This window comes from Ceratotherium simum, chromosome 18 (genome assembly GCF_057802395.1).
Source record: "Ceratotherium simum simum isolate JZ-2026a chromosome 18, ASM5780239v1, whole genome shotgun sequence".
In the NCBI taxonomy this organism is placed as follows: Eukaryota; Metazoa; Chordata; class Mammalia; order Perissodactyla; family Rhinocerotidae; genus Ceratotherium; species Ceratotherium simum.
In genome coordinates, this window is record NC_141917.1 from 44720765 (window position 1) to 44864943 (window position 144179).

Sequence of the window (144179 nt, forward strand, 5' to 3'; positions counted from 1 at the left end):
GGATTGAATTAGAGGAACTGTAAAGGGTCGCATGACTCAGTGTTAACAATGAAGAATGTTTAAACTCTATTGTAAAGAAACATACTGTGAGAATTGTCAAAAAGCATTCGGGTGCAAATATTTCAATACTATTACTTCAAATAATTGCCATTTTTGAAAATTTCAAAGGAAGTTTAATTTAACTGAACCTGAATTAGCGAGCCTGCCTTTGTTTCTGAGTAGCGTGTGTTCTGCAGATATGAATGATAAATCGAATTGAGGGAGCTAAACCAAAGTTATATTTGCAGAAAATTTAAACCGTCTCTGTGAACCTGCTTCTAAGTCAATGTCCAGATCATGTTTAAGTTCTGTTTTGTTTGTCTAACTTTAGATTTGTGGATTAATGATTATTTTTACGATGCCTTTGCTATTTATGCAACACATATGTTGTTTTGAAGTTGAAGAAAAATTCCCTTAAAAATGGAGACTTTTAAAAAAGGATAAAACATCGTGTTTTGCAGTGAATTTGGGGGATGGGGGTAGTTTAGTCAGGACTGTGAACCTTACACGGTACAATTCTATTTCACATTCTGAAGATAACAGGAATGGCAGTTATGAATGTGTGAATAATGATGTATATAGCATTTTCAACTTTTAGGGCAGCCTGGTGGACAGAAAGTTACTGGTGGTCTTGGGCCAAAGTTGGCAGAGAATCAGAAACTATTTTAATACTTACTTTCCCATTAGGATATGTACTGTATGTTGTTATCAATATTATATTTAGATACATGCATCAAAATAACATTGTCTTGTATTTATGACATAGTTGATGGTTTGTCACTTTCATATACATTCTGTCATTTGATCCATGTAAGAAAAGTATTATTATCATTTGTTGAGGAAGTTAAATCGAGTCCAGAATACTCTGGGCTAGAAGATTATGCTACAGCAGGGAATGGACAGAGAAGTCACCAATTCCTGCTCCTCAAGGTATGTCTGTCACCTGGGAACCACCCAGGGCTTGAAGGAGAGATTAGAGGGACCCAAACATCCCCTTTTTATAAGGAGGAGTCTCTTCTCTGCTTCCCTCCCCAAGACACAAACTTTGTGGTAATGGAATCCCAGAGAGTAAGCATTTGAAAGAAATTCTCATTCATATCACCTGAAATATAAAAAAATCAGATGAGCCTTCTTTTCTGAAACCATAAGTGCTAGTACTCTTAAATCATGCAATACAAATATCTCATATTGAATGATTTTATTAAAATTCGATTACTTTATACACATCAATCTTTTTTTTTCCTATACCTCTCAGGTGGGAACTGAGGAAGAATTGTAAGCCTGTCCCTCCATCTACCTCTCCAGGGACATCCCATGTCTGCTAAATGGGTTCAATCCCCCAGGGAAGTGATATACCACGGAAAGGGCAGAGTTTTCTCCAAAGCCCTTGGAACTGCTGCCAGTAAGAGCAGCAGCTTAGGGGAGACCCCAAGGCAAATAGGTATAGCAACTGACTGGCTGACTGTGACCCGAGAGATTTGCTCCCAGTTTAACAAGTTCTCAGGAATTCTAGAGGTCAAATCTCTGTGCCTCAATTTGACCCAACACCATGTCGTTAACAAAAGAAGAAGTATTTTATGTTGTTATGGATATTAACCAGACTTATTGTGGTGATCATTTTGCAGTATATCAAATAATTATGTGGTACACCTGAAACTAGTATAATCTTATATGTCAATTATATCTCAATTTAAAAAAGTATAAATTTAAACAAAAATCCATCCAAGCCATTTGACTTTCTATTTCCAACACAGTAAAAAGTATCACTTATCATGAAAGGCAGAATTATTATTCATGAAACATTGCTTTTGTCTAAATTCTTTAAGGTGACTAAAGCAAAGGTGAGTCATGTACATCAAACTCTTTCTGTGAAGTGAAGTGCTATGCAAAGTTTATTATTCTTATTGACTCAACTCCATTAAAAATAAAACAGAAAATGTAACCAATGCTTTCATAAGTACAAAAACACATGAGATCATGCTTCCACTCCTTATTCTGGTTAGATATGTGGAAGAGAAAGGAGGACAGAAGAGAGAGGAAGAAAGAGAGAGAAATAAGGCAACAATAAAGGAAAGTAAAGTTTTTAACAAGAGCATGAATGGGAGGTCTCATCCTACCCTCCATTTAGGCCTCAAAACTTTCATTAAGTCATCTAGTGATGAGTTAGTCGAATGCTAAATTTGAAGATATTCTTCTGTATTGTGTACTAAGAAAACTCGATTGTAGTGAAAATTATTCTCTCGGGTGGGAGAACTGAGAGAGTAGCCATGCACCTGTCAGGGGCCACGTGACATCAACAGTGTCAACTTCTTGGGCACATGACTCATGCAGTCACAAAGGGCCCACACTGGGTTTAATGCTCCATTGTCTTGGTCTTACCATTCTTTTAAGTTTTTTTTTTTTGTGAGGCAGATCAGACTTGAGCTAACATCCAATGCCGATCCTCCTCTTTTTTTTTGCTGAGGAAGGTTGGCCCTGAGCTAACAACCATGCCCATCTTCCTCCACTTTATATGGGACACCGCCACAGCACGGCTTTGACAAGTGGTGCGTCGGTGCGCGCCTGGGATCCGAACCTGCGAACCCCGGGCCACCAAAGCGGAGCGCGTGCACTTAATTGCTTGTGCCACCGGGCTGGCCCCTCCATTCTTAATAATTTGTGAACAAGGGGCCTGTATTTTCATTCTACCCTGGGCCCCACAAATTATATAGTGGGTCTTGGAAACCATGTCGTGATGTGTGTGTGTGTGTATGTGCAATCCTTAAAAAGAAATAGTGTTAGGATATTTTTCAAAGGAAGTATTCTTATATTTAGAAACTATTACCTTCTTGATTTACCTGCTTTGATCTTTGAGATATTTTACACCATTTTTAATCAAAATATTTTCTCTTCTTCATCCAGTTTTAGAGGTGAAGTGAGCATGGCACCAGAAAATAATTTAAAGAAATTTCTTGTATTTATCAAATCAATTAAGGTTTTAACTCAATATCTTTCCCCAAACCAACATTCTCACTCCCAATTTCCATATTTATTTCTAGGTATTCCATGATTTGAGATTGTGTGTGTAATGTCAGCCACTTGCCCTGAAAATTGTTCATCATGGAAGCTTCTTCATTCCCTTACACAGCTAGTGCTAGCTGGTAGTCTGGACCCAACACCCGTGTACTCAAGGTGTTGCCATCTTCTCAGAGATTAATTTTATTATTCCAAGCATTTTTTGGCTCCAAATCAAGCATTATGTGTTGAATTGTGTCCCCTCCCCTCCAAAAAATGGTATGTTGGAGTCCTAACTCCCAGTACGTCGGACTGCGGTACTTATTTGGAGATAAGGTCTTTACAGAGGTGATCAAGTTAAAATGAGGTCATTAGGATGGGCCCTAATCCAATATGACTAGTGTCTTTATAAAAAGGGGAGATTTGTACACAAAGACAGACATGTATAGAGGGACAATGATGTGAAGAGACACGGGGAGAAGATGACCATCTATAAGCCAAGGTGAGAGGCCTTGAATAGACACTTCCCTTGTAGCCCTCAGAGGGAACCAACCTGCCAACACCTTGATTTTGGACTTTTAGGCTCTAGAATTGTGAGACAATCAATTTCTGTTGTTTAAGCCACACAGTTTCTGGTACTTTGAACAGCAACCCTAATAAACCAAACACCAAGTATTTTAAAAATCTTCAAGGGCATACTTTCGTGGTATCCTCAGGTGGTACTTCTCAATTACGTCATCTCAACATACTGGTGTGTGACAGCGTTTGTGGGGTTTATCATAAATCATTTTTCTAAATAATAATAGTCGAAGTAATATAATATTTTGAAATATTTTCTTGTTTTACATATAAGAATTGGTTAAAATTCTCCCTATAATAAAATCCATGACGCTTACCCATTTAAATTCTGATATGCTTCCTTGAATGTCCTAGAAATAGATGGAAATATAGCTAATGTGCTTGGAATTGCAAACCGCCCTGAGAATGCTTAGTGAAGTGTTTAGCACACGTGACAGTTGTCTGCTCTGTGAGTACAGGAAAAAAAATTTGCAACTGCTCTCCATAAGACTAATTTTTAAACTCTAACTTACAGACGCAATATATCCATTTTGAAAGAAGTTGCCTCACCTGGGATTTTGTTTTCTGAATGACTGGTGTGTTGTTTTAAGACATCATTTCTCTCATCTGTATTATCTTTACAAAATTTGCACCAACATGAGCTTTATCTACATGATGTTACTAGGCTGCAGTACTCAAAAAGGGAGAAATTCACCTGCCAATACCACATAACTATATTGGATGCATTTTTACTAAATTAACAAACTTGTTCAGAAACGTTAAACTGGTAATCAGATACCAGCCATCATTGCTACATCTGTAAATTCAATAAATATATTTTCCATCAAAATAATTAAAAAACATAATTTTATATATTCTCTAGGTCAATATTGAATCACTGATCATAAAATTGTTATTTTAGGGGCTACCCGGTGCCATAGTGGTTCCCATGCTTGGCAGCCCGGGAGCCACGAGTTCAGATCCCAGGTGCGGACCTACACGTGGCTCATCAAGCCATGCTGTGGCAGCATCTCATATACAAATTAGAGGAAGACTGGCACAGATGTTAGCCCAGGGGCAATCTTCCTCAAGCAAAAAGAGGAAAATTGGCAACAGATGTTGCGACTTATGTGATTTTTAAAAGTGCTTACCAGTGGCATTAATTAAGTAAAAACATTGCAATAGGATGACGTCTCCAAGTGACAATCTCTAATGGAACTTCATTATTTTCCTCCAATGCTGAGGGTACTCGTTAGAGTTGTTTTAAATAGTCATTTCCCAAACTTTTTTGACTTAAGAATCACATTCACAGTATCATATAATGTTCTGAACCCTTTTAGCATTTTTCAAGTCTTTTCATCATTTTTGCAGGATATTGAATAAAAAATGGTTTTAATAAAAATCTTTTACTTTAGATATAAGATTATAGATTGTGTTATTGAAAGATTGAGTTGCGCTTCAATGTAATTTTTAGTAATATTTGTATTATGTAAAAGGAATTTGCAACTTTGCACATTGACCATGTAAAGGTACACAATTTAATTTACTTGATATTAATTATTTCATAAAAGAATACATTTCAGACAAGCTTTTAAATGTTTAAATTAAACTTTTTTTTAATGTTGGTTTAATGACAATGTATATACAAATGTAGGCTGAAATTTAACAGATTTTAGTAATTAAAACTAAACTAAATCTGTTTTCATAACTGCTAAGACAACAATTGAGGGTTTTTTTTTTTATTTTGGAGGTTTATATTTGGAGGTTTTATATCTAAAATACCAGAGAGAAGGTTTTGAACTGCTATTGCAAGCATCTCTTTACAGATAGCCCATTTTGGTGTGGCTGGTCTTTATTCCCAGTAAATGAAAATTTAAATTGGATATAATAGGAACATATTTTGCTTTAAAATGTTTCTTTGGAAGTTATAAAGCCATCTTCATAGTCTACAAAAGGTTTTTAATTCTATGGCTATAACCTACAGATAAGGCAAATACCATGGAGGCAAATTTACTAATTTTTACTATTTTTATGTTTGTCCTTAACTTTTATATTCCAAGATCACAGTTCCTTGTGCTTTCTGTCTTTCCACAATGGTCAGTTATAAGCCTAAACGAAACAATTGATGTCTATCAATAAAGGGTGCTTAAAGTGTACTGCTGTAATTAGATGTAGAGGTGGTTGGCTGAGTCACAGTTATACTCATCAGAGCTCTCCTGACATCTTACCCTGACTGTTCAGTGGGCTCCTGGAGGCTCTCATGCTGTTATGTCTTAAAGGGAAGTAATACTAAAATAGTAATTATTTTAAGATGGCTGTCTGGGTGTACATGCATCTATTCTCCCTCCCTCCTTGAATATCTTGAAATGAGAAAAGATATATATACTTTTTTAAAAGGAAAACTCATTAACTGAATGGTTAGAAAAGAATCCGCCTAGCAGACTAGAAGTCTTAAGAAATTGCTGAAATATAGAAACCAAATTGGATCGGAATGACAGAGACACAGGACTAGAGGGTATTATAGCTCAAAACACATACAGGGGATGATTGGCAAATTGTTTTGGGGGATGCTCAAAATTGAAAATCAGCCAGTAAAAAAGAGCAGGAGGAAAAAGAGGAGGATTGGCAGATGTTAGCACAGGGCTGATCTCCTCACATAAAAAAAAAAAAAAAAAAAAAAAAAAAGAGCAGGAGGTTCCCAGGGGCAATGGAAAAAAATCACCATTTGTGTTAGTCCTTGTAGGAGCAGTAGAATTTTTCCCTGGACTAAAATGGTGAGAATGAACAGAGAACACAGAGAGGAGAGCTGTGCTCTAGGTAGTCAGTGATCCCAGGAAGAAAGGAAGCCACTACACCCAGAGGACAGGTCCTCAGAATGTCCCAGAAGACATGCTGTGCCACCCACAGTCACCAGAGGCAAGTCCTATACTCAGCTGACATTCACAATGGATGAACACGGCTTTCAATACCCACGTGAAAGAGGTGACAGAATTATATCATCCTTAAAGCAGGAGATAATGTATAGCATCTGAAGTTGAAAACCCAAGAAACAAAGGCACAAAACTATTATTTAAAGTATAGTAATAAGTACCAGTAAAACTAAGAACCCAGACATTTAAAAGGGAAAGGACATGACAGTGGGTCTGGGCTGGAAGCAGGTAAAGCAAAAGGCTGTTGCTTTTCATGCTGTGAAGTTTGATCTTTGTTTTTGTTCTGGTTTTACAACATACATTACAATAAACTAATGAATTATTAACAATGTAATTCTAATAATATCCTTTTTCTTTGATTTGTGTGATTTTTTTTTTTTTTTTTGTGAGGAAGATCAGCCCTGAGCTAACATCCATGCTAATCCTCCTCTTTTTGCTGAGGAAGACTGGCTCTGAGCTAACATCTATTGCCAATCCTCCTCCCTTTTTTTTTCCCCCACATCCTTCTAGTTGCTGTATGTGGGATGCGGCCTCAGCATGGCTGGAGAAACGGTGGGTCGGTGCGCGCCTGGGATCCGAACCCGGGCCCCCAGCAGCGGAGTGCACACACTTAACCGCTAAGCCACGGGGCTAGCCCTGTGTGATTTTTTAAACCAACCATGGTGCATGAATAAAAAGAAAGAAATTCAATAAAGATATTTCCATTAAAATAGCAGCAAAACTTCAAAATACTTTGGAGAGGATTGTATAAGAAATGAGCAGACTTACCTGATGAAAACTATAATACTTAAGAGCATAAAAGTAGAGTTGAATATATTAGGAAAAATCCACATTACTTGATGAGAATAAGCAATCATAAAGATATGTCAGTTTTGCCAAGATTAATCTAAAAAGTTAATAAAAACTCCATAAGGGTTTTTAAAAAATAAAACTCAAAAAGGTGCTTCTTGATTTCACCTGATAGAGATGTGCAAGAATATCTAGTTATCCACACAAAGGAGCACTGAAGGGAACATGCCCTACAGAGAGAAAAACATATGATAAAATTATAACAATTATAAGAGTCATAACAGCACAGAAATAGATAAATAGGTCAATGAAACAAAATAAAGTCCAGTATCAGGACTGAATATAGTTATTACTTGAATGATCAAAGTTGCATTTCCCATCAGCAGAGAAATTGGAGTAACTGGCTACCTATTATTCAAGGAAAAAAAATGTCTACCTCATGCTATATATAAAAATACATTGTATATGGATTAAAGCCTACCTTTACAAATAAAACTATAAAAACATTAGAAGACAATATAAGAGAATTTTTGTTTATTATTTTTCTTTGGGTGGGAAAGGCCTTACATAATTTCAGAAATCAAAAAGGAAAACATGAAGCTATGAAACTTATGCATATATTTAAGAAAGGGAATAAGATTGGGGTAAGAAGTGAGAAACATATACTTCATGTACATTTTTACATTTTTTGAATCTTTTACAATCATCTTGAGTTCATGTATTACCTATATTCTTTACTTTTAAAAATATAGAATCAGCAACATCTCACAACTAGCAACTTCTCACAATTGCCTGTATGTGAATCTCTAGATTACCTTTAGGAACGCTGACTGGGAATCACTGAGTTAAGGCAGCTAAATTCCCTCCATCAATGGCATTAGCCCTGCTCCCTGGAGCAAGGTGAGTGTGGGTGAAGAAATGATCAGAAGCTGCTTAGGTTTAGTTTCATCTTGAATCTATTTATTGTGCATATGATATAGCAGTTATCAGGGATTTTCATATCCCAGAAGAAAGATAGCTTTGCAAGGAAATTACCTGGTTACTAACATTATTGTTACATGGAATTTGAAAGTTAAAAAATTTATCTTTGGCTCCTTTAAACTCCTTTTTTTGGGGGTGAATCTTTTCTCATCTCCTCTAAAGCTACCTTTTTACAATTTCTGGATCCTCAATGGCCCTATATAACATTTTCACTCTGCACAGACTCCACAGGTGAGCTCAACCCAACCTTGCCTTCCTTGAAGGTTTCAACTTTCCCATTTTATTAGTTCTGTCTGTTCTTACTATTGTATTAAAATCTTTTCTAACAGAAGTAATTACCAATAAAGTGTGAAAACTGACACATCTCCCAGTGATGTTTGCATTATAAAAACATTGAGTCTGTTACTCATAATACAACCTATAATTAATGGGCTATATGGCCAAATCTTGTCAAACAATATTTTTCCTCATTTCTTTCCTCTTTTATCTCACAGCAACAATATTAAACCACAATGAGATATCACCTCATGCCTGTCAGAATGGCTATTATTAAAAAGACAAAAAAGAACAAGTGTTGGAGAGGATGCAGAGAAAAGGGAACACTTGTACACTGCTGTTGGGAATGTAAGTTGGTGCAGCCACTATGGAAAACAATATGGAGATTCCTCAAAAAATTAAAAATAGAAGTACCATATAATCCAGCTATTCCACTTCTCAGTATTTATCCAAAGTACATGAAAACACTAATTCAAAAAGATATACGCACCCGTATGTTCATTGCAGCATTATTCACAATAGCCAAGACTTGGAAACAACCTAAGGCCCCATCAGTGGATGAATGGATAAAGAAGATGTGATATAGATGTGCAATGGAATACTACTCAGCCACAAAAAAGATGAAATCTTGCCTTTTGTGATGATATGGATGAACCTTGAGGATATTACACTAAGTGAAATAAATCAGATGGAGAAAGCCAAATACTGTACGATATCATACATTCATTTATCTTCATATGTGGAAGATAAAACAACTACAACCACAAACAAACACATGGATACAGAGAACAGATTGGTGGTTATCAGAGGAGAAGGGGGAGGGGGGAGGGCAAAAGGAGTAAAGGGACATATTTGTACCATAATGGATGGCAACTAGACTTTTGGTGGTGAACATGATGTAATCTATATAGAAGTTGAAATACGATGATGTACACCTGAAGTTTATGTAATGCTATAAACCAATGTTGCCTCAATAATAAAAAAAAAATTTGGTCAGTACCTTTCCTTCTGAAAGGCTCTTAACTCTTACTTAGACTCTCAACAGAGCCTGCGATCTGCATAGAAACCCTTGACTGTGTGTTTAAATGTTGCTACGATGAGCTGAGCTGCATGTCGTTAGTTTTTGGTGCTTTATGAACACCTAGGTATTTGAGAAATTGATTTTTAGTGACAGTTTCATCATTCGGTCTAGCAATTTTTCAGAAATCCAAGGTATGCTGACAAATCCAGTTTCTAGAGTTGGCTTTTCTCTGATCTAAAATAGCTTAATCTGATCTTTTACATGTAAAAAATGCTGTTGTTTTTTGGACCTCCAAGATAAAACTGTTTTTCTTTGAGTATTCCTATTCCATTTTCATCCCTGGCAGGAAGACTTGCATCTCTAATAGTTTTCCTTTCACAGGATAGTAAGTCCTTCTAAAATGGGCGTGTTTTCCTCATTCCATTAGATATTCATTGCGTCCATCTTAGCTAACCAATTGCTGAAGATTCATTTTCCCAGAACTCGGACCCTCAACCCAGATTTTACTGTATTCTGCCTTGAGTTCTGAGATGGCTAATAACAATACATGTAAAATGCTTAGCTCACTGTCTGAAACATAATAGATGCTAAAAGATTGCTGGCTATTATTGATTCTTGCTGTTCATTTGCACAGCATAATCGTCAGCAAAGCAGCTCTTATAATAATAACGTTAAACATATATCAAGTGTTTACAAAATAACACAACACTGTCCTAAACACTTTCAAGGGGATTAGCTCATGAAATAATATCATCTTATTATCCTCCTCTTACCGATAAGGAAACTGAGGCTTTGAGAAGTTATGTAACACATGCACGTTTACTCAGTGGAAGAATTGGCGTGGACACTGTGCTGTCTGCCTCTATAGCATGGGCTCCTCAACATGGAATGAGACCAAGAATCCCTTTATTAGCATGAAGTTATTATGATGCAGAAGGCTCATAGAAAACATTAAAAAGGAGCTATTAGGGAACTAATTTCTCCACAGAACATGACATTCTACATCTGCCTTCTCCTATTTATTACTACTACCACTCACCATACCAGTACATCTATCTTCAGTGCATCTCCTTTTCTGTTGACAGTGTTTGGGTTAGGAATTTTCTCTGTTTTCAATGGAGTCAGAACTCAGCTTTGAGAGACATTGGGAATTAAATGAGAGAGGATTTACCGGGGTCAGCTGCAATAGATCACTCTTCAGTGTGCTTCAAAATCACTAGTCACTCCTACCAAGAATCAAAAGCAGCCTATGACCTTCCATTACTGCCCAGATTTAGTCTTATCACTCCGCTGAATTCCTTTCAATTTTTCCACTTGAAGTCACTGGTCTCACTCAGTTCTTCAACTTGATTTCCTTCTGCTCATTCAGGCTGCTGAATAGCTGTCTGTAAAGCCATTATCAGAGGTTATCTCTTCCCTGCCAAGGAAAGGCTTCAATAGCAAAAAGCTGCACATTGCCTCAGATTGCACGCATGTGTGACTTTCATAAGTTGAACTGAAATAATTCAGAAAAAAATGGTTGGGAGATGGTGCAGTGGTGACACAGTATCCCTATGAGGCCTATAAAGTGATACCTCAAGCAAGCTATTTATTCTTTTTACTACAACCACAGGGTAATATTTATCTGGCTTTTACAAAGTGTACCAAGTGACAGGGGGAAGCCTAAGTAAGATGCTGATAACACCTCTGCTGCATGTACTAAGCTTCCACACTTTTTCTCTGGCATTTATTTACTAAATCATGATGCTCAAAAGGAAAAGGACCTTGAAGTGTCTATTTGCCTGTCCTCTTGTCTTAAGCATTGGTCTCTCTTAAAATAATTCTGCAACCTTTCTCATTTATCTATGTCAGTAGTTACAATTGGGTTCATTGCCATTTTTCATTAAGAAATATCAGGTACTGTTTCAAATATAAATACTTTAAATAGTAAACACTGCATTTCCCTTCTACCCACTACCGCAACTGATAAAGGATCAGAATCTCAGACTGTCTGGTTCTCCTGTCACTGAGAGCTCGTCAAAGAATGGTAGTATCTGGTAATTGTCCTTGAGCAGAAATTTAATTAGTACAGTCTCTACAATTGACAACAATTGGAAAATTACTTTGGGGAAGAGTATGAAGTAGGAAGAATGCTCAGTTTCTTTTTTATTGATCGAATAAATCCTGTTCTCTATTTTATAAAATAGGAACAGTTGTGGTTGTCCTACCCTGTCAGGATCCCTCCAATTTTAAGGTTATTGATGTCCATCACTGGCAGATGGTACTGTTGCTATTAAACTAATGGGCATTGTCTACTTGGCAACTCTTCTTTAAATTATTCCTTAATGTCTATTTCATGAAAAGTAGATCTGAAGAAGCCTTTTTTTTTTTTTTTGAGGCAGACCACTAGGTTTCATAACTTACTGAATTGAATGTATTGCTTCTGACAACAGCTGTAAAGCTAATTAAGCTGTGCTTGACATGGTCCTAGCCTCTTCATCTGTACCATGAAAAGGCTGACCTAGAAGCTGTCTAAATCTATGAAATCAAAAAGGGATCAAAACAGAGACACAGTTTCCTCTGAACTTGAAATGGAAATGAGTGTGTTTCCGGTATCTGTTAATCTGTCTAAAACCTAGTAAATCATCTCAGAAGAAGATTTCAGCACTCTATCAAAGTGACAGAGGTGGTGAGGTGGCAAAGTAGAAACACATTTACAACTTCTTTCTATTGACTAGATAAACAACCTTCATCACTCAATGTGATGAAACCAACCAAAAATAGAAGTAAATGTTCATGTATTGGGTCACTGGTAGGACTTGAATTCCATCGGAGGAGTAGAAACACATAAACACCGGGAAGATAACATCACAAGTCATTTAGTGAGGATTCTCTCCAGTGTTAGGTCACTCACTCCCAGATATGTTTGACTAATCTGTTATATGTCTATTTAGTTTGAATGCGAATTTTGCATGAATACACTAAATTGTCAGTATGTATGAGCCAAGTAAGGTGGTGGGAGCTTTATGTATACGATCTCCTTTAATTTGCCCAACAATATTGTGATATAGTTTTTATTATCACTATTTTAATGATAAGAAAATTGAGGGTTAATAGAGTTGAAAAAATAATTTCCCAACTATCCAGAACTAGTAAATAGGGAGTCCAGGATTCAAATCCTCATCTATCTGACCCAAAGCTCATATTCTTAATCATTACAACTTGTAAAAGAACCTTCTTAAAGCTCTATATGTGATAATATAATCTTGGATAAGACGAGAAAACAAAGTAGGTTATAGACTGTGTGCTGTGAATTTTCTGACATAATCTGGTTATAATTTTCTCCCTTTGACAAAAAAGAATCAATCATTAGACTAACTGTGCTTTCGGCTCAGATAATGAGCATATCTTGATTTAAAATGTGCAATATACCATGAACAACTCATAGTAGACATTCCAACCCGGCCAGAGAAATCTTTCCTTATTTCTCTTAGTAGTGAGTGCCTGAGAATATAGATTTAAGCCATTGAAGCTATGACTATGTTTTACTAGGATATAAAGCAAAAGGAAAGAATCCCTACTTCTGACGTAACAGCTTGGACGAAAGAGGCTAATGAGAGGCCCTAATGTAAGTGTTCTGTAACTTTTTGTGCCATGAATCCCGTCGTAATCTGAGAAAGCTTATGGACCTCTTCTCAGAATGATGTTTTTAAATGCATAAAATAATATACATAGAATTATAAAGGAAGCCAATTGTATAGAAATTTAGTTATCAAGAGATTTTTAAATGTAAAACAGTAATATAGGAACGTCCTTCTTACACATCAAGTAACAAGATCTAGTGGCAGGTCTGACAGCTACCTTACATTTGAAACAGGGGTGAATTTCAAAAAATATTGGAAGATCTGCAACAACTGTAATGTGATACGAAAAAGTATGCTATTTCTATCGGTGACAAGGTTGCAGGTACTGCTAATAATAATCATGCCTACATTCATATTTGAAAATAAGGTTAATTTTTTTCTTAGAGTTTAAGAAAAAAAAGATATGCCTTTTTCGTGCCCAAGTTTACCAAGAGGTTCCAGGGACGTTAGAGGAGAACCCCTGCTCTAAAGAAGGAGAGCTGGAGGCAAGTGGTGGGGTGGAGAGGAGGCACCATCCGTCACCTCCTGTGGGTTGCTGTGCTGCATATTTCCCTCGTGCAAGTGACGTTTCAAAACCTAACTCAATCCTGATAACCTGATAACCTCTTCCGCAAAAACAAGCCCAGAAATAAAAACTAAAGCTTTATCCTAGCCAAGGAATACTTGGCTTGACCGACGAGAAGTCGTGATTGTCACATCTTTGCCAGCCACATCTATTTTGAAGAAGAGTTCCCAGATTTTGAAAGTTACCTTATTTAGGGAAAAAAATGGGAACTATTTGGGAGAAGATGCTTGGTGCCACTTCAATCTTTTAACATTTTCCATATAACTCCAAAATAAGTAGGCTATCCCCCTTAACATGCTTGACACACACAATACCAAAATCAGATGGTGGCCAAAGTGATTTACAATAGGCTTTCTATCCACCAGCCAACAAATAATGAAAGTAATATTGTATAACTCATTGAATAAAATAAGAATACATGAGTCAAAAGTAAAAATTAAAAAAAGGGGAAAAAAGTGGAAGAGAAGAAAAAGTTCTACATTACATAGATTGCCAACTAATAATATGGGAAGAATGATACTATATAACTACAAAATCACCACTTTGCAACTAACATAGTAAATCATGGATTCAGGCAAGAATCATCAGTGGATGAGTAGTAAATAAAAGCTTAATAATCAATAGTATATTTACATGGTATCAAAGTATTGTCCCATAATTATTCATTAATTACAAAGAGCAAAATTAGTAATTCTATAGTGACAAAACTTGGAAGACACTACCTTAGCCAACATCACCAATAATAGAAAAAATTAATTTTATATACCTCCTAATGTGATACAAGTAGGACTCAATGTCACTTAAAAATATTTTAAAAAATGCATAGTCTGAATCAATCATGAGAAAACATCAGACAAACCCAAATTGAGGGACATTCTATACAAACAACTAGTCTATAGTTTTCTTTCTCCCTCCCTCCCTTCTCCCTCTCTCCCTCTCTCTCTCCCTTCCTCTGCTCCTCCCCCTCTCCCCCTCCTTCTGGCCCTCCTTTCCTCTCTCCATCCTTCTCCCTCCCTCCCTTTTTCTCCCTTCCTCCCTCTCTCTCTCTATCCCATCCTCTCCCTCTCCCCTCCCTCTCTCCTTCTCTCTCTCTCGCTCTCTCTCTCTCTTTCTTCTCTTCTCTTCTGTTCTTACTGGGCTGATCAAGTTTTCTTTATTCCTTTTCTCTCTTCTACTGTTCTGGGAGATATACATTCATTTCTATTCCTTTAAGTATTATCTGTCCATTTTAATATGCATGTTTGACTTAAAGTCTAATATTAATCAACATTTCTACCTTCCTCCCAAACAATGTAAGGGCTTTTAGAAAGCTTTAAATCTAATCACTCATCTTCTGAATTACATGATATTGTTTTCCACTATTTTCATATCACTTTCTTTCTATACCTCCCAAGCTGATTTTTATTACTTTTATGGTCTTATACAATCAATTATTATTTAGATTTGTCCACACATTTACCATTTTTTAAAATTTACCATTATTACTTACATTTCATTATTTGCTTCCTGGTTCAATTTTCTTCTTTCAGAAGTATATGTATTAGCAGTTCTCATAGAATTTTAGAGGGTCTATGAATGGTAAACACCACCAGTATTTGCCAAAAACGTGTTTGCTTCACCCTCAATATTGAAAGATACTTTAGCTGCATATAGAATTCCAGATTGAGAGTTATTTTCTTGATAGCAAACTAGAGATAGTATTCTCTTGTCATCTGGCCTTTATTGTACAAATAAAACAAGAATAGGATGGTATGAAACAAAAAAACCTGTTGGCATGAGAAAGCACACTTGGAAATTTAAATATTGTAGCTGGAATTTAAACATGTAATGAAGATTTGGACTAACTGCATCAATAAGCTTTCCCTGTTATATTAGTTTTCTATCATTGCTGTAACAAATTACCAAAACTTAGTGACTTAAAACAACCCAGATTTCTTATTTTATGGTACTAGAGGTCAGTTGTCCAACAGGGTCTCACTAGGCTAAATGAAGATGTTGTCAGCCTTCTTTCTGGAGACTTTAGGAGAGAATTGGTTTCTTTGCCTTTTCTGGGTTCTAGAAGCCATTCACATTACTTGGCTCATGGTTCCCTTCCTCCATCTTCAAAGTTAGCCATGGTGAGTTGAGTCCTTCTCACATTACATCACTCTGACCTCCTTTTCTGCTTCCCTCTTCCATATTTAAGGACACTTGTAATTACGTTGGGCCCACCCAGATAATCCAGGATAATCTCCCTATTTTAAAGTCAGTGGATTAGCAAACTTAATTCCATCTGTCACCTTTAATTTCAAAGTGTACTGCTCACAATATCTGAGGGTGTTGCCTCTGGAAATATCAAATAATTAGGAGAGGTCACTAGGAAATTAAGCATGGATGCCTCCTCAATGGCACAAATTCTTGGGAGCTCTTTGGATTTCATTAATCACCCAATAAAGTTATGTATTGAAATTAGAAGCCTTGAATACTACAACACATCATGCTGACCACTTCGAATGTCTTCATTAGCTGTCATTGTTTTGCCCAATTGGAATGTCAACTCTCTTAACCTCCCCTATCTGAATTCCACGTATCTTTCCAGGCTCAACTTTGGTCCTTCATTACCAGAAAGCCTTTTTGATTATTTCAACTCCAAGGGGTTCTTCCTTTTCCAAACTCCTATCAGACTTATTTTTACAATTTTGCTTCTAATTAGATACTCTATCCTATTGTTTAATCACTATTGTCACCATCTTTGTTCCCATTTACCAGACCCTCAGTACGGGATCAGGCTCTGTGCTAAATGCTTTATGAGCATTACCTCTCTTAATTCTCCTAACTACCTCTCAACGTAGTTATCGTCATCCTCAGTTTGCAGCAGAGGAAATGGAGACTCAGGAGATTATATTTGGGACCCAGGTTCAGACAGCCAGAAGTGGGGGAACAGGAATTTGAACCCAAATCTGCCTGACATGGGTTTGGTGCTTCTGACCCCTTTTCTACACTGCTCTAGACAATGCTTGTTTTATTCTTAGACTATGGGCTCCTCTACAGCGAGGACCCTCTTATAATTTTTCTGAAACTCCCACATCACCTAGCAGAGACTTAAGCATAAAGCAGGAGCCCAATACAAGCACTGAATGCAGATTTGGCACAAACATGCATCTGAAGCAGAGTGGTGCCATAAGCAATGCAAATGGCCCCAGCTTTGGCTATTGCAAAGGTGAAGTGATTATACAGCAAGTGGAAGAATCAATTTCAAGAGCTTTTATTTTGTGCCTTTAAGGGATGCCCAGTAGGTTAGGAAAATTTTGGGAATTCCCTTCACTGGTTTTGGAAAGGTGACTATGGTAACCTCAGTCAACCAGTCATCTAGCTAAAACAATGTAGCCAGGAGAATACAAAACAAAGCCTGTAACCACAGAATTTACATAGTTTCGACATCCAACCAGTTGTCACTAAAATAATTCCAAATAATTCCACTCAAAGGAGTGTCTGTGGTTATGTCCAAATCTCTGTGGGCCTGCTCCTTTCTGCCCTCAGCCAGCCCTTTAGGGAAATGAAGCACTAGTTCACAGAGCCCCACCCCAGTATGAAATTCCAGAGCACTTATACTTGTGTTTAATGATAATAATTAAGGATTAAAAAGGGCTCTTCAATGCACACAGATGATGCATTTTATTAGCCATGCAGCAACATATCATTTCTTAGATCAGAGCATCTTCTAGTATAAAGTATCGCAAATCTGTGCCTCACCCAGAGCAGCACAGATGCACCCAAACATATTTTTCAGACATTCATGTACTTTGTGTTCATGTGGTTGCAGGGGGACAGCCCAAAGCCCCCCCTGGAATCTGTGAACTGCAGGAGAGGAGCTCATTCGTGGGGCTGTCCCTTAGGTATCACCGCTTTAGGTGATTTGGCCAAGCTCCAACTTGGACAAGCAGAAGATGTTGGGAAAGAGGGAAGGTGCTGTTGCTGACAAGCAGGCCTCTGGGCCACGATAAGACTTGTAGAAAACTGCAGGCACTGAGGACAGGCACGTGGGACCATTTCCTGGCCCTACGTGTACATCCTGCTTTGCTTATGAATACGGTGCTTGGCACAGAGTAGGTGTTTGTGGGTTGGAGGAAGCTGTTTTCCGCTCACTGGCACAGGGTCTTCATATAAAATGGGCATAGAGCTAGGGCAGAAATAAGCACAATTATAAAGTTGGCAAAGCCTGGAGAGTTATTCTTATCAAACCCTAGTCTTTGCCTACTTTGTCTTTCTCTCTTCCCATCCAGCTTTCTGGGTCTGGATGTGGGCCTCTCATGTGGCAGAATCCACCTCTTTGGCCTCCCAACTGCTCTCTCCTGGAGTCCTGCCAGGGGGAGACATCACGTTGTCCCATGTCCCATGCCCTCCACCAGCCTGACACCAGAGCTTCCCAAGCCATACTCCTCTGCACACCTCACGGAGGAGGGAAGGATGGTCTGAAATGGTCATTCCTCAGCTTTGGGGACAGGCAGGGCCTGGGGCGTGGGAGCCACTCCCTCCCACACTCTCACCCTATACAGCTTCTAGGCCCAAGCAGCTTCCTCTGTTGGCCCCAGCGAGTCATATAACTTGTGTCATTTTCTGAGTGCCATGAGTAAGAAGATTCAGAAGGCACTGTTATTGCTGCCATATGATCAGTGGATGCAAATGCCTACTTGCAGCGGTTTTGAATCTTTGGTGCACATCAAATTTACTGACAGAGCTTTTATAAACATGACACCTGTCCCCTACCACTCAAAATTCTAATTCAGTCAGTGTGGGGCCTGAGAACCTGCATCTTAATAAACTCTGTGCTTTTTTAGGAACATTGCATTTGTCAAGATAGACCAGGTATTTCCAGCAAGTAATTCCCAAACCTGAAAGGTTTATTTCTTGCTCATGGTACACGTGTTTCCAACACAGATTGGTGTGTGTGTACAGGACGGAGGTGGGGGAATCACAGATGAGGACACGGGGGCCTCCTGAGGTGAACTGACTTTCTTAAAATCACAGAGAAAATTAGAAGGATGCAGTCCTCATTCTTCATTGGGCACTTTCCCACTATTCCACACCATATTCCTTTCAAGCTTTAACATGAGTCAAGAGAGAAGTGTTCCCTCTATGGAATCCTGACATATTAAGAAAATACATATGAGGGGAGGGGAGTCACGACTGGGATGAGGGTTGGGGAAGACACAGTCAATGTCATGGAAAAGTGCCAGGTGTGTATTATGTTACCTTTTTCTAGTATATTAAAGAGTTTTTAAATTTGGGAATTAAGAATCTTAATGTAGTATAAAATCATAACTTTTGAATTTGGGAGAGATATTAAAGGTTACCAAATCTAATTCCCAGATGAGGAGAATAAGTCCCCTGAATGGATCCTAATCATGCAGAGATATGACTAAAACCCAACTCAACTAAGGTCGGTGGTCTTTCTGCTACTTTGCCTTCCTGAGTCCTTGACATTCTTTGCTGGCATGGCTTATAGGATCTCAGTAAGGGAAACTCACGCTCTTTCACTTTTGAGAAAACAGTACTTTTCTGTGTAGCAAAATCATCCACTCAGCTCATATGGCTCTTCACATCCTCACAGGGGCTTCTTCTAGTGCTCTTCAAGATTCTGATAAGGGGGCAAGAGACTCTTGGCATCTGTTACATACCCATAGCTAACAATTCCTGGCACTAGTCGGTTCTCACTAAATGGTTGACAATGAGTGTAATGATGGAGAATCTGTATTTCCACGAGCTCTGTGGACTGGGCTACTGCACATTGCACAGTCAGGATAAGTTAGTCTCATGTGGCTAACAGCCCTAAAGTCTGAACTTTTTCCCATGTACTAGCGTAAACATATTGGGGGATTTTTTTTTATCTTGGACAACTCTCTAAAGTTTAATATGCTACAATCTCTTTCAGGACCCAAACTGTGTTATTTATCTCTTCAGATCTAGAACAGAGCCTCATACATAATATATCCCAGTTGAATGGATGGAAGACTATCTTCCCCTCTCCATCTTCCTCACCATCCCCTTCCCTTTCTTCTCCACACACTTCCAGGGGCCCTTAATGGCTTCTCAGAAATCTTGCAGGTGTCATGAAGCTGAGCAGTCCAGTGGTATTTGTTCATGTATACAGGGGCTGGTACTCCACATGAGAATTCAGACAAAAGATGTGGACTCCATGTCAGGGCAGCTTGTGCTAGCAAAGCATTCCGCACCAGCATCCTCAGCATTCTGTCCTTTCGAAAAGGTGATGTAGCCCCTATCGAGCTTTGCTGTGGTTCTCGCATCCTATGTCTGCCCCACTTTCTGCTCTCCCTCCTCCTCCTCAAATCTCCTCCTCCTCCTCCCCCTATGTCACTCCTGGTGTATACATGCGTCATTAGCAACCTCTCGCTGTGGCAGGAATGTCGCTTTCATCTATGAATAGATTTTAACAGCCTCCTTCAAGCTTCCTCTCAGGGCCGCACTGACTCAGACATGCTGGAACAGGGAGGGCTTTGACTGACAGCGAGCTTTACCATTCTAAGGTGTGATGATGGGAATGCAAGAAGATGGGTGCAGGAAGACCCAGTTTGGAGGAAGCCTTCCTAAAATAGTAAATCCTCCACAGCAACGTTTAAGAGGAAGAGTCGAAAACCAAGCCGATGGGCAGCTGGAGAGCTATTGTGGGTTGTTGTGGATGAAATGATAGATTGGGATATGAAATTACTGATTGAAAAAAAAGACATCTTTCAGGTTTGGACTTTGATCTAAAGATTAAAAAGAAATTGCCTCCCCTGAGAAAGGATATTTAGAGAGCCAGTTTGCAAGTAGCCAAGCTGGGGGAAAAGAGAATTTCCAGAAGGCAATCTAGTCATCTGTTCACAAGTGATGGGTATGGCTCTCACACTTCTCGCAGTGTGAAATTCACAGCTACTGCCTTTAGTTAGTGACAGGACACAGTCACCACAGCAGCCAGCTGCAAAACCTGCCTCTGCAGGCTTTCAGAGACAAGAGGGGCCATTTCTGGCTCAGGCAGATGCGGCTGCTTCACGCGTCCAGAATGTGTGGGAACAAATCCAGCGTGAGCCTTATGTAGGATGAAACCAGCCCAAGAGGTTTTTCAAGAAAGAGATAACCTCATGGCTGTTTACTAGTAGGACAAGGGATTCACCTGACAGAAATGTTTGGCGGTGTCTGCTTAATTGTTCTCAGGCAGTTATTACTGCAATTAGGAACCTGCAACATTGCAAAACCTCGTCTAGACTAGTATTAAAAAGAACCTGTTTGTGATTGTTTTTTGTTGGAGAGAGCAGATAAACAGTTCAACTCAGAGTCTCACTCAAATGTTTACTCAGTCTCTCTCTTTCTCTTTCCCCGAACTTAGACTACGGCCTCTCCTGGCTTTTCCTGAAGGTGAGGTGTATTTTGAGAAGCAAAGGAGCACACCAAGATGCAAGTACATGCAATGTTCCCTTCACACCACTCACCCTTAGTTCCAACATGCAACACCTGTGTTAGTGAATATGTTTGGTGTTCCTATAAGCAATGACTTTTAAGGTTTGGGTTTTTATTTTCTTCATCTGGAGACTCTGCCCAGAAACAAACTAGAATGAGAGGAGAAGCTTCAGAAAGAGTCAGGTGGGGTTCAGAAACACTGTTACTGGGAAGATATACACATCCCAAAATACCACTTCCTACCGGAAACTTCACTATGAGAGCTTCGTTCCTCTTGAAATCCCCTCTGCCTCAGATTCTGAGTCTCTACTGCTGGGGATTTCTCCTACCAAGTACAGTGTCCTTCTCTGTCTCCTCTAGCTTCATCACAACCAGGCATGTTCTTAATTCCCCCTTCTTTCTAAAGTCAGTATTAAGCGGAGAGTTAAATTCACCTTCTTAACCCCATGCTGAATTTTTTTTTTCTCTGAAAGGTCATAGCATTTTACATTTTTTCCATTTATCTGTGCACTTAACTATGTGAATCCTTGGGTTGTTACCTAACAATGTGGTGTGTGTACATTATCTTCCCAATTATATTTAAGTGCTTGGGAACAGTGACATAATCAGGAGTCTCTGGCATTAACAACAGATTCTAACGCATAAGAGGCCTTAAGAAATACTTGTACTTTGAAGATGCTTTTTTATAATTAATAAATTTTTTTGAGAAGTTTTAGGTTTACAAAAAAACTAAGTGCAAACTACAGAGAGTTTCCATATACCCCCCTCCCCCACCACAACTCCCACCTCTCCCAGTTTTCCCTGTTATTGACATCTTACATTAGTTGGTACATTTGTTGCAATTGAGCCGCTATTGATACATTATTATTAACTCAAGTCCATAGTTTACGTCATGGTTTACTCTTCTGGTTGTACATTTTATATGTTTTGACAATGAATAGTGTAATGAATCTACCATTACAGAATCATACAGAATAGCTGTCACTGCCCTAAAAATGTCCAGGCCTCCACCTATTCATCCCCGGTGGCACCCCTCCAACATGCCCCAAACCCAGGCAGCCCCTGATCATTTTACTGTCTCTATAGTTTTACTTCTCCCAGAATGTCATATAGTTGGAATCATACAATATGTAGCTTTTTCAGACTATCATCTTAACTTAGCAATATGCATTTAAGATTTCTTCATGTTTTTTCATTACTTGAGAGCTCATTTATTTTTATTGTTGAATAACATTCCATTGTCTGGATCTACCATGGTTTATCTATTCACCTATTGAAGGAAGTTTTGGTTGCTTCGAATTTTAGCAACTATCAATAAAGCTGTTATAAATATTCATATACAGGTTTTTGCATGGACTTACGTTTTCAGCTTATTTGGGTAAATACCAAAAAGTGCAATTGCTGCATCATATGGTTGAGTATGTTCTGTTTTATAAGAAACTGCCAAATTGTCTTCAAAGTGGCTGTCCCATTTTGCATTCCCACTAGTAATGAATGAAAATTCTGATTGCTTAGATGGTCTTTTGAGATTGGCTTTTGGTAGATGGAAAATATAAAGGAGATACATCTATGGGGTGGAATTAATTCAGAATCACCTATCCCTGCTCTTGGACTGTCCTGCAGTAAATAGTGAGGGGAAGTGGATAGTGAATGGATGTAGACACAAGCAGACTGGAGTGATAGCTTCACCCTGCAACTTGTCAGCTATATAGTCAAAACAAATTACCTAACCTGAGCTTCGTTTCCTCTTGTTTCAAGATTGGGACAATAGTGCCAACTTCCTTGGACTCCAGTAAATATGTTAAACAAGATAACACATGTGAAGAGACTAGCATAATTCTGTGCACATAATGAACACTCAACAAGATTGTTTCCATTCCAACTATAGGGACTAAGCTAATTTTCACTAGAATTTTTGTAAGGCTCAATAATAACCAGTATCTGTAGACGATAACCACATCTACTCCAAGTTCCTTTATGATAATTGTAAAGTCCTGTGACTAACCCAAGAAAATAGCCTCAGTATTCTTAATGGGAGTGGAATGTCCCAGTTTCTATTTTCACCTGGGGAAAAAATTGATGGACTAGAAATGTCATTTCAAGTCCTTTACTTATGGAGACCTCAGACTCTCGAACACAAGGCTGTACCCCTGTGAGGGCTTGCCTCACCTCGACCACATCTCAGCAAGTGAAGTCACCATGAGAGCGGGGCCATGCAGGTAGCCCCACTTGATTCTCTCTCACGTGAGCCTTGCTGACCATGGACCTTTTGTCTGAGGAATACAGTCAACAGTATCATGCAACTATGACTTAATTGCAGCCGTTGAAGAGGTCCAAAGCTGCAATCGCTGTGGAATATTTTCCCTCATCTTCCTGTACTTAACATGGGAGCTATCACTGACCAGTGAGACCTTCCTGAAATGCTCATGTGGTAGGTCACACTTGCATGTTTTCCATTGCTTTTGCTGTGTATGTGTGGGCAAGTATGTGTGTGTATGTGTTGCCTGCAGCCTAATTTATTTTAAACTATTTTAAATATCTTTTAGATCCTGCTTCTCTGAACTTAAGCTAATAGTCATCTTTGGTTTATCTGTTGGGTATAATTCAAAGTGTAAAAACACCAGTTGGCCCTCAGCCCCTTGTCCCATATGACTGTCTTGTCTGCTGATTTCCAATTAAGGAACAGCTGAGAGAAATTGAATCTAATAATGGCGTTTAACTATGCAGGTGGGCAAGGTTCCTACTTTGGTTGTCACTATGGATGTGATCAGTCTGTCAATTATTGCTTAGCCATTACCATATGCATAGCATTGTGCTGGGTGGGAAGTGATGAGTGAAGACCAGGAATTAAGATTAAAGACCAGAAAGTGAGATTTCTTTACTTTCATGGGCTTATTCCTATGAATAAATTATGGTTCAGTGACTGGAGGAGAAATTTATTCATTGGTCTCTATTACTGAGTAATTATTGACTTACTCTCCCCCAGCCCTCCCTTGGTCCATGCAGAGATCTAGCATTGTGATTGTCAGAGAATCTCACTACAGAAGCTCACTACAGGTGAGCTGTGGAGGTGTAATGTTGCTTCAATAATACCATCCTTAGGAGGAGAATGTGAGTTTTTACATTGTAAAAATTCTGTATTGAGTCTACAAAGGCCAGTAAGTAGAAATTATAATTTAGGTTATGCAGTAGGGAAAGAAGACTTGTCACATTTCACCAGGAATCTGAAAGGATCCTATTGCCAGAATATTTATATACCTAGCTGTCATCATTAATTTGTTAGTTGTAATTAGAAATTCTTTGATGACACTTTAAAGCAGTTTTTTTTTTAAGTTTAAATTATTTATGAAAATTTATTTTTAGTGATCACTGTCTCTTTTACTAAAGTTAATCAGAAAGAAAAGCTTTCCACTCAAGGTAAAAATTTCTTTCTAGGTAAAATGAGTAAAAAGACAAACAACTCAATTTTTAAAAATGGGTAAAAACCAAATGAGCTGAAAATTTATGTCCACATGAAAACCTGCACATGGATGTTTATAGCAGCTTTGTTCTTTTTTTTTTTTTTTTTTAAAGATTTTATTTATTCAGTTTTTTCCCCCCAAAGCCCCAGTAGATAGTTGTATGTCATAGGTTCACATCCTTCTAGTTTATAGCAGCTTTGTTCTTAATTGCCAACATGTGGAAGCAACCAAAAGGTTCTTCAAACTGTACCACAGTTTGGATGAACAAACTGTGATATATCCATATAACGGAATATTATTCAGGGCTAAAAAGAAGTGAGCTGTCAAGCCATGAACAGACGTGGAGGAAACTTAAACGCTTATTACTTAGTGAAAGATGCCAACCTGAAATGGCTACATACTTACTGTATGATTCCAGCTACATGACATTCTGGAAAGGGCAAAGCTATGGAGACAGTAAAATGATCAGTAGTTGCCAGGGGTTTGGGGGTAGGGAGGGATGAATAGGGATTTTTAGGGCAGTGGAAATATTCTGTATGACAGCATAATTATGGATACATGTTATTCTACATTTGTCAAAACCCATAGAACAAGGCAGAACCCACAGAACATCAAGAGTGAAAACTAATGTAAACTATGGACTTCGGTTGATACTAATATGACAATGTTGGTTCATTGATTGTAACAAAGGTACCACACTAGTGTGGGATGTTGATGGTGGGGAGGCTGTGTGTGTGGGGGGAGGGGGTATATAACAGCTTTCTGCTCTATTTTTCTGTGAACCTAAAACTACTCTAAAAAATGAAGTCTGTATTAAAAAATTGGATAAAAGACTTGAACAGACACTTTATAATGAATGGCCCGTGAGCACATGAAAAAAATCCTCAACAATATTAGTCACTAGGGAATGCAAATTCAAACTACAATAAGATACGACTACACACCCACTAGAATGGCTAATATCAAAAGACTGTCAGTATCCACTGCTGGCAAGTATATGGAGCACCTAGAACCTTTACACATTGCTGGTGGGAGTATAAAATAGTGCAACCACTATTTCTTATAAAGTTAAAACATACACTCACCTAGCAATTCTACTCTTTGATATTAACCCATGAGAACTGGAAACATATGTTAATAAAAAGATGTGTGCACAAATGTTCATGCCGGCTTTATCCACAATAACCTGAAACTAGAACCAACCCAAATGTATAACAACTGGTGAATGAATAAACAAATTAGGGTATATTCTTACGATAAATTCTATTAAGCAGTAAAGTAAAATGAATGGTAATTCAGGCCACAAAGTAGATGAATCTCACAGTCATTATGCTGTGCAAAAGAAGCCATATACAAAACAGTACAGATTATACGATTGCATTTATATGAAATTCTATACCAGTCAAATCTATAGTGTAACCTATAGTGATGGAAAACAGATCATTTAGGGTGGATGGGAAGAAGGGGAGAGAGACTGACTGTAAAGGGGCATGAAGCACCTTTCTGGGAAGATGAAAATGTTCTATGTCTTGAATGTGTTGGTGATTATACAAAGGTACATTTGTCAAATGTAAGAGAACTATACCTTTAAAATGTATAATATATTGTATATAAATTATACCTCAATAAAGTAGATTAAACAAAATATCCTCCCTAAAGTCAGACATCATTTCTAGAGATGGCAAAACATATCCCACGCTCATGGTAAATATTGCTAATCAATTATGGTACACTTTTCAGCTTTCTAGGCATTCAAAGCCAAGGCTGCAGGTAGCCACTATGAATCATTAGAGTTGGTACAGGCCTTGAAACCTCTTTGCTGTTCCAGATTAAGGCCATCCCAGGCCACACCCACCAGATACACTCATGCTTCAGAGCAGGAAGCGGGATTGGCTTCAAGGATGTGCCCGGCACGCAGTCACCAGAGTGCTCACGTTTACAATGGCCCCATGCTTGGTCTAATGTTCTGCTGTCACTGTTGTGAAATTATTAAAAGATTTTTAATAAGGGACCCCTCATTTTTTTGTTGCACTGGGCCCTCCAAATTACGTAGCCTGTTCTGGCAACAAGCCTGAGTCATGAAGCCCCTGAAGTCTGTTCAACTTTAATTTTTAGTCTCTATTTTTCTTCAGATACAAAGATAACACTAATGCCTTCCTTAATGCTTTCCTTTCTCAATAGCTGGCTCTCCTCTTCAAGGCCAAACAAATAGCCTGAAGAATCTTTTTTGATGGGAATAGACATATTTTCCTTTGAGTCAGAAAGTAGTAATTGCTGCTTTGAATGGATATGATTTCTAATAAGTCTTAGTTTAGATTTTTGTTTTCCCATGGGGGTTCTTGTAAAGAGGCCATGCCCTTTAACTACTTAGGAGTTTTAAAATACAGGAAAGGGTATTTTGATGGTGGACTCAGTCCGTATTCTTCCTTTGGAATCCTATTTCTTTTATATCTTTTTTTTTAATTTTTTTTTTTTTTTTTTTAGTGAGGAAGATCAGCCCTGAGCTAACATCCGTGCCAATCCTCCTCTTTTTGCTGAGGAAGACTGGCCCTGAGCTAACATCCATGCCCATCTTTCTCCACTTTACGTGGGATGCCACCACAGCATGTCCTGACAAGCGGTGCGTCGGTGCGCGCCCGGGATCAGAACCCAGGCCGCCAGCAGCGGAGCTCTCGCACTTAACCGCTACGCCACGGGGCCAGCCCCTCTTTTATATCTTTAATATTTGTACTACCATAAAGTAAAATAAAAATCCCTGTGTATTACTGTTATGGGTTGAATTGTATCCCCCAAAAGATGTTGCAGTCCTAACCCTCAGTACCTGTGAACGTGACCTTATTTGGAGAAGACCATGTGAAGACACAGGGGGAGCACTATCTACCAGCCAAGGGATGCCTGAGGCGACCAGAAGCTAGGAGAGGGGCATGGATCAGATTCTCCTCACAGCTCTCGGAAGGAGCCAACCCTGCTAACACCTCCTCTCAGATGTCTAGCCTCCGAGAACTCTGAGACAATAAATTCCTGTTGTTGAAGCCACCCAATCTGTGGTACTTGGTACGGCAGCTCCAGCAAACTAATATAGCTGCTGAAATAAAAGGGCAGGAATGCACTACAATCAAACTCTAAAAGAAATTACAAGGTTTTCATTTGCTTTCTCCATTATTTGCCCTTCTTAGTATACTATATATATATGTACATAGTAAACTAAAGTGGTTACTGAAGAAATCTATGGCTGGATGGCCAGCACTACATAAAGGAACAATTCACAGACAGTGACAACCTGCCTTCCCCTGGGTCTATCTCCATTCTGGAGCTAAGTATGGGAGACTCCTCCACGCCTCTCCCCACCCCTGCTCCAGAGAAAAGAGCCACTTAGTGCAAGTTCCAGCATAGATGAGAAACCCCATCGCTCTTTATCAAAAGCAGCAGAGGGTTCCTGGAACCAAAATCTTCCTATGAGAACATTCTTTTCTCATAAGCACTACTACACTATATCAAAAGGTGACTTCTTACTGTTCCAAAGCCAATAAGACCTATATTGGACAAGCTAGAAACTTCAAATCCCCAAACCATTCTTTTTATCTGTTTCCCTCTTGCTAGATTCTTCTTGTTTGGTTCATTGAGTTCACAAGATATAGAGCAAATAACTGTGCCTTAAAAGGAAGGAGATCAAACTCAAGATAGAAGGAGACAGGTATAGAAAGAAGCAGGCTATGGAATTACAAACGCTTTGTTTGGGTGGAATTTGGAAATTCCTAGCTACCCTGGAGTTCCCCGGAGAAGTTTCCACTGGGAAGTGGTTGAAACTCTTTCCTTTTATCTTATCTGTAAGACAAAAGGCGGTGCTGGAATTCCATCTCAGGGCTCGCTCCAGCATTCCTTTCTAACAAGTTCTTTGTCTTCCTGGGACCAGCTACTACCGTCTTTGGAGTCTGGTGCATTGGTGTATTTGTTGTCAGGTTAAAACCTCTGTGACTTGCCTGAGGAAGGGAAGTTTTAGAGTCTCTGTTTGAGCGATATTTATTACCATGTAATGTAAGATTTTAATTTGGCATCCCAAGGACAAAGGATCTTTTGTTGGAAACACAAGGCCTCTTTTTTTAACCATTTTCTAACACAAAGATAACATCTCTTCTGCCCCTTTCCCTCTTTTAGATAGAAAGTCAAGGGTAAAATACAGATGACTCCAAATCTAATTTAATTTTTACCTCATCACAGCACTGATTTTTTTTGGCTTGAGCAAACTGGACCATTGGGGTACTCTTGGCCACTATTCCTAGACCCCAAATCATAATATGTGGTTTTCTTTACACTTTTCTTCTTAGATTCAAATTCCCCAGTGCCTTTAATTAGCATAACAAATTTCTAATAATACCTTCAATGCACAGTGTTTTCAAATGGTTGATCAGTGATGCTTTCAAAGAAAGATCTCCATCGAAAGAGGGAAATGTCAGAATTGACTATAGTGGAGCTGTTTTAAATGGAGTCAGAGCTGCCTTTCCAGAGAAACTGCTTTGCTCTCTTGAACCTTGGACTGGGCCAAAATGGCAATTGTTTTACAAGCAATTGTTTGAGAAGTCAGCAAGAGAATGGACATCCTGATTACAAAGGCTGAGGATTGTGGACTTTCTGAAGATAGAATCATTAGTCAATGTTTAGCCAAGACTCGCTCTCTGCCTCCAACTCCAATTGAATTTCTTTGTAATACAACCTCCCTTCATTGCCTTTAAAACTCCAGACTTTCACTTCCTAGTGGGACAATATTTACGTTTCTGCCTGAATCTGTTCTCCCCTAATGGCAATTCTTTGATCTTGAATAAACGCTTTGCCTCTTAAACCAGTTTCTGTTTTTGTGGGTTGACAACAGCAACAGCACCAATGACCTTGGTGCCAGGTTCTTTGTACGAGATCTCTTCAGTGCAGTGTAAGTTTCTTCTCGGCAGCCACCTATCAAGGGCTGAAGTGTGAATGTGTACCGTGGCTTGTTCACTAAAGCCATAAATAAGAGTGGCCAGTGCCATTATTCCTGTTTGTTGTCTGAATATTGCTTTTGGGAAATACTTAAATAGTAGACTTTTTTTTAACAAGCAGTTTCCCATTAACCAGTTCTGGTCAATAGTGACTTAGAATGAATCTTAATTCACTCTCTTGGATCTTGATGGAACAAAAAAACAATCTCAATCACCTCTCTCTTGACAAATTGAGGGCACCTTTTATATATTTTTTTGTTAGGATCGTGGAATCAATTCCAACTCCTAGTGACCCCATGGACAGCAGAGCAGAACCCTGCCCAGTCTTTTTGTGCCATCCTCTCACATTCTGGTGCTATATTAGGCAATACTCCACTGCTATTCATAGGGTTTTTATGGCCAATTTTTCGGAAGAGGGTGGCCAGGTCCTTCTTCCTAGTCTGTCTGAGTCTGGAAACTCTGCTGAAACCTGTCCACCATGAGTGACTCTGCTGGTATTTGAAATACCGGTGGCATAGCTTGAATCTTAACCACTAGACCACCAGGGCTGGCTATCTTTTATATTACCTAAACCTATTTAATTAATGTGGCAGAAATCAAAACAGAGTAGTTTCTTGCCATTTTTGAAAATGTTTTATTTTCTAGATTCTAGAATCACATATCCCTATTTTATTTTACTTTATTTATGAAGCTTTACCAGCTATTGCAATTGTCTGCCTTTCTGTTGCTGTTGACACTCATATTTTAACTGAATTTACTAAAGTCGAATCTTGTCTCACACTTTGGAGACTTTCTAAATGTTCTCATTTATAATTCAAAAAAAGACTTCCTATGCCTTAAACTTCATCATTTCTGTAAGATACCCTGGGTCAACTGAGATGGCATTTAACACTTCTGATATTGTAGAATAGTATCAATATAAAGTGAAATATTTATATTTTCATTTGTAAAGTAATCAATATTTTAGCTTTAAAATTATGTCCGATATAATTAATCCAAAATATATAGTTTTGTACTCTTTTCTCTTATACTACCTGAATTTTACAAATAAATATTCAATTAACAATGAATTCAGAATTAAAATCACAGAGGATACTTCATATATAACTTGAAATTGATAACATCATAAAAGAAGTTGTGGCCTTCACATAGATATTTCTTTTAAAATAAATTATATTCTGGAAAAAAATTATTAGGTCTCTTTATAATCAATACATTACGAATGTATGAGGTTATGGCAAAGAAAAAAGTATATAATTGGTGAATACTTATGTTGCATTTTAATTATTTCCTAAGAGTGCTGATTATATTGGGTTTGCTTAAGTCTTGTATTTCATTTTTCAATTTTGCAATCTATTTTATTGAGGTTTAATTGACATATAAAATTATATTAGTTTCTGGTGTACAACATAATGATTTCATATTTGTATACATTGCAAAATGGTTACCATGATAAGTCTTTGTTAACATCCATCACCATTCATAGTTACAAGTTTTTTTCTCTTGTGATAAGGACTTTTAAGATTTACTCTCTTGGCAACGTTCAAATATGCAATACAGTATTATTAACTATAGTCACCACAGTATACATTACATCCCCATGACTGACTTATTTTATAACAGGAAGTTTGTACTTTTTGAACTCCTTCATCCATTTTACCTATGCCTCACCCTCTCTGCCTCTGGCAACCAACAATATGATCTCTATATCTATGAGCTTGGCTTTTTTGTTTGTTTTGTTTTATTTTTCAGATTCCCCATATAAGAGAGATCATACAGTATTTGTCTTTCTCTGTCTGACTTATTTCACTTAGCATAATAACTTTACCTTCCGTCCATATTGTAGCAAATGGCAAGATTTCGTTCCTTTTTATGGCTGAACAGTATCCCAATTTTAATATTTTTATATGTAAATCAATTTTACATAGGGTGGATTTTGTTCAAAGCACCATGATTTATAAAAACACATGCCTGTTATATAGCAGTCACAAAGTATTCCATTTTAAGTTGTATTCTATATTTTTCTAGAGACATTCTGTGTTTAATTTAAAGTGGTATTCTATATTTTTCTAGAAACATTCTGGGTGTGTTGGACAGTAACTGCATAGAAAGAATTATCCTTAGAATTACATAATTTTTTAATTTTATTTTTTACTTATGTTTGCCCAACATAAATTCTGCAAAACTTCTCTCTTTCTTTCTCTGAAGACAAAATTCTATAAATCTGTCTGGTCTATGGATCATCTGTCTTTGAGTTGCAGTCTGTTCTCCAGAATCTTCTCATGAAAACAAAGCTCTTCTGCACCAAGGAGTGAAGTCAGGATGGTATCCATTTGCCACAGAGAAAAAGGATCTTGGTTTCCTGGCTGGATTAGGTGGAAGGGCACCCAAACAGTCTTCTTGCTAGGAAAAGAACATACTGAGAAACAATGCTATTTTCCTCTACAATCTTCTCTTTCACAGATAAAGACAGCTCCTGTTACAGATCAACTTTGTTGATGAATCATATACAATGAACTCTCTTGACCTTGCCAAGAAGTGGCAAAAATTTAACCACCTACAGTATTTTATCAATCTGTCTGGTCTCATAGGAATATGTGAAAAAAAAAGTGATAAAGAAATTCTGCTTTCTTATTCATGACAAGTCTTGATTGAATCTTAATAACGGACAAGTGGCTATTTTCACAGTTACTCTTTAGGACAAAAGAGCTAATCCTATAAGTCTTGGAATCTGTTTTTAGTCCTATCCCATCTAGAACCTCAGACTCAAAAAGTCTGATCCTAAACTCATATCTTCTTCCCTATTTGGCCCTTCGTCTTTTAACTGCTACCTAGCTACCTGAGCAAGACATCTGGGTTCATCTTTAACTCCTTCCTGTTTAAATTTAACACATCTATGCATCAACATTCCCTGCCAATTTTACCTTTTAATTAGTTCTCCTATCCATTTGCTTCTTTCCATATGAACAGCCATCAACCTAATTGGGACTCTTATCTCTCCACTGGACTATTGTAGTCATGTTTGAATTGGTTTTCCTCTTTCAGCCTTAGTACCCTGACATTCATCTTCAACGCAGCCAACAGATTGAAAAGTCTAAATTGGATATTAGACATTGTGTCTGGAGAACCCAGCAATGTTCTCTTGCCATCCATTATATGATAAACTCCAAGCTGTTTGATATTCCTTAAAAGATATTCTTGGAATAGCATTTACCTTCTTTTCCAGGCTGTAAAACTTTGTGTATTTTATTAATCATTCTGGTTGTTCATTTTCCTGTCTCTACTCCCACTAGTCCTAGCCATGATCCTTTTATATAACTAATTCCTAAGCATGCCCTTTAAGCCTCAACTCAGATGTAACCTTTTTTAGGCAGCTTTCTCTTATTCTCACTTCTACTTCTGGGCTAATGTAAGTATCCTTCTCTGAGTTTCCAAAATATTCCTTGAATATCTCTAATATTGTACTCACTACATTGAATTATAATTTCTGTTTACATATTTGTATCCCTCATTAGAAGGCTGGGCTAAGACATTTATCCTTGTTCTTACAGAATAACTGGCACAAGGTAAATGCTCACTGAGTGTTGGTTAATTGCTCACTGGTTGGTTAAATGCTCACTGAATTTGGGCTTGAACAAGATATGAAGCTTAACCAGAACATAAGATCTTGGGATGTGTTATACAGGGAGACCATGGAATTACCTATTTCATCAATAAACCAGGTGATAGTAATTTCTGAATTTCAGAGCTGCTGTGAGGATTATGTAAAGTAAAATAGAAGATGAAGTACACCTTTCATTTTAAAAATCTGTCCTTCTTCAGTGCTTACCATCTCAGGAAAGGGACCCTCCATCCATCCTTCTTCTATGAGAATTTTGATGTCATCCTTTATGATCTCCCTCTTCCTCACTCTCACATTGAGAATCACGTTGATTCTACCTCAAAAATATATCTAGAATCCTTCACCTCTTTGTGTTACCACTACCACCATCTTTGTCCAGGACATCATCCTTGTTTGAACAACTTGACAGCATCTAACCTGCTATTCCTACTTTCATTCTTGTCCCTTTTCAACCTTTTTTTATTGTAACAGCCAGAATATCTCTTAAAAATAAACATCTTATAACTTCCCATTGCTCTAAACCTTATACAGACTTTCCATTTTCTGGAATGACACCCTTCATCTGGCTGACTCATACTGAACTTTCTCAAGTTCAGTGTCACACCCTCAAGAACATCTTGCCTGACCCCCAAGTCCTAATTGGGTTCCTATTATATTGCATCATAGCACATTAAATATTTTCTTCTTAATATTTATCACAACTGTGATAATATGTTTCTTTTTGTATCTACATATTCATAGTTTGATTCCTTCGTTAGACTATATGTTCCATGGAAACAGATATTATCTGTCTTTCCTGCTCTAACCACAGTGCCTAGTACAATGCCTGGGATATACTGGGCACTCAATACATATTTGTTAAATAAATGTCTTAACATTCATAGCACAAAGAAAGCACATAACTGATATACAAAAATTGGCTTTTTTGCCCTTTCTTCCATAAAAGACATTAAAGATAAACAGCATTTTCGGTGGATGGATTTGAGTGTATTGGTGGATACATATAGGGTAAAAAAGAAATTCATTCCATGTCTTTTCTGTCTCTGGAATCCCATGATTTATCAAAAGTTAAACAACGTTATAACACTATAACTTTTTTCACTAAAAGGGATATAATAAAACATATAGTTATTGTTCACCAACCACCCAATTAAGAGGCTTAAAGTTCATGTATATTAGTTTTCTAAGGCTGTCCTAGAAAGTATCACAAACCAGGTGGCTTAAACAAAAAAAAATTATTGCCTCACAGTTCTAGAGGCTAAAAGTCTGAGATCAAGATGTGGGTAGGGTTTGTTCTTTCTGTGAGCTGTGAGGAAGACTGTGTTCCATGCCTCTCCCCTAGCTTCTGGTGGTTTGCTGGTGATATTTGGCATTCCTTGGCTTGTAGAAGCATCACTCTGATCTCTGCCTCAATGTTCACCCGGTGTTCTCCCTTTATGCATGTCTGCCTCCAAAGTTCCCCTTTTTTATGAAGACACCAGTCACATTGGATTTATTCCCACCCTAAAGACCTCATTTTAATGTGATTACTCTGTAAAGACTCTATCTCCAAATAAGATCACATTCTGAGGCACCAGGGTTAGGACTTCAGCATATGAATTTAGAGGGACACAATTCAACCCAAACACCATGTAACATAATAATAGCAAAAACATGTGTTTATTTGTTATTACTTCGTCAATTTAAAAGTATTCATTGAGCAAAACACCATGCTAGGGATACAGTGGTAAATTACTTTCTAATAGGAGATCAAGACATTAAACAAACAATTATAAAATTAATAGCCTAGTATATTTATATAAAGAAAAAGTAGACAGTGCCTTATATATCAAAGAGTGGTGATCTAGTCTGAAGAGGCAAAGAAGTTTCTTTATTATAAGTATTATTGGTATTGGGCGCTCATCTAATCTCCACTGATAGACTATAAAGCATTGAAGGGTAAAGCCTGTGTTTTAAATGTCTGTTGTGCCTACAAAGCCAGCTATCACCTTGCATAGAGATAATTGCATAGAGAAATCAGGAATTCGCTTGCTATCACCCCAAAAAATGCCCATATTATGACCAGTTTCTCAATGAGTAGGTCTTTGGCATTTATGCTGAGAAAACTATCTTACGTGTATACATGTGGATGGAGAAAATTACCATAAAGGAACTCACCTGTCTCCTATGTGCAAAACACGGCCAAGTTGAAGAACCAATTTTCTTGTATTATTTGTGGATTAATTCTCTTTATAATAATAATAATATGTAGTTATTGAGTTACTGACTGTAGTCATGACTACAAGCTGTAACTGAATAGTTTTTAGAGGATTTCTTGTAAATTAATTAAAAAAAGATAAAGTGTTATCACCAAGGAGTGACACCATAGTTCTAGGATCCATTGACAAGAGGAAACTGCTACCCAGGAGAGGAGGCTGAGAGATATTTGGTTCAGCAGGCCAGAAGAAGTCTGTTACTCAAATACGTAGTACAGGTAAAGTCTCATGGACAGTTGTTTCAGGAGTTTAAGAGAAATAGAGTCCAAGAGTAATTTAGCTACAGGAGCTTCTGAAGAAAGAACAGGCAAAGATTCGAGGTAGAGAATACAAAGGTCTAAAGAACCCAGAGGCAAGGATATCTGGATCAGGAAAAGGCTGACCTAGAGAAGCTGAACAGATGGATCTGGAATTTCCAGAACTTAATTATGTTTGATTTTGGCATGAGGGTGGAGGATAGGATGGGAAATGGAGTGCTATAATACATCTCCATCATTCTATCCCAAATTCTGAACCAATATAGAAGGAGACAGGGTCAGACAGAGACAAAAAATATCACTTTTAATAGTGATAGAGTTTACTGGAGAATAAGAACAAGATATGAATCTGGTCAAATGGGCTTGCTAATTCTTTCTCCCAAACTTTAAAAGCTGCCTACTGTATGTGCACGAGACAAATAAGTGCATTCTAGGAATAGGCCACTTTTAAAAAGACTCCAGAACTGGCTAAGCCACATGTGCTAGGTTCCTTCTCCCCATCTCACCAATCAGACAGATCATTTCTCCTAAGGGAGAAGTTTGGGGAGAGGACTAGAACTTCTAATAATTATCTCCCCAAAAGAGAAAGCTAATTTTCTTCTTGGCTCAAGTAGGAAAATAGGGAGGAGGAGAGAATACTGGTAGAACATATTTCTTATGTTGACCTCCCATGTAATCCCTGTACCTGTTATTTGCCTATCAGTATTCACTCTGCCCTCATGGTCATTACCTAAAATAGAGTAGGCATTATTTTCATAAGGAACGAAGCTTTCTCAAGTTACCTGCTCTTTCATCATGATTATCCTAGTTCTAATAAATTGTTTCAATATCAACATTAATTAATGAAAGAGTTATTTTCACTCAAAGCCTTAATAAGCTTAGAGTTATTATGTTCTAGGGTATTCCTCTGGTTATCGAGTTTGGATAGTTGTATTAATCTCTTATAAGGATACTCTACACTGTATCAACTTTAATTTGTTGTGATAAAAACTAAACTATAGGTGATGCTTATTTAATAAGGGAAATTCTGTTAGTCTAGGTATCATACACCTAAGGTATATATTCATTACAATATATAATGCCCTTAAATATGGTATAATTTATAGTTACAGGACAGTTTTTCAATGTGTATATTAACTTGAAATCCAGAGAGTGGCCTCGCCTGTCATCTCTTGCTTTTTCCTGAGATCTGATTGTCCTGTTCTAGTGTTTTGAACTTTAACTGTGTTGATATGACGTCAACCAATGAAGTCAGCAAAAACTCATCAGTCCTGTTGCTAGTATCTTGTAGAACCAGCAGTAGGTTGCTGGAGACTGTAGTGCTGGTTGTCAGCTGATTCTGATCACGGCATATGGTTTTATCCAACTGTCTTCCATAGTTTATAATGTTCACCTATCAAAAAGATCTTAAGTGGTGTGGAATAAGAAGTTCATTTTTAAAGAACATTAAGCAAAGGAAGTAGGCAATCTGCTTGCACTAAAACATGCCCTGCTGTTACACAAAGTTCAGTGATGACATTAGTCAATAAAACTTTTGTAGATTTGGGTCCCCCAAGTGAATTAATTTTCTTGACTTGCAAAAGATGAAATCAGTGGTTTCTAAGCCATATGTGATTTTATGGCTGAATTGGGGACAGGATATTCAGTTTCCACTAGAAGTTCTCTGCTTGCCTACCATTCTTATGATCAGAATAAAAACATAAATTTAAATATCAAAGAGAGAGCCCATATTTAGATGGAATGCTAATTCATCATTTTGTATTTTATTTTTTTCTTTTGCTACAGTAACGTCTATGGTAGCATCTATAAAATCAATTATTCCAAATGGATAAGTCCTATTGAGTCAAGGTGGTTGCACAGCCAATGTTTAGCTTCATTTACATATAGGAACCATCTTGAGGATTTGATTGGTAACTGATAACCTAGTCTAGTAAATTTGTTATTTAAGCTCTCCGAAGTTGTAGCTCTAAATCAATTCAGTGCTATCAGTTTCTCCTTAAACAAACAAACATAAAGTCTAACAAAAACAAAAAAATGTCTCATGACAAAATTGCCCAAATGCCTCAAAGACTACAAACTGATATTTTGAAGGGAATTAGGTAAATGTACTCTCAGTATTTCACACTTCAATCCTACCAAATGTCTTCCTCAGAGAGAAATTATAGTAGCTTATTTTACAGAACTAAAAATGTAACAGTATGTGGTATATAAATAGGGGTTTTGGAACAACAGTGTTCATAAGAATCTCTTGGGTAGTAATGAAGAACACAGCTCCTTGTCCCCATCTGCAGAGATTGGGATTCAGCAACAGGTATTTTTAAAAATCTTTCCCAAGTGGTTCTGATGAAGGTGGTCCAGGAACACCTTTTTGACAATACTGTTATAAGCAGCTAATAAAAACATTGCAGCTGTTCTTATATATGTGCCTAGTAATGAGCCCTAGGTTTGCTTTGGTCTCTCAGCATTGGAATTCTAATATTCCAAATACCAACTGGTAGATATGTGGCCCTCCTCTTTCACTTTGCTGGGTCCAAAGAAAGAACAAGCTGGCTATGGAGCTAATATCACAGTTTTGTTTTGTTTTATACTTGATACTCTAGAGGGCCTTCCTACTTTTTGTTGTTGTTACTGAGGAAGATTTGCCCTGAGCTAACATCCATTGCCAATCTTCTTCTTTTCCCTGGAGGAAGATTCACCCTGAGCTAACATCTGTGCCAATTTTCCTCTATTTTGTATGTGGGTCGCTGCCACAGCATGGCTGCTGACGAGTGGTGTAGGTCCTTGCCCAGGAACCTAACCCGGGGCTGCCGGAGCGGAGCAGGCTGAACTTAACCACTAGAACACAGGACCAGCCCCTTACACTTATTTAATTTTCAAGATTTAAGTTGTTATTGTTTCCATCAACTTTTGCCATCTTCACTCAGAACAAGTGACACAAAATTTCACACTAATGACTTATCATTTAAAATGAGTATAATAAAACTATAAATAACTAAACCTCTAAATAATGTGCTTTATGTTAGTAGCATTTATACTTCTGAAGTTAGAAAAGCTTCAAAAAGACTTATGGGACATGCTGTACATACACACACACACACACACACATACACAAACATACACATACATACAAACGTTTTCACAGACCAATTCAGTATCTTCAAACCTGAGAATTAAGCATTTTCTCATTTTAAAATTATTTATATGTTTTCTTGACCCTATTTTTCTTGACTCTGCCTAAATAGATAGTCTTCACTCTCCAGAAAGACTAAGACTAGACTGAGTAGAAGCTTGGAATATTTAGTCCCACCCCCCCATTCTCTTGAGAAGGGCTGAAAATAGAGTTAATATTGATCATGCCTACATAAGGAAGCCTGCACAAAATCTCAAAAGTACAGGGTTCAGGGAACTTCCACGTGGGTAAACACAACCATGTTCCAGGAGGGTGGCATACCCCAACACCATGGGAAACAGAAGCGCCTGTGTTTGGGACTCTCCCAGACCTGGCCCTATGTATGTCTTCATCTGGAGGTTCATCTGTATCCTTTACCACATCCTTTAGTAAACTGGTAAATGTAAGTGTTTCCCTGAATTCTGTGAGCCACTATAGCAAATTAATAGAACCTGAGGAGTGTGTCGTGGGAATCTCTGATTTGCAGCGAAGTCAGATGGAAGTTGTGGGTGACCTGGGGACCTACTATTTGTGATTTGCATCTGAAGTGGGGTGGGAGCAGTCTTGTGAGACTAGCCCTGAACGTGTGGGATCTGACACTATAGTGCCAGAATCGAGTTAAACTGTAAGACACCCAGCTAGTGTCGTGCAGAATTGCTTGGTGTGGGGAAAAAACCCACATTTGGTGACCATGTCAGAAGTAAAGTGTTCTGTGTAAAAGTAAAGGAGAAACACACAGGAGGTGGAGAACTGAGGTTTTCCCTACTCAGGAGGGAAAGACTGCATTTTTCTAACACTGACTCCCACCAGGCAGCTGCCATGCCGGGAGGTGAGCTCTGTGTGAGAGAACAGGAACTAGAGAGCAGAGAGAGCTGGCCACATTAGCTCCACAGTTAGGTAAAAGATTTCTTTGAGGACCTGTGCCTCTTCTAAACCTGCGCTCCCTTTTCTGGAGAACCAAGAGGACCGCGTGGTTCTGGTGGGGTTCCCTGAGACACTGGTTTTCTGTGTGTGTGTTTTCATCAATACGTTCTCCATCACAGACTTGACTCTGCTGACACAGATCTTAACTGCTGTCCATGCAACTGCTCATCCTGTGTGTCCACTACAAAGACAGTGCATCTTCCCTGGGTCAGCCCCTCCCCCGTTGGTGCTGCAGATGAAATGGACACTTTCCCACACTGCTGGGCCCATCAGAGCTCCCTGGGGGCTGTTACAGGCTGTGACACCCTCTTTGGGAGAGCTCTGCATCTCATCCTGGGTGGGCAGACCTGGGTGCCTTTTGGCTTCCTCGCTCTTGTCACTCCAGATTTTACTGTAATTCATTGCTAATCCTCATGGTGCCAGGAAGACGCTTCTTGCTGCATTTAACAAGCCCCTGGTCCCCGGGCATCTCAAGGGTCTTGGAAATTTTCCTGGGCTCTGGTATGGACTTGAGTCAAAGCTTTGCTGTCTCACATATTTCCATTGCGGGGAAGGAGAAAAAGAAAAACAGCCTCAGAGAAGGAGAGGGAATTTCTATTGGGCAGGGCAGCTTTTTTTTCTTGTGTTCTTTGATCAGCCTCAAGTATATAAAACAAACAAATATACCCACACAGACATTTCACATTATGAAGTTGAAGTTCCGGCAAATAACCCTCACATTGCGTGCACAAGAAATTCACACACCCTCAAGAGCATGGCCTTCTCAGAGTAAATGTGTGTCTGTCTCATTAGAGACCTTGAGTTACATTTCATAGTACATTTTGGTTGTCAGCTGTTATGAACCCACTGCCCATCCTTCCTTCCCAATTTCTGTGGAAGAAAGGTAAGTGGGATCATGTGGGCTGATGGGAGAGTGCTGGGAGCATGGAGTCAGTGGGCAAGAAAGGAGCCATCACTGTGCGTGGCTCCTCCTTTGGATTTCATCATCTAGAAATCCACCAGAAGAACAGAGGCATCATTTCCTGACTATAAATCATTGATTCTATGAACTCTTTGGTACACACGAGTGCTTAGATCTCCAATTTCATAGTTATTACACAATTATACATACACACACCTATGGAAAGATAATCTTTTACTTGGTAAAAAGATCATCTTAGTTATACCAAAAGAGATATTGTGTAAATTGTTATTTTTACCTTAAGCTGATAAATATACTTCCAGTTTATGAATATGTTTGATCAGAGAATAGTTTGCTGCAGAGTGAACTCTCTTAGCAGTTACCACAATGGTCTTTAATGTCTTTCTCAACAGAAAAAACAACTTTATTCTTCACAAGTCAAATAAATACTTATTTCTGGAGCTGGGGCTGAAATTCAAGTCAGCTACTTTATTGCCTCCAATCATCAAATGATGTAGGGACAAATATAGAGACACCTAGATGCATATCAAGAAAGGGAGCGGGCACACTGGGAAGTTATTTTATTTACTTTACATTTAAAAATGCTTATATAGCACTTAGGAAGTGTCAAGCATGGTTCCACTTAAAATACTGACCATTGAATAGTTTATAGTTCAAGTTTGGTGGAAATAATATATATCTGTAAGATCTGATACAAAAAGGAGCGTCGCAAACATGTCTGAACATGAATTACTGTGAGCAATGGGTCAACCCATGTCTCTGCATCTGTCCAGGCATTCTTACCAGCACCTTTCCAGTGTATCACTTCTCACCAATACAGTTTGTGCACTCACCACTTGTGAAGATGCTATGCATTTCAACCCTACTTTGCTGTTCTGATCAAGGTTTTCTTTCCCTCTGCACCTTCCTAACAATTCTGTAACATCTTAACCATGACTCAAAGTCCATTCCGTAAAAGCCTCCCTTAAGAGAATTTCAGAGAACCCTGCAAAGTCAATTTCTCCACCTGCATCACTCCACTTCTATTAAACCACTTTTAGCATTTGCTTGGTAGCAGAATTGTCTATGGATATGTTTGTCTGACTTTTTTCCTGGATAGCAAATTTTTGGAGAGCAGGAACTATTTTGGACAGGTTCAAGCAACATGGAGGAACTTTGAGATTCCGTGGACTCAGGCATACCTCTTCCAGGCAAGGCCTAGGTAGGGTTTGAGCCAGGTGACTTCCTTGCCCATGGTCATATGTCTAGTTTGTGGCAGAGGTATGCCTACCACACAGTCCCTTGACTCTCAGTCCTGTGTTCTTGACACCATACAGCTCAACACAGTTTTGACCTGATTGTCCTTATATCATAAGGATGGCCTTCCAATAAGCCAATAAGTAGGTATTGGGCACTCAAATATGCCTAGCATAGCAACATAGGACTAAGGAGGAAATAACAGAAAACTGAAAGAACCATTACTTATTTATTAATAGGCCACCAAATAGAAATTTTTAGCCTTCATCCTTATAATAAAGAACCATGTTCAGAAATATCCTACTGCTTTTCCTCATTTATGATCTGCAAATGGTACAGGTTGTCATTGGATCTGAACACAACATATGTGTTCACTTCAGTATCACAAATGTTCTCATCTTCACTGTGCTATACTTTGCTTGGGATTTGTTGATGAGTTGTGCTTCTATGTTCATGGAGGAGGTTGTGGCTTTTCTTGAAAAGTAAGGTTCCTGGTCTCATTAACAGCTATGCCATGACCTCCACCAGTCTTCCAGTTTGCCCATTTCTTTGGTCCCAGCATTCTCTGCTGGGAAGTGCAATGCTGATGTCTGCATTGTAATGTGTGGTCAATTCCAGCAAGGTGGAAGGAGTGAAAGGGGATGAGAGAAATCCACCAGTGCTACAGACAAAGAAATGACAATTCTTGGGGAAATGCAAACGGACACACAAGCCTTTAAGAGAGTTTGGTTCATGTTCCCTGAATCTGCTGGCCTCCTACATCAGAGAAAGTATGATGAGGGCATCTGTTTTAAAATGTAAATCCAGAAGAATACTCTTCCAGAAAACCTATCCAACTAGAACAATGAGTAAAGTAGAGAGGAACCCCTGGCATTAAATAAAGACCCCCTCCCCCTCAAATTTAGCAATAAGACATTGGATTATTTCCCTAACATGTATGATGATTTCTATCTCTGTAATAACAGAAGACATAAGTACAGGGAGCGCCTGCTGCTCAGATATTAAGAAAAGGTTCAGAAAGACTCCCTTTTCTCTTCTATTGAATATTCCTTATTTCAGTAGGATCTGGAGAAGGAATAGGAAGACCATGAATACACGGCACATTTTATGGCTTCCCTTTCCAATTCTCGTGATTCTGGTATCATTTAATCCAGCAATCGTGTGCTAATATTCAATAGAGAAACTTAAGTTCTCTGTTCTCTGACAAATAATTTGGGTCCTCAGCAACCATCAGTTTCTTATTACTTCAAGTGGACGCCACGTCATCCGGTTCATTCAGGTGACCTGCTCCATAGGGGTGCATCTCTTTCTAATGAAGGTTCTCTGGAGAGGAAGAGGAAAAGAGCCGTTGACAGTTTAACTGTCATTGGTCCCCTGTCGGAATTCATTTCGATAGTGTTTTCTCACATGTGATGGTGTAGTTCCAGACCACTTGGTCAGCATCTATCTAGGGCATTAGGTAAAGGATTTTTCCTCAGGAAATTGCTCAAATCTATGCTATGGGATTAGCTTTACTCTCTCTCACCTGTTTCAACCTTTAAACCTCTTCGAGTCCTAAATGCATGTTGTATTTCTTTCTAAGAGCCTGGGAGGTGTGCCCATTTTCAAACCTTCATTTTTCATTGCCACTGACAATGACTGTAGAGAAATAAGAATTTATGCTCACACAAAAACCTGCTCATGAAGTTCATAGCAGCTTTATCTGTAAAGCTAAAATCTGTAAAAACCAAACAACGTCCTTCAATAGGTAAATGGTTAAACTGTGGTGCCACATTGCCTCCTTCCCCCACGTCCCACCCTAGGTGCAGTGTCCCACTATCAGATGGTGACCCCCACACAGTCGTGCCCCTGCTCCAATCCCCAGAAGGGGAGGCAGGTGCAGGTGAGCAGGGCCCTTCCCTCCTCTGGAGCAGAGGTGGACAGGCCCTCAGCAGCCTCCGTGCTCCCCACATGCACACCCTCAGAGCTGGGAGCATCTTCCTCCTCCACGCGCCTGCTCCAGACTGTGACAAGGGCAGACCCTGACCCCTTCCCTTCCCCTCAGCAGGGCACAGACAGAGGCCACAACCTCTCATGAGAAAAAAACATGTATTTTGGGAAAATTGTGGTAGGAAGATGCCCTTAGTCACAGAGGATGGGCTAACGAGAAAAAACAAGTTTCCTCTGTGTCTACGTCACTGTTTTTTGCAGAAAACTTTTCCGACGAGGAAAGGTGTGAGAGGCACCCTCTGGTGGACCACAGGAGACATCTTTTGAATCCAGCATGGCGGGTAATGGTGGGCTGAGGCACCGGCCACCCCTGGCCCATGCTGGCAGGCTTTGGCTGGGGACGGCGGCTCCCTGGGTAGCAAAGTCCACCTGCCATCCCCGTCTCTGGTCCACTCTCTCTTGTTAGGACAGCTGTGGCCCCTGGGGGTGGCTTGGGGACTGTCATCTGTCATCACTCTTGTCTGCTCTGGGGAGGAGGGAACCCCGTGGTGGCAGGAAGGCCCAGCTACACCGGCCTGAAGTCGTTCTTTGTGCTGCTTCTACTGGGAGGCACGAAGTCCTCAGCAAAGCCCTGATTTCTCTCCCAGGGCCCATCCAAAAGATGTCACCATCGACTGACCTTTGACAGCCCCACTGTCCCTAACTGGTCTGCTCTTCTCCGGTCCCTGGCTCGGGGCGGTGGCTGACGCAGGCTGCCTTTGGGAAGGGATCTTCTGGTGCTTTGTCTTCTCTATGGGGCTTCAGACATGGCAGCAAGTGTCTCATCCTTTTTCGGAGTCGCCTGTCTGAAAAAACCTGTTTCTTCTCCGGCAGGAGCTGGAGGGATTTGTCCCCAAGCGTTTCTCCTATTACCCTGACCTGGGGAGGGTGGCTCATCCCACTGGCTTGGGAAGCCCTCAGTCCGGCAAATCTTTCTTCAGACTCTCCTGGTCCCGGACTCATATACTCCTTGCTCTCATCTATTGTGGGAAGCGTTTGCCTCTGACTCTTCTGTGGGGACTTACGTTTTGGTACCCTGGGCTTCTGCTGCTGCTGGCTGCTCCCTCCACTTGATTGGAGGTCATATGGCATCTGGCAAGCTGGTGTGTCTCCACTGGTGTGTTCCCTCTGGGAACTGGACAGTGACCAGCGAGAAGCCAAGATGTGTGGAGCATGGAGCACACAGGGGTGAGAGTCTTGAAGGAGCATGATGGCAACACAGCTTGAGGCTGCGTCTCTGACGCTGCCTTCCCTCGCAGCTCAAGCTTCCTAGTAAGCTTTGTTCCAAGGCACAGTGCCTTTGGATCGTGGGCAACTGAATTTATAGGTGGTCAGGGGCTTTTCCTGGACCCTGGAGACTCTGGACTCCTCACATGCACGTGAACGGTCTGGGAGTTGGCCAGCACTCTGGGTCTCAACATGACTTCCCAAAGAGGGGCCTCCTCGGCCTCCACAACCTCCCAGGCCTCTTCAGCCCTCGAAGACTGGGACCCCAAGTTCACCTCCAGTGTTGCTACCCCATGGCAGGGGTCTTCACCCCCACTCTCCTCCCGTGGCTCACTCCTGGCTATTGCCTACCCTGGACTCAAGTCTACACTGCCTTGCTTGGCTGCCTCGACAGTCCCACCCTGCCAGCTTCTGCCAGTCAGGCTGAGTGTGAAGGTCTGAGAAGGCAGCCTGCCCTCCTGTCCCTCCTGTGCAGTGAGGGGCCTCTGAGCACCACGGCCACCACCAGGGAGGGTCCCTCCCAGGGCCTTCTGGATTTCCTCACACGCTGGTGAGGGAGCAGGGAGGGGACGGGCCAGGGTGGGAACTGACTCTTGTTATCAAACTCTTAAGTTTCTCTCCCAGAGAGGGCAAAAGAGGTTTTCCCAAGGATGTGGGAAAGTTGGCTTTCGAGCGGGCCCCAGATTCACAGGTGCTTGAGGGGGGAAAAGTGGACCCTAGTAGAGGTGGAGGGTGCTCGGCCAGAGGAGCCGGGGAAACAGTGGAGACATGGCGAGAGCTGCATCTTCCACAGGCTCTGCACATGGCTGGTGGGCTCTGTTGGATGCTGTTTGGCAACCTCACCAGGGGAGTCTCCACATGACAGCCGATAAAACCCACCCTTGTGAGAGAGCCTCCCCGGGTGGCTGTGGGAGACAGGAGGCACAGGCTGCGGCCAGGAGCACATGGGCCCAGGAGGGCGGGGCAGGCTGGGCAAGGGTGGCCACTTGAGGCCCAGGGCCCTCCACGGCCCCCACCACCCTCACTTCACAAAATTCTGCTGCTGTCCCTCACCCCAGGCCTTTAGCCACACCCTGTCCCCAGGGCCCCCTCCCAGCTCAGCCCCAAGCTGCCTGCAGCGGGGGACCACATCACAGGCTCTGGAGGGAAGAAGGACCCAGGAGAGAAGGGGAAGAGTCTTTACCTTTGCTGAAGAGAAACCAGGCCCCGCACTTCTCCCAGTCTTTTCCGCCAATCTCTGTAGAAATCAGGAGACTGGGTCACGGTGCTGAAGGCCGGGGCCTAGGGGTCTTACAGGAGGCTGCGTGCAATGTCCCTTTAGGGGAGACTGTTGGGAGGTCAGACTCTGGAGCCCAGGCATCAGTGTCCCTGACGGGGACAGCAAGGCTCAGGATGCGTTGAGATGTGTCATTGACAAAGTGCTTCCCCCTCCACTACAGCCCACACGCCCTGCCAGGCAGCACCCATTTCCAGGCCCCGGCCAGCTTGGGGCTTGGTTCCCAGTACAGACTCGGGCAAGGATCCGGGTCCTCATCTCCCTCCCGGGAGCCTCCCCGAGGGCTCTGTCTCCTGATGGACGGGCTCTGCCGCGGGCATCCTCGGAGCCCGTGGAGCTGGCGCCCAGGGGCAGGAGAGGGGGAGGCGAGCTCTCGGGCACAGGGCTGAATGGCAGCAGCTTCCCTTCCAAAGCTCCACGTTTCTTCCTCCTCCTGCTGCTCCGCCCCCTCGGCTCCGCTTGACGCAGACACGTGAGGAAAAGCAAACAACTCCGGGGCCGGGACCCAGCGCCCCCTCTCCCCTCCCAGACCAGCTGCGGGCGCTCAGCGTCCATGAGCAAGATGACTTTCCATGAGTCCCCGGACCCTGCGGTGTTGCTTTCCTTGCACGCATTTTTAAAGTGGAAAACTGAACACAAAATGGGTTTTTCCGTCGTCCTTCTTTGAAGAACATGAAGGATTTTCTACGTGAGACCCACCGTGGATTTCTCCCACCTCTGTTGCTCTGCTCAGGAAACGTCCACATTCTCAGCCCTGCCGGTGCTCCTGAGCTTCCTCAGGTGGGACTCTGCTTCCCGAGGCCAGAGCCCCACTCCAGCCCCCCACTCCAGCCCCCACTCCAGCCCCCACTCCAGCCCTGCTCAGAGGCTCTGGGGGCTCAGCACTGCCCTCAGATCAGCCCCGACAGAGGAAAGGCTCGGCCGAGACATCTGCCACGGGGAGGCGGCTGGCAAACCAGTGCTCAGGGCCTGTCCTCCCACACAGATCCAACTCAGAATCCAGGCCTCGCCCGCTGCTCACTGCCATGGGGACTTTGCCCTGGAGCACTCTACCACGCCTGGACTCCTGCTCCAAGATCTTCGGATGGAAATCCTTGTGTCCCCTCTAACCCCTGCCCGCCCGGCCTGGCTTGTCCCTAGAAGGACGATATTCTGTTCTTTCCCATCCCAGGAGACCCTCTAGTTGATTCACAAAAGTGGAAATCATAGTAGAAAAGAAGAGAGAATCATCTTCTGGTGGGTCTCGGCCAAGGGTTTCTTACCTTCCTGGTGTTTCTCCGTTTCCCAGGTGGTCATAAGCATGGGTTACTCTGGAGGTAGGGAAGGAACACGAGGAAGAGCCCCAGTCCACGCAGGAAGGCGAGAATGGTACCAATCGCCCAGGAAGTGGAGCTGAAGATCTCCTAGGTAGCAATAACGCTTTTTCAGGAACATGATTGTCCATGTGTGAAATACAGTGCTGCCCTCAGGCAACTGAGCTCTGGGAATGGCTTGGAGATTATTACCCTAGGCCCCCATCATGAATCTGTGGGCTCCTGAGGGCTCTGGAGGGGACAGAAGGGGAGCAGGCCTGAGCACGGCCCCTCCGCCGCCATCCTGCCTACAACTCCATTCCCCCACTCCTCTGGGCCTTCTGGGCTTTAGTCCATTTTCTGTTCCTTCCACCTGGAAGCCTGGTGTGACCTGGTTCCTTGTATCTCATGGAGATCTTGGTTTGAACCCACTAATTTCATAGCCTCTGAAAGTCTAAAGTTCTCCCCGGAATTTGGGCTATTTCCCAGGGATTTATACTCTCATAGTCTCCTCTGTCCTCAACTCCAGTTGTTTTTTCACTTCACATATATACGTTTTGTGTGTATGAGAACAAGACAAAGACATGAGTAGAAGCTTGGAACTTTTAGGCCCACCCCTATTCTCTTGACAAGGGAAAAGGGCTGAAAATGAGGTTCATATTGAACGTGCCTACATAAGGAAGCCTCCACAAAATCTCAAAAGTACAGAGGTCAGGGAGCTTCCAGGTGGGTGACAACATCCACGTTACAGGAGCGTGACACACCCCAACATCATGGGAGACAGAAGCTTCTGTGCTTGGGACCATCCCAGACCTGGCCCTTTGAAACTCTTCATCTGGATGTTCTTCTGTATCCTTTATCACATCCTTTAATAAACTGGTAAAAGTAAGTAAGTGTTTCCCTGAATTCTGTTGAGCTGCTCTAGCAAATTAATGGAACCCGAGGAGTGGTCGTGGGAACCTCTGGTTTGTAACGAAGTCAGAAGTTGTGGGTAACCTACTATTTGTGATTTGCATCTGAAGTGGGGTGGGAGCAGTCTTGTGAGACTGAGCCCTTAACCTGTGGGATCTGACACTATAGTGCCAGAATTGAGTTAAACTGTAGGACACCCAGCTAGTGTTGTGCAGAATTGCTTGGTGTGGGGAAAACACCCCACACATTTGGTGACCATGTCAGAAGTGAAGTATTCTGTGTAAAAGTAAAGGAGAAACACACAGGAGGTGGAGAACTGAGGTTTTCCCTACTCAGGAGGGAAAGACTGCATTTTTCTAACACTGACTCCCACCAGGCAGCTGCCATGCCGGGAGGTGAGCTCTGTGTGAGAGAACAGGAACTAGAGAGCAGAGAGAGCTGGCCACATTAGCTCCACAGTTAGGTAAAAGATTTCTTTGAGGACCTGTGCCTCTTCTAAACCTGCGCACCCTTTTCTGGAGAACCAAGAGGAATGCGTGGTTCTGGTGGGGTTCCCTGAGACACTGGTTTTCTGTGTGTGTGTTTTCATCAATACGTTCTCCATCACAGACTTGACTCTGCTGACACAGATCTTAACTGCTGTCCATGCAACTGCTCATCCTGTGTGTCCACTACAAAGACAGTGCATCTTCCCTGGGTCAGCCCCTCCCCCGTTGGTGCTGCAGATGAAATGGACACTTTCCCACACTGCTGGGCCCATCAGAGCTCCCTGGGGGCTGTTACAGGCTGTGACACCCTCTTTGGGAGAGCTCTGCATCTCATCCTGGGTGGGCAGACCTGGGTGCCTTTTGGCTTTCTCACTCTTGTCACTCCAGATTTTACTGTAATTCATTGCTAATCCTCATGGTGCCAGGAAGACGCTTCTTGCTGCATTTAACAAGCCCCTGGTCCTTGGGCATCTCTAGGGTCTTGGAAATTTTCCTGGGCTCTGGTATAGGCTTGAGTCAAAGCTTTGCTGTCTCACATATTTCCATTGCGGGGAAGGAGAAAAAGAAAAACAGCCTCAGAGAAGGAGAGGGAATTTCTATTGGGCAGGGCAGCTTTTTTTTCTTGTGTTCTTTGATCAGCCTGACATTTTGGTTGTCAGCCTTTATGAACCCACTGCCCATCGTCCTTTCCTAATTTCTGTGGAAGGAAGGTAAGTGGGATCATGTGGGCTGATGGGAGAGTGCTGGAGCATGGAGTCAGTGGGCAAGAAAGGAGCCATCACTGTGCGTGGCTCCTCCTTCGGACTTCATCATCTAGAAATCCACCAGAAGAACAGAGGCATCATTTCCTGACTACAAATTACTGATTCTGTGAATCCTTTGGTACACACGAGTGCTTAGATCTCCAATTTCATAGTTATTACACAATTATACATACACACACCTATGGAAAGATAATCTTTTACTTGATAAAAAGATCATCTTAGTTATACCAAAAGAGGTATTGTGTAAGTTGTTCTTATTAACTTAAGCTGATAAATGTACTTCCAATTTATGAATATGTTTGATCAGAGAATAATTTGCTGCAGAGTGAACTCTCTTAGCAGTCACCACAATGGTCTTTAATGTCATTATCAACAGAAAAAACAACTTTATTCATCACAAGTCAAACAAATCCTTTTTTCTGGAGCTGGGACTGAAATTCAAGTCAGCTACTTTATTGTCTCCAATCATCAAATCAAGTAGAGATGAATTAAGAGACACCTAGAAGCATATCAAGAAAGGCACTGGGCGTACTGGGAAGTTGTTTTATTTACTTTGTGTTTAAAAAGACTTATATAGCACTTATGAAGGGTCAGGCATGGTTCCACTTAAAATACTGACCATTGAATAGTTGAATATTTCAAGTGTGGCAGAAATAATATATATCTGACCTGATTGTCCTTACATCATAAGGATGGCCTTCCAATAAGCCAATAAGTAGAATTTGGGCACTCAAATATGCCTAGTTAGCAATACAAGACTAAGGAGGAAAGGAGGGAAAACTAAAAATAACCATCACATATTAATAGGCCACCAAATAGAAATTTTTAGCCTTCATCCTTATAATAAAGTACCATTTTAAGAAATATCCTACTATTTTTCCTCATTTATGAACTGCAAATGATACAAGTTGTTATTGGATCTGAACACAATGTATGTGTTCAGTTTAGTATCACAAATCTTCTCATCTTCACTGTGCTATATTTTGCTTAGGATTTGTTGATGAGTTGTGCTTCTATGTTCATGCAGGAGATTGTGGCTTTTCTTGAAAGTAAGGTTCCCGGTCTTGTTAACAGCTATGCCATGACCTCCATCAGTTTGCCCATTTCTTTGGTCCCAACATTCTCTGCTGGGAAGCGCAATGCTGATGTCTGCATTGCAGTGTGTTGTAAATTCCAGTAAGTTGGAAGCAGTGAAGGAGGATGAGAGAAATCCACCAGTGCTACAGACAAAGAAATGCAAATTCTTGGGTAAATGCAAATAGACACAAAAATGTTTAAGAGAGTTAGTTCATGAAGGCAAGGTCGTTTTCACATTCAAAAAAATTAATCATTATTGTGTATCACATTTGCAGAATGAAGAAGAAAAATCCAATGATCACCTTAGTCAATGAACAAAAGTAGGTGCAATTCAATATCTTAAATGACTTATTTTCCTGCTGCATCATATGCTTGACAATCCTAATTTGGCTTTATTTCACTGACTTTAAACCTAATCTTGTTCAGTACTTGTTCTAGACCTCCATGTCCATTTGTTGTGAAGACCTTAGACCTCTTTTTAAAGACACCCCGTAATAGATTCCTTGAAGATTCTAGTGGTGGCTACATAGAGGTCACTCTTTTCCAGGGAAGGGTTTAAGGAAATGGGGCTTCAAGTCAGGGCATTACCGGGGATGCCAGCTGCTGGAATGTTTCTCAGATGCAGCGTGGGACCTCATGTCACTGCTAAGGAAGCAGAAACAAAAGGAATACCACTCTGGGGGCCGGCAGCTGCTCAGAGGAAGGGTTAGCTCTCCTGACTGCCTGGTGGGCTCATCCCACAGGCCTGGAGCTGCATCCAAAGAAGTGGCTGCCTCCTGGGATTCGCAGACCAGAGTGGGAGCCATTCCTCCAAATGGGGACCCAGGGTAGGACCGATGACTGTGCTCAGAGTCCGGTTTCAGGCTCTCCCACACAAGAGTTCTGGGCCTGTCAGGTCCTCCTCATGGCCAGCTTCTCAGAGCAGCGACTGACGTGACTCAGGCCCCATGCATGTTCCCTGAATCGGCTGTCCTCCTACCTCAGAGAAAGTATGATGAGGGCATCTGTTTTAAGATGTAAATCAATAAGAAAACTCTTCCAGAAAACCTAATCCAACTAGAACAGCATGTGTTTGGCAGAGAGGAACCCCTGGTTTTAAATAAAGACCCCCTCCCCCCAAAATTTAGCAATATGACATTGGATTATTTCCCTGATGTACATGATGATTTCTGTAATAACAGAAGACATAGTACAGGAAGCGCCTGCTGCTCAGATGTTTAGACAAGTCTCAGAAAGATTCCTTATTTCAGTAGGATCTGGAGAAGCAAAAGGAGGCAATGAATACACTGTACATTATATTGCTTCCCTTTCCAATTCTAGTGATTCTGGTATCATTTAATCCAGCAATCGTGTGCTAATATTCAATAGAGAAACTTAAGTTCTCTGTTCTCCGACAAATAATTTGGGTCCTCAGCAACCATCAGTTTCTTATTAATTCAAGTGGATGCCAGGTCATCTGGTTCAATCAGGTGACCTGCTCCATAGGTGTGCATCTCTTTCTAATGAAGGTTCTCTGGAGAGGAACAGGAAAAGAGCCGTTGACAGTTTAACTGTTGTTGGTCCCCTGTTGGAATTCATTTCGATAGTGTTTTCTCACACGTGACGGTGCAGTTACAGACCACCTGGTCAGCATCTATCTAGGGCATTAGGTAAAGGATTTTTCCTCAGGAAATTGCTCAAATCTATGCTATGGGATTAGCTTTACTCTCTCTCACCTGTTTCAACCTTTAAACCTCTTCGAGTCCTAAATGCATGTTGTATTTCTTTCTAAGAGCCTGGGAGGTGTGCCCATTTTCAAACCTTCATTTTTCATTGCCACTGACAATGACTGTAGAGAAATAAGAATTTATGCTCACACAAAAACCTGCTCATGAAGTTATAGCAGCTTTATCTGTAAAGCCAAAATCTGTAAAAACCAAACAACATCCTTCAATAGGTAAATGGTTAAACTGTGGTGCCACGTTGCCTCCTTCCCCCACGTCCCACCCTAGGTGCAGAGTGTCCCACCATCAGATGGTGACTCCCACACAGTCGTGCCCCTGCTCCAATCCCCAGAAGGGGAGGCAGGTGCAGGTGAGCAGGGCCCTTCCCTCCTCTGGAGCAGAGGTGGACAGGCCCTCAGCAGCCTCCGTGCTCCCTACATGCACACCCTCAGAGCTGGGAGCATCTTCCTCCTCCTCGCGCCTGCTCCAGACTGTGACGAGGGCAGACCCTGACCCTTTCCCTTCCCCCCAGCAGGGCACAGACAGAGGCCACAACCTCGCATGAGAAAAAAACATGTATTTTGGGAAAATTGTGTAAAAAGAAGACGTAACCACACAGTGGATGGGATAACAAGAAAAAACAGGTTTTCTCTGCATCCACATCACTGTTCTTTGCAGAAAACTTTTCCTACAAGGGTGTGAGAGGCACCCTCTGGTTGACCACAGGAGATACCTTTTTGAATCCAGCATGGCGGGTAATGGTGGGCTGAGGCACCGGCCACCCCCGGCCCACACTGGCAGGCTTCAGCTGGGGACCGCGGCTCCCTGGGTGGCAAAGTCCACTTGCCATCCCCGTCTCTGGTCCACTCTCTCTTGTTAGGACAGCTGTGGCCCCTGGGGGTGGCTTGGGGACTGTCATCTGTCATCACTCTTGTCTGCTCTGGGGAGGAGGGAACCCCGTGGTGGCAGGAAGGCCCAGCTACCCCGGCCTGAAGTCGTTCTTTGTGCTGCTTCTACTGGGAGGCACGAAGTCCTCGGCGAAGCCCTGATTTCTCTCCCAGGGCCCATCCAAAAGATGTTACCATCGACTGACCTTTGACAGCCCCACTGTCCCTAACTGGTCTGCTCTTCTGTGGTCCCTGGCTCGGGGCGGTGGCTGACGCAGGCTGCCTTTGGGAAGGGATCTTCTGGTGCTTTGTCTTCTCTATGGGGCTTCAGACATGGCAGCAAGTGTCTCATCCTTTTTCGGAATGGGCTGTCTGAACAAACCTCTTCCTCCTCCGGCAGGAGCTGGAGGGATTTGCTCCCAAGCGTGTCTCCTATTACCCTGACCTGGGGAGGGTGGCTCATCCCACTGGCTTGGGAAGCCCTCAGTCCTGCAAATCTTTCTTCAGACTCTCCTGGTCCAGGACTCATATACTCCTCCCTCTCCTCAATTATGGGAAGCATTTGCCTCTGACTCTTCTGTGGGGCCTTATGTCTTGGTATCCTGGGCTTCTGCTGCCGCTGGCTGCTCCCTCCACTTGACTGGAGGTCATATGGCATCTGGCAAGCTGGTGTGTCCCCACTGGTGTGTTCCCTCTGGGAACTGGACAGTGACCAGTGAGAAGCCAAGATGTGTGGAGCATGGAGCACGCGGGGGTGAGAGTCTTGAAGGAGCATGCCTGCAGCACAGCCTTGAGGCTGCGTCTCTGACGCTGCCTTCCCTCGCAGCTCGAGCTTCCCAGCAAGCTTGGTTTTAAGGTCCTTTGGATCTTGGCAACTGACATGGTAGGTGGTCAGGGGCTTTTTCTGGACCCTGGAGACCCTGGACTCCTCACATGCACACTGATGGTCTGGGAGTTGGCCAGCACTCTGGATCCCAACATGACTTCCCAAAGAGGGGCCTCCTCGGCCTCCACAACCTCCCAGGCCTCTTCAGCCCTCGAAGACTGGGACCCCGAGTTCACCTCCAGTGTTGCTACCCCATGGCAAGGGTCTTGTGAGGCCCCATCCCCACTCTCCTTCCTTGGCTCACTCCTGGCTATTGCCTACCCTGGACTCAAGTCTACACTGCCTTGCTCGGCCCCCTCGACAGTCCCGCCCTGCCAGCTTCTGCCCATGAGGCTGAGTGTGAAGGTCTGAGAAGGCAGCCTGCCTTCCTCTCCAATCAGAGGGGCCTCTGAGGGCCCACAGCCATCAGCAGGGAGGGTCCCTCCCAGGGCCTTCTGGATTTCCTCACACGCAGGTGAGGAAGCAGGGAGGGGACCGGCCAGATTGGGAACTGTCTTTTGTTATCAAACTCTTAAGTTTCCCTCCTGGAATTGACTCAGGAGGTTTTCCCAAATTCTTGGCAAAGTTGGCTTTCCAGTGGGCCCCAGATTCACTGATGGCTGAGAGAGAAAAGTGAACTGTGGAAGGGCCAAATGTTGAGCCTCACAAACATGAAGATCTCCAGGCTCCAAGGTCAAGATGGGTAGGCCCCACCTGAACCCCAGCCCAGATGTGATACTGTGTGCCTCGAGCATCTGTTAAGTGCATTGATTTTCTTTTTCTTCCTTTTCCCAGACCTTCCTTTCTACTCCTTTGGTGATTAGTGTCTCCACCAGCTTCTGGACATCAGGGTTGGCAACTGAGCGGCTATTCATCTCTCCCTGCCTGTTTGTAGGGCTGCCCCAGAATGAGGCCACTGGGGCATTGCAGGACAGGTGTCCTTGGTGGGACTCAAAGTGTGATGAAGTGGGGAAGAACAAGACCTTGGTCATCTTCCACCAGGGGAGAAAGGAAATGCAACAGCTTGCAGGGCCGAGGCCTGAGTTGGGAGATGCCAAACAGGAGTTACCTGGGGCTGAACTCATGGCAACCGTGCCCAGTGGGATTCTGGTCAAGTCAGATCGGTCTTCTGGAAGTTCTGCTGACAGGGTGGAGGCCAGAGTGAGAGGGTGCTTGGTCAGAGTAGCCAGGGAAACAGTGGAGACATGGTGAGAGCTGCATCTTCCACAGGCTCTGCGCATGGCTGGTGAGCTTCTTCAGACCCCGTTTGGCAATCTCACCAGGGGAGTCTCGACATGCCAGCTGATGAAAGCCACCCTTGTGAGAGAGCCTCCCCGGGTGGCTGCGGGAGACAGGAGGCACAGGCTGCGGCCAGGAGCACATGGGCCCAGGAGAGCAGGGCAGGCTGGGCAAGGGTGGCCACTTGAGGCCCAGGGCCCTCCACGGCCCCCACCACCCTCACTTCACAAAATTCTGCTGCTGTCCCTCACCCCAGGCCTTTAGCCACACCCTGTCCCCAGGGCCCCCTCCCAGCTCAGCCCCAAGCTGCCTGCAGCGGGGGACCACATCACAGGCTCTGGAGGGAAGAAGGACCCAGGAGAGAAGGGGAAGAGTCTTTACCTTTGCTGAAGAGAAACCAGGCCCCGCACTTCTCCCAGTCTTTTCTGCCAATCTCTGTAGAAATCAGGAGACTGGGTCACGGTGCTGAAGGCCGGGGCCTAGGGGTCTTACAGGAGGCTGCGTGCAATGTCCCTTTAGGGGAGACTGTTGGGAGGTCAGACTCTGGAGCCCAGGCATCAGTGTCCCTGACGGGGACAGCAAGGCTCAGGATGCGTTGAGATGTGTCATTGACAAAGTGCTTCCCCCTCCACTACAGCCCACACGCCCTGCCAGGCAGCACCCATTTCCAGGCCCCGGCCAGCTTGGGGCTTGGTTCCCAGTACAGACTCGGGCAAGGATCCGGGTCCTCATCTCCCTCCCGGGAGCCTCCCTGAGGGCTCTGTCTCCTGATGGACGGGCTCTGCCGCGGGCATCCTCGGAGCCCGTGGAGCTGGCGCCCAGGGGCAGGAGAGGGGGAGGCGAGCTCTCGGGCACAGGGCTGAATGGCAGCAGCTTCCCTTCCAAAGCTCCACGTTTCTTCCTCCTCCTGCTGCTCCGCCCCCTCGGCTCCGCTTGACGCAGACACGTGAGGAAAAGCAAACAACTCCGGGGCCGGGACCCAGCGCCCCCTCCCCTCCCAGACCAGCTGCGGGCGCTCAGCGTCCATGAGCAAGATGACTTTCCATGAGCCCCCGGACCCTGCGGTGTTGCTTTCCTTGCACGCATTTTTAAAGTGGAAAACTGAACACAAAATGGGTATTTTCCGTCTTCCTTCTTTGAAGAGCGTGAAGGATTTTCTACGTGAGACCCACCGTGGATTTCTCCCACCTCAGTTCCTCTGCTCAGGAAACCTCCACATTCTCAGCCCTGCCAGTGCTCCTGAGCTTCCTCAGGTGGGACTCTGCTTCTCGAGGCTAGAGCCCCACTCCAGCCCCCACTCCAGCCCCCACTCCAGCCCTGCTCAGAGGCTCTGGGGGCTCAGCACTGCCCTCAGATCAGCCCCGACACAGCAAAGGCTCGCCCGAGACACCTACCATGGGAAGGCGGCTGGGGAATCGGTGCTCCGGGACTGTCCTCCCACACAGATCCAACTCAGTATCCAGGCCTCGCCCGCTGCTCACTGCCATGGGGACTTTGCCCTGGAGCCCTCTACCTCGCCTGGACTCCTGCTCCAAGATCTTCGGATGGAAATCCTGTGCCCCCTCTAACCCCTGCCCGCCCGGCCTGGCTTGTCCCTAGAAGGACGATGTTCTGTTCTTTCCCATCCCAGGAGACCCTCTAGTTGATTCACAAAAGTGGAAATCATAGCAGAAAAGAAGGGAGAATCATCTTCTGGTGGGTCTCGGCCAAGGGTTTCTTACCTTCCTGGTGTTTCTCTGTTTCCTAGGTAGTCATAAGGATGGATTACTCTGGAGGTAGGGAAGGAACACGAGGAAGAGCCCCAGTCCACGCAGGATGGCAAGGGTGGTACCAATCGCCCAGGAAGTGGAGCTGAAGCTCTCCTAGGTAGCAATAACACTTTTCAGGAACAGGATTCTCCATGTGTGAAATGCAGTGCTGCTCTCAGGCAGCTGAGCTCTGGAAGTGACTTGGAGATTATTACCCCAGGCCCAGATCATGGATCTGTGGCCTCCTGAGGGCTGGGGAGGGGACAGAAGGGGAGCAGGCCAGAGCACAGCCCCTCCCCCACCATCCAGCCTACAACTCCATCCCGCCGCCCTCCTGGGTCTTCTAGACCTTAGTCAGTTTTCTATTCCTTCCACCTGGAAGCCAGTTATCACCTGGTTCCTTGTATCTCTTGGAGATCTTGGTTTGAACCCACCCATTTCATAGCCTTTGAAAGTCTGAAGTTCTCCCCGGAATTTGGCCATTTCCCAGGGATTCATACTCTCACAATCCACTCTGTCCTCCTCTCCAATTGTTTTTTTACCTCACATATTACTTTTTGTGTATGTATGAGAACATTTAAGTGCTACTCTCTTAGCCAATTTCAATTAGACAATTCAGTCTTGTCAACTCTAGTCAGCATGTCATACATTAGATCGTCAGATCTTCTTCCTCCAACAGCTGAATGTTTGTACCCTTTTACCAGCCTCTCCCTATTTCCCTCACCCCCAGCCCCTGGCAACCACTTTTCTACTCTCTGTTTCTATGATTTTGACCTTTTTTTTGTTGTTTTTAGATTTCACATTTAAGTGATACCATGCAGTATTTGTCTTTCTCTGTCTGGCTTATTTCATCGAGCATAATGCCCTCCAGCTTCATCCATGTTGTGCAAATCTCAGCTCCATTTTTCCACATAATAAGTTTTTTACTTTCGTAAATCCTGAAGTAGAGCTTCATTTTATATAGCAGCCGCTGACGAGTGATGTAGGTCTGTGCCCAGGAATCGAATCCAGGCTGCTGCAGTGGAGCGCACTGAACTTAACCACTAGGCCACAGGGCCGGCCCCATTTCCTATCTTTTTTTAACTTTAGAAAAAGGGCCATTTTCACCCTGCTTTTCCTCAGGAAGCCGGTGTCTAGCAAGCCAGGTTGACAGCACCTGGCATGGCAGCACCACTCTCTCCCCTTTAAGGAGGGGCCGATCTAGGGGAAGAGGGCTTTTCTAGAACTTGACCAGAAAAATCCCTACCACTTAAACCTCTCCTTAAAAGACAAATATCTTCTGGCCTCACAAATACTGATCGTCTAAAAGACATCACTTGTCACTAAAAATGAGGCCGAGAAAGGTAAACTAAAGAGATTTCCTCCTGGCTCTACCATAAGAGATGTTGTTTTCGACTAAATGATAATGAGAAGTCAGCAAGTGGCTCATCTACAAAATGCTGAAATCTTTTTCCAGGGAAGCCTAAGTTTCCATTTTAGAGAAATATAACTATTTGCATTTCTTTATCTATAATCTCTAAGCAAACTTCCTTGGGAGCCAAATTTCTTATTTAGTTTGTACCAGGGAGAAAGGTTTTTTTCATGGTAATTAGAGAGAAAAGAGGAGGGGGGGCAGGCAAGTCAACTGGAAACAGGATTTGCCCCAGGAGGAAAAGCCATTTATTTTGAGAAGCAGGGATCCGCAGGATATTCTCGGATATAAAATGTAAAACAGAGAACTTCGGCTGATCTCTCCCGGTGTTGTCTAGAAAATAATTAGCTTAATCTCTGATGCACGCTATGCTTTTCCTGATCCTTTGAGACACAGAGCAGGAAATGCAATGCAAAATTAGCCTTGCATTGCCCCAGATGGGGGGAAATGTGAGAAGTAAGAGAGAACAAATCACACCATTTGCTTCATTCTGCGTCTGGAAAATGCTCACATGACTCTTTAACACAAAATTGCCTGTAGTCCAAATATCTGATCTTTAACGCCACAGATTCATAGAAGAGGCCTTCAGATCCAGCCTTCCTAGGAGCACAATCAGATGCCACATACTGGCTAACCAGCACTTGTGTCTATTCAGCCACTAACTTCCGCCATCACGTAACCCTGCGTTCCTCGGGAGTTGCGGTATGTGACTGCCAATAGCACAAAGGACTGGCCCTTGCCCCTTCCCCTTGGTGTCCAGCCTCCAGCTGAGTTGTAGTTTCTGTGTATTTGTTTGGGATCTGCCTGTGGCTGTGAAGACTTTTTATAAGGCAGCTTGAATAAATGCTATCTGTTTGTCCCTAGTGATGCCTCAGGAGTGGGGAGGCAGGGGCAGCCAACTGCTATTCAATTAACTACTTAGGCCAGGTATTGATTTCCAGGTCAAGCTGGGACCATTGAAACACTGACACTATTAAGCAAACAGTTAAAACTAAAACTCCCCATCTGAGTCACTGAAAAAACCTAATGCAACTAAGTGAATAACTTTAAGTGCCTGAAAAATAGAAAACTATTTTTATTATTATAACCTTTGAAAAAGAATACAAACTTTTTTTAATGTAAAAGGCTGTTTAGTAATGCAGACTATTTATGGATTGTGCCCACACTCGATGTGTATGTATTTCCTTGTGTAAAACAATACAGCCAGGAAACTAAGTTGATCTGAATGCTAAGACGCAGGGTAAAGATCTGGCAAATAAACTGGTGATAAGTACTGTGTCTGTCCACTCTGCCCCCTCACCATTGAAACCACCTGGAACTGGAGATGAACAAGTATCAGCTATTTTAGGCTCTGAATATGAAGGATTCCAGAGAGAGAATATTTTACATTTTTGCTTGGGCACTTTTCAGATATGCAGTTGTGCAATTTCAGCTCAGCATTTAGAATATTTGTTAATTCATGATCGATTAAACACCTGCTATGTGCCAGGTCTGGAATAGACTTTGGAATTGGAAAGTCACAGTGGAAAACCCTATGTCTCCTTGGGGATCTTATAATTTAGTGGGAGGTTTAGAGATGAATACTGATCATTTCATTATAAGATTTGCAAGTTAACTGAGAGGTAAGAGCTGGTACTGCAGGAACCCTTAGAGAGCTTGAGGAGGACAGTTGGGAAGGCCTCTGGTATGAGATAACTATAAAGTGAGAATTCACCAGGTAATATGTGGAAAAAAGGGAAGATAATTTTGGCTGAAGGAGGAGCATGGCAGAGGTGCTGAGGAGAACCTGGACCAGGTAAGGAGTTGCAAATACTATAGTTTAGTTAGACTAAGCAAGAGAATAATATGAGCTGCGGGCAGGAAAATAGGCAGGGACTAGATCCTGCTAAGGAGTTTAGATTTTATCTTGAGGGCAATGGCAGCCATTGAAGGATTCTAATTGGCAGTGACATGATCAGATTGGCAGTTTAGAAAATACATTCTGACAGCCTTATGGAGGATAAATTGGAGGGAAATAATCTTGGAGGCAGAACAAGATAATTAGGAGGCAGTTACAGCTGGAAGAAGAAACATAAAAAGGAACCGAATAAATTTGGGTCAGCAAAGCAACATCAGCACATACACGATTGTGTGTGCAATCAGAGCATGAACAACATGTGTGCACAGTGCAACAAGAGCTTGCACAAGTTATGTCCATACACTTTTTGGGGAGATGTGTCTATACTAATAGATATAATTTATTCATTTCCATGTATCTTTTAAACACACTCCTAAACACAGGTGTTATTGTATAGTTCTATGCAGGGCTTGATAATAAATTGCTAGTTCATAAATTTCCATAAAATTGGGTTTGGGGAAAAGAGAATAATGAGGGTCTTCCTTTACTTGTCTACTCAAAACCTAGTTTATGAGCTGAGTGGGTAAACAGACATGAGGAAACCCTGAAATAATGCTTGCTGTCCCATTCAGACTTTATTTTTACCACCTTTGCTTGAAACCATGCCAACTAAGTAATTAAACACCACAAAAATAGCAGGAGCTACATAGAGAGGTCGTGAGTCATATTGGGATTAAGTGCATTTGTCAATGATTTACAAAATATTGATGCAACTCTAAAAGTATTTCAGGTATGTCAGAACTTTTGGGGATTCCCTCATTTATTAACGATTTGGTAAGGCTAATAAAATCAGTAGTGGGAAACAAGAAGATATAAATGCAAATACTGACTAAAATATTTGGATCAGTGGATTCCAGAATAAGAAATACACTTCTGCATAAAACCTGATCTACTCTGTCCCACAATTTGCGATGACTGAATAAACAAAATACTTTGAGCACCTTCTATGTGTCAAGCACTGTGCAATGTATATATGTGTGTATATATTTGTATTTACCTCAAGGTGAAGCAGCCTCTAAAAGTTAGGGTCAGGGTTCGTCCCCAGATGTTCTGGCATCAAGTGTTATGCCCTTTCCTCTATCCTGTTCTTTCTAGCATGCCTGCTGTCTCTGGGAAAGGCATCCATTTCCTCCTTTCAGGAAAGAGGAATATTTCCATGCTGTGTGTAGCCTTTCAGTCATTTAGCCAATATTGTGGCTCAGTACTCAAGGAAATTTTCATCCTAACTGGTCTGAATATGTCAAGCAGTTTTGGTTGTCAGTCACAGATGTATGGGAGAAAGCAAAGTTATAATTCCCTCAATTATGTGGAAGTAACAACTAATAACATAAATTTTGAGCTGAGCTCTTAATATGTGCTAAATTTTCTGCTAAGCATGTTACATATTTAGTTTAATCTTTACCCCAATATCTATTAGACAAGTCTACCCCAATTTTCTCGTTAAGGAAATTGAATTGAAGATGTTGAGCAGTTCATTCAAGGTCATTTGATTACGGAGTTGCTAGGCCAGGATTCAAACTCAGGTTTGCCTGTCTACAGAACCCAAGATTTTCAGCATCGCACTAGAGTGTCTTGCCCTTAAAAATGTACTAGAGCAGTGCCATTCAATATAGCCAGTCTGTAAATGGTTACTGGTCCCTAAGGAGGTAAAAGAACTTGTCCCAGAATGTAAATTCACACACAGCTTTCTTTATTGGAAAAGTTATGCTATTTAAAAAAAAATGTCAGCTTACTGGTATAGTTGGCTTACATTCTGGTCAAGTTCTGATTATGTTTGCAACCCAGGAACAAAGAGTGACAGACAAGAGCACTGGTTCATGGATCACATTTGACTAGCAAGTCCCCAGATCCTTGTGGGGCTGCCAAATTCATCTGATGAGAATATTTCAAGGATATCCATCAGTAAGTAAACATTCCAGGAGCCCATAAATGCATCACAGATAACAAATATTTCACTAAGGAATAAAGAAGTTTTCATAGACATGTTTGAAATTTTTGAGTGAGACATAAATCTTCTTTTTAAAATTTTTCAACGTGTTGTGTTCCAAAATGAAGTTAACTTTTTATTTTGAGTTCTAAAGTAGATTGCATTCTACAATTATACTCTGATTTTGAATACTATACTTATAGAAGTTATGATGACTACATTATTCAATGATTTGGGCACATGATATATTTAGTTCATATTAACAATGTTTTTCATATAACCTTTAAAAGTCTGAATAAGGTGCTTCCTAGAAATTCTATAGAATTATTTACATATGTATTGAATTAAAATAATAGAAAAGAGAATTAAATGAACAATTACTCAATTCTTTATAACTAACATTTTTAATAAGACTTTCATAGGATGTTATGAAGCTATTTTGAAAAGCATAATTCCCAAGTGTAATACAGTTCTGAGGTCAACGGTGTTTTTGTCAAAGTCTTTGCTTGATACAAGGACATTTACCAATATGGGGGAAACATCATTTTCAACATCCCTGGATGTTTTCTTTTTCTCTTTCCTTCTTTAATCTCTCTCTCTCTCACTAAGAAAACTGGTCTATCCAAAGCAAAGTCCAGCACCTTTCTAAATTCTAAGAAGGCAAGGAACCCATTATTTAATTTAATATTTGTTGTTTAGCTAGGAGCAATTTCAAACTCAGCATAGACACAGCTTTTAATTCTGTGTCTGCACTTCACAGTACATTGAGATTCTTTGCATAATTTTTAAAACTACAGCATGTTGATGTTCATCGGTCTTAGAACATAATTTTGCAGTTTTGAATGATGTAAAATAAAGGCTTATAGTTATGTATTTTTGCCTATTACCCACTGGATGCTTGGTCAGAAATACAACATGAACCTGTCTAATGAAGCAGGAACTATTTACACAGGGTTAAGCTTTTAATCTAAAAATGTTTACCGAGCACCAATTACGTACAAGTAATTAGGAAAAATCTTGGCCCTGTTTCAGAAAGGTGCTAATGGAAAAACAATGTCATTTTTCCATTTAGGCTATAATTCTGTTCAAAAATTAAAGAGCAAATGTTGTGAATCTGACTTTTTTTTTTTTTTTTGCCTTCCTAAAAATCAATAGGCAGTTACACTGACCCAGGAAGCAAAATAAATTCATGCTAATATGTGAGATTACCATTCAGCAGACAACACAACATTTTACATGCCCCTTTAAACATGTGCTGCTACAGTCATTTCTGAACTCATGGGAAGGATTTCTTCATATATCAAAAAAATATATATATTACCCTTACCTAGCAGACTGAAGGATTTTAAGTGTTCAAATAATCCTTTCAAAAGACGATAAATTATTTTAAATTTTTCTTTCAGGGGATAATATTGAGGTTCACTGGAAAAAAATATTTTTGGCATTTGGCACCTGAAATAAATAGCATCACATCTTTAGTGATATTTCTTCAGGCATACTCTGTTTCATTACACAGATAGCAATGCATGTTGGTTAAGCAGCTTAATGACATTCTTTACATTTGGATAGGCTTTTCCAATTCCAATGCAGGTTATTCTCATTTCACTACTGAGAAAACTGAATCTAAGAGGGCTAAAAGGCTATGAAGCACAGGCTTGGAGCTATCCGAGTTCAAATCCCAGATTCACAGCTTGCCAAATATGTGATTTGGGGCAAGTTACTTCTTTTGCTTCAGTTTCTCCGTCAGAGGAATAATCACACCTACCTTACTGGGTTGTTGTGACAACTTGAGTTAGTTAACGTATGTTAGATCCTTAGAACAGTGCCTGGCACATAGTAATGCTACGTCCACATCACAATTGGACTCAGATTTCCGGCTGCGTGTCTAGTGTTCCTTTCACTACAGTAATGTTTCATTTGCACCTTGTCTCACCACTCCCTGTGGTGGCTGATGGGATACTGGACTGGAAGGGACAGTACTAGCACAGAAGCGTGATCTTTTGTTATAACTTCTACAACATCTTGAAGTAAAAACAATCTACACAATAATGTCAATGTAGACAGTTTATTTAGTAAGCCCTCCTATGGACCAGGCTCAGTACCAGGTATGGACATGTATTTTTCTACTGAATCTTCACAACAGACCTATTTATCCCCATTTTAGAAATAAGGAAATAGAGGCACCGAGAGGTGGTTGTACAACTAATCAGAGGACAGTGATATGTATCAAAAGGGAGCTTCACATCTGACCTAATAATGGTATCTGTGGAATGAAACAGGAATGTGCTTGATGATATCAAGTGATCTGATACTCAAAGCTTGTCTTCACCAAAGGCCGCTGGCCTAGCGGTTATAGTACCCTGAAAAACTGAAATCACAGCTAAAAGTCTTATGAATTTTTAATCTAAAAACAGCTATTTTTCAGTGGTGGATGGATACCCAGTGTAGGTTCCAATAAGTTGAAAATTGAAAGTGAGGAGAAAGTAAGTTAACAGACTCATTAAACTGTCCACATATGTCCTGCATAAATCTTTCTTTTTCCCTACTGTTGTGGACTGAATGTATGCATCTAATTCCCAGTATGATGGTGTTTGGAGGTGGGGCCTTTAGGAGGTGATTAGGTCATGAGGGTGGAGCCTTCATGAACAAGATTGGTGCCCTTCTAAGAAGAGGCTAGAGAGCTGCCTAGCTCCTTTTCTTTCATGTGAAGACAAAATGAGAAGTCAACCATCTGCAACCTGGAAGAGGGCTCTCACCAGAACCCAACCGTGCCGGCACGGTGGTTTCAGACTTCCAGCCTCCAGCACTGTGAGAAATAAATTTCTGTGTTGACAAACCACCCAATTTACGGTATTTTATTATAGTAGGCTGAGCTGACTAAGACACCCACTTACAATTATTCTTTAAGGATTTCATTTAATTTACTATTTAAATTACTTTTAATATTTATTGTTTAAGAACTGAATTACATACAAATTTTCTTTTCCCTAATCCAAGGTTAAAATAAATCACCTTGTAATAATAATTGTATGGAATATGGAAACATGATGCTCATATTCTCAGTGCCTTAGGACACTTGGAATCTGGAGATTCTTGCACTGCTACGTCACTCTTTGTATACATGGACGTGGCTCGGCCACCTCAGAGGACAAGAGCTACAAGTAGCCCCAAACCAAAATCATCAGAAGAACAAAAGGGAAGTAGGAATTGGCATTTTAAACAATTTAATCCAAAATATTTGTTTCGTATTGTTCTTGCTTCAGAGTGTCACTTTTGGTCTCATCTAATTTTGGAGTATACAGCACTGGTATACAGGAGTGTATGTATACAGGTATACAGGAGGTATACAGAGTATACAGGAATTCTTGGAATCCTGTTGAGCACTCTCTCAGCATGAACCAAACCCAACTGATAATCCAAAACCCGCTTTTTATAGATGCTAACCCCTGATATAATCAAACACAAAATATAAACTCATGAAATGGAATGCCCAGTCATATAACATGATGTGAGTGTACGTACATTTCACATCTCCTTATATATTAAAAGGAGCCATATTTTTGCCAATGTATAAATCCTGGCTGTCCTGGGAGGCCAGCGCTTTCACAGTAATCATTCTGGGGAAACAAGAGGAGAAGAAAAGGAAACTTCAGGATTAATTAGTTTTTGTGACACTATGGAGCTTCCAACTCCTTTTGGACTGGGTAAGTATAGAGCATTCTTCATCCCTGTAGACTTGCAAGAAAACGCCTCTCCTTCCTTTTCTTATTTTTTTCATTTTTTTGTGAGGAAGATCAGCCCTGAGCTAACATCCATGCTAATCCTCCTCTTTTTGCTGAGGAAGACCGGCTCTGAGCTAACATCTATTGCCAATCTTGCTCCTTTTTTTTTCCCCCAAAGCACCAATAGATAGCTGTATGTCATAGTTGCACATCCTTCTAGTTGCTGTATGTGGGATGCAGCCTCAGCATGGCCGGAGAAGCAGTGCGTCGGTGCGCGCCCGGGATCCGAACCCGGGCCGCCAGTAGCGGAGCGCGCGCACTTAACCGCTAAGCCATGGGCCCGGCCACTCTCCTTCCTTTTCTGCTTTCAAATAAATCACACCAAGCGCTGGCAGAGGCAGAGCTAACAGGAGGGAGAGAATTGGATCCCTGTCCCTTCCTCCCAGATATTCTGATATAGCTCGACTCTGACAGGAGGAGGTCAAGGTGTGGAGTTTCTGTTAAGTAATAATTTCCAATTTCATTTTTCTAGAATTTTATAGATATTATTTTAAGTTATTATTCTAAAGAAATAAATAGCTAGCATATTTTGAAGCATCTTTAATTAATAGACGTGTTATTTTAAATTGCTGATAAACCACTAAGCTTTAAATATTAAATATCAAATAATTAACAAATTTAATTGAAATAATCAAGATTTAATGTAAATAAAGAAAGCATGACTAGAAGGGCATTCTGGACTATTCCTCCCTCCCTCCCCAAATCACATTGGGTAAATATGATCATAGATGAATAAGGCCACATACTAACGTGCTTATTTGCTACATCAACATGCAGCTTAATGTGATTTTAAGCTGACAATCACCCAATTTGGATAACAAAATTCCTAGATTCTACCTGAACTCCTCTGATATGTATGCTAAGACGAACAATGCTTTCATAAGCCCGGTATAGACTCAACAAAACAGAGACTACAAAAGGTACAGAAGGATAATATTGTCAGTTCTTCATAGGAGAGAGTTTCTTGTCCAGATAATTGTTTTCCTCCATCTTAATATTGGTTGCTAATCATGAGAACAGTTTTCCTATTCACATTGTCTTACAATTAATGTTCAATGCATTTTTACATGTATTTTAAGACATTTTTGTCAAAACCAAAGAGCAAATAATCCGAATGAGATACTAAAACTGAAAAGTGGTGTTTTCTTTGCCCCAGACATACGTTATATCTCCTCTCTCTCTGCTGCTTGCAAAGGGATTCTGTTCATGGAAACATATGATGATAAAATGTGGAGGCAGATTTTTAAAGAACAGCTGAGAACTCTTCCCAGCCCGGGTGTTGTCCACCTCACAGTAGGCTAGTATTCTCTACTCCTCTTTGTTTCTTCTCTTTGGTGATAATGGTTTTTCCTTGTACTGAGTTGATAAAACCTATGAAATTAAAATTTGTCCTTTAGGATAAACATACACAGACTTTTTCATCTGTTTTAGTTCTGGGTCAATAGGACTGAATTAGCCTGGGAAAATGGTTCCTTGACTCAGTCTTGTTAAGTAATAAAGTGTTCCTTTGCCTGCATTTGCTCCTGTGCCTGCATCTGCATCGGGTTTCTCTCAGAAAGAGGAGGCCAATCAATCCCAGGGTCAGGGGCTGAGGGTGCCATGACACGCCATCTAATGCTCCTTCCGTGAATATCTATTGGCACCGTGTTTTGGCAGGACCTTTGCTACTGGGATCTCGTTTTGTGTCTCTTTCCTTTATTCTCCTGAGTCCATGGCCCCCAATCACTCTGGGCCCTCCCATGAGTTTCAAAGGTATCATGATGCTTTACTTCTTTGACATTATTGTTCCCTCTGTTGAATATATTTCTTCTTTTGTAGCGTTTTATCATGATTTGCAATCACATACTTAGTATGTGATTGTTTAATGTTTGTTTCACTCATCAGGCTAAGCTCCATGTAGCAAGGTCTTCATCTGTATTGCTCATCTTTGTCATACCAGTGCCTTGCATAGGTCAGGCACATGATAGACTCTCAGTATTCTGTCAAGGAATGAAAGGTTGTTCAGAATTCTTTACTAATCGCCAAACATTTCCAGTATAACCCACTTTGCATTTATGTATAACAGTTAATCAGATTACCATTCATCCTATGTTGGTTATATTTCAGAATGAAATCTCCTAAATGAAAATATGGGGAGATTTCTCCAGGCTTATTGGTGAGTTCTGGTTGCCAAACTTAACAACTACATTATAATCATTATAGGAAGCACACGGCCTAGGAAGATTGTGAGAAATAAATAATATGATTAGTTTTATGTTGATTCAGTGGATTCTGTTTCAGAGAGTAATGTTCTCCTTGTCTTAAAATCTGAAGCTTCATTCATTTATTCATTGATTTATTCAATAAATATTTATTGGGTGCTTTTATATGCCTAGCATTGTCTGAGGTCCTGAGGATTAGGCAGTGAACCAGACATGGCCAAGAGTCTTCTATCGTACAACCACAAATCATTCCCCAAGTTACACACTTCTCTCACCTACCAGCACAGGTAATCCATTCATCTCATAATGAGCTCTGGACTTTTTAACAGAATAGAAGTAGAAGGACCACTGCTTTTGAAAAAGTAAAGATCTTTGAAAGTTTCTTGAGATATACGGAATGTGATAAATACAGATTTGACAAGAAATTGAAGTTAGAAATAACAGACCAGCATAATTAAAGAAAAAATTAAATTTCAAATATGATAAAAGTATCGTAGAGCAGTGATTCTCATCTAGGGGTTACTGTTTGGGATATATCATAATCACCTGAAATGCTCGTTTTTTTTTTTATTTCTTTCTCCAAATGCAACCCCACAAGGTCACACATGCTCCAATTCTAGAGCAGATTGCCCTGCACAGTGATGTATTTTGGGTGATAACCCTTCTGTACTTATTAAACAAAGGATCAGAACTTCTGTTCTCATGAATTATGAAGTTATTGATTCTTAATCACATGTCTCTATCGCTTTATAATTTTTTTCAATTCTAGAATACATGGGCATTATCCTGTGGGGAGAGATGAGAATATGTTTCATTCATGAGGCAATCAGTTAAAGAATGGTTTTTATAAAGCTCTTTGTCAAATCCATAGCGGAGGATGCTCAAGAAGCAAATATTTTTCGCAGTGATATGAACAGTGCAATTAATTCATTTCACTTTCTACTCTCGGTATAATCAATAAATCATTACCTCTTTTTCACCAGGAATTTATTTTGGTTATTGTTTTCAACTGTATTTTTGGCTTCCTAATAGAGTCATCTGTTAACATAAATTTGAAAGTTGCAAAGTGTTAGTTAAAATAAAAGAAGAGAGTATTTAGATTTAATCAACTGATTTTACTTTCATTAAACTCCAGTAAGGGAAGAACTGCTCATCATTTTTGTTGTTGTTTTTACTGAATACTTTGGCTCTCTAAGTTGGCATTGTTAATTAGCTATACTAAAACAGGTGTTTGGTATTAACCAAACAACAAATAACAATTAAATAGTTGTATGGTGGATTTAAAGTGTGCATGTTAAGAAAATAAAATAGACTCAAATAAAATTGAAATAAATCAATGGAACTGTAGTTCACTTTTTAGAGGAGCCTTTATAATTGTCCTATGTTACCAACTGGTCACTTGCAAAATGAAGATCACAATATTAACTTCTGTATTAACTGAAACAGTAAGTCTTATTCTCTGCGAAATACATTTTAATATGCATAAAAATCTCATTTCTTTAGTGATATTTGATGTGTCAAACTATACCTACTGAGTTTACAAGCCAATTCAAACTACTGTAATATTAGATATGCTTAGCATGATACCCAATGCTGCCTTGCTTTCCCTCCCAGATATTCTGATATTCCTCTAGGAGAGTGACTTATTCCCTTCATCTTGCCACCAATCATCTGTCTGAGCCCTATTAAGAACGCAAAAATTTTATTTTTAAAACCACTACTTTCTTTTCTGTTTCCTCCAATTTGCCGTGGAGGGAGATGCTCACTGTCTACCAGACCTGGTCAGTTCCCTCCCAGATTGCCTGTGCTCTCTGTCTGGAATGTCCCACAATGACTTTTCAGGTAAGATTTTTCTGGGTAAGACAGCACCTGAGCCATTCTCATTGTGATTCTAAAAATTCATAAAACTTCATCAAGCCTTAAATAGTAATAATTTCTGCCTGAGAAAGAGTATCATTTAATTCAATAACTTCAACTGAAGGTTGCATTTTTTTCTTCTGTACAAATTTTGTGTATCAAAGTATATTTATTAAGAAAATTAAGCATCTTGTTTTTATTTACTCTGTTTCCAAGTCTTTAAAAAATATCATTTAGTGATTAGAGACTACTATAGAAATTATTTAGGCAATATTTGGGATAAATGTCTATATAGACACAGGCATGATTCATTTTCATGGAGTTCGCTAATTCATTCAGCAAACAAGGACTTTTAAAAGACTTTTTGTAATATGTTCAAGAAGAAAAGATGAATATAAGAGAATAAAGAACAGAGAATTTCTCCAGAGAATTGAAAGAAAGAAAGGAGGGAGGGAGGAAGGAAGAGAGGAAAAAAAAGGAAGGAAAAAAAGAAGGAAAAGGAAGAAAGAGTCAAACGGATGGTATAGAATGGGAAAAATATAATATCTGGAATTGAAAAATCAATGGATGTGTTTAACAGATCATTAGACATGAAAAAAACAGAATTAGTGAAGTGAAAGTTTAATTGAAAAATACACAGAATAAAAGAGAAAGAGAAAAATAATGGGAAAAAAAAAAAAAAACAGGTGAGAGTATAAGATACTTGTAGAACTCACTTACAAAGGCAAACATCCCTATAACTGAAGTTCTAGTTTGAGAGAAAAGAGAGAATTTTCCAAAAACTGACTTTAAAAAATACACATTATCTTCAAAGAAACAAAAATAAGACTGATAGCTGATGCCTGAAAGAAATGATGGAAACCAGAAGGCATCTGCAAGTGCTAAAGAAAGGAACTGCCGGGAGAGAATTCCATAACAAGCAAAATATCCTTTTAAAATGAAGATGAAAAAAAACACCTTCAGATGAACAAAAACTGAGAGAATTAATTCACTGCCAGTAGATAAATAGGATAAGAAACACTTAGGGGAATTCTTCAGGCAAGAGAAAAATGATCCCAAGATGGAACCATGGAAATGCCAGAATGAATGAAGAAAGGGTAAATATAAACGAAAATTGAATTTTAAAAGTAGCTGTGATGTCTTGTTGAATTTAAAATACGTGTTGAACCAAAATGCATGACAACAGTGACACAAAAACAGAAGGCAGATAAATTGGATTAAATAGTTAAGTTCTAGCAGTATGAAATGACAGCACGGGAGGAAGCAGGAGAAATTTAAAAAGTAGGTCTAATAACTTAAAATCACTCCAGTCCGGGACATTTCAGAGAAGGGAAGGTGGTCCTACACACCTCAATAGCCCCTCAAGGCATCCCTGTCTGCAGCCACACATGTTCCTAACGATGGCAGAATTTCTTTAAGAGAATGTGAGAGTCTACCTTGTATTGAACTTTTTGGAAAGTTTTCACCCCAAAACAGTAAATAACAACAGTTTGAGTACTTAACAGAGTAACTCCAGTTATCTGGAATATTTCTATACTTTTAACAACACACTTTACTTTAAATCTAACCCTTGGAACAAAAGGAATGCCTGAATTAGGAAGTTTGGTGAGCCTAAGAGTTCAGTGTGACTAATAATATAGATAAAAGAACAAGATTTTAGGAATTTCTTGAACATTTCTTTTCTTTGTCTCAACAACATCAATATATTGAGCAGCTCATGTTCAGTAGTGTTCTTTGAAAACCATTGACCTCTTCTCAGCCCATCACCTTTAAAGACATTGGAAATTTGTTTATTAGATGTAATACCCTCTATTATGCACTTTTTTCTCCTTTGCCCAATTGAGTTATTCCAATGTGATTACAGCTGCTGGTCCTTTTCAGCCTGGCATAATGAGGTTCTTTACCATCAAGGTCAAGTTGTGTTTTGCTATGGACGGATGTGGGAAGTCAGTGACTGAAGGCTGGACACGAGGCAGGGTGGAATCAAGGTTGGATCAGTTTTCCTGCTCCTTAAATATTAGTGCTTGCAGTCTTCATTAAGTGTCATCAAAAGATACCCTACAATAAACAAGATATAAACAGAAGGTGTGGATTCTATTCCTGAAATTGATTAACTTTGGACAAGCCACAATCCCTGCACTGTGAGTGCATTCCTTTTCAAGTAGAATTATATAATACAGTTCTCTTCCTGTCACTAGGGATGTGGTGAAGATAAATGAGGGGATCTATGCAGAATGTGCTAAAGTCCTTGAAAGACGCTGTATCAACTGGGTGTGATTTTCTGCTTGTCGTTGCTGTCATCTCCCGTGCCCTTCTCCATTAGCAATCATTACTGTGCTCTGATGGATTGGTGCAGCAGTGAAGCTGAGACAGTGAGATTTAAACAAGAAATTAAGAAGCAACAGGATTTGATAAACCAATTCAGCATTAGAAATCAGAAACAAGGGGGCTTCTTTCTGAGGAGGAGATCAGCCAATTATGAGCAGGTCTTAGAAGGCAATATTAAGAGAATGTTAATATTCCCTTTACCTACTCCCACCAGCATCCTCCCTTCCCTTTCACCTTTCAGGTCAGGGGACAGCAGTGAGGAGCCTCGGGTAAATTCAGAGGCAGGGAGGGGTGAGGAGTTTGAGGCTATATCGACTTTGTGAGTGGGCACAACATTAGCCAGCACTAGCCCCCCTGGGTTGGAGTCAGCAGCTTCCCATGCTAGGATGAGATGTGAAGAGGCATACAAGTTCTCTCAACCACACCCACAGAGCCTGAAAGTATATTTTATAGTCACTCTTAGAGAGACATAAAGCCATATTTCCAGGAAGTCTATGAGTATCTAAACTCATTACATTAAATGACATATGTGGATGATGAACATGAGGCCCTTCCCTCGCCCTTCTCTGTCAGCAGTAACTATTGTGTCTGCTGGACTGATGCATTGGGACAAGGGGACAAGAACTCAAGGGTGGAATAAAAAGTCTGGAGACTCAGGCAATGCAGAAGGCAGTGAAGAAGACTCCCCGAGGAGTCACTATGTGGGGGCCCTTGGCCTTCAGGAGAGCTGCATGGGAACCTCAGGGGACCCAGAGCTTCGGGACCTGAGAATTCAAATGTGGGCAATCCTCAGATGGTGCCATCATGTGCTTCTAGAGAAGGATCAGTGCCTTCCAGGAATCCAGTCCTTCAGTGCCTTTGAGGCCAGGGGAAGATAAAAAGAGAATTGATTAGTTAAAATGTCAAGGTTTTGATGCAATGAATTGATTAAGGTGTACTTGTATATTTGGGGCCTTGGATAAGAAAATGTCTCAAATTTTTGTGTCTCTGGGGAGAGGAAAAGTGGGAGACTTCATCATAAATTCATAGGAACAGATTCTTATTGCACAACTAAATTGGCAAACAATTTCTGACAAATCTCTGCCAAAGGTAGCACTTTAGAATTTCTATATAGATGCTGGAAATATATCACTGACAACTTGGCACTGCTTACTCTGAAACTTGTGTATCTTCCACTGCAAGTGTGCAGAGCAGAATACGCACGTCTGTGACCTCTGGGATGGAGATTCAGCCATGACAGAGTGAGCACCTACTTTGAGTTTAATGTCTGTTCTTCTATCACATATGGTATCTTGTTATTTCCCACACCAACCCTATGAAGTAGGGATTATTACCATCCATTCACAGATGAGGAAAATGAAGCTCAAAGAATTTTGAATGACGTATTTAACATCCCACATGAAAATGTGGCAGAGACAGTCTAGGAACCAGGATCACCTATCCCCAAGTTTGTTTTCTATATAGGAGCCATTTCCATTGACTGTTTTTTAAAAGATTCAACATATTGTCATGCTCAGCAGACAAAGACAGAAAAACAAAAAGTGGTATTAAAAATCATGCATATCAGGATTTTGAATTTTGGAGTTATAGCAGCCAGGGCATTTCCTCCAACCATGGAAAACAGAAAAAAGAAAAAGAAGCAAAAATAGAGAAATGGGGCAACCTAGTATTGGGACACCTCCCCCATAGTATCTACTTAACACATTCAGCAGATGCAACTGAAAATGTGAGTGATTTTCAGTTTTAGTTGTTTTTGGAAACAACCTAACTTGCTTCACACTGGCCCTCATCCTCTTATCCATTGTGTTGGCTGTGGTTTCCACTTATCCGTCCAAAGGCGCTCTTAGTTCACATGAGCTACAGAGCACAAGGGAAGGGGGAGAAAACACAGCTGCACATGTGAAATGCTCCATTTTTTTGTCAGGAAGAGAGGTCACTGAAATTACATATAAGAGAAGACCCCAAAAGCTAGAATGATGATCCAGGACTACCCCTCATTATTTTATAGTCATATTTTTTATAGAACTGCAAGGAAAATATAAAGCCTCTCTCTTTTTTAGGTGAGAAAACATATGCTCAAAAATGACCAGAACCTTACAGGGGAGGAAATTATGGGAAAGGTGGTTATAGGTTACCTAAGTTGACGCAATAAAACCACTATAATATTATTAAATTAAATAAAATATTCAAACTCCACCAATAAAAATGTATATCTTTCCCTCTATCTTCAAGAAAAGAATTAAAATGGGTAGTAAATAACTTCTGCTCCAGTAAAATCATTTTTGCCACTTTTGTCTTTTTATCCATCTCCATAATTTTGAATTCTATTTAAAGTTGTGAATTCCAATCTATCTATTTTTTCATTGGGGAAGCTGGGTCAAGACAGTTTATGTGAGTTACCCAAGGGCAGAGTCATTAATGTGTTATAGCTAAGCTGAAAATCCTGGTCTCTTTTTTTCTAGATTTCTCCTTTCCTCCTTGCCAATCTACTTTATCACTTCTGTCAAATTTGGGTTCAATTCTGTTCAAGGAAGTCTTTCCTAATTAATCCTGATCCTTGATCACTGTCTTGTCCAATACTGCTTTAAACATTTAGTTATTATGGTTATATTATAAATTCTAAAAACAGATGTTAAACAAATCCATTTCACTAAGTAGCTCTGCTTTTTAAAAGCATAAATGTTGTTCCTTGTAAACATAAAATATTTTTGACTATAAGCACTTTGTAATAATAGTTTGATTTTATTTGACAAAAGGGCATGCTAACAGAATTCTATACAGTAAGTGGGAAAATGGAAATTTGCTATTGGGAAAATGGAAATTTGCTATTGGAAAATTTTTCCAAGTATAGGATATAAAAACTTACCCATATTTTTCCTATGATTTAGGGTGACTGATAACTCTGTTGATATTAGGATTTTGTTATATTTCCCTGCCCTGATAGTTGATCACATGTTAGGCTTATGTCTACAGGTATTTCTGTTTGAATAAATAAGGATTTGCAACCTAACTGGAACATTATTTCATGGTAAATTAAGGGAATCCAAAGCATTAATCTTATGGACAAATTATGCAGAAATAACAGTCTCTATGTGTAGTATAAGAGTCAGGCAAAATATTTGACAATTTAATAAGAATAAACAGTTTTTCTATTTATCTGTTACAGTAGAGAATGGCAAGATGGGTTAACAAAGCCAGATTGTCTTTTGCTTTAGGTATAATAGAAGAGAATTGAGCCAAGGATGCTCAAGTGTGTTTAATGGTGATCCACAGGAAGTGTCATGGTGTTATTTTATGCATTCTATCTGCCAAGGAACAAAATCTAAACGTAACCAGTGAGAAAGAACATAGCAGGCAAAGAAAGTACAGTATTTATGCTACTGTGATGTTCAAGTTCAAGAAAAGATAAAAATGCCATTCTCAAGGTAAGCAAGTAGGGAAAGATGCAGTAGTTTGCAGACTATGTTGAAGGTAAGCATAGTCTCTATAAAAAACTATTTACAAAAAGTACTTGGAGCATGTGCTGCACTAAAGACTAAAAGCTATCTGCAAATAGTATTAGGGGCCTTGAAATGAGCCAGATGCATTTCATCATAGAATCACATCAGACAAGAAACCTCCATGGCTCACCCAGAGGAAGGTCAACAGAACTGGATAGGACACCAGACTCAATTAGGGAGAATTACCAGATCCTTACTGAAAGTTTATCTTGTGATCTCCAATATTTAAATATATAAATGTGTAAGTTAATGCCCTGTGAAAACAATTCCCTGCCAGAGATCGATAGCTTAGCACCAACAAGAGGGGAATTTAAATGTATTATAGGGTCTGCTCTGCTACCTTCTCTGTGCAGGGGGTTATAAAATAATGATGTGCATGTTTCATCTATAATAAGGTAGTGGAATATTAATGTTTTTCTTAAATCAATAACCAGCCTCTCCAATTATAAATCGTAAAGTTTCACCCTAAAAGGAGAGGCCATATGCTATAGGCTGCATGTTTGCGTCCCTCCCCAAATTCATATGTTAAATCCTAATGCCCAATGTGACGGTATTTGGAGGTGGGGCCTTTGGGAGGAGATTAGGTCATGAGGATGGAGCCCTCGTGAATGTGATTAGTGCCCTTTTAAAAGAGACCCCAAGAGGGGGCCGGCCCTGTGGCTTAGTGGTTAAGTGTGTGTGCTCTGCTACTGGCGGCCTGGGTTCTGATCCTGGGCGCACACCACTTGTCCGGCCATGCTGAGACGGCATCCCACGCATAGCAACTAGAAGGATGTGCAACTATGACATACAACTATCTACTGGGGCTTTGGGGGGAAAAAGGGAAAAAAGGAGGAGGATTGGCAATAGATGTTAGCTCAGGGCCAGTCTTCCTCAGCAAAAGAGGAGGATTGGCGTGGATGTTAGCTCAGGGCTAATCTTCCGCACACGCGAAAAAATAAAAGAAACCCCAAGAGCTTCCTTGCCTTTTCTGACATGTGAGACTGCAACAAAAAGACAGCTGTCTATGAACCATGAGGCAGGCTCTCACCAGGCACCAAATTTGCTGGCACCTTGATCTTGGGCTTCCCAGCCTCCAGAACTGTAAAAAATAAATTTCTGTTGTTCATAAGCCACCTAGTCTATGGCATTCTGTTATAGTAGCCTGAGCTGACTAAGACATCATGTCTAGGATTTTTGGACCCCTGGAGTCCCACCAAAATCTACATTAGTTTCCTAGGGTTCCCTCAACAGAGTACCACAAACTGGGCGGCTTATAATAACAGAAATTTATTCTCTCACATTTCTGGAGGCTTGATGTCCAAAATCAAATGTTGGCACGGCCATGCTTTCTCTGAAGGCCTTAGGGAAGGATCCTTCCTTGTCTCTTCTAGCTTCCGGTGGTTGCCGTCAATCCTTGACATGTTACCTTCTAATAATCTTGACTCAAACTGGCTAACTGTACTAGATTAGTTCCTTCCAGTTCTCCAGTGAGGCCACCATGTATTTTTTTAATCCAAAACTTTTCCATAAAATAGATTCCCCAAAGCAAAAGTATACTAATATATTTATTTAATAGAAATTTCCAGTTAACCCTCCAAAAATTTTGTAGCAATTCACTTCCCCATCAACAGTGTATCAGTGTACCCATTTCTTTATCCCATTGTCACCACGGGATATTATTAATTTTTAACTTTTTGTAGAGCAGAGGGTAAAAAATGGTCTCCATTCATTTTTGCAAAACTATCTTGAGTTTTAGCACAAGAGTGACCCCATAGCAAATCCTTGTTTTACAGTCTAGAAAAAAAATTGTATGTGTATGTGTGTGTGTTTGTATGCTTTCCAAAAGACAAAAGAAATTACAGTGTTGGAAGGTAAAGGAGATGAACAGATGTTTAAACCTAAGAAAAGCAACCTGGGTGATGACAGAGCTGTCATCTCTAGACACCTTCTCTCAACGAACAGCCAGAGGTCGGCACTGGATCCTTGGCTATGAAGTCAGGGAAAGAATACCTGACTCTTAGCTACTAAAAGGAGAGTAGGAAGATCAATGAGCTCATATCTTTAGCACATTTGGGCATCCCTGGGAAAAGATGCTTTCAAAATGCAAGGTGTTTTAGCTTTGTTCCATAGATTACATAACACAATTTCAAAATATGCAGATATTTTCTAAGGAACTGCAAAAATTTCACTTTGTACATAAAAAGAATCTCATTAAAAAATTCATTGCACTTATTATGTAAGATGCATATCATAACTGGATACTTTTCAGCTTTATTCTCTTTGCAAGGGGCTTCTGACATCCTCCATCTTAATCATTTCCAATTCTACTGATGTTCTTTAGGAGATATTGCATTCTAGAGTCCTTGAGAGGAAAAAAAAAAAAGATGAGAGATGATTAAAAAGAGGTCAAAGATATTCAAATGTGGGTTTCCTATGGGGATGTGGAACTGTCCAGTTTGGTGTAAAAATTCCCCTCAGGTAAGGCTGGTCAACCAGAGTATTTGTAATTGCACTGAAGAATTTTGAACAATTCTGAGCAAGCTAGCTGAAATGTTGTTACTTTCATGTAAAAGTCCCTGGAATTGGTTTCTACACAAGGAGTAAACATTTTTTCACTGGGAGCAATTATGAAATATGTCACTTCAAATATTCGGCCTGGGCTGAGATGCTTATAAGAGGACTGGCCTGAGAGCAGATTACTTAGGCTGGTCTCCACAATGCCTTCCAATTGGTTCAGTGACAATGACTCTCAGGTAAGTTGTTTGGTTTTCTAGAGACCTGCTTAAATCATGCTTACCACTTACCATTTAATGAGTATTTTAAGAAAAAACAAACAAGTAATACCACAAATGTAATGTAATTGCAGGTGATGCCTCTCGAGCTCTGTTTTCCAATTTCTCTCATTGTATTTATGAGTATCCTGATATAGCAAAGAAAATGTATATTTACACCTGTAGGTCTGAGCATAGTTTGTAGCCAGAAAATTATCTCATCAAATTGCATTTGGTTGATGGTTCTAAGAGAATGGAATAGTCTCTAGAAAGATGAAAGTGGGCTGGTTTTCCTCCACTTTATGGAATCCTACAGCCAGGATCAACAAGAAGAGAATGGATTTTGGAGGCAGACAGATTTGAATCAGACCCTGAGGTCATTGCCTCCTCCCTGGGCCTGGAACTCTCCTTCTGCAAGTATCCACATAGCTAATTCCCTCACCTCATTTAAGTCTTTGCTCAAATGCCACCTTCTCAATGAGGCCTACTCTGCCCATCTTATTCAAATTGCAACCCATACCCTACCTGGAACTCTGGATTTTCCTGTTCTTTTTATTTTTACATATTAGGTGTAATCTTCTAAGATACTTTATCATGTATTTATCTTACTTTAATATTAATCATCTATTTTTTTCTCCCAGATACAATCTCCTCAATGGCAGGAAATTGTAGTATATTTCATTGCTGATATATCTCCATACCTATAACTGTGACCTGAAAATAGTGAGTGCTCAAAAAAATACCTGGTGAATAAATAAATAAAACACCTGCTAGAGTTTTTGGTACATAATAGGCTCTCAAACATATACTTCCCTTCCCTTCTCTCCCCTTCAAGCAGTTAAAGCTAAATATAGATTCTTGCTCAAGCTTTTCTTGCTATTATAATGTCATGTGTATAAATTCAGTGACTAATGCCATTGAGTCCTGAATCCTTCTGCTATTTTCTTTAAGAGGTACCATCATCTGTAAGACTGTAAAAAAATAAAAATAACACTATCTATAATAAGGATTTTGAAAATGACAACTATCTTAACGGAATACATAATCTATTCTTTTAAAAAATGCCTAGAGAAAGAAATTCCACCATCCTCCTCAAGATTTATTTAATGTCTAACCGACCCTCCAGTATCTATTTACCATTTATTTTATGCATGCAATTTTCTTCTTATCTTGTTTTCATTGATTATATTTTTGCCTGATTGATTTCTCATGATATTGTTGGAGGAGTCTTTGTGTTGTCTAGTCCTACTGTAGAAAGGATCTTTTCAGTCCAACTTTCCTGTTGATCCATGCAAGGTAGATTCTTCTTTGGTTTAAGTCCAGAGGTTGACATTTTCCAAATCTCTCTTTAGAATTAGGTATTTGTCATAGGTTGGGTTCTTCAGGAAGCGGACACCGAGATGGAGTTAAGTCAGCAATAGGTTTACTAGGCAGTAACACGATTGGGAAAGGAAAAGAGCACAAAACATGATTGGGCAGAGGGAGCTGCCAGGCTGGAATGAACCTAAGAAACTTTCTACCATGGGGGACTGTGGAGCAAGGATTACCCATTAGAGGAGCCCCACTTTGGGCAGAATGGACAGGCCCTGTACCACTGCCTACCTCAGTCATTAGCAGGGGTCACCCCAAGGAGAGCAGTACCTCGGCTCTAAACCTGAGGACGATCCAGCAGGCACTGAGAGCAGGAGGCTGCCAGCTCTCTTGTCTTGAAGGAGGATCTGAGCAGTGCATCTCCCTGTCTGCACAGCATTGTAGCACACGCTGTCATCGCCCTGCCCAGGTCTCCTTGGCACTCCCCCTCCCCGTGCATGCTGATGACTTCCTTGTGCAGGCACCTGTGACATGTCACAGCAGGAGTTCTCTGACGCTTGCCCTGTGTGCACAGCAGGTCAGAGGTGCTGGGGAGTTGTTGTCTCAAGAACAGCCCTCAGCCAAGGAAAGAAGGGAATTGGAGGAAAATATAACCCACCTTTCTCCTCCTTAGATGGGATAACTCTGACACTTGTTCTACACAGTCTCCCAGAGGTCACCAGAGGGATTGAGCCCCAGCCATCTGCAGCATTAACCCGCTCATTAATGCACTCTGTATTGACTTCTCCCCCTTCCCTGTCTCATTTCTCTATCCCCCTATCAGCACTTCTGGGGATCACCTCCCAAGTGAACTTAGACTCAAGTCTTTGTCTCAGTGTCTGCTTTCTTGGGGAATCCAGCCGAAGAGAGATATCTAGCTCTGTATGTGGTGTATAGCACTCTGTCCACTGACTGAGGTGAGACTGGGAGTCAGGAATCCCAGAGGATATTGAGTAATCGGTCCTAATAACCCCCGGGAGGTCAAATAACTTGACAAAGTTTACTCAATGAATTAATGGGAGAGCCAGAAGTAAAGCCCAAGAGTTCATTGATTGATTTTGGGTTAGTTGAATTCTAATCATACATAAGGGGGCTAATGAACATTTAAAGTAGACAGGAGATGTTGTTCTTTACATATATATCCTGTGGTTTCCTCTAAATAGGATACATCACTTTCTACTGAGATGTTACAATAACACTACTTAATGCTCTTATGCCTTTGAGTTTTAGTAATACTTTCATTTATTTAATCCCATTTTTTTCACAGTCACCTGGTCATACAGCTAGAGATTTAGGGCTTCACTTCATTATGAATAAACTCAGGTTTAGAGAAATTAAATGTCTTCATTTGCCTATGGTTAAATTGTTAGTAACTGGAAGAGATAGGACTCATGCCTGTATTTTCTTACTCCGATATAATCACCTTGGCATTTTATCTTCATTTTTTCAAATCCACACACAGGCACAGCAATTATTTTCCCTTTTTTCCCCTTTTAGCATCATCAAGATATTTGTTCCATATATGTACATTTTTATACTGCCATATTTGCATTCTGCTGATCTCTAGGTGGAATTAACACAATAATAAACAGAAAGAAGAAAACTCCCAAGTGATACAAATATCTGAATTTAGTTATTAGTTTTGCTATTTTCTATCAAAATTTTCTACAATGCTGCTGACAGAAAAATGAGTGGCTTATTTCCTCTGCTACTTGTATTAGCTTTACCTTCTGACTAAGATAGAGTTCAAGAAAAAAGAAATGAAATAATAAATCTAATAAGAGGAGTGAAGAAAAGTCACTTGAATAATCTACTTGAAAAGAAATCTTTGAAAAGTTTTCCTACTTTAGACCTACATGTAGAAAAGTCATAATTAATCAGTGTGTACAATACACCCTGATATGAATTTTGAAGAGTTCTCTACAAGCCATCTTTTCACCTCATCTCCAACTCTAATCATTTAATCATATAGAATGCAGTGCCTACCATGTATGCAAACTTGGAGGGCAAAAACAAATATTAAATTATATTTTGAAAGGGAAATATTTAATTTCAAGTTTTAGCAGTGGAAATTAAGGCTGGTTGTTTTCTTCAGAACAAACTGAAATATGAGCAGAAATGAGTGGTGCAAATATGAATATAAAATGAGGGACTCTGATGAAATAAGTCAATCACTTGCATCCTAATTAGCAGGACAATTATACCTGACCGTGGAAATTGTTTGTCAGGATCCTTATGGTCCCGACTCTAGCCAGAGCTATGCAGTTGGTGCCTGGGCATGGAAGTTGAGGTCACAGCTAAGAAGTCTCCTTTGACTACCCATACTCCCTACCCTGGGAGTTGACATCCCCAAAACTAAAACCTAAAGTCCTTCCAGAGAATATATTCTTTCTCTTGGATAGAGACCAAGGAAACCTGCGGGAAGGAGAATATTCCATAGCCCTTAGGAAAATCAGGTCTGCATTAGCTGATCTCAATCATTTAAGATCAGCAGTAGTGCTCAGGAAAATGACCAAAAGATCACGTCTAAGGTGATCAAGATAAAACAGACCAGTTCTCTTTCAAAGAATTCCTTGTGTCCTGGTTGGCCCTGCTGAAAACTTATCCTGAGTTTCTGCCTGAATTCCAAATTGCTGATTTTGGATCTCTGACCTATAGCCATGTCTCTGTGATAAATCCGAAATAGAGCAGACCCCAGGCCATCTCTAGCCCCTCTCACCTGGTATCTGCCTACCATTGCCCCATTACCTAATGGCTTAGGAAGTCCTTCCATGCTCCTATGGGGATTTCAGAATCTGACACAAAAAGAAACCATGCTCAAAGTCCCAAAGAATCACTCACCTTACTAGATAAAGAAGGCTCATATTTCTCCTCATCTCAAGTGCACCATTCAGTTGTGCAGGCTGTAGATGATGGTCTTTGAGCTGGTCTGGCCAGAGAGGAGATAAAGATTTTCCAGTGTAAGAAATATTAGTCCAGATCCTGCTCTGTGAACAAGCTCCTCTTTGGTAAGCAATATTTGTGGGAGACAGACTTCTGCATGGAAAAGTCAGTGCATCTGTCAAAGGCTAAGTCTATGCCCAAAGCTGTCTCTACTCACTTGGCAGCAAAAAACGATTCTAAAACTTGACCACAGCTTTCAGGAGAATCAGGATTTATTGGAACAAGTATCCAAATAACAACAATCTAGAAATATCAGCCATGTCAATGGCATCACCATAGATCTTATCACTGGCGTGTAGCTATGGCCCAAGTCAGTCTTCTCTTTCAGTATAGCTTTAGTTTTAAATGATAATACCTTATATTTGTATAGAACCTGAGAGACCTCTAAGCGCTCTCACAATGCATTACTTCTATTTTATTAGGTAGGCATGCCAAAAACAACTTTCACTATTTTAAAGATAAACAAAGTAAAGATCATATTAGTTAAATAACTTACTCCTAAATGACAGTTATTAGATGGCAACGCTAGGATTTAAACCAACATTTGACTAACTTCAAAATACACTTTATAGAAAACTGAGGTCCAAGTTTCCAAAACTAACTCACAGGAGAGCCCAGTCAAGAAACAAGGATTTCCAATCCTTAAGGATTATTTGTATTACTCAGCAGACTCTCAGTATATTTCTGTATATTTGAGTTTGCAGACATATAAAGTTTTGAGTCTCCATAGATGAGAAACTAATTATCAATGTAGTGTTTACAGAATTCACTCAAACCATGAAGAGAAATACAACACTAAAAAGTCTTCAGGTGACATAATCATGCAATTTCAATGTGATAACCATTGAGATATTTCCCCAACATGGAGAAGGGTAACTTATTAGTGTATCACAGTTTGATGAAACTATCCTCAAAGATAATCAAATCTTTGGCCATGAAAGTTATTGCTCATAAAGCAACCTGCTCTTATCAAATAGGTTTTCCAGGGCTTCTATGTAGAAAAGAAAATACTAAAGGATAACTACATAATCTTCTCTTTTCTCTGCACGTTTTTATTTTTTCTGTTTACAATTTTCTGTAAGGAATTCTTTACGTGCACAAAATCTTATAAACCAAAGACATAGCCTCCACAAGGGAATTCATCCACATAGAATAAAATTCCCATGATGGGAAGGTGGTTATAAAAGAAACTGAACGTGTGAAATAGTATGATTTTGTTTCCGTCAAGTCTTCCCCAGATAAAAATTGTCTGATAAATTCTCTTCAGATCCGTGGAGACATTATAAATCTTCTAAAGCAGGCCAGCCCCACCTTCCTTCTCCTAGCTGGGAATGGTTTTTATTTTCAACATCTAAACAATGTTTCCTAGTGTTTTTAGAATCACACTAGTTGATATTGCTGCTGTTCTGTTTTGAATGAGAATCCATTAACTGTTGACTTCATCTGGCAGTGAAAATGTTCTGAGAGACTAAAACAATTTGTGATAAATTTTCTTTTATAGCAGAGTAAATGACGGTGGAAACTAAACTGCCAAACTACCAGAGAAAAGAGTTTTTAACTGCCTAACTCTAGTTCTAACACGTTATAGGAAACTTTGAAGAATCAGCAGAAGCTTTATTTAGCTCAACAGGAAAAAACACTAATATTTGGACTTCTTGTTGTATTCAATTTTAGTTTCCTAACACGTGGACAGTTTTGCTTTATTTCTCAACTCTCAGCAAAGAGAGAAGCAATTACCTTAGTCCAAAGTTGTTTTTGTAAAAGGTTATTTTGATGATCATGGTGAAACCATTAAAAATAGTCTTGCTTTCAGGACTGGAAAAGGAAAAGGACTTTATCAAACTTAGAAAACAGTGGCATTACTGAATGGGAATTTCAACACAATGTTAGACCTTTGGAAGTTCTAGATAAAAATTCTGCTTGAAATAGAGAAGACAAACAAAAAACACCCCAAAATGAACAATAAACATATACTCTTCATGAAGTTAAGGAAGAAAGATGTCAGCTAACCACATTTTTTATTAAGCTTTCCTATTTAAAATGTCCGTGAATTTAACAGGTGTTTTTATATTATTGGAGTCTCTGTAAGGCTGTCACTAATATGATTGAAATCCTCTTACTTAGTTCACTTCTTTGACTACTGAGGTTTCTTCTTTTCCAACTGAAGTATAAGTCACAAATATGGGATCCTACAGAAATGAAATAAAACTTATGTTCACACAAAAACTTGTACACAAATGTTTATAACAGCTCTATCCACAAATGTGCTTGAACAGGTGACTAGATAAATAAACTGTGGTACATGGAATATTCAGCAATAACAAGGAACAAAATATAGCTACACGCAGCATCATGGACGAATCTCAAAGTCATTAAGATGAGTGAGAGCAGTTGATCTGAAAAGATGACAATATACGATTCCACTTATATCACATTCTCAAAAAGTCAAAACTATTATGATAGAAAACAGCTTAGTGGTTGTCAGGGGTGAGAGATGGTTTGGTTGCAAAGGAGAAGCATAGGAGGAATTGTTTGTGTTGATATAACCGTTCTCTCTTCTAAATGTAGTGGTGGTTGTACAAACCTCTACATGTATTAATACTATACATTCATAAAACTGTATAACAAAAGAAAAAAGCCAATTTTACTCTACGATGATTTTGAAAATACAATTTATTATAAAAAATAATAAAATATTTTTAAAAAATTATTTCACTACCTTTCCTCCTTCTGGAATCCCGTAGGAAGAATTCTCCTACTATTGGCAGCTGACAAAAAATTCTTTTTCTGCAATTTCTTGGACCTTCTCATATTAAAACTGGCTTATCCTTCTTAAGGTAAAATCTGGTGATGCTCGTGTTAGTGATGCCACTATCAACTATTCGATCTGTGCTAGGCATTATTCTAAGCACTTCACATGCAGTTCTGCATTGCATATTCATAATAACCCTGAGGAAGTAAGACTCATTAGGATCTCCATTGTATAGTGAAGAAAACTGAAGCATGGGCCGGCTCCGTGGCTTAGCGGTTAAGTGCGCGCGCTCTGATGCTGGCGGCCCGGGTTCGGATCCCGGGCGCGCCCCAAGGCACCACTTCTCCGTCCAGCGCGAGGCCGAGTCCCACGTACAGCAACTAGAAGGATGTGAACCTATGACATACAACTATCTGCTGGGGCTTTGGGGGGAAAAAAATGAATAAATAAAATCTTAAAAAAAAAAAAAAAAAAACTGAAGCATGAAAATGTTAAATAATTTGCCCAAGATCACTCAGCTAGGAAGTGGTTGACTTCATGTTCAAATTGAGGCAGTCTGGCTATAGAGTTTTTGCCCTTAACCATGACACTATACCACTTCTTTCTAATGTGTGCTGGGTAGACCTGACGAATAAAGAGACTGTTCAAACCACTTGGCTAGACTTTCTATCTCCAAACTTTTGCAAAGGCAGTATAGACATGAGATCCACCAAGTCTTTTCTTCTCCTCTTCAGCCCCACCTCCTATTCCTCCTTTTCCTGAAGGGGTATTACCAGAACTCAAATATTTTAATAGTTTGTTAACTACTTGAGTACAGTGTCTGAATCTAAAAGGGAGACCACCTGCCACCTTCCTGTTGCTGACATACGTTAGATCTTAAAGCACCTGGTTCTAGGGACACGCAAACATTTTGCTTTTAGTGTCACATTGTCTTGTGAGGGAATGACACATATCATTGTCAGAGGTTCATATAAATGGAACTTGTTCCAAGCAGGCAAAATTAACTAATACTGTCTCTTTACCATTTGGATAAACACAAGACAACTCAGTTTTGGATCTGTTTGATTTCTATCAACCCATTATTACCACTGAGTATTAACCTGAAGTGGGATGTTTAATATCTGAAGAGAAAACACTGCATCATAGAAAAATTATCATTCATTTTAGATATTGAACTTCTCTCCCCCAATTTTTTGTTGATACTTAAATTATTTGAATCTTATCATTATTCAATGGGCCAAACACAACTATTCTCACCTTGCTTACCACTCCAAAAATAATAAAGAGGAGTACAAAGAATAAAGTCATTACCGAGAATAAATCTGTCATTCTATCTCAGACACAAAAAATTTATGGTTGCACGTTTCCATCACAATGACGTATAGCTGGGGTCTCACTTTGGGCCAGAAAAAACGGAGCCAAGCAGCTCATCTGAAATAATATAGAAAAGCTCAAGCAATGATAGGAATTTGAGCTTCAGGATATAGTAGTAAACCACGAGGACAGGAAGAAATCAAAGGAAAGAGCGTCACAGAAATGAACAATAGGAAAAGGCAGGAGAATAGATTGTGGCATCTGAATGACAAATTGGCAAAGCCAGACAAGAATGCCTCAGAACAGGCTCTGGAATTGGAGGGTCCACTTGGTGATATTAGTGGTGGGATTCCCTCCATCACCCACCTTGTAACTAGAGAAAGAACAGAATGCCTATAACCCATTTGATCAACCTACATAAACTACATATATAGTTTACTAGTATCAACTAAGCTGGAAAGTTAAGGAAAGTTCTAAGAGGTCTGGTTGCCTCATGTATACTGGGCTGATGGAAGTGGGAGTCACTCACTATTTCCACCAGCCCAGAAGAAAGGGACAGTAGAGACACATTTGAGAAAACACACATCATGTCACTCCCCTGCTGCAACCCTCCAATAAGACCCAAGTAAAACAGGTCAGTCCAGCCGGGCAAGATCAGAAATGAAATAACCGATTGTATAAAGGCATTTCTAGAAAGACAAGAAACAGAATGTAGAAACAATTGCCTTTGACGAGCCTACTTCTAACTGATTTCCAACCCAGCAATGTGGTATTATGGGATAGTTTAAATGATGAATTTTACTGAAATATTTAAATGATTAGCCTACTACATGAATTTGATTTTATAATGTTTACTCCTCGGGATTCTCAAAGAAGGATGAAAAATTTTCAACTAAATGCTTTTACTAACAGCTCCCAGATTTTGTCATTTTATCAGAAATATATTTCTGCCAACAATTTAATACATTTCCATTTCTTTTTTTTAATTTAGCCTTTTGAATTCATATATATTTTTTCCTAGAGCATTGACAAAGAGTGTTGGCAGAATAAAGAATCTCGTTCCTGTGGATTTATGCCCTTATTTTGCAGACTATCACAGAGTACTTCTCTAAAGTCCTTAAAGTATGCGGCAGAGGAAGGGGTTCTCATTCCCCTTGGCCCTCTTATACAGCTTTTGACTGTTGAAACCCACTGTGCGGGAAGGGGATTATTTTCTCATGCTGAGTTTTATAAACACTATGGAACTCCTCCACTTCCTCCTGGATCCACATCAAACTGTAGCGAAGCCTTTTTCAAGCTGTAAACATTTGCCATACAGTATTAGCATGCCACACATGGCCCAAAACACGGCCTGCTCCCCACAAACACGTAGGCAGGAAGGAAGGTTCACATTTGTGATACAAAGACGGCCACAGAATAGTCCCAACTTCTCTGAGCCTTTTTTTTCCTTCTCAAATCTACACTAACTCCATAGAGTTTATCTTCTGTCATGAGCCAACAGAAATAAATGCATGACGCTGTGAAGGCTGAATCAAAAAAGAAGCCTTCCGCACTCATCAACTATTGGTGGAAGGATAAAGTGATATATACTTTCTTGGGGGCAATTTTGTAGCATGCATCAAAAGCCCTTAAAAATAGCATATTTTTACCAGAAAGTCCCACTTCCAGGAATACATCTGAAGGTGATAATCAGAAAATTGAAAAGATGGATCTTTTGGGACTTTTATTCCAAGGTTATTTATAATAACATAAAATAGAAATAGTCAACTAAATGCCCAACAATAAGATATTTCTTAAATAAATGGTGGTGTATTCCTGCAAAAGATACTCTGTAGCCAACAAACTGTTGATGCAGATCTATTTTTCTTGACATGTACAGATGCTCATAATATACCATTGAACTTTTTAAAAAATTATTACATAGAAATAATAGTCTGTTGCCTTTAGAGATTTTTAATTATATAGACATAATGTAATTGCATAGGAAAAGTTTAAAAGCGTTATCTGTACCAAAATGTTATGTGTAGCAAAATATGGTTATTGTTGGTTAGTAAGATTATAGGCTTTTTTTTGTCTTTTTCTTGATTTTTATAATGAATATTTTTATGTTCTATGATGAGAAAAATGGCAGCTCTCCTCTATTTTGAAGAAAAATAACTGGGGGAAAAATAGGAGAGATTTTTCTCTTCACTTTCAGACCTCTGATTCATAATGAGACCAGTCCCCTTCTTAGCAGCTGAGACATAAATAGACCACCAGCTTCTCTTATTTCCTGTCAATAGATGGCTCCGGGAAGCATTGGGAATGGTCAGGCCACGGCTGAAAGACCCAAGTGATATGGAGTTGGGGCAAGTGTGGATCAGTAAATGGCATCTCAGGGGCTTGGATGACTTATGCCTATTCCAAAAGCTGTTGCTTAGAGCCAGAGGTAGTTAGCGTGTGTAGGGTGGTACGGGAGTGGAGAGCTTGCTGAGTGAATGAATGCCACCACAGAGGGCTTCTGTGGAAGGCTGGGCACTGGTGAGCCATCAGGCCCTCCAGAGCACGTGCTTTTTTATCCCACCAGTTCCTCAGAGATCCTTAAGGAACAGCTTCCTCACATGAGACTTCACAGCCCCCCCGGTGTGTGCTACTGCACACTATACATACACCCAAGCACACTCACATGGCATTTCAGTGGCCAATTGTGTATAACACCAAAAGGAGGTGATAATGACACTTTCTCTGTGTCTATATTAAATATGGGATTATAAAATAGACTGATAATTTTTGTTGCATAAAAGTCCTTTGCATGCATCCAAACAGATTAGTGATTATTTTAAAAACACTTAATCAGATTAAGGCTAAAATAAGTAATTTTTTAGCTATTTAACTTTTCCTGATGTATTTTACTCTAATATTCTTTCAGACACACCTCTGCAAAATTTTAAGCAGGAAAATTAGTAATATTCCTATAAAAGCCATTTGTTAACTTTCAAGACATTTGAGGAGGCATCTCATGAAGTCCACTCTAGTCATTTTATAGGGGTCAAGTTGAACCTAGAAATATCTATCTTGTTTTTTCTTTTCTGATAGTAAAGTTCATGAAAAATAAATCTGTTCCAAAAATATTAACTTGGCAGTTATTTTTGCCCTCGGAGATATAAAACATAATGTTCTTAAGTTTGGAAGTATTTTTATAGCATTATATAGCTTAAGATTAAATTATGCTTACCCACCATTCCCCACTCTCACCACAAACCTTAAGACCAATATATTAGGTTGTAACATAAAAATGCCAATATTCAACTAAAATAACTGGTAAAATCATAACTTTCTGGCAGAATAAGTCAGTTTGTCTTAAAAAGATCTTTGAAGGGACACATAACATAGTCAGAATTACTTCTGGTGAGAATACTATACTTTATTCATATCCTGTCTTTTTTTTTTTTTTTTTTTGGTGAGGAAGATTAGCCCTGAGCTAACGTCTGTTGTGAATCCTCCTCTTTTTGCTGAGGAAGATTGGCCCTGGGCTAACATCCATTCCCATCTTCCTCCACTTTATATGTGGGATGCCTGCCACAGCATGGCTTGCTAAGCAGTGTGTAGGACCACGCCCAGGATCAAAACCTGCAAACCCCAGGCCACCGAAGTGGAGCACACGAACTTAACACTACGCCACTAGGCTGGCCCCCATACCCTGTCTTTTTAACCACTTCTACCCCCCAAAGAATCCAATCTATTTCTGTGATACCTCAAACTCAAGTGTGAGTATTTTGGGGGGTGGGGGAGAGTGGTGACATGGCTGGTCCTATAGGTGAGATTATCTCCGTATTAACTAGAAGGCAGAATAACGCCTACTATTATAGGAAAGACGTGTGAACGTGACTTTACAGCCACAATCGGCATTTCCAAATGACATCCATTTTGCCTACAAGAGTAAAGAGAACCATGTCTAGGAAAGTGTGACCTGGGGCAGATTCTTCCGTTAGGCTTTCACAGCCTGTCCTTGAATGAGCAGTAACAGCATTCTCCCCAAATCCTTACCCGCACACATGCATACCCACACATCACAGAGTAATAGACTGGGCCTTCACACAATCCATCAGTTACAGTTCCGAATAGGAAGAAAAACTTAGGTTGTACTGTCAATCTACTCATCAACAGACGTTCTTTATGATAAAGTTTGTTCCTACTCTGTATATTCTGACTAAAACTGTACATTCTGTACTATAATTCTGTATCTCACTGTTCTGTCCTTATCTGTAATGCAATTTCAGAATAGCTCACAGATAATTGAATATATTATATAGTGTGAAATAATGTCATTGGAACCAAGAAACTAGACAACAAACCAGCTTTCAGCTTCAACTCTCTAAATCTTCTGGCTTTCAAATTTTTTTATAAAGCATTTAACATTATTCTAACATCAGGTTTTCTTGGAGTTCAATGAGAATCCAGTTCAAAGAGACTTCGGGTCAGCTCTGGATAAGGACATCAGCTGTAATGGCTACTTGTAGCTGTTTATCTGTTTATCTTTAAGAGATAACGAGCCCCTTGTTCTATGGCTCATCTTCTCGTTGGTGCAGAAGGAAGATGATCCAGACCCCGCAGGTCTTTCATAGTAGCTGCCATCACAGTATGCTAGGCCACAAGTGACAGACTTGTCACCATTTCCAGAAACAAATTTATTATGGAGACTCTGGGAATTCAGCACAGCTCCCCCAGGGAGCAAATATCACCATGATTGCACTTCACACCCTTACATAGCGGATCCTCCAGGTCTGACAGGAGGATTCTCATCAAACACATGAAAGAACAAAGATCTGAAGTCTCCAAATCACTTTGCTATTTTACAAATCTCAACGTTGCATAAGCCTAGCCCAGTCATTCATGGAAATTTGGGAGAAAAGGCAATATTCACAAAATATTGCTCAAATATATTTTTTAAATATCTGCTCAAATCTTTGCCCTTGCTCAAAATTCTCCGTTAGTTTCCCATCACATTCAAAATAAACTCCTTACATGACCAAACTTGTTTCTAGTCTGGGCTTGTCCCTGCTATGGGTCCCTCTGCTGGGAGCATTTATTGGGCACCCTTCCACATGCAGTGCTTCCTCACTTTAATCAAATTTGCTTAAATGTCTCCTCCTCAGAAAGGCCTTCCATGACTTCCGCGATTGCCTGATTTAAAACTTACCCATTAATTCATCCCCTTTTACTTCATTTCCGTATCATCAGTGCCTGGAACAGTGCCTGGAACATAAGCAATACTCAGTAACTGTGCGCTGAATGAATGACCTATAGCCCACAGTTAGGTATATGAATATTACTTTGCTATATTCAGACATGTGAATGTTTGGTCTTTGTTCTCTCAGACTTTATGGACAAACGATAATATTTCTAACACTGAATGGAGAACACTGAATGGTGAGTTAGTTAATGCTTAGATTTCCAAAGTACTTCTCACCATCAAGAGGAGATCAAAATCTATTAAATTTAAGAGTATACTGAAGTTTGGTTCTACTACTAGAATAATAATTCATTGAAAGTTTCAAGTGAATATTCTAATTGACCAGAAACCTTTATTAATTTCTTGCCGTTAAAAATCATTCTAGTCTATTGAGTAATTGAAAGAATAATGATTCAGGAACTTGAGACTGGTGATTTGGTTCTGGGTGAACTGAAGCAATGCATCTGACAGCTATGTGTCTTAGTCTCTCATCTATAAAACGGGAGATGCAACTACGTGATCTACATGATATTGCTGGAACACATGGAATTCGACAGAAACGTTTCCTCGTTCTCAGATAATGCAGGATGTGGCTAGGACTTCAGAGCCACTCATGAATATTCATGGTTATGGTCTATTTCTAGAAATTGGGCTGAATGTACACCAATAACAGGAAATAACCCATAGGATTTTTTTACTTTGCTTTAGTGAAGCTAGAATAGTTATTTAATTTTATAGCTCTCTCTATGAATGTCCATTAATAATTATGATTTTAATTATGTGATCTAAATCAGTGGTTCTCGGCCAAAGGCTATTTTGGCCCCCAAGGGACATTTGACAAACCTAGAGACATTTTTGATTATCACAACTAGGGGAAGGGGGTAGGGTTGCTACTGGCATCTAGTTAGTAGAGTCCAGGGATGCTGTTGAACATCCTACAATGCATAGGACAGCCCCCTCGCCCAGCCCAGAGCAGTGCATTAACCAGCCCAAAATGTTAATAGCACTGAGGTAGAGAAATTGGACTAAAGAAACTATGATATTTGTGTTCTTGTCATTTGCACTTTTCCTAAACGTAGAGTGTCAGATAATTTCCAGGTACCTAAGGGATGCATTTAAATGAAACTAAAAAATAATTTTGTAGAAACAAATAATCAATAATGACTAAAAATCAACAAGCAAACAAACAAAACAAGAGAAACTATCAAATCTGGATAAACTCTTTCAAGCCAGTTGACACTGTACAGAGAAATGGAGGTAAAATTCTGCTTTCCCTGTTAGGCTGCCAGTTCTTTCTATAAAATGTCCCTTCAACAACTTTGTGTCACATCATGAAAACCAGCCTAAATTTTCTCACGGTGTCTGTGGTTAGTAAATATTTAGTAAGGAAGTATGAACACCTGAGCTGTGAAAACCAGACCTTTCAGCACACAAATCCAATGGAAACAATTAAAGAACACATTTTTATTGATAATTTTTTAAAATGATTTCTTGTATATCTGCAGCTGTGTCACCAGAAATAAATGAAATATTTGTAAACTGGGCTGCACGTAGCTCTGTCTCTCTCAGGCTCAGCCCAGGACTTCTCAGCAATCCTTTCACAACCACCCTACTCGTGGGCGAGTATTTCCTCGAACTTCCTCATACTTGTCCCTGCTATTCTGACATAGATTCATCTTTGTCAGTGTCAGCTGAAATATGCAAACCTCTTGCTGATGTCATGTGGCGGATAGATGACCTTGTGGCTAAATATATACTGCGAGGCTTTGCAAACTGTCAATCTTCAGATTTAGAACTTAGTCTTTGGTGTGTTGGGCTTGTCAGTTTCACAATTTAAAAAGGAAATGTTTCCAGGACAACAACCCCGTCTTCTGACGACCACGTGTTATTTTCTCCATTTCAGTAAGACTTGACTTCATTTTATATATTTGAAAATTCACGAATAACAAAACACAGAAATCGGCCACTATTTTGCTACTTTTCAGATCAGCTTTTTCCCTTTCCTGTTTTAAGCATAGATAATTGTTTTAAGTAGATTCAGATAGATAATCGCTTAATTGTCTTATCTTCAGGAAAATTCAAATTTGTGTGAAAATGTGGGTAAAAGTGTGTAAATCAGGGCTGGCCCAGTGGCGTAGTGGTTAAGTTTCCATGCTCCAATTCGGTGGTCTGGGGTTTACAGGTTCATATCCCAGGCGCGGACATATGCACTGCTTATCAAGCCATGATGTGGCAGGTGTCCACGTATAAAGTAAAGGAAGATGGGCACAGATGTTAGCCCAGAGCGAATCTTCCTCAGCAAAAAGAGAAGAATTGGCAATGGATGTTAGTTCAGGGCTAATCTTCCTCACCAAAAAAAAAAGTTGTGTAAGTCAAAACTGAATATATTTCTTCATCATGTAGGATTACTTTCTAAAGTTGGAGTCAATGTCATATTTTTTTCTTTGTAGTTTTTTGCCTTAATTTTCCTCTTACTGTTTTCTACCTTAGTTCTAACTAAACTTTCTAAGTTCTTAAATTTTTTTACTTCAGGGAACGTGGCAATATAGGCTTTCCAAAATGTCACAGATGTTGCCCTATTCAATGTTAAAATGTGTTAAAATGCAATGGTGGTCAAAACTGAACTCTACTAATTTAAAGAGCAAACTTTACTGATGGAAGAAACTTTGATGAAATAGATTCAGTATATTAGAAGAATTTACTAACTGACAGCCATTCTGGGGAGGGTACATGTATTTAAAAGAGGTTGTTGAGACAACTTGATGTTCATATGTAAAACGTGTTGGAAGTTAAAAGAAGTTAGGATACCACGGTATGCTCCCTTGGAAATTGTCTTTTAATCAAGAAATTCTTATTGGGTATCTATGATGGGCTAACAGTATGCTAATCACTGGAGACAGAGGAATGAATCAGGCATTGTCCCTACCTTCTGAGAGCTTCTCAAGGTGGACATGAAACATGGAGATGCCTGAGGACTAGAGGTGATGAGCTGGAAGCATGTATTGTGTTCAATGTGATCAAAGAAGCAGTTAATTCTTCTCCTAGGTGCTCAAATACTAGAAAAAATGTGACTAGTAAGCATTTTAAAATATATAGGAAGTCATTTCATGTACGAAAATGTAAAAAGTAAATATATGCATATTAATTATAACTATGGAAAATACATTTATGTTTATGGACAGAGTTCTGAGTTTTATTTAGTCACTTTTTTCCTTGTACAGTTACCTGCATTTACTGTGGGAGGTGAACCCTGAGAATCTGGAAAACTTGCAAGAGTTTAGCTTTACAGGTTCCTTTAACAGGGGTGGAGCAACAGGTTGTGATCAGCAAGTGACATGCATTGTTTCCTGAACGTGAAGGTGTTTACTCTGATTCCTTCCCTGGGGTCCTGTTCCAGGGTTATCAACTGAGAAAATCATCTCCAACTGTTGTGCTCTTGTTGTTTGGGGGATTCCGCCCCCCTCCCGCCACTAGGCTAACTCTTCTAAAAACACCTGCTCAGTAACATGGGAGGGAAGGTCATGAGAAAGTCAACAATGTGACAGCCATTTCCCGAGCCATCCTGATCTTATCCTTGAAGACAGATCACATTCTCCAGCTGAAACAGTTATAAATAGCAGTTAGCAGTAGCTGGGTGGTACTAACAAGACTTCGAAGACAGCATAGGCTCTGCCTAGAAGCTGATTCCTATTTTGGGCATTAGTGGATTCACATACTATTGCATACCCCCTACCATCTCCATCCTTAGTCTGTCTTTTGCTTCTCCCAACCAGCCAAGATCCTTTTAAGCTTGACTTTCTGTAGTTTGTAGCGTGGAAAGTAATAGATTAAATAGCTATTTTATTTAAAATAATTTTTCAAATTATACTCAACTTTATTTGACATAGCTCCCAAATAGTGAGCATCCTTCATCAACTGGCCCCACCGCTTTGAGACTCACTGGCTCAGAGGTTTTACACTGGCCTCAAGGCTATAATTTCTTCATTCTGTAGAAGATCCAAGGGCCAAGTTTGTTTAAGAGAACTGTTTCCATCCCAGGTTCAGCATAAAAGGATCTGAATGAAGATTCAGGGTACAAAGCAAACCCATATGCAGACTTCTCTGGTCATCCTAACGTTTTCTGTAAATGCAAGAGACCACCAGCCATTACAAAAGCACGACAAAGCCCACAAAAGTTAGAAAAGACCAGAAGTTTCTATCTGAAAAATCCACTGGGTATTCCAGAAAATGCTGAAAGATTGTTTTTAAAGTAGTATTTGGTAGTGATATTGTAGACATGGTTTGTTTCTTCCTTCAATAATGTGCTTTAAGAACATCTGTAATGTTTAGCTAATAGAAGCATTAGAATTTTGCAGGAATTCAAAATGCATGGCTAAATCTCACTAGACAAGAGTTTTTGAACACATAACACGTGCTGGGTACTGTTCAGAAGAGAAAAATGTCTTCCTTTCATAGAGATTCAGTCTAGTGGAAAACTTCTTAACTGAGGAAAGTAGTAATGGACCAAGAAGAATTCTGAGGTTCTTACTGACAATATTTTCAAAGGTAAAAGCAATACTGAGGTTATAGGAATCTTTGATTTTATTGGAAATAGATATAAATTTACTGGAAAGAACTTCATTTATATCAAAATCCTATTAGAGCCTTAGTACCTGGCAAAATATCTCTGGGCCTTAGTTTCATCATCTATAAAAATAAGGAGTTAGATGAACTCACAGGTTCCTTCCAGCTCTACTATTCTACATCCATTATTATATATTTCCAAAATTTATAGACAAAAGTGCATTATTTGACAAGAAAGTATTTGTTATTCCTCTAAAAGTTACATGTACGTGCATATCATGATAATATATTTTAGTCAGGGGAGTTGTAGTTGCAAAGCTAACACTTTATTCTTGTTCCTGTTATAAGGATTTTAAGGGAGGTCAGTGTAATTGTCAACAATAAATATATGTTGAGCACCCACTGTGTATATGGCACTTAAGTAGATGCAGATTCAAATGATGGTATTAAGGAGGGCAGAAGGTGTCCCTGCATCCGAGACCTTCCAACACCGCTGCTCTGCCGTAGAAGAGCAAGGTTTGCCCCGAGCCCCGCTCTGCCTGGCCAGTGCAGGATGGTGAGGGAGACCCACCCTCTGACCTTATCAGCTGCCCTCGACCTAGGAGAATGGTTAGTCCCAGTCCCATTGTTCAGCACTTCCTGATCCTACTTGCTCCCTCTGACTCACCAAACATGAAATCATAGCTCAGAAAGCTTCAAAGGGACCATGGAAAGCCCTGGATACACACAGTTTAAACGATAAAATGGTGTCGACCATAACAAGACTATTAATAAAATCATGAGTTTATCAAGACAGCTGCACTACGTAAAGACCTTACCCCCAAATAAGGCTGGGGTCCCTTAGGCTGCTTCCCAAAGCCTTCTCAATCTAGATCCAACCATTTCTTCAATCTGCACAAGTATTAGGCTCCAACAATAATGCATTCCTCAGGGCCGGCCCCATGGCTTAGCGGTTAAGCGCGCGCTACTGGCGGCTCGGGTTCGGATCCCGGGCGCGCACCGACGCACCGCTTGTCCCGCCATGCTGAGGCCGCGTCCCACATACAGCAACTAGAAGGATGTGCAGCTGTGACATACAACTACCTACTGGGGCTTTGGGGAAGAAAAAAAGGAGGAGGACTGGCAATAGATGTTAGCTCAGAGCCGGTCTTCCTCAGCAAAAAGAGGAGGATTAGCATGGATGTTAGCTCAGGGCTGATCTCCCTCACACACACAAAAAATAAAATAATGCATTCCTCATAGTTCTCTGTATGTGACATGCTTGTTTCTAACCTTTTCCTTTGAATTTACAGTATCATACATACAGTGCCTAGCGTGCCTTCGTCATCTCCCTACTCCACCTGACGAAGCCTTCTCCTGTGAAACCAGATGAAATGCCATGTGCTCTGTGAAGCCTTCAGGATAACCCTGGATAGAGTCAGTCAGGCCCTCTCTCTTACTAGCTGTTCATATTTCCATCAAAACCCTTCTTGTAATTCTCAGTTGACATGTCTTTCTCTGTCACCAGATTTCAGGCTCCTTAAGGGAATGACCTTCGTTTTATTTATCTCTGGATCCCTAGAGCTTTTGGGTCCCTGAGGCTCAAAGTTTGTTTAATAAGTAAACAAACTCTGGCTTCTGCCTCATAGCAGAGATGTCTTGAGTAAAAGTGTGTGTAATGGGGAGGAGGGGCAGGGTAGTGAGCTTGAGTGGTCACCTAGAGCCAAACGAGAGGTTCAGGGAGCCCCCCCAAACTGCATCCAGTTAGTGAGAGAAGCCAAGAAGCAAATCCCAATTCATTGCTCTTTCCACTAATTGTGCTCATAAAAATTGAATAATATGGAAGGAGTTGAAGTTGGATATCTCCAGACGATGTGTTTTGTTTCTCTCCTAAATGTTGGAGGAAGAATTGGGGTGCTAGAATGATCAGATAAGCTGAGGAGTCGCCCGGGCCCACTTCAAAGGACATAGGTTTGTAATCTTTCAATAGGTGACACTGAGATCAAAAATTCAACAAAACAAAGCAAAACAAAAAACCTAGGCCTTCTTCATCTACCTAGTCCAGTTCCAGGGTAAGAAAAAGTGTATTATCTAAGGTAATAAACACTGGTTGCTGTAACTAGCACCCCCTAAATCTCAATGGCTTAACAAGGTCAGATTGCTGTTTTCCCTCACATCAAGCAGAGAAAAGTGGGGAGCTCTGCTCCCAGTCGGTGGCCAGCTAGCAGCACACAACTGATCATGGGAAGGTGTTCAGAGTACAGGCCTGGAAATGTTGCAGATCAATTCCCTCACATTCCATTGTCCAGAGAGCAATAAAAAGGCCATGTCTGTCAGCAAAGGGGCTGGTTAACACAGTTTACTTGTTTCCAAAAAGAGGAGAAACCAAAATTCTCCCACAGAGAGAAAGTAAAAAGTCAGGAAGGAAAAAGCAGAAGCCCAGAAAGCACTCAGAAGTTTTCACTCTCTGGGTCTCTCTTACATAAATCTCCCTTAGATTATCACACAGCTGAAGAATGGAATGCATATAAATATGGAACTTATACATATAGATGTATACACATATACACATAAGTTCCATTCTTCAGCTGTGTGTGAGTGTATGTGTGTGTGTATACATGGCAGAGATGGGACCCAGAGTGTGAAAAGGGACATGAGATATTTAAAAGTGTATATTAAAACATATTTATATCAGTTATATGTTTTCCTTTTAGCAAACTCTAGTTTCTCGTCATATTCAAATTATTTGGGCCTTTCACTGTATACAGGGGACTTACAAAATGTCCCCATACAGGACATTTTCTTTCATGGCTCTTTAGTTTGGGGCACATACTGTTTCTTCTGTCTATTCCAGTTAGAAAAAATAGTGATTAATTCTAATCTGTTCTCATCCCACCCCTCTACCTTCATCTCCTTATTTTCCAGCACTTGCCACTATGTTTTTTAAGATCTAGGCAAGTTCTCTCAGTAACTTGTACTTATTTCTGCACTGATTGAATGGTGATTATTTTGTTTGTGTGCTTGTTTACGTGCTAAACTGTGAGTTTCCTGAAGACCAGCTCTTCTTGGATGCCCAGTGCCTCACAGAGCTCCAAGCATGTAAGAGTTAGCACGACCATGTAAAGTATTGACCAAACAGAGAAATTTTTGAGTGAAATGGTGAAGTACTAATAATTATGTGAGACAGCAGGAGTAAACCAAAGCTATTCCTGGAAAATAGGGACATAGATGCTCTGTAAATATGTGTTGAATGAGAATACAAGCCCTATTCTGGCCATCTTTTTTTCATCTGATATTGCTTTATCTCGCATCTCCATTACTTAGAACAGTACCTGGTGCATAGTCAGTGTGCAATAAAGATTTGTTGCACAGTTGAAGGACTAGGAGAAAACAAAATACCTGGCAGTGCTACAAGGTTCTAGTCTTGCTCAAGGAAAGAGCCTTGTCTAGAACCCTTTCATCAGTTGTCCTCTCACTTTTCCATCCAATATGTTCTTTCAACAGCTTTGCCTAACACAGTGGACCTCCCATACTGTCTTTCCATAGCACTACTAGAACTTGACACTTCCCTTCCGATGCAACATGACACATAAATCCATGATCCTTCAAAACAGGAAACTAACCTGCTACAGAGACCACTATTTTGATTCAGGGATTTCATTAGTGATTCAGGTATCCCCATGTTAGGTTCAGTCCCCAGCCCCTGAGCCTTCTTTAAACCATCCTGACATATTTCCCTTCCTAGACTTGGACACAGAGTTGAGTAGCAGGAGCAGTGGGAGGCAGAATAATTCTCTCTGTCCCATTTTGACTGCTGTCACCCAGAAGCAGCCGTTGCTAGAGAGGAATGACAAAGTAAGGGATGTTTGAGGCTGTTACAATCAGAGGAAGAAGGGAGGGGCTGATGGAGTTGGGAAAGACTGTGTTGAATTCAACTGAGTCATCACCCAAAAGAATTGAATGTCAGAAATGACAGACTGTGTGTTTGGGGAAAGATGTGATGGTGATGGTGAAGGCATGCTGTCTTAGAGTATTTTGGAAGCATTGTGGAGGAATTTGGGGAAGCAACTCTAGAACTGTGGAATGGATGATTTCTGAAGTCAAGGTCAGTAAGATCCCAGAACCCGAGGCTGCTGGCCTCAGCAGGAAACCCCTCCTGAGAAGCCCACATCCTCCAATTTCTGGGCAGGTTGTGATGCGGAAGCACAATCTTCCATACCCTAATTAGCGCTCTTGGTTTGACAAGGGTGGCTCCCATTCCAAGGTTTCCTTTCTGTGTTGTTTTATAGAAGATTTCATGGGCAAGGACCACCAACTCAGTTCCTCTTCAAGTTCATTGAAGAATGTCAGCAAATTACAATTGTTCAGAATCAAAATTTCATAAACTTGGCTGCAGAATATTTATGATGCAAAAACAATCGCAAAGGCTTTGCTGTACAGCTTTATTGACACAGCCTTCCTGTCCCCACATCTTGCTTCCTCTCAGGAAAGTGGGACGTGTTGGATGATTTCCCAGCTTCTATTTGGAGAGGAAGTCGACAGGTTTTCCACCATTTAGCCCCCACCAATCTCGCTCGCCTCGGAACACCTGCAACCAAAGGCTATGCTCATTCTCTTTTGTTCATTTGCAGCTATCAAAATAAATGAGCCATCTTGGATGGGAAAATGACATCTCTTTTCAGAGTAACCTCACTCTCCACATGTGCACAAGGACGCATACGCCCTGATGTTATGCACATTGCCTATGACTAGCATTACAATTCAGGCATTTTGCATTCAAAACCAATGTCAATAATTGTCTCAAAAGAAAGAGCTTCTAAGAGACCTCATGTACTGGCAGCTTTTCTCTGGTATTGCCCATCTATTTTACACACAGTAAATTCTTAAACCCACATGTTAATGGAAGACAAGGGAACTGCCTGCCTTCTCTGCCCAGATATATCACTAATACAATAATAATAATCCTTGTTGAGTGCAAGTCCTTTTCCCACCTACTCCTTCACTCCCATCCCAAACATCTGTCTCAGCAACCAATATTCTACAGAGAAACGATAGTCACTGGGCTCCTCGCCCACCTGCCAGTCCTCCCAGGACTCTAAAGTTGGCTCAGACACCCTGGGAGGTTACGACGGTTTGAGGCTCAGCCTAAGGCTTGACACAGGGATAGAGAGCATGCTCTTTGCTCAGATGGATGGTCATCTATTGCTTATTATCTGTAACCCTGGCTTCGAGAATGGGAATTGTCATTTGAAATTCGTTTGATAGAAAAACAACAAAACTCCACAAATCCACAGGCAAAAAAACCCGATCATTAGATTCAAGGAGCCCTCATGCCTCACTGGCACTCTAATGTGTCTGTGATTGGGGCATCCATTGCTGCGGTGGTGATGGTGGCATGAGACGAGTAAGTGTGAGTATAAATAGGTCTGCATACATGAAGATAGATTGCTCAATGTTACAGAACTCAACTCTGCTCTGGAATTTCCTCAGCCTACATGGCTGGGTTTGATGAGAACCAGGAATGTAGTACATGACCATCCTTTCACAAACTTCTTGACACACTAAAATGGGCCCAAAACCAAAAGTGACCATATCCTGTTTCATCAAGCACCCTCCAGGAACTAGTCACTTCCTTTAACGTGACTCAGTGTCAGGAGATGAAAACTTTCAGATAACGTCATTTTTAAGTGTCCTTTTCTGCTCAAATGGACTTCATACAAATGTCCACCCCAATGTCTGTCCCCTCCAAATCCCTCTGAAGCTTTTATTCTCGCAAAATACTCATGCCTTCACTATAGTTTTTCAGATTATTCTAAGAACGTTCTATTCAGAAAACGCCACATCTTTTCCTTACATTGATTTTTGCCATCTGTCCCAAGCTTACCTTCTTTTCTGTTTATCTGCAGCCTACCAGTTCTTCAAAGTCCCAGCAGAAGTCCTTCTTCAAGAAGGAAGTCCACACTAATTTTCCTCTCCACATAATACCAGGAGTACTTACTGCCTGCTGGACTCACTTGGCAGTGGTCATGTTCTGCCTTTCATTGTCAGTTGTATTTTATATGTACATATCAGCAATATCTTGATATCAGCAAGATTGGAAATTTCCTTAAGAGTCAACAATTTACCTTGCAAAAATCAGTATTTCCAACAGAGTCTAACACGTGTTAAGTTCTCTGTTAGGGCATCTTGAATGATAGAGCAATAGAGTATTGATGGCTGACCAGTGAATTTACCTTCTATATCAGTTAAAAAGAGTTCTGGCCATTAGGCATGACCTCCTTCAATATTGTTTCCCTTCTGTCACACCTATATATACCAACAACCACTCCCTTCTTTTTCCCTCTTTTCTTAATTATAAGAACATGAAGTATCTCCTGCACAAAGCTGATCCCTCTATATGTTTCACTAATTCTATTCTCCCACCCTCCTGCCACTGATCATTCACTTTCTCCTGTGATTCCTTATTTCTCTTTAGTCTGTAAAATATCCCTCCCTTGATCTCAAATCCAGCTTATTCGGTTACTTCACTTCACACCCCCTTCAGCTTCTCCAAAGACTAGTCTGTACCTATTTGCTATTTCCCTTTCTTTATCTTTTTATTCTCAACTCTCTGCCACCTGGTTTCAGCGCTGCCACTCTCCTAAACTTGCTTTAAGTTCATCGATCATCTCCTTCTTGTACAATACAATCAGCATTTGTGTATTGCTGTCTTACTGGCCTCTCTGCTCTATTGGATATTGTTGATCACTTTCTTCTTGAAGTTTTCTACTCACTTGGGTTCTTTATATTGAACCCCTCTGGCTTTTCTCCTACATCTCTAATATTTTTCTTCTTCAAATCTCGCATGGTCTTTTCCTCTTTGAAACCCCTTAAATGTTGATTTTTCCCAACATTCTATGCACAAACAACTTCTCTTCATACACATTCCTGGGCAACCAATTCACTCTAGACACATGAGATTAATTATTACTGCAATGATAATAATAATAATTAGCAATATTTCTGGAGCACTTTGTACCATATGTTGTTCTAAGTACTTTTACACGTATTAACTCAATGAATCCTCATTCACACTGTATTTTACAACAAACGTTTTATAAATGAAAAACAAACAGAGAGGTTAAATACCTGGCCCATAGTCAAAAGAAGTAGCAAAGTCTGGCTACAGAGCCTGTGCTCAAGTGTAAGTTCTGGGTTACATACAGAGATATGGGGATTCATTTTTCTTGAATAATTGGTGACACCATCCTCTAACCATCATTCAAGCCAGAAATCATTGAATCATTCTTAACACTTCCTCCTCCCTCACCTCTCACAGCACATCACTTATTGAATCCTGATGATGTCAGGTGCTACATATGTCTCCGATCTGTGTTCCCTATTTCCACAGCCCTTTCACCATCAGGCCATCACCATATTTTGACTGGACTACTAAAATAGCCTTTTAACTGATCTCCTTGCTTCCAGTGTTGTCTTCCTCAAACCTATAGTCACCGTATGGCAACAGAGCATTTTAAATAAAAGATAAATCTGACAGTGTCACTTCTCTGCTTTAAAACTTTCTAATGGCTCCTGATTCTCTAGGATTCAAAGTCTACCTTCTGTAGAATGGCATATAAAGCACTTAGTCTTGTTGACCCCTTCATCTTCATCTATTACATAAAATTACCTGTAATTCCCTGTACATAGGACTTCTGTCCTTTATTGATACTGTTCCCTCAGCCTATCCTGTCTGCCTGGCTAACTCCTATATGCCTTTAAATCTCATCTAGGGCTAGACATCCTGCCCTTGCATTTAACGACATTGCATTTTTTACAAAGTATTAATAATCTGTGTATCATCTCTCTTCTCCGCTAGGTTATCAGCTCTTAAACATGAAGACTTTGTCCTATTTTTCTTCAAATTTGCAATGTTTTGTATGGTTCCTGGTACAAAATAGGCACTTTTTAAATGTTTGTTTTAATGAATATATTAATAAACAAATGAATGAATATAAACTATTGTTTTTCTTTTACCATGAGTTATTTTTCGATAGAGCACACACATTAAAAAACTTAAATAAGAGAACATTTTCGTTTATGCTGCTGGACATTTTACAGCAATAAGTATTAATTGCAACATATTTATTTTCCTTAAAGCAAGACAAATGTTATAGGAAAACACTACTAATTCCATAGCACTGCCCTCATTTGTTTTTCTATCTTCCCTTACCAAAATTTCCATCTATATTGTCCCAATGCAAAATGTAAAATGTCTATTCAGTCACTGTATGTGCTCACCAGTAGTTGTATGATTTATATTAGGATTAGCTGCATGCTATAGAAAAACCCAAGATAACAGTGGCTTAAGCACAATAGAAGTGTTTTTTCATCTCACATTAAAGAACTCCTAAGGAGACAGACAAAGACCGATATGGCAGTTCCAAGGGCATGAGGAATTCAGGTTCCTCCTACCTTGCTGCTTCTTGATGCATTGCCTCATAGTCTACGATGGCTTTTGGAAACTTAGCTATCTTATCTGCATTCCAGAGAGCAGGAAGAAGGAAGACCAGAGGAAGGGTTTGCCCCTCCCTTTTAAGAATACTTCCTGGAAATCGCACACAAAGTGTCCATTTACATCCCACACTAGCAGTCAGGACAATTGCAAAATATAGTTTTTGTTTGTTTGTGGCTTTTTTTAGCGGGTGGTAGTGTGAGCAGAAAAAGTTCAGATTTTGTTCTTAAGGAGAAGGGGGAGTAGATGTTGATGTAGTCAACCGATAGTCTCTACCACAGGTTAGTCTGAATATATGGAACATACAGAAGTCTCAGAAGTATTATACAGGTGAACAACCTGCGATCCGCTGAAGGATGAACTGGAGGTGATCATTATCTAGGTGGTGAGCCTGTCAATAAAACCAAGAGCAAATAAACAGAGTGAAGCTGCACAGCTGGCTTCACAGAACTGGAGGTTGAGAGTCATGAATTCACTTCACTGAACCAAGAAAATGAATTGTGGTCTTTCTGCCACTGTTTAAATTGACTGTAACAAATATTAATTAAGCAGACAATATACGTGGTCGGGTTATACGTAGTCCAATGAAATGTTGGGATTATAAAGAAAATGAGATTTCTTTACATGGTGAACGTGTTTAGATTGGCCCATTATTTTAGGCTAGTGCTTCTGAAACTTAACGGTGCACAGGAATTACCTGATATCTTGCTAAAATGCAGATTCTAATTCAGTAAGTCTCAGGTAAAGTCAAAGTTCTGTTGCACTTTGAGTAGCAAGGCTTTGAGAGCCTCAGCACATGTCAATCCATGAGTTAGTTCCGGTTTCCCGTGAAGTTGATGCCAAGTTGGTAGAGATATGCAAGAGATTTATAGAAGAGCCTGTGGAGGACAGAAGGGAGAGAGCCAGGGAAGGTGGGAGAGCCCTACGATTTCAATGAAAGTCTAACCTGGATAGGAGAGAGAAAAGGAAGGAAGAGTATGTTGGAGTATCATTCTACAGAGAGACCAGTGGGGAAACCTGAACCAAGATGCCCATCAGAGTCCTACAGTTCACAAGAATGGGCTTGCACTGGTACTGCAGCCATGCTCAATCGTTGGCTGGGAGCATCTCTCGGGAAGCACAGCCTTGGAGCTCACAGAGTGGTGGATCCAGAGGGGCAGCAGCTGGGGACATTAGACAATTACACTTCATGCCATAGGAGATCTGAGTGGTGCCTTCTAATAGTTGCCACAATCCATATTTCTTGTCCTCATATGTACAGTACACTGAATATAATTTAATGTTTATTTGAGGTCCTTGCAGTACCTGAGAATATTTATTACAAATATTAATTTTTCAACATGGATTTACAGCACATGGCCTAGAGGACCTTCAGTAAATATTTGTTATTAAATAAACAAAATTGAAGATTAAGGAATTACAGCAATAAAGAAGGAATTGGTATAGGTTCCAAGACACACCATGGAATTTGCGTAGGTGGGGAGGATAAATTATTTCCAACCTATAGTCTTGGTATTCTCTTCTTTCTCATAAAAGCTGATTGCAGCAAATATTATCCAATTTTAGGTCTCAGTTAGTTGGTGTTTGGTTGTAATTAGGATAACAACTTGGATTCATTTCCTCTAAAGAAACTATGGAAAAAATAATTTAATGAAAACATATTAACCATCTTAGAATTTACATAACTCACCCATATGCACTTTGAAAATGAATGTAATTACATAATAATTTTGATTCAAAATTACATCATTTGGCACACTTTTGTTGAATGAAATTAGCCAAGTCCAATTTAATTTGTGTAAGGCACCAACATTTTCCACTTTTGGAAATAAAAGGTCTTGGGAGATAATAATTCAATTGGAACTATTATATTTTCATTTTTATAGATTCATTTTTAATATGTTACAGTTCATAAATTTATGTCAAAAATGTCTATTTCTGAATTTATAAAATGTACAAACTTTGACAGGAAAGGTCATTATGTCCTTTTATGAATTTGGGGTTCAAATTTTCTCTAGTTTCTTCTTATCAGAGTCATAAGTTGAATGACTTATATCTTTATTATCATATACCAACTGATATAACTTGGTACTTCTTATCTATAAGCCATTGGAAGAATTCACAGAAAAATCTACCATATGTTACAGAAGAAAATGTTGTACTGATAAAATTTAGGGGCAAGAGGTTTCCTCTCCGCACCAAAATAGAATAAACAATCTATTGATCATGTCCTTTTCATCATCATGACTCTACATCTGAAAACATCATTCATTTATTCAATAAATCATTATTGAGTAGGGTAAGGACAAATCACTCTGTTAAATTCTATCAGGAATTCAAGAATGAACTAGGCCTACAATATACCCTCAAAATACTTTGGAACATATAAAAGCTAGGAGCATTTGGATAAGTTACCCCATGGAAGTTTCTCTGTGACCCTTGGAAGCAGGCTTACCATCCCAAGTAAGTATAAAGGTGGGGCTATGGAAGTTCTATGGGAATAAGATCTCTGTTTTGCTCTATGATATTTTGAGTTCAGACGAGAGAGTGGTAGTTTTCTTATTGGGATAATCAAGCTTCTCAAAGAGGTTTCATTTGACTTGGGAGTGGAAGGGTGGTTAGCATTCCAATGAATGAAAATGACAGAATGGGCATCTAAGACTAAGGGAATGGCAAGATCAAAGACCCAAAGAAGAAAAAACAGCCAGTATTCTAGAAACAATGAGTTCTCTGGATGTTTTAGAATGCAGGGAAGTAGTAAACAGAAGGAATAAAAAGATTTAAATCAAGCTTAAGAGGGCTTTGAATAACATGCTGAGGAATCTGAACAGAAATCCCGCAAGCAATGAGGAAATGTTTCAAGTTTCTAAAGAGGGTGCTGATGTCATTCTTTAGATAAGTTGATTGGGTAACAGTATGTGATATTTATTAGATGAGGTAGAGAGTGTGAATTTGTTGCTTTTTGGAAAATAAAGTTTTTCACTGGCTATTGTAGGGAATCAATGAGGTAACCCACAAGAGACGACAGGAAAGATTTCTAGGTAGTAGAGGGGAAATAGCTAATTACTAAATATTCAGTAGACTGGATCTGCATGTTTTGTATGTTTCTCAATAAAATTGGAAGTGGGCATTAAAAAACAAGAAAGTTGGGGATTATAGGTCAAGATGGCGGCGTAAGCAGACTCGAAACTCTCCTCCTCCCGTGAACACAGCCAATTTACAACTACTCGTGGAAAAATTACCCCTGAGACAGAACTGAAAACTGGATGAGAGGAACTCCTGCAACAACGGACAATCCTAACTGAGGTGGAAGAGGCAGAGACTCCCTTCTGGAGAGGAAAAACGCCGCCTTCACAAGCCGCCAGCTTCACGGCCGCCGGGAGCAGCGCACAGGTACGCAGCCTCCCTGGAGGCGCGGGGTCCTGAGCCGGGGAGCGCCCCCGCTGTGGGCATATTGTGGACCCAGCACAATCGAGACCAGCGGCATAATATCTGACTGTGCCTGCTACTAAAACACTGGGGAGCACCCCCAGAAAACCCAGTTCACAAAGAAACTAAAACTGGCTCTTAAAGGGCCCGCACGCAAACTCACCCGTTTCAGAAAGCATCCTAAAATCACCAGAAAGAAAGGTGCACAGTGCTTTGGTGACAAGAGACTCACCTAATAGGCCCTGAATGCATCTCGGTGAGGGGTGAGACCTCTCCAGGGACTGGGACATTGGCAGCGGCCATTGTTGTGGCCTGGTGTGGGCGTGCTGACACAGACGCCACTGGAGTTCTCCCTGAGGCCTGCTAGCCCAGGGTCTGCCCCACCCGCTAGAGCACCGATTTAATCCAGCTCAGCCAGGGCAGGCAGCCCACCCTAGAGACTGGCCCCACCCAACAAGCCCTCAGGCAACTTGTGGGCCTGCATAGATTGGTGACTGGATTCTCTGCAGCCTGGCAACTGAGCCGACTTGAGCGGGGCAGGGTGTGCACAAGGAGCGGGTGGAGAGTGTGGGGCGGTGGCAGAGTGTGTGTGGCTCCCGCTGTGGAGAGACTGGGTCTGCTTGCGGAGGTCGGGGCGCTCACACGGGGCAGGACTGTGTTGACTGTGTGTGTGGACCTGTGGGCGGCAGGGCTTGTCAGCTTCAGAAGACTTGTGCTTCTCAAAGACCCACATAGGAGGTTTGCCCCACCTTCCAAAGCCTGAAACAATTGGGTGCTCCTGTGCCTAAGGCCAGCCCCACCCAGCTGCAATCCTCAGAGAGCTGACAAGAGACCTAATAGGCTAGAGGCTTACAGCAATTGTAAGGCCCTGAGCCTAACAACCTGCCACGCTGGGGGCCTACTCACTTAAAAGAAATACTGCAACACAAATGTGGTACTAGAACTTGCAGCCAACTGTGCTGGGGCTCCCCACACCTGATAAAGAGACTGAAGGGCCCACAACAACTACAAGAAGCTGAGCATTACAACAGCTGGCCAGGAGCATAACTCAGCCTCCCTGGGCACCTACAGGGAGAGCAAACAGGCCACAACAGAAGGACACAGGTAGCCCACATAGGGGTCACCCCTGGAACATTGAGAACTGAGGGAAGCACACTGGAAGCCTCCTAAGGCATCACTTACATAAGGTCACCTATCCAAGAGAAGGAGACGTAGCTGACCTACCTAATACGTAGACACAAGCACAGGGAAAGAGGCAAAATGAGGAGGCAAAGGAATATATTCCATGTAAGGGAACAGGACAAAACCCCAGAAAAGGAACTAAGTGAAACAGAAATGAGCAACCTACCCGACAGAGAGTTCAAACTAAGAGTGTTAAGGATGCTCACTGATGTGGGGAGAAGAATAGATGAACTCAGTAGGAATGTCAACAAAGAAATGGAAGATATAAAAAAGAACCAATCAGAAATGAAGAATACAATACTGGAAATGAAAAATTCATTAGAGGGACTCAAAAGCAGAGTAGAGGATACAGAAGAACGGATCTGTGAGCTGGACGAAAGACTAGAAGAAATTACCCAAGGTGAACAGGTAAAAGAGAAAAGAATTAAAAAGAGTGAGGACAGTCTAAGGGACCTCTGGGACAACATCAACCACACTAACATCCGTGTTATAGGTGTCCCGGAAGGAGAAGAGCGAGACAAGGGGGCAGAGAATCTATTTCAAGAAATGATAGATGAAAACTTCCCTAGCCTAAGGAAGGAAACAGACATCCAGGTACAGGAAGCACAGAGAGCCCCAAACAAGACAAACCCAAAAAGGCCTACACCAAGACACATCATAATCAAAATGTCCAGAATTAAAGATAAAGAGAGAATCCTAAAAGCCACAAGAGAACGTCAAGTTACATACAAAGGAAACCCCATAAGGCTATCAGCTGACTTCTCAGCAGAAACCTTACAGGCTAGAAGAGAATGGCATGATATATTTAAAGTGCTAAAAGGAAAAAACTTACAGCCAAGAATACTCTACCCAGCAAGGTTATCATTCAAAATGGAAGGAGAGATCAAAAATTTCCCAGACAAGCAAAAATTAAAGGAGTTTGTCACCAAGAAACCAGTGCTACAAGAAATGTTAAAAGGACTGATTTAAGGGGAAAAGAGAAGACCACAAATAGGAAAAATTATCTATATCCATGATAAGAGGGCAATGGATACAAATGCACAAAAAAGAGGTTAGATATGATATCAAAAACATAAAATGACGGAGCAGGGGAGTTAAAGAGTACGGCTTTCAGAAAGAGGTCAAACTAAAGTGACCATCAATTCTGTATAGAAGAAGAAAGGAACAGAGAAGGGCTACTAAAACACTGAGAAAAAAAAAAAAGTTAAAAAATGGCGGTAAGTACATACTTATCAATAGCTACTTTAAACGTCAATGGACTAAATGCTCCAATTAAAAGGCATAGGGTGGCTGACTGGATAAAAAAACAAGACCCATATATATGCTGCATACAAGAGACACACTTCAGACCTAAAGACACTCACAAACTGAAAGTGAAGGGATGTAAAAGATACTCCACGCAAATGGCAATGAAAAGAAAGCTGGGGTAGCAGTACTAATATCAGACAAAATAGACTTTAAAACAAAAACTGTAAAAAGAGACAAAGAAGGGCATTACATAATGATCAAGGGAACAATCCAACAAGAGGATAGAACACTTGTAAATATCTACGCACCCAATGTAGGTGCACCTAAATATATAAAGCAATTATTAACAGACATAAAAACAGAAATAGACAGTAACACAATAATAGCAGGGGACTTTAACACTCCACTTACACCAACGGATAGATCATCCAAAAAGAAGATCAATAAGGAAACATTGGCCTTAAATGACACACTAGAATAGATGGACCTAGTAGATATATACAGAGCATTCCATCCAAAAACCAAAGAATACACATTCTTTTCAAATGCACATGGAACATTCTCCAGGATTGATCACATATTAGGCCACAAAACAAGTCTCCATAAATTTAAGAAGATTGAAATAATACCAAGCATCTTTTCTGACCACAATGGTATGAAACTAGAAATCAACTATAGGAAGAAAATCAGAAAAGCCACAAATACGTGGAGATTAAACAAAATGCTACTGAACAACGACTGGGTTAACGAAGAAATCAAAGAAGAAATCAAAAAATACCTGGAGACAAATGAAAATGAAAATACGACATGCCAGAATTTATGGGATACAGCAAAAGCGGTTCTAAGAGGGAAGTTTATAGCGATACAGGCCTATCTCAACAAACAAGAAAAATCTCAAATAAACAATCTAACAATGCACCTAAAGGAACTGGAAAAAGAAGAACAAACAAAGCCCAAAATCAGTAGAAGAAGGGAAATAATAAAAATCAGAGCAGAAATAAATGAAATAGAGACCAAAAAAACATAGAAAAAATTAATAAAACCAAGAGCTGGTTCTTTGAAAAGATCAACAAAATTGACAAACCTTTAGCTGGACTCACCAAGAAAAAAAGAGAGAAGGCACAAATAAATAAAATCAGAAATGAAAGAGGAGAGTTTACAACAGACACCTCGGAAATGCAAAAGATTATAAGAGAATACTATGAAAAGCTATATGCCAACCAATTCGACAATCTGGAAGAAATGGATAAATTCTTAGAATCATACAACCTTCCAAAACTGGATCAAGAAGAAGTAGAGAATTTGAATAGACCAATCACCAGTAAGGAGATCGAAACAGTAATCACAAACCTCCCCAAAAATAAAAGTCCAGGACCAGACGGCTTCCCTGGTGAATTCTACCAAACATTCAAAGAAGACTTAATACCTATCCTTCTCAAACTCTTCCAAAAAATGGAGGAGGGGGGGGAAGCTCCCTAACTCATTCTACGAAGCTGACATTACCCTGATACCAAAACCAGACAAGGACAACACAAAAAAAGAAAATTACAGGCCAATATCACTGATGAACATCGATGCAAAAATCCTCAACAAAATACTAGCAAATCGCATACAACAATACGTTAAAAAGATTATACACCATGATCAAGTGGGATTTATTCCAGGGATGCAGGGATGGTTTAACATTCGCAAATCAATCAACGTAATACACCACATTAATAAAATGAAGAATAAAAATCACATGATCATCTCAATAGATGCAGAGAAAGCATTTGACAATATACAGCATCCATTTATGATAAAAACTCTGAATAAAATGGGAATAGAAGGAAAGTACCTCAACATAATAAAGACCATATATGACAAACCTACAGCTAATATCATCCTCAATGGTGAAAAACTGAAAGCCATCCCTCTAAGAACAGGAACCAGACAAGGATGCCCACTGTCACCACCCCTATTTAACATAGTGCTGGAAGTTCTAGCCAGAGCAATCAGGCAAGAGAAAGAAATAAAAGGGATCCAAATTGGAAAGGAAGAAGTGAAACTGTCACTATTTGCAGATGACATGATTTTATATATAGAAAACCGTAAGGAATCCACCAGAAAACTTTTAGAAGTAATAAACGAATATAGTAAAGTTGCAGGATACAAAATCAACATACAAAAATCAGTTGCATTTCTGTACACTAACAACGAAGTAGCAGAAAGAGAAATTAAGAATACCATCCCATTTACAATTGCAACAAAAAGAATAAAATACCTAGGAATAAACTTAACCAAAGAGGTGAAAGATCTGTACACCGAAAACTATAAAACATTTCTGAAAGAAATCGAAGAAGACACAAAGAAATGGAAAGATATTCCATGCTCTTGGATTGGAAGAATTAACATAGTTAAGATGTCCATACTTCCTAAAGCCATCTATAGATTCAATGCAATCCCTATCAAAGTTCCAACAACATTTTTCACAGAAATAGAACAAAGAATCCTAAAATTTACATGGAACAACAAAAGACCCCAACTAGCTAAAGGAATCCTGAGAAAAAAGAACAAAGCTGGAGGTATCACACTCCCTGATTTCAAAATATACACAAACCTATAGTAACCAAAACAGCATGGTACTGGCACAAAAACAGACAGACAGATCAATGGAATAGAATAGAAAGCCCAGAAATAAACCCACACATCTATGGACAGCTAATCTTTGACAAAGGAGCCAAGAACATACAATGGGGGAAAGGAAAGTCTCTTCAACAAATGGTGTTGGGAAAACTGGATAGCCACATGCACAAAAGTGAAAGTGGACCCTTACCTTACACCATACACAAAAATTAACTCCAAATGGATTAAAGACTTGAATGTAAGACCTGAAACTGTGAAACTTCTAGAAGAAAACATAGGCAGTACGCTCTTCGACATTGGTCTTAGCAACATCTTTTCAAACACCACGCCTGACTGGGCAAGAGAAACAATAGAAAAAATAAATAAATGGGACTACATCAAGCTAAAAAGCTTCTGCACAGCTAAGGAAACCATCAACAAAACGAAAAGACAACCTAACAATTGGGAGAAGATATTTGCAAACCATACTTCTGATAAGGGCTTAATCTCCAAAATATATAAAGAACTCATACATCTCAACAACAAAAAAACACCAACCCAATTAAAAAATGGGCGAAAGACCTGAACAGACATTTCTCCAAAGAAGATATACAGATGACCAACAAGCACAGGAAAAGATGTTCAAAATCACTATCAGGGAAATGCAAATCAAAACTACAATGAGATATCACCTCACGCCCGTCAGAATGGCTATAATTAACAAGACAGGAAACAACATGTGTTGGAGAGGATGTGGAGAGAAGGGAACTCGCATACACTGCTGGTGGGAGTGCAAACTGGTGCAGCCACTATGGGAAACAGTATGGAGATTCCTCAAAAAATCAAGGATAGAACTACCATATGATCCAGCTATTCCACTGCTGGGTATTTATCCAAAGAACTTGAAAACACCAATTTGTAAAGGTACATGCACCCCTGTGTTCATTGCAGCGTTATTCACAATAGCCAAGACTTGGAAGCAACCTACGTGCCCATCAAGAGACGAATGGATAAAGACGATGTGGTATATATACACAATGGAATACTACTCAGCCATAAGAAACAATGAAATCCAGCCATTTGTGACAACATGGATGGACATTGAGGGTATAATGCAAAGTGAAATAAGTCAGAGGGAGAAGGTCAAATACCGTATGATTTCCTTCATTAAGTAGTAGATAATAACAACAATAAACAAACACATAGGGACAGAGATTGGATTGGTGGTTACCAGAGGGGAAGGGGGAGGGAGGAGGGTGAAAGGGATAATTTGGCACATGTGTGTGGTGATGGGTTGTAATTAGTATTTGGGTGGTGAACATGATGTAATCTATGCAGAAATAGAAGTACAATGATCTACACCTGAAATTTATACAAAGTTATAAACCAATGTTACTGCAATAAAGAAACAAAAAAAAAAAACAAAAAAAAATCTTTATATAATTCTGTTATATTATTAAATAATTAAAAAAAAAAAAAAAGAAAAACAGGAAAGTTGGGGTGAGACCAGATTGGAAGGTGGCACGGCAGACATGGAGAGAGCCAAAGCAAGGAAGTCTGGAATCCGTGTTGTTAATGAAGACAGCGTGGACACGGCTGACTGCCTCTGGAACCGTCCTCTCTGCCTTGTCTTTTTCAATCCTTTTCTCTCTCTTTCCCTAAATCTACAGACTTATTGTACAGTTTGTGCAGTGTTTAGGAGCAGTCTTACCTGGACTTGAGTCCCAGCTCTGTCACTTAGTCACTAGTTATGTTATCTTGGGGAAGATATTTTTACCTCTCTGATCCTCAGTTGCATGATAAGAAATATGGAGGCAACAAAAATAATCTGCCTCGTAGAATTATGAGACTTGAGTAAATGCACATATCGCACTTATAAGAATGTCTGCTATGTTCTAAGTACCCAGTTGTTTATTATTATTATTCTCAGATAAACTAAGCTTTAATCTTTTCTCATCCATCCCTTTCCAGTATCAAAATCTTGAAAATAGTCTCATTTTATTCTTCCAGCTACTGGCACTTAGTCCTCAAAACACAGCTCTATCTCAACACTTACTGGAACTATTGTTTCAAAGGTAACCAGTGGTAACCAGAGGCAGTGACCTATGCTCTGTCCTCAATTCTTTGATCTCAATCTTTCTCCTTTGATCACCCTCCATATCAAAACTCCCTCTGTGGCATACTTTCTAGGTTCTACTCATCTCCCTGGCTGCCTTTCACCTCACTTTTTTCTGTCTTCTCTTTCAGGTCAATAGCGTAGGTGTTTTCCAAGCTCTGCCCTTGGCACCTACTCTTTCTCCCTGATCACATCTTCTCCCAAGGCTTAAGCAATCCTTTCTACCTGATGCTTCCAAAATCTGAACCTCTGGTCTTGATTAACATCCTAAGTTCCACTACTACATTTCAACACCCCTGTCTAGATAGCCTGCATCACTATAAACTCAACAAGTTCAAATCCAAATCCAATTTGTACCTAAATACAAGCTTTCAACCTTCTCATTTCCACTGGCAACACATTGTTTAACTAGGCAGCCAGAGGAAAAACCTGAAAATAATCTTATAAACTCCCTCAGCTTTATCCCCCTCACTCCAATTTAGGTAGTTGCCATGTGATAAGAGTTATGCCTCTTCACTATCTCTCACAGCCATTTCCAAGAACTACCCATCTATTTCAGGTCTCAATTACCCCGCACCTAGATTACTATTTAATAAAAGCCAAAGTTATCTCCCTGCCTCCGTTTTTTGGCCCTTCCCAACATTTGTAACAACTGTTGTCACATCACGTCCCAAACACGGCTCTGGGAAGACATCCTTACTTCTTCAGCACTGTTGGCTTCCTTGGGCTAAAACTATACTTCATTAATAACTCTGCCATTAATAGTATACACTGACATATTAACTATATATATGCTGCCTTGTCTCTTCACTAAAATTGAGCTCGTTAAAGTCAAAGGTCATGTTATAGAGTTGTATCCTCTCATACTAGGGACAGTACCTTAAACATAGCAGGCACATGATAAGTAGTTACTGAATTAATTTTGTACTGAGAATGGTATTCTCCTGCTCAAACATTTTCAATGGTTCCACATTTCTTATCAAGTGAGATAAAAATTCTTTAGCCTTAACTTTACTACTTTCCACAATTTAACCCCAATTTACCTTTCCCTCTTCTCCAGTTTATTTCCTTTTTTGTACCATGCTGCTATGGACTGAATTGTATTCCCCCTCCCCAAATTCACATGTTTGTGAATTCATAACCTACAAGATGATGGTATTTGGAGATGAGGCCTTTGGGAGGTATTAGGGTTAGATGAAGTCATGAGGATGGGGTCCTTGTGATGGGATTAGTGACTTTATAAAAAGAGGAAGAGAGAGGGCACTCTCTCTCTGCTATGTGAAGACATCACAAGAAGGCAGCCATCTGCAAGCCCGGAACAGGATCCTCACCAGGAACTGAATTGGCTGACACCTTGATCTTGGACTTCCCAGCCTCCAGAACTGTGGGTAAACAAATTTCTGTTGTTTAAGCCACCTAGTCTATGGTAATTTGTTATGGCAGCCTGAGTAGACTAATACACATGGATTCCAGCAAAGCTGGAATACCTGTGTCCTGTACATTCCTTATTTTTCTAGCTTTCCCCATGATACTCCTTCAGTTTAGAATATCCTTTTGCCTCTCTTTCCAGGATTATATAGTACCTAACTCAAAAACTACCTTCACATTTGAGGCTTCCCTGATCTTTCCCTCTTTAAAGTAATTTCTTTATCCTCTGAAATTTCTCACCATTTATCCCTCTCTTCTGGCACTCAACATACTCTACGCATAAGATAGTTACTTATGTACTTATCTGTCTACTTGACTGTGAACTTGCTACACACAAGAACTGTGTCAGATTCATCTTGTGTCCCATCATACTGAGCACAGAGCCTGGACTATTGAAGGAACATAATTCGTGTCATGGTGTTCTGGCTGAATAGACATCCAAGTACAATCGGAGATCTTTAACAGCCAGGATGAAGCACTTGAAAGAGCAGAATCTGCAGTGGCATGAATGGAGAGTGGAGAGGCAATGGGTGAGAAATTTTTTAAAAGGACTAAAGAGGAAGAGCAGTGAAGTTGAAAAGGAATCCCCAAAAGATCTCAACATGCAGACACAGCAACAAGATACGGGATGGAACGCACACGTGGGATTTCTGTATGGCAGTCCTGAAGGAAGCTGGAGACAGATCCTGGAAAGAGGTATACAGCAGAAGAGAGTTTTGGAAATGAAGACTCATAAAGCTATACCAATAGGGCTGACAGACCTCAGATGAAAAGCTTTCAGGTGATCACTGTATTTCAATGGTCTGAAAGAACAACGAGGAGTGAGAAGCAGATGAACCCATGTTCTGCCTTGATACAGGAAATGGGGAGGACTCTGTAGCATAAGTGATAAGACAATTTTTCCTATTAAGACACCTAAGTGAGAAAAATAAAGCCCATAATTAGAAGAATAGAATAGACCAGTTAAGGACTGGACATGGCAGAGGCGGATGCACGGTGGATGGGGAAAGAGAGAAGGCTGAATTAGGCTCGGATCAAAAAGACTGAGGAGCCAGCTGGGATCTAAAAGACTGAGGAGGCATGGGTTTGTGCTGAGAGTAGCAGAAGTTGAGAATCAAAATGAAATAAGCGAGAGAAACATTTGGAGTGTAGCTCTGAGTAGGTACCATCTTGCACCTAGATGAGAGGAAAAGCAGGCAGGCAGGACACGCTGCCAGGAGAGATGACGCTCATCCTTAGCGCTTCAGGCTGTGTTCTGTGTGGTAATGGTGCCCTTCTCAGCCTTGCCCATCCCTTCCTACTCACGGGGCTAAATCTGTATCTCCGAATCCCTCTGAGCGCCAGCCATGGACTTCTAACTGCCCTCTGGATTTGGCCGCTTGGATGTTTTGCCAACACTTCAGACCCAGTACACCCCAAACCAACCTCCTCCATTTCTGTCTCTGCTCCAATCACGTGCCTGGCCTCATGTTTTTTTTTCTTTAGAGCCACTCTTCTTCTGGTCACACAGCCCCGGAAACCTTTGACTTTTTTCTGCAGTGTGGTAAACTGAAAACCTGCCAACTGTTGACACCTTGATTTCAGCCAAGTGATATTGATTCCTGACTTCTGGCCTCCAGAACCCTGAGAGAAGAAATTGCTGTTGTTTTAAGACACCGAGTTGGTGGTAATTTTTTAGAGTGGCCATAGGAAACAAGTACAAATGGCCTCCCTCCTCCCACACGGTTACTGAGTTCTACCTGCCAGGAAGCCTTGTAAAGTACTGGTTACTCTGGTTCCACCACTTACCAGCCATGGCATTTGAGCAAGTTACTTAATCTTTTAAAAGTTCATTTTCCCCATCTGTAATATAATAAGATTTTGGAGAATATTTTGGGAACTGAGATAATCCACATAAAGCATTTATTGCAGTGTCTGTCTATACTAAATGATCAATAAATATTAGATACTTTTATCATCATTGTCTATGAAAAGATCTTTGTTCTTTTAGTTACTTGCTCTTCTAATCCTTTCTTCCTAACACTCCATATTATTCATGCCAGAATAGCGTTGTGATGGGGAAATCCCCTCCTCAACCTCTTTTAACAGCCCGCTAGAGCTCGGTAAGGAAAATCCCAAACTTCTCAGCGTGGCATTGGGGTCCCTCCATAGTGGACATCATTGGAGTCCCACCCCAATCCCGTTTATAAGGGCATGTGCCCTTCCTCAGCTACTGAGAGTATTGTCTGCTGACTGTTGACAGCTACCCCCTTCTCTGGAGAATTGCTTCCAGATAAATATGAGCCCCACAAGTGAGCTTCCCACTCGTCAGTGCAGCCTACACCCAAAGGAGTACAGAGAGACAAAGGCTACTGCCATTGCTTCAAGGTGGGACCAACTCTCTGGTGCTGTTCAGGCTCCGAGCTCCCCCTGGCATCCCGCTGTAGCCAGACTCCAGCTGAAACCACATTGGTGCTGAGCACCTCCATTTGCTAAATCCTACTGCCCCTGCTCCCTTTCTCCTGACAGCACAGCCACAATAAAACACACGGACCTGAATCTCTGCTTCAGATTTTGCTTCCAGAAGCCCAACCTAATTTGTCCTCTGAACGTGTCCCCAAACTGCCTTACTAGACTTATCTTCCATTTTTTTCCCCTATATAAACCCAAATCCCTGGTCACTAGTCCAAATGTTTCTTTTGATCTCTCTAACACATCTTTTATGAAACACCCCTTCCTTGCCCTCTGCTAGTCCAAATGATACACACATTTCAAGCTCCACCATGAGACCATCCTGGCCAACCCTATTCCACTGATTTTTCCTTCCCTCTGAACTTCTGTAGTGTGTATTTTCTGTACATTTATTTGGCAACGATTCAAATGCTTTCATTCTTCCACCAAAAAAGGAGATAATATCTATCCTGCAGGCTTATTGTGAGGATTTAAATAAGATTTATGTAAAACTCATAGCACAGTGCCTGGTTCAGAGAAGGCTCATAATAAGCTACTGTTATGGTGTTTGACCTCTAGAAAACATCTCTGCCCCTCTCGCTCCAACCTCTTTGTTCCTTCCCAAGAATAGGCCAGAAACTGGAACACTAGTTTGGATCTATCTGCCTATGGGAGAAACATTGGCCCCTGTGGTTTATCTCCCTTCTCTTCCTCGCGTGACATACGGCAGTGCACCCTCCATATAGGTGACCGGCTAAATATATGATTTGAGTGGGAGTTGGACAAAGAAAAGCAAACTCCCTCAAAGTCCAGCTTACTAAAAGCTTCTCTGTTGAGGCATGGAGGTATCTCAGCTATCAAAAAAAAGGTACTTTATGTCCCATTTGTCAAGATGACCTGGCATTCAATATAGGCAATAAATATGGCTGAGAAAAAAATGATAATGGGCCTAAAACATCCACATTAAATTTCCACTGAGATCCACCTCATTCAAAAGATAAAGGGAAATACATTTTTGGCTAAACGCCCAGTCCAAGATTTTTGTAAAGTAGAATAAAGTGTTTAGACAAGCTCTGAAAGAGCATCAACTTCTTCTATTTGACTTAAGACGGAAAGTCCCATAATTCATTTCTTGTCAGCACTCTTTTTAAAAATTACTCTTAAATTGTGAGTTTTACTTCTATTTAAAGAAAAATTTTAAGATCATATCAACAACTTGAGTTCTGTGAAAATCAAGTAAACAGAAGGAGCAGACAAAAGATGGGGGAGTTAATCTTTTTCGTATCATACTGATATGATATGTTTTGTTTTGTATTTTTAGTTAGCCATTTCAAAGAAGGTGCCTGTTTAATATGTTTGAAGTTTTTTCAAAGACCTGATTTAATAATTTTGCATTAAGGCAAGTGGTATGTTATTTAAGGATAGAATTGAGAAGAATGTAAAAAATTCAAACATTATCCTAAGCAAACCAACCAACACATACATACCATTTAAAAAATATCCTTTATGTTTTCACTCAAAGTAAATTAAAAGAAGCATACTCTGTTTTTTAAGATCCTATTAGTCCATGCTATATTTTAATGTCTTTGCTTATGTCTTTCTTCTGCCAGGAATGTCTTTCCCCACCATCACAACTGAGAGTCCACCCACCCTTACAGCCTGGTTCACATGTCACCTCCTTTATTGAGACTCCTCTGATTCTCTCCAGCCCTAAACCACATCCTTCCTCTGAGCCCCCATAGGGCTTGACCAATTCCTAATCTGAGGTGCCGTCCCAGATCTGCTGAGTGACTTTCATGGGCTTTCATCACTTTTGCCTTGTAAGCTTCTTTCTCCATAATAAAATATTAAAAATTACATATTTTTAACTTCATTGGTATAAAGAAAAATGTAATTAAGGCTGGACTCATTATTATATATCTGTTATTATGATGATACTCATTTTTTAATTCTAATTTTTTAAAAATTAAATTTCAACATTCTCCTGGGCCCCTCAATGTATCGTGGCACTGTGCGTCCTGTTAGTAATGGGGTCAGTTGGCCCCGTACCTTCTGCTCAGACTTGCCTTGTAATTATTTTTGTATATGCTATCTTCCCTCCCAGGGAATGAGCTTTAGGATGAATTTTAGGTCAGAAGCTTGAAAACCCCTTTACAGGAAGTATCAGAAAACATACAATTTTCTAGGGTCTCCAGAGAATGAACACTCGAGAATCTACTTAGTCCTATATTTACCGAGGCAGGGTGGCTACCTCTCTTTGGTATGACTAACTATGATTCCTACATTTTTCCAATGATAAAGCTACATTATTATTGTTAGACCTAAATGTTCCTATTTTTAATGAAGTATTAAGGGAACAAAGTTAGAATAAACTAGAAATCGAGAACCCTGGAGACTTGTTTCCATTTTCAAAGTTTCCTTTGTTGATTAGTACTTTGTTTTTAGAAAAGGGTGTGTGTGTGTGTGCACTCACAGGTGTAAAAAACAGTCTGAAAGAAATCTGGAAAATAAGGCTTTTCTTTACCTCAATCTGGTACATTAGATTAACCAACTTAAAACTAGGCTACCACCTAAAATGTGTAAACCCATGCCCATAATTGGCTATAAACCTAAAGTAGTGTGCATATTAGTAAAATCTATATTTCTAGTGTTCAAGTCATCACACTGCTCTGCCCCTAAAATTCTCAGTCTGAGTGACTTGAAAATGAAAATTGTAAAAGTTTATGCTATTAACAATGATCTTGACCTACACAGGTTTTGATGTGAGCCATTTCTCAGACTAAGTTGCTCTCTCTATAACTATTCTCACAATCAAGGTTGCAACCAGCATAAATCACTCAGACTCCTGTTCTTGGAGGAGCAGGCATATACCCTGATCACTTCTAAGATATGTTTTTCCTGCCATGGCAGATGTCTGGCAGAAAGCACTTAATTCTGAGCACATTGTTACAGGGCTCAACAAATAAAATTCCCTCAGCGCACAAGAGCCCCTGCAATTTCCCCGAGTTTTGAAACAAGTGATTTGTGTTGCAGTGTCATAGAAAGTTTCTCCCGGACAAATCCCCCTATTTTGAACTCTCCTAATAGTTTTTGCAGCAAACATTTGGAGAAGTGGTGTTGTGGGGACTAGAGGGGCGATTTGGAATGCTTTTTATTAGGGAGAGCTGCTGAATGTATTGTGGTTACTTTATTTCCTCTCAGTGGGGGCCTCAAGGGCTGGCTTTGTGGAAGTGTGGGGGCCTGTCATCATTATGCTCCATCAGGACCACACTCAATGCTGCCTCAAATTAAAAAATATAATAAAACTCTTCACAGGGACTATTGTCATTTTCTCACACATATACAGTATGCATAAAAGCATCTTTAGAAACTTTGCTCTTTTTATTACTCTGTAACAATTGAGCTAAATAAGAACAATATCTTTGCCACACGTAGGTAGCTCCAAATCTGGCCCCCGGGCACCACTCTGACAGGTGGCTGCCTGGACACAACCCCTCTCTCCAATATGAAGATACGGTGCCTTCACTGCTCCTGGCTGTCTTCCCGAAAACCAAGCGTTACTGACACCTACTTTCATTTGGAGAGGAAAATCCAACACAACTAGAAAAATCACACGCAAAAACACAAATCTTCTGTTGTGGTTTGTACTTTCATTCAGAGAAGAAAAACAATATACAAAATAAAACAAAATCACAAGCTTCAGAGAGTAATACAATTTGCCTATAAGTTAATCACAAACGGTAGCAGCTAGTTTACCCCGTGTTCAGATGAAAAGCGTCAGGCTCCTTCAGAGGGACTTTCCCAAATTCAGATGGAATTCACACTCAGCTTTAAGTAATTCCCTTGGAATGTAGCAGATTTTGGTGACCCAAGGAGCTGTGCAGGCTGCTCTCCAAGGGCTTTTCCAGCTCTCCTTCCTTCTCTCTGAGAGAGTGGCAGAGTACATTCTTGCCTAATCATCTGTCCTGTGATCTATGGAGAGTAATGAAGTGCAAGCCTAGCATGAGTCAGCAATATCAGCTGCTAAAAAAGAAACTGACTCGATGCTGGGCTATGAAGTATGAAGAAGTAGAAAGCTAAGAACAACAAGATCATTCCCAGTGCACCCAGCCTGGCTCACACTCTTTCTGGATGACTCCCCCAATGTTAGGTTCCAAGTAAGGTCTAGGTAACCTTGCCATAAAAACACAGAACACCCAGTTACATTTGAATTTCAGAGAAACAACAAACAATAATCAGTGAGATGTTAAGACATCTACCTTTCCAACATCCCTTCTTCTCTGAAGCCTCCCGGTATCCTTTCCCTCTAGGTTCAAGGGCATCAGTAATAATAGCAACAACCAGCATTTATAAAGAGTTTCCCGCTTTCCAAAGCACTTTTCACATTCATTCATTTACTTTTTAGTTTATCTTTACTATGTTCCTGAAGGTTGATATTATTATGGCCAATTGATTGAGAAAACTTGAGGCTTACCTGAGATTAAGTCATTTACTCATTCAAGTAAATGTGGGGTTAGGATTTCCAACTCTGATATCAACTCCTCTACCTCCCCAAAGCACTTTGTAGCCGCATTTTTTATAATAGAGTTTTAAAAATTCTCACAGATACTCCACTATTTATCTTGCTTTTACCTAGATTTTGAGTTTTGGGAGAATGGAGATTGGTTATTGTTTAATTTTGCTAACCTCACAGTGCCCTGATGGTCAGCAAAAGTCTATGGATTGAATTGAATCACAGACACCTTTTTTTTTTCAGGTTAGCCAATCACTTTCAGTCCATTTTGCTCACCACATCTCTGAAAGGTAGAAGACAATCGTAGTTAGATTCTACATATTTGCTCAAAGGAATGCAGTGAATTATTGCAAGAAATGAGAACCGAATCCAGGGCTCCTTTTTCTCAGTCCGTTGTGCTAGTCCATCATCCTCAAATGCTTTTTGTGGTTTTATTATTGTTATCTATGAGGACGCCTCAGGACTCTCCATCTTCTAGAGAGAGTATGTGTTGATGAGACAAGGTATGTGCAACATACTGAAGAATGTCTGAAAAAAAAGATGGTTTCAAAGCATAAGTGTTACTGTCTCAGCCTTGGCTTGCTGAAACTGGTGACGTGTGCAGTTACTAAGTCTCTTAAAAGGCACGTGAAAAAATGCAGTAAATACGAATGAAATTGCCCTTGATGCCTTTTATGTTACTGGATCTTGGTGCCCAACAGTTAAACGCCAAATCTCCATCAGCATGTGCCATGTGAGATTGGTCAGAGTGGGCAGAAATTAGAAGATGCCCCTCTTACAGATGATGGAGTAGCTGGCTCTCCCTGGCAGGCACTAATGTAATTTGCCTAAAAAGTGGCTGCACTCCAGCTCAACATGGTGGTAAAAGGAAGCACGCTTTACCCAGCTGGAAATGTATACTGGGCAGGCTGAGTTCCTGGCTCTTCATCTTGCGTTAGCTCCATGCTCTCAATTCAAGACTGGGATTTCCTGTTTCAAGGAGCCACAATGCCAAAATTCTGGCAGGGTGCTTTTCTTTCTGCGTCATCGTGTAACCACAGGTCCAGAGAGAGAGGAGCTCTTTTGAAACTGTTGCAGATTTTATATTATGTCCTTTTGACAAAAGCCCAATTTACTAAACAATGTAGCAGAATGATTAAATAAAGGCGTGGGTTTTGGAGACAGGCCAAATTAGTTTCAAATCTTGCCTCCACCCTGTGAGACCTTGGACAAGTTACTTCACTCCTCAAATCTTCAATTTTCTCTTCTGTAAAGTAAATCTAATGATCTTGACCTCATATGATTTTGGTGAAGATTAAAGAAAATGCCGTTGATTCAATCATGTAGCATAATGCCTAATATATAGAATATCCTCAACAAGTATGTATGGCTATTATTCTTAAATAGTTGAAGCATTAAAACATATCCCTATAGGGTCTGCCTCAGTTTATGCATCCATGATAGAGATATATTCTAATATCTGGAGTCAGGACATAGGCATTAGTCATTTCTAAAAGCTCCCTAGATGATTCTAATACGAAGACAGAGTTGAGAACTACAGCTCTGGGACAGGAGTGATATAAAAAATACTTAGGTGACTGAGAGGCACCGACCAATCAGAAAGAAAACTTGATGGCTCAGGAAGAATCATGGCAGAAAACAACCCGCACAGCCATGCAGTAGGCCAACACGCCAGCATGAAAATATGCTCCCAAGTAAGGTAAGCTTGGGAAATGCTTCTTACTAAAGATTCCACAGGATTGTTAAAGGCTCTGAAAGGTCATGCAATTAAAAACAAATAAACACCAGTTTACAAATTTTCCAACAAATCAGTGCATGGAAAGTTTTTTTTAACATCAAGTAGCATCTCAAGAGACATGTTTAATGGAGATGCTGAGGGAAAGGGAAACACCCCGGTCTGAAAAGATTTTGATTGTAATCAGCACCTGGATTTCGATTCTACTGACTTATTTATTTCTCTGTATACCCTCAGCAATTCTTTTATTAGAAATTGTAAAGTCTTAGGCAGGATTCTAAGATGGTCCCCAAGAGCCTCACACCTGGTGTGCATGCCATGTATAATTCTCTTTAGTGTGGGCAAGACCTATGAATATAATGAGACATCATTCCCATGATTGTTAGGTTATATGGAAAAAGGGAAAATATCTAAGGTGGGCCTGACCTAATCAGTTGAACTCTTAAAAGTCAAGAATTTTCTCTGGCTGGTGGTAGAGGAAGAAGTCAAAAGGATGTGCTTCTAGTGGCCTGGAATTCCACAACAGCTATGTTATGAACTGCCTATAGTGAGGAGTGGCCCCTAGGAGCTGAGAGCAGTCCCCAGGCAACAGCTAGCAAAAAAACAGGGACCTTAGTCCTACAACACAAGGAACTGAATTCTGCCAGTAATTTGAATGAACTTGAAGAGGACTCCAAGCCTCAGAGAGTACACAGGTTTCGTTTGCAATATCGTAACTGTTCCATCCCAAAATACAAAATGAAGGACACTGGTTTGCAATATCAGAACTATTTGTTCCAAAAAGTTTAAGATTTTTTGGAAAGAGGATGTCAACTAGGCTTGGAATGAATAGGAAAACATGATATCATTAGATCTTGTAAAGACAGGGTAGCATTCAGAAAGAACAAGCAATCTGTGAAGCTCCATAAAATTATTAACTCTGTAAATGCATGATTACTCTTTATATTTGCAAGCAAAAAGTTATATTGTGAGCAAAATATTAAAGAGGTAAGAGCAAAATAAAAGGACAATGAGAGGCAGCTTATTATAGTGAGAAAGCACTAGAAAGAAAAGAATCTTCAGCTTCTCTTTCCAGTTTTGCTGCTAAATAGTCATATTACATAGCCACTCAGTGACTCAACTAATGCAATTGTTTAATCTTTCAGTCATAATTTATTGAGCATATTCTGCACCTCAGCACTATCCTGCAGTCAGAGATTCAGTGATGGATATGGTATGCAGAGTCCCTGCCCTCACGGAGTTTACATTACAGTGTGGTGAGAGGGATTCAGCCAGTCGATACGCAGTGCAGTTTCAGATGGTGAAGAGTTTCACAGAGAAACACAAGTCCTAGTGAAGAGAGAGAATGGGTTGGGGGATGGGAGGCAGGGATGGCATCTTAAAAGACGGCATTCATGTTTTGGACTGAAACATGAATTTAGACTGGCTGATGAATTGGATGTCAGGCTGAGAGGGAAACATAAGTCATGAATGGCCTCAGGATTTTTGGCCTGAGCGACTGAGTACATGCTCATGACATTTATTTGATTGGAAACACTGCGGGAGGAGCAGGTTTGGGGGAATCTAAGAGTTCATTCTGAGACATGCTATGTTGGACTTGCCTATGATCAAAGAGGAGATGTGAAGGAGGCCATTACATCTGAGGCCGGAGCTCTTTGTCTCCGCTGTAAAATGTGTGTGTTGAATTGGATCATCGACGAGACCCTTCCAGTTCCAATATTCTGTGATTCTATGAACTAGAAATCAACACAAATGAAGGGAATTGTAGACTAAAAAAGAAAATAGGAAAGAAAACCAGACCAATTTTCAATGGAGGTGGACAAAATGTTCATTTGGGAGGGAGGCAAAGGTAATTGGCCAAGATGAGCCGAGAAACCAATTAAAATGGAATAAGAACAGAATAGTTCCCATCTGATATGTACACCTTTTGTTTCCATGAAAGATAAAACAATTTCTCAAAGTGACTGCTTGGTAGCCAATTTCTGGTTGTCAAATGACATTAAAGATAATGATCCCCTGTACAAGAATAGTTTTCAAAGTGCTTTAATTTACAAAGAGGGTTTATTGAATGAAATATTCCTAAGACAGCTCTGTATTTCAGGAGTAAGTAGCTCAACAAATACATACCTATTAGATATGTTTTCTGCAGTTCTTCAACATTTTCGTGGAAATCACAACCTGAATTTATTTCTGAATATGACACCTTCCCCTTAGTAGCCTCAAGGCAGCGTAGGACGTTAATAATTCATAAAACACACTATTGTCCATTTAAAAAATGAAGCAGGAAGTTGATAAAAATTAAAAAATCTCAACGATTTTCATTTTAAATTTCTAATAAAGCATATTTCAGTTATCAGTGATCAAGAGACTGACAGGTATGGGTGATGGGAAAGATGCCCTCAAGTGAATAGACTTATATTTCTGCCTTCCAGAGTTTCCATGGCTACAAGCCCATCTGAATTGTATTAGTCACACATGGCACTCAGAAAGAACAAAAGGAAATGGAAGAAGAAACGGCATCAGAATGTCATAGGAAGGGAAAAGCGATCACAGATTGTTTTTTTTAAAGGAACACAATTTCTCATATCAAGAACTCACAAATTTGGAGTCCACCTCCTTCAGTAGAGATGTTTCCAGTCAGGTCTGGAAATTTTTATAAGTAGCCCAAGATATCAAAAATGAAATGGGAGAGGATTATCCTGTGTTACAAACAAATCAATTTATTGGTGGCTATGTGGTAAGTAGGGCATTCAGAACATTCTGACATATTCACAGAAATGCAAACTTAGAGTGTCTAAAGGGGAGGAAAAAAGTCATGCCTCAATATGAACTGATCTTGCTGGTTTTATTCAAGTTTTTTTATTGTATCGGAGTTATTAACTTGGACTGCTGGCTTTTATTAAAAATATGTAAATAAATGGTACTATTTTAAGTATTAAGATATATTCTTCTGCCTATCTATAAATAAGTACTTTTTTGAAAATTAAAATAAAAATGAAGTAAAAGTTGAGGGTAGTTCCTAAGCAAAACTTGCCATCTTCTGATAAAATGCAGACACAGGAATATAAGAATCAACCTGATCGCCAAATTGAGGCCAAGATTCCCTTGTAGATGCTTCTCGAGTTAGTAATTATTTGATTAAATGCTGTGTCTCCTACAAACTGTGAACTTTATGAGCAACTCTGCCTAGATTTCCACTCATTGAATTCTCAAGGTCTTACATACTGAACTGAGATAGTTGATGAATGAATGACTGAATGAATGAATGATTGAAGGTAAATGTAAGCTTGGCAATCACTTCATTTCTCTTATCCTTCATTTTACTTATTGAAACCACCAAAATAAAAATAACAGTAATAAAAGACATACCATGATTTGAGATTCTCAAGTAAAATAAACCTTCTATACACATCAATGTCAATTAGTTACGTGGTTTTTTTTTTTTTTCTTTCATTCTTTTTTTTTGTGAGGAGATCAGCCCTGTGCTAACATCTGCCAATCCTCCCCTTTTTTTTGCTGAGGAAGACTGGCCCTGGGCTAACATCCGTGCCCATCTTCCTCCACTTTATATGGGACGCCACCACAGCATGGCTTGACAAGCAGTGTGTCAGTGCGCGCCCGGGATCCGAACCAGCGAATCCCGGGCCGCCACAGCAGAGCGCGTACACTTAACCGCTTGCGCCACCGGGCCAGCCCCAGTGTTACGTGTTTTTTAAATGCAAAAATGAAAGCGTGGAACTTGTAGCAATCATTGCTGGCCGAGATTTCGTAAAGGTGTGTGTCATTTGGGTTGAACCGTGCTAATCACAATGACTATTCGCTTGAGCATACTGGTCGGCACAACGTCCGTGGAAAATGTTCTTCCCTTGGCAGTGTCTCTGGCCTTCTGTGAGAATTCAGTTTCCACATAAATCTCTGCCATTTAGGTTAGTGATGCTTCCAAGATTTTTAACTTTAAAGGAATCTTGAAATCACAGTGTTCTCAATCATGAAGGTACCTATTTCACACTTTACAGATGCCCAGGGAGGTTAAAATGCCACTTTTATCTCTGATAGCTTCACATTAAGTTGTTCTTGACACCAATTTTCTTAATAAACTCAGTCAGAATGTGTCTTCATGACCTTTCTCCAGCTCCCCTTCCTGTCGACTCTTCAGTCACCTACCTCAACCTCCTCCTTTCTCTGGGTTCTCCCAGTCCCAAAGAAAGCAAATCTGGTAAATCACACAGATTATTATTTGCATTTCAAATTAGCACTCTCCGCCATGGAATTGGGAAATACAAGTTTATAGGGCAGCCTGATAGTAAAATGTCCTCACTTGCATACTGTTTTAGAGGGTGGATTTGGGCCTTCTTTACATGTCTGAAGTTATACTTCATAGCAGAAAGCTATGCTAGTCACTAGAAAAAAATCACAAGTATTGTTGGCTTGACTTCAATTCCTCCTGGACCAACACTCTACTATTCTTAGCCTATCAGGGCGGGTGAGGATTCTATTCATTAAGGGCAATTTCAATCTGGAAAGTAGAATCACTTTGTAAGGGCCCCTCAAGGGCTTGAAACTCAATCTCGATGGTGTTGGCCATTCGTTCTGCAGCTCTGTGTCAAGTCAGGGAGCTGAGCAGCCCCACCAGGCTTCCCCTGCGTCACTCCTGCAGCCTGTTTCCTGCTCACCTCCGCCTCTGCGGGAACGCAGTTCAGCATCTGGCGACTCTCCATCTTTGTGGATGAGGATGTCTCATAACAACTTCCGCCCTCTCCTCCCCACCCACCCACGCGGGGAGCAAAGGTGCAAAGATGACCTCTGATTTTCCCATTGGGATTTAGGTACATATAGACTGAATCTGGCATAGGCTTTAATTGGTTTTCCATGAATACTACAGGTCTAAACCAAGAAGTTAAAGGACACTTTTCTGACCATTGTTTAACAATTGCATGCACTGAAAACAATACAGAATAATTAGTTATGCCCCTTGATCTAATGCTTTCACAGTTTCTGATACTTGGAAGCCACTTGGTAAGAATCCGTTGAGTGGATTTGAGTGAATAAATATCTAAGACTGGGACTATGGGGTTTGAAAAGTGTGGGATGACAGGAAAGAGAGAGAAAAGGGAATAATAGAATACTGGAATACCAAATAAAGCAAGAGATATTTAAGAGGTAAATAAAATACACTTTCTTTTTCAATAGTAGATCTTTTGAATGCCACTAAATATTTGAGGGTTTATCTGCCTGTAAAACAGCATTTTTGGGCAAAAACTACCTTACTGAGTGCCCAACATGGGATAACACAGAAACATATGACACAGACTTTTGTTACAAGGAATTTATAATCCAGGTAAAAGAGAAAATTAATCAAATGAAGTAATTAGAAGTAAACTGCACTCCAAAATGCATGGTTCTGAATTAAGAGCTAGAAGAGTCAAGCAACAATGATGAAAGAAAGATATGCTGATGGGAAACATATACCTGTAATTAAAAAGTAATTCAGGGGGGAGAGGGAGTTGGAGGAAGGTGGTCAAAAGGTACAAACTTCCAGTTATAAGATAAATAAGTACTGGGGATGTGATATACGACATAATGACTATAGCTAACACTGCTGTGTGATGTATAGGAAAGTTGTTAAGAGAGTAAAACCTGAGTTCTCTTCACAAGGAAAAAAAATTCTTTCCTTTTTTCCATTTTCTTTTTATTGTTTCTATATGAGAAGATGCATGTTACTTGAACTTATTGTGGTAATCATTTCACAATATATATAAATCAAACCATCATGCTGTAAACCTTAAGCTTACATAGTGATGTATGTCAATTATTTTTCAATAAAACTAGGAAAAATAAAAAAAGGAAGAAAAGAAAAAAAAGTAATTCAGTGGACTGCCATTATACACACATTTGACTTACACAAACTCCGTTTACACGCTAAGAGAAAATTATTTTTGAAATAACGAAATAATTTAAACATTGTGGCACATTCAGTCGACCATTCCACCCAATGAACACCTGAGGGATGGTGCTCTCCTCCTGCGGGGAGTCTCATTCCCTCTTGCTTCATAGTGTGAGCACCTCTCTTCCTTTAATGTAATTTCAGTGCTTACAACTTTTCTATGGTTCATTTCAGGGAATTTCCAAGGGTAGTTTGAATATATATGATTATCACCTTTAAAATCATACATCAGACATTCCCCAGCCGTACTTTTACTATTTAGGCTATTCTAATAGTCTAAACATTGCATTTTCTCCTTTTTAATCAACTAACTGTCCAAAAAAATAAAAAAGAAATGATTGATACAGCAATTCATTGATTGTTATTTAATTGCTCGGTTCTTTCATTCATTCTTACTCAAGTGAAGGTCAACACCTGTCAACTTTCTCCTTTTGGCCGGGCACTCTAGGCTTCATACAGGTGTTTGGGTTGTTTTATGATGATACTAGAATGAGAATTTTCTGAGGGTGTTTATTCTAAAAGGATGCTTAATATATATTTTATATAAAAATATAATAAAGGAATTTTTTTCGTTAATATTTTTATCATTTACTTAATATTCAGAAAACTGGAGAGCCATAATTTTTAGCCTCGTTAGAGTCAAGGCCTGGGATGCTGACAGACAGGGATAATTTTCAGTATCTTCTTGCTGAAAGTCTGACTTTATTTCTAGCTAAGGTTGGGAAGGCATTTTATTTATATTCACAGTAAATGGTGCACAATAATCCAAATGCACAGAAGAGAAAGTTTTCTTTGCTTTGAAGCAAGTGGCTATGTTGACTGTCAGGGTTGGCAAGCCATAGGAGATACAGGGCTATCTCACTACCTCTCATTATCCATGCAATAGGAAATCAATAGACATTGTTGCTGGCTCATGGGGAAAAGAAACACATGGAAACTCTGAAAAAGAGAAACCCACTCTCATTTCTGAAACTATCCGTATACTTTCATGTCTCTCTTAAGAGCATCTGAAAACAACATTTGGCTACATTTGATGTGGTCCAATGCCTCAAAACGCTACATAAGGTAAAGGCTGAAACGCGGTCTAGGTTTTTGTTGTTGTTGTTGTTGTTTTTATAAATAATCCTTTGCACATATTACCATAAAGACAACTCTGTTACTTTTCCTTCTTCAGGAATCCTGAAACTTAACGGACTTCCTCAGGATGAACAGAAATACAGCTGAAGCATATTTGCCTATCATCTGAGTATAAATTTGCTCACAATTTAGTGAGAGGAGTTGCAAAAAAAAAAAAAAATCTATGAAAAAGAAGTTAGTGATGTATTAGAATTCTGTGCTGAGATATTCTGTAAAACTTCACTGTTATTCTACTAAGAATAGCATCATTTTTCTCATCGCTAAAAAAGGAAGCAAAACATTTTATTACAGCTTTTTATATTAAGATATAAAATAACAGTTTAAATTTTCAAACAATGAGATGATTCAACAATAAGAGAAAAATAAAATGCAAATTTGTTTTAATAATATACACCATAATTTCAAGAGGCTTGCTCCTATTCTGTGCAGAAAATAAGATATGTGATTTCTAGAGCTGTGAATATTTGGATTAAACCCTTCCACAAATCAAAAATACATGCTTCAGAAAATGAATTTTAATGATTTTTCCGTAAAGTCATAAAAGCCAAACTGTGTACTATGCATAAGTCTATCCCTTCTTACAGCAAAGTAAGTTCAATGTCACGGGGAGAAAAATGTGATAGAAAATATTTCTTTCAAAGAGAAGGACTTATCAAAAAATGAAACTCATCCCTACACCAGCATATTGTTAATATTAAGGTCCAAATATAAAATAAAAAAAAATTGATAGTGGGCAAGCTGGCCTTAATGAGCGTTTATTATAAGGAATTGGTGTGTCTGCTAAATCAGAACTAAACACATAGTCATAGAGCATAAATCTTCTGAAAGGATTTTGTGACATCCCTTATCTTTTATAGTTTTGATTAGATATACAAGATTTACCATGGTTGTGAAGATGTTTTAGTAGATTTAAAGAAGACTCAGTTCACTTAAATGAACAAGTTCAGGCAAAGTAAGAATAAGAAAATTTGTTACCTCTTCACTAAAGAGTGGGGTGGGAGGAAGGGAAGTTAGGAGAGGTTAGGAGATGGGTATTTTTCCTTTTCTTCTTAACAGGACCAGCATTTTGAAATTAAGGCAAAAAGATGTGAGCCTGATTTCTGGCAACCAGACAGCATTTATAATCTACTTCTGCAGATTTCTGCTAAGAACATCTGCCCTAAACTAGTGTTAGACGAAGACTGATTGTCACTCTTCCGAAAGGAATTCCTGTTTTCCTTCCTCACACACACACACACACACACACACACACACACACACACACACCACACACACACACACACACACACACAAAGCTTATCTGACAATCTTGAGAGAACCCAGAGAAATCTGGGAAACTAAAGAGTGAAATCCCAATCCACCCTTGTCACTCACCATCTTCCTTAGCAGAGAGGAAATATATTTTAGGTTTCATTGAAATTATAAACAATACTATGCTTGCAGCTGTGTTTCAAAAGTCTGATGTCAATAGTACTAAATACATGTTTTCATTTTGGACAAAACTTATCAAAAACATACAGAACCAGATTATAAGATTCTATTAAAAACAGGCCACAGAAAAAAATCTCTATTCCTTTTGTTGCTATGTCACATGTGTTTATCATTAGCTATTGCCAACGTATTTATTTATTAGCAATTAACCATCTCTGTGGGCCTAGCAAAATGAGATTTCAGGAGTGAGAACTTTGAATCCAGACACAATTTTATACTTTTAGTTGATCTGCAGTAGCATGTGTTGCTGTCACTCCAACCACTGAATAGAGAGAGAAAATAAAGTTTTGTCAAGTCTGTACTCTGCTAAGACAAAAGAAAAAGAAATACCAACAAGAATAGTATGAAGACCTATAATGCCAGGTATTCATATAACATTTACTACAGTTGAAATGGAATCTTTTTTTTTCCCCCCTAAATGAATGCTTTTATTATTTCTGCAGGATACATAGGGAAAGCTATTGTCTCCACTTGGGGATGAACCAGCCCATTCATGGGATATATCAAGGCCAAAAAGAATGATTCATAACAGTAAGGAGAGGTATTTCTTGATGCTTTGGTCCAAGGTCTCACTTCTCGCTGTGTGGTGTTAGGTATCCTAGTAACAACATTCTATGTTACAAGGTATAGCTTTCTCAAAAACAATTTAGCAATATATCAAGAGTCTTTAAATGATTCATATGCTTTGCTTCAGTGATTCCATATCCTGAAAATATTAAGAAAAGCAGGCAAAGCCATCCATCATAGTATTAGTTCAAAGACTCAAAAATTGAAGACTTAAGTGTCCAGCAATAGGAAAATGACCAAATAAATTGTGGAATAGCCATACTCTGGAATTCACTGCAACCATTCAAATCATGTTTTAATAAAATATTTAATAATACGAATAGCAAAAATATATGTTAAGTAAAAATATTCAGAAATATATAATCCTAATAGTATAAAGGAAATGTATATATGTATACCTATATATGTATATGACTCTAATATATTAGAGTCTAATAAATTAGACTCTAATAAATATTAGAAGGAAAACAAGCACAAACAATGATAATTGTTATTTTTGAATGGTAAAATTAGAGATTTTATATTATTCTCTAAACTTTCCTGCTTCTTCCAAAACTTTCCACAATAAAATTTTTTTACAATATATAAAGATATTTTATTTTTATTTTATTTTTAAAATAAACTCCACTGACCTCATATGAAGCCCTGTTCCTTATAAAATTACTGGAAAATAATGAAAGCCCTCAAAACCTAATAACAATATTATTTCTATGAAAGAAGTCCAGCAAAATTGATACTTTGACATAAGAAAATAATGCTAGATTAATGAAAATTCCAAGGGATAGAAAACAGAAAATCTCCCAATAGTCAGAAATTTGGAAGTATTATGAATACTGCATTTGTAGGTTTGAATAATTCCTGCTTACTCTTAGTATGGTAGCCTTACTTAAAAATAGATGTTAAAAACAGTTTAGCAGCCAACTGAGACTTTCTTCCAAATATAAGAAAGAGTGTCAAAAAAAGAGAAAACTATAAAAGAGAGCACAAAACTTGATTTAAATAATTTTGTTTAAAATTAAATTTTCAGAGAGTTCATTATGTACAGACATTTGTGTAATATGTAACTCTAGGAGAAAGTGGCTTGTATTAAAAAAATAAGAAAACATATGCCATTACTATCAAGTATGCAATAATTCTAATAAAGTCAGAATTCATTAAAGTGTTTTGATTGAAATTTTAAAATATATTTAGAATGAAATTAAAATTAAAAGTGTCACTGCAAGCAACTAATGTGCAAAATAGCCTTAAAACATAATTTTCTTAAGAGAATTAAACATGTCTCATTATAGCTTCATGTGCATTATTTTACTTAACTAATTTTTTTTTCAGGTAAAATATAAAATATTCAAATTTAGGAGAATTATAATATTTTGCTATATTACACCTACAATCAATCACTCTCCCCAAAAAAGGTAGAGGTAACTTAAAAGTCTGCAAGTCTTGTAATTTCACACAATTTTAAAAAGTTCTCCAGGAAAACTTACAAAGTTTTGAAATATCAAATAAAGTGTTTATTGAACTAGATAGCCCCTGGGTTTTTTGAAATTTTAGAACACAAATATTTTTTAGCCTTTTCTCTAACAATTCTGTGGGATTCCATGCAATTATAAACAAATGCAAATCTCGTTTCTAACTGTGCCCATGACCCCACAAGCCTGATCTTAGATGGCTTCTGAACAATAAGAGATTCCAGAAGCAATAGGTAATATTCTAAGGAACAATATAAATTAAAATCATTCAAAATATTTTTCCAAATTCAAGAAAATTAGGCAAGATAAACAAACTGGAAGAGAGCCAACTGGCATATGTACAATCCTTCCCTTGTTCTCATGTTTCCCTGAACAATATCAGGAGGACTTTTTAAATTACTAGTTTATATTATTTATTTTTAAATGGGACAGTTCATTTAAGAAATAGAAGCAAGATAAATGTAAACATGTTGCTTTTTTCAGTCATAAGAGAATAAATTAGGTGGAACTGCTGTAAAGAGTTTGAGGCTCAAGATGCTGACAGTAGAGCCAGTCATTTAACATTTCTGAGTCCAGATTATACATCTGTGAAATAGAATGGGGCAGGAGTTGATCAAATGCTTTCCAGGGCTCTTTCAAGTTTACAAGAAAAAGAACATAATGATATAAAACAAAAAGAATAGACACAGATTTTGAAAATAACTAGTTGAATTTGTTTTCTGATTCTTGACCAGTTATTTATAAACATGACATTTGACTGATCCCAAATGTTTACTGTTAAAAAGAACTAATGTTTTGCCATGAAGAGTTAAAGTGGAAATTTACACCAGATCATTGAAATTCATTTTCAACTTCTTAGGGTCAACTAGGCAACTTGTCTGCTAGTCTATATGATAACTCTTTAACTCCATTAAAATAATTATGATAGAAAAAATTTAAGTATCATAATCATCATAGTGTACTCTTGAAATAAAGCAGCAATAGAGAAGGTCATATCAAGATGTTTTCCTGTAAAAGGCACAAGATGGGCCTTTAAATGGCACTTCCTGTTTGCTGTGGCCTGATAGCCCCTGCCCTGCCCTCCTTCTTCATCTTAAAAAATTCCAGATGTCTTCAAGATGGAGGAAGTGCCCAGTAAGAACTTATCCATTATTTCACTGTATTGGTGGAGCTGAGGACAATAAACAGGGGTTGCATTATTGTATCTGAAAGGCCCCTAGTTGTAAAAAACAGAAAGCAGTTCTAAAAATGACATTTATGAAAGAATATTAGGTCGCTTTAGAATTTCTTGGAGGGCTGGGAAACCAGTTAAGAGCTACACGTTCAGAAACCATGCCCAAAACATATTACAGCACTGCGCCAGTGGAGACTCCCAGATTGTTCCCCCAATACCATTGCTCTCAGTCACTGGATACCTTCCTTTATCACTTGCACTCTGAAACCTGATATATCCCACATGGTTTCTGCTTTCTAGTGCCTCTACCTTTCTATTCAAAGATTGACTTGGATTTGTTTGCTTATGGGAAACTGGATCACCTGCTTACTCTCCAGTCTTAAGAAAAGGGGGACATTGTGTTTTATATCTTCTATAGTGAGAAACAGAGGCTCACAAAATGGAGAATTTCCCCAGACCTTAAAGAGGAAGCAGGGTTTCTGCTTTTAGTATCATGAGTGACTAGGCTCTCCAAGGGGCCCTCCTGTTGCAACGACTAGATTGTGGATAGGACAGACACTTTAAGATAATTGCTGCCTCACAATACATAAGGCTGGTGTCCAGGAAACCCTCCCCTTCCCGGAACAAACAAATTAACGTGAGTGAGACCCAGAGTAACTGAAGACCGCTCCTGGGTGCTGGAAACCAAGACTTTGGAGGCAGTGAGCCGGAGGTGGAGCATCTAGGAGCCAAAGATGGGAGGGTCAAAGCTAAAGATGCAGGAGCAGGATGCTGAAGCCAGGGCAGCGGAGAGCTGGAACAGCTGGGAGCCAGAGTAGCAGGACCCACAGACATCTGGGAGGGTGTGAGGTAGCCTGCAGTGGACCTCTATAATAACACTGCTGTGGGGATAATGAACATTGGAACAGCCAGGAACTGGAAAATTATAACCTGGCACTCCTGCTCCAAACCAAAATGTACAAGAGGTATACCCACTAGCTACCTGCAAAAATAGGAAGCAAATCCCCTTAAGTATCTTAAGGACTACCTCAGAATAAGATCAATAAAATGACAAAGATTATCAGAAACACTAGAAGGCAAGCTGCTATGAGTGAGAGTCAGCAGAAAGAAGAAACAACAGATATGTCCAGCCTACAAGGCCTGCAGATGTTGGAATTGTCAGACACAGAATGTAGAATGGCTATGTATGATACAGTAGAAGAAATAAAAGATACAATTACAAAAATGAGCAAACAACAGGGAAATTTCATAGTAAACACACACAAATAACGTACTCACATGGAATTTCTGTAAATGAAAATATAAATGCTGAAATAAAAAAATGGAAATTATCAGCATTTAAATAAAGTTAATAAACTGCAATATATAGCTGAAATATTTAATTTGAATGAATGCTGCAAAAGAGATGGAAACTTAGAAAAAACAAGACAAATTAAAACGTAAGATGGTATTTAAAAAGTCCAGATTTTTCCAATAATCTCAGTAAATATACATAAAACGACCAATTATATAGACATATATATAAAAACAACATATATAAACACGAACTTACCAATTAAAAGATTATCAGATAGGATTATTATTATTATTTTTTTTTGTGAGGAAGATCAGCCCTGAGCTAACATCCATGCTAATCCTCCTCTTTTTGCTGAGTAAGACCGGCTCTGAGCTAACATCTATTGCCAATCCTCCTCCTTTTTTTTTTTCCCCAAAGCCCCAGTAGAGTTGTATGTCATAGTTGCACATCCTTCTAGTTGTTGTATGTCGGATGCGGCCTCAGCATGGCGGAGAAGTGGTGTGACGGTGCGCGCCCGGGATCTGAACCCAGGCCGCCAGTAGCGGAGTGCACGCACTTAACCGCTAAGCCACCGGCCGGCCCCAGATAGGATTATTTTTAATCTAATTAGATGTTGTTTATAGGAATATTCCTAAAGAATAGGAAACTAATGGGACAAAGTGCAAAGACAAAAACGGTACATCAGGCAAATAATAACACAAAGTACTATGGAATAGCTATATTATTCATAGATCAAATATCTTTTAAGAACAGGGAGAATCATTGGGATATAGAAGGTGACTCTACAATGATAAAAGGCTTGATTCACTTATCACGAGGAAGACATGACAAGTTTAAACAAGGATAGCTATAGCAAAATAGCCTTACAGTGTAGGTAGTAAAAACTGTTAAAACCAAGTAAAATTTTGATAAATCAATCAATATAATGAAATTGCAAAACAGTTCTCTCAATTATTATTGACAGCAACCAGACAAAAAAATAAATAAAAATAAAGAAGAATAGAACACATCTGACAAGCTTGATCTAGTAGCTCTATATAGAAATCAGCATCCAAAAGTTAGAAAATAGGGCTGGCCAGTGGCTTAGTGGTTAGGTGCAGGCGCTCTGCTACTGGCGGCCCGGTTCCGATCTGGGCGGGCACCGACACACGACATCTCCGGCCATGCTAAGGCCACGTCCCACATACAGCAACTAGAAGGATGTGCAACTATGACATACAACTATCTACTGGGGCTTTGGGGGAAAAATTAATAAATAAAATTAAAAAAGAAAAGTTAGAAAATACATGTCCTGCTCAAGGACATATATAGAATATTTTTTAACTGACTGTGTACAAGGTCATAAAGCAGGTCTCAACACATTTCAAAGAGTAGATGTCCCACAGAACAGCTTCTCCAATGAAGTGCAATGAAGAAATAATAAGAAGAAGGCGAATAAAAGATATCTGCATATATTGAAAAGTTAAAGAACACATTTCTACTTAATCCATGGATCAAAGAAGAAATGTTAGTGGATGTTAAAAAACAAAAACAGGGGCCGGCCCGGTGGCACAAGGGGTTAAGTGCGCGCGCTCAGCTGCGGTGGCCCGGGGTTTGCCGGTTTGGATCCCGGGTGCGCACAACGCACTGCTTGGCAAGCCATGCTGTGGCGGCATCCCATATAAAGTGGAGGAAGATGGGCATGGATGTTAGCCCAGGGCCAGTCTTCCTCAGCAAAGAAAGAGGAGGATTGGCAGATGTTAGCACAGGGCTGATCTCCTCACCAAAAAAAAACAGGCAAAAAAGCCTAGAACTGAAGGGCAACCAAAAGTCTACTTGTTAAAACATGTGGGAAATAGTAAAAGTACTATTTTGAAGTCTGTTTAGCTTTAAATGATTATATTACAAAAGAAAAAAGATTGAATGTCGTGAGTTTTTTCCAACATAAAAGGTTATAAAAAGAGTAGCAGAATAAAGTCAGAGATAGCAGGAAGAAGGATTTAATATAGAGCAGGCATCAATGAAATGGAAAATAAAGGTACAATAGGAAACATCAGTAGAGCTAACTTTGGTTCAAAATAAACTTCATGTGAGATTGATCAAAAAGGAGAGAGAAAGAGATATATAGAGAAAAAAAACATAAATAAATAATAAAGGGGTAATAAAGGGACTATGAGAAAAGATGAGGCCAAGATTAAAATATGTGAGAACATCATCAACAATTTCATGCCAATAAATTATAAAATTTAACCAAAAACAAAATCGTAGGGCCAGCCCTGGTGGCCTAGTGGTTAAGTTCAGCGCACTGTGCTCCAGCAGCCCAGGTTCAGTTTCCTGGCACAGACCTACACCACTAGTTTGTCAGTGGCCACGCTGTGGAGGTGGCCCACATACAAAATAGAGGGAGATTGGCAACAGATGTTAGCTCAGGGCAAATCTTCCTCAGCAAAAAAAAAAAAAAAAAATCAGAAAAAATTATAACTTGCCAAGAGAACCTCAAGAAGAAATAAAAATCTGAATATTCCTACAACTATTAAGAAGTTGAACTAGTTGTAAAACATATTTACATATTGGAAAAATAAAGCCCTAAATGTTTTACAAGTTCCACCAAACTTTTAAGGAACAAATCATTCTAAATTTGAGTAAATTTTTGGAGAGTAGAAAATGAGGGAGAAAGCCCTGGCTGATTGCACAAGGTCAGTATAACCTTGATACAAAACCAAGTAAGGACAGAATGAGAAAGGAAAATTATGGCACCCAGTTTCTCATGAATATAGGTGCAAAAATCCTAAACAAAATAATTACAACTAGAATTCATAATATATAAAAGATCATCCATGATACCTAGGTCAGGATTACTCTAGGAAATCTATACATATTAGAAAATCTATACATATTATTCAAACTATTAACAGATTAAAGGAAAAATATTGTCATCTAAATAGATGGAGAAAAAAGGATTTACAAAGTTCATACCTATTCTTAACTCAAAAAGTTAGTAAGCTAAGAGAATTTTGTTAACTTGGTAATGTACATCTACTGAAAACTTAGAATAAACATTATTCTAAATAAGAAAATATTAGAAGCATTTCCTTTAAATTCAGAAACAAAAATGAGAATGCCCACTATTGCCACTTACATTCAACATTTTATAAGAAGTTCTAACCAGCCCAATAAGACCAGAAAAATAAATGTTATAATGTTCTGAGTATAAATCTGTGGATAAATTAATAGAATATTACTGTTAATATCATAAATAATGAGTTTAGTAAGGAGTCAAGGCATAGAATCAATTTTTAAACCTCAAGTCACTTGCATTTCTGTGCACCAGTAATCACCTAGAAAATGTAATTAAAAAAAACATGATTCATAACGAAAACAAAAACACCTAAAATCTAACAAAAGATATGAAATAACTTTATGCAGGAAATTATATGTATTTTTTTCCTGAATGACAGTGAGAAGACCTAAGTAAATGAAACAATAGCTCCTGTTCACAGACAAAAAGACTTAAGTTCATAAAGATTTTAATGGTCTCCAAATTGACGTATAGAATCAATACAATCTAGTAAAAAAAATCATGTTTTTTTGGTGGAACTTGAAAAACGGATTCATTTATACTGAAATGCAAAAGGCTCAAATTAGCTAAGACACTCTTAAAGAAGAAAAAGGAGGAGGAGGGACAAATTGCTAACCCAGTTAAACAAGACTTATTATGAAGCTATAATGATTACGACTTTGTGTCTGTTGCAGATATGGACAACTGAACAACGGAATAGAACAGACACCCACAGAACCACGCATATACATAACTTGGATGTGAAAAAGGTGGCATAACGGATTAGTAGGGAAAGAAGAAAGTATTTAATAAATGAAGTTAGAAAATTTTTGTATCTTTTTTTTACTTTGAAACATTTATATATTGTATTATGATTGCCGATGTAGCGATATTTTTCATGTTACACAATTATAGTACAATATTATTGTCTATAATCGTTACACTGTGCATTACATCTCTATGGCTTATTTACTACTTGTTACAAATTTGTACCCTTAAACATCATCACTCTTATTTCCTCTTTCCCCTGGTAACCACCATATTACTCTCTTGATACAGGTTTAACTTTTTTAGATTCTACATATAAGTGATACCACCATGCAGTACTTGTCTTTGTCTGACTTATCTCACTTAGCATAATGTGCTCAGGGTCCATCCATGTTGTCTCAAATGGGAAGATATCCTCCTTTCTAGTGGCCAAATAATATTCCACTGTATATGTACCACATCTTCTTTATCCATTCATCAGTTGATGGGTATTTGGATTGTTTCCACATCTTGGCTACTGTGAATAATGCAATAAACGTAGAAGTGCATATACCTTGTGGAAATCCTGTTATCATTTCCTTTGGGTATATCCCAGACGTGGAATTGCTGGGTAGTATGGTAGATCTATTTTTAATATTTTGAGGAAACTCCATATTGTTTTCCATAGTTGTTGGACCAATTTACATTCCCATCAACAGTGTATTAGGGTTCCCTTTTCACCACATCCTCATCAGCACCTGGTGTTTCTTGTGTTATCTTTATTTTTATTTTTTATTTTTTTGTGAGGAAGATTAGCCCTGAGCTAACATCTATTGCCAATCCTCCTGTTTACGCTGAGGAAGAGTGGCCCTGCGCTAACATCCACGCCCATCTTC

At 39.8% G+C, this 144179-nt stretch overlaps 1 protein-coding gene across 3 annotated transcripts; it reads right to left on the reverse strand.

Annotated features, from left to right (window-relative positions):
* Positions 1–46328: 46328 nt before the first annotated feature.
* On the reverse strand, positions 46329–109682 carry LOC147914632 (uncharacterized). Of its 3 annotated transcripts, XM_087443295.1 has the most exons (6): positions 109397–109682; positions 92667–92722; positions 83320–83407; positions 57446–57586; positions 56106–56159; positions 55437–55827 (listed from the first exon to the last, which is right to left on the reverse strand). In XM_087443295.1, the coding sequence occupies exons 2-6, from the start codon at positions 92668–92670 to the stop codon at positions 55602–55604; spliced, it is 513 nt and encodes a 170-aa protein (XP_087299421.1). In that variant the 5' UTR covers positions 92671–92722; positions 109397–109682; the 3' UTR covers positions 55437–55601. The 3 variants fall into 3 exon arrangements, 2 of the variants coding, with proteins under 2 accessions (XP_087299421.1, XP_087299420.1); XM_087443294.1 differs by lacking the exon at positions 92667–92722; XR_015555114.1 differs by lacking the exons at positions 55437–55827; positions 56106–56159; positions 92667–92722 and adding an exon at positions 46329–46458.
* Between the last annotated feature and the right edge of the window lie 34497 nt (positions 109683–144179).

Bases quoted from the DNA above. Each gene is read 5' to 3' on its own strand.
- LOC147914632 (XM_087443294.1), bottom strand. From the start codon at position 109,454: ATGTCCCAGTCCCTGGAGAGGTCTCACCCCTCACCGAGATGCATTCAG. The intron at 83,408-109,396 runs GTGAGTCTCTTG...CTCTCTGGCCAG, and splicing joins ATGCATTCAGGGCCTATTAG to ACCAGCTCAAAGACCATCAT. The intron at 55,828-56,105 runs GTAAAGACTCTT...TGTCTCCCGCAG, and splicing joins CTGGTTTCTCTTCAGCAAAG to CCACCCGGGGAGGCTCTCTC.